This window comes from Ylistrum balloti, unplaced genomic scaffold, assembly GCF_031769215.1.
Source record: "Ylistrum balloti isolate Yb309-2 unplaced genomic scaffold, AGI_CSIRO_Ybal_v1 Utg371262, whole genome shotgun sequence".
Lineage (NCBI taxonomy): Eukaryota > Metazoa > Mollusca > Bivalvia > Pectinida > Pectinidae > Ylistrum > Ylistrum balloti.
The window spans coordinates 157,441-301,619 of NW_026782680.1; the positions used below are offsets into that span (position 1 = coordinate 157,441).

Here is a 144,179-nt window from a genome sequence, read left to right on the forward strand (position 1 = left end):
CAGTCTGTTGTGTAGATACATACAGATGTGTATGGCCCAGTCTCTAAGGTACAATACATACAGATGTGTATGGCTCAGTCTGTTAGGTACAACACATACAGATATGTATGGCCCAGTCTGTTAGGTACAACACATACAGATATGTATGGCCCAGTCTGTTAGGTACAATACATAGAGATGTATATGGCCCAGTCTGTTAGGTACAACACATACAGATGTGTATGGCCCAGTCTGTTAGGTACAATACATAGAGATGTATATGGCCCAGTCTGTTAGGTACAACACATACAGATGTGTATGGCCTAGTCTGTTAGGTACAACACATACAGATATGTATGGCCCAGTCTGTTAGGTACAACACATACAGATATGTATGGCCCAGTCTGTTAGGTACAACACATACAGATATGTATGGCCCAGTCTGTTAGGTACAATACATACAGATGTGTATGGCCCAGTCTGTTAGGTACAACACATACAGATATGTATGGCCCAGTCTGTTAGGTACAACACATACAGATATGTATGGCCCAGTCTGTTAGGTACAATACATACAGATGTGTATGGCCCAGTCTGTTAGGTACAATACATACAGATGTGTATGGCTCAGTCTGTTAGGTACAATACATACAGATGTGTATGGCCCAGTCTGTTAGGTACAATATATACAGATATGTATGGCTCAGTCTGTTAGGTACAATACATACAGAGGTGTATGGCCCAGTCTGTTGTGTAGATACATACAGATGTGTATGGCCCAGTCTGTTAGGTACAACACATACAGATATGTATGGCCCAGTCTGTTAGGTACAATACATACAGATGTGTGTAGCCCAATCTTTTAGGTACAATACATACAGATGTGTATGGCTCAGTCTGTTAGGTACAATACATACAGATGTGTATAACTGATCATGTCTGTTAGGTACAATACATACAGATGTGTATGGCCCAGTCTGTTGTGTAGATACATACAGATGTGTATGGCCCAGGCTGTTAGGTACAATACATACAGATATGTATAGCCCAGTCTGTTGTGTAGATACATACAGATGTGTATGGCCCAGTCTCTAAGGTACAATACATACAGATGTGTATGGTTCGGTCTGTTAGGTACAATACATACAGATGTGTATAACTGAGCCTGTTAGGTACAATACATACAGATGTGTATGACCCTGTCTCTCAGGTACAATACATAGAGATGTATATGGCCCAGTCTGTTAGGTACAATACATACAGATGTGTTTGGCCTAGTCTTTTAGGTACATTACATACAGATGTGTATGACCCTGTCTGTTAGGTACAGTACATATAGATGTGTATGACTCGGCTCTATGATAACAATATGATAAGCGTTTATGGCCGAGTCTGTGGGTAAAATACATTCAGATATGTATTACCAGGTCGTTGTATACAATAGATATAGATGTGTATAACCTGATATATTGGTATAATATATATAGATGTGTATGACCCGGTATCTGGGTACAATACATACAGGTGTGTATGACCCGGTATTTGGGTAAAATATATATAGATGCGTATGACAAACATTGGTCACGCTACCTTGACAACCGTTGGTCACGCTACCTTGACAACCGTTGGTAACGCTACCTTGACAACCATTGGTCACGCTACCTTGACAACCGTTGGTCACGCTACCTTGACAACCATTGTTCATGCTACCTTCACAACCATTGGTCACGCTACCTTGATAACCATTGGTCACGCTACCTTCACAACCATTGGGCACGCTACCTTGACAACCATTGGCCACGCTGCCTTGACAACCATTGTTCATGCTACCTTGACAACCATTGGTCACGCTACCTTGACAACCATTGTTCATGCTACCTTTACAACCATTGGTCACGTTACCTTGACAACCATTGTTCATGCTACCTTCACAACCATTGTTCATGCTACCTTTACAACCATTGGTCACGCTACCTTGACAACCATTGTAATTGAAGCAGTCGACACTGAAAGTGTGTGCCAATAACTAAAACACTCATTAGTTTTGGAATTCCTTGTGAGTGGTCAACTTGTATTGGATAAAACCTGGGTAATCTTTTAAATATTGTTATGATATTGTGACAAGGGTAGATTTTTAATTCTATTTTATTTTCATTTTGTTTTATTTGAATCAATGCTCATTTTTAATGGAACCGGATTTTTTTTCTTAATTTGGATAACGTTAAATTTATTGGTTATCCCCATGGAGTATCACGCAGTCCCGGCCAAGTTTTATAGTGCCATTCACGAGAGTTGTAATACAACATGTTATGTTTTTCTCCGTAACATAGGGCTCCAAAGAGAACACGTGACCCTTCCGTAGCTAGGCGCGCCATCGATCCACGGGGCTGCCTCGAACTGACTGCTGGCTGAATTAAACATGAGCTATAACTGGGTCGTAAATAGGACACCTAAATCACAGTTTTCAATAAAACAGAAACTACATTTCACAAACATTTTATTATGTTGAGATTTAATAAGACAGCACACTAGTTAATACAAATTGAAAATCAGGCTCGTAATGACATTTTCTCATATTGAAGCCTCCGTCAATGTGGGGCATCGTCAACATCCCGACAGTCCTTCACCTACACGTCCCGACAGTCCTTCATTAATACGTCGCGACAGTCCTTCACTTACACGTCCCGACAGTGCTTCACTAACACGTCGCGACAGTGCTTCGCTTACACGTCCCCACAGTCCTTCACTTACACGGCCCGACAATCCTTCACCTACACGTCCCGACAGTCCTTCACTTACAAGTCCCGACAGTCCTCCCGACAGTCCTCCACTTACACGTCCCGACAGTCCTTCACTTACACAATCCGAAAGTCCTTCACTTACACATCCAGACAATCCTTCACTTACACATCCCGACAGTCCTTCACTTACACACCCAGACAGTCCTTCACTTACACGTCCCGACAATCCTTCACTTACACATCCCGACAGTCCTTCACTTACACGTCCCCACAGTCCTTCACTTACACATCCCGACAGTCCTTCACCTACATGTCCCGACAGTCCTTCACTTGCACGTCCCATAGTCCTTCACTTACACGTCCCGACAATCCTTCACTTACACATCCCGACAGTCCTTCACTTACACGTCCCCACAGTCCTTCACTTACACATCCCGACAGTCCTTCACCTACATGTCCCGACAGTCCTTCACTTGCACGTCCCATAGTCCTTCACTTACACGGCCCGTAAGTCCTTCACTTACACATCCCGACAGTACTTCACTTACACGTCCCATAGTCCTTCACTTTCATGTCCCGACAGTCCTTCACTTATACATCATGACAGTCCTTTACTTACACGTCTCGACAGTCCTTCACTTACACATTCCGACAGTCCTACACTTACACGTCCCGACAGTGCTTAACTTACACGTCCCAACAATCCTTCACTTACACATTCCGACAGTCCTTCACCTACACGTCCCGACAGTCCTTCACTTACACGTCCCCGCAGTACTTCACTTACACGTCCCATAGTCCTTCACTTACACATTCCGACAGTCCTTCACTTACACGTCCCGACAGTGCTTCACTTGTACATCCCGACTGTCCTTCACTTACACGTCTCAACAATCCTTCACTTACACATTCCGACAGTCCTTCACCTACACGTCCCGACAATCCTTCACTTACACGTCCCCACAGTACTTCATTTACACGTCCCCTAGTCCTTCACTTACATATCACGACAGTCCTACACTTACACGTCCCGACAGTGCTTAACTTACACGTCCCAACAATCCTTCACTTACACATTCCGACAGTCCTTCACCTACACGTCCTGACAATCCTTCACTTACACGTCCCCACAGTACTTCACTTACACGTCCCATAGTCCTTCACTTACAAATTCCGACAGTCCTTCACCTACACGTCCCGACAATCCTTCACTTACACGTCCCCACAGTACTTCACTTACACGTCCCATAGTCCTTCACTTACACATTCCGACAGTCCTTCACTTACACGTCCCGACAGTGCTTCACTTGCACATCCCGACTGTCCTTCACTTACACGTCCCCACAGTCCTTCACTTACACATCCCGACAGTCCTTCACATACACGTCCCGACAGTCCTTCACTTACACGTCCCATAGTCCTTCGCTTACACATCCCGACAGTCCTTCACTTACACGTCCCATAGTACTTCACTTTCATGTCCCGACAGTCCTTCACTTACACGTCTCGACAGTCCTTCACTAACACGTCCCGACAGTCCTTCACTTGCACGTCCCGACAGTGCTTCACTCACACGTCTCGACAGTCCTTCACTAACACGTCCCGACAGTCCTTCACTTAAACATTCCGACAGTCCTTCACTTACACATCACGACAGTCCTACACTTACACGTCCCGACAGTGCTTCACTTACACGTCTCAACAGTCCTTCGCTAACACGTCCAGACAGTCCTTCACTAACACGTCCCGACAGTCCTTCACTTAAACATCCCTACAGTCCTTCACTTACACATCACGACAGTCCTACACTTACACGTCCCGACAGTCCTTCACTTACACGTCCCGACAGTCCTTTACTTACACGTCCCGACAGTCCTTTACTTACACGTCCCAACAGGCCTTCACTGACACATTCCGACAGTCCTTCACTTACACGTCCCGACAGTCCTTTACTTACACGTCCCGACAGTCCTTCACTTCCACGTCCCGACAGCCCTTCACTTACAAATCACGAAAGTCCTTCAGTTACACGTCCCGACAGTCCTTCACTTACACGTCCCATAGTCCTTCACTTAAACATCACGACAGTCCTTCACTTACACGTCCCGACAGTCCTTCACTTACACGTCCCGACAGTCCTTTACTTACACGTCCCGACAGTCCTTCGCTTACACGTCCCGACAGCCCTTCACTTACACGTCCCGACAGTCTTTCACTTACACGTCCCGACAGTCCTTTACTTAATCGTCCCGACAGTCCTTCACTTACACGTCCCGACAGTCCTTTACTTAAACGTCCCGACAGTCTTTCACTTACACGTCCCGACAGTCCTTTACTTAAACGTCCCGACAGTCCTTCACTTACACGTCCCGACAGTCCTTTACTTGAACGTCCCGACAGTCCTTCACTTACACGTCCCGACAGTCCTTCACTTACACGTCCCGACAGTCCTTTACTTACACGTTCAGACAGTACTTCACTTACACATTCCGACAGTCCTTCACTTACACGTCCCGACAGTCCTTTACTTACACGTCCCGACAGTCCTTTACTTACACGTCCCAACAGTCCTTCACTTACACGTCCCGACAGTCCTTCACTTACACGTCCCGACAGTCCTTCACTTACACATCCCGACAGCCCTTCACTTACACGTCCCGACAGTCCTTTACTTACACGTCCAGACAGTCCTTCACTTACACGTCCCGACATTCCTTCACTTACACGTCCCGACAGTCCTTTACTTACATGTCCAGACAGCACTTCACTAACACGTCCCGACAGTCCTTTACTTACCCATCCCGACAGTCCTTCACTTACACGTCCTGGCAGACCTTCACTTACACGTCCCGACACAGACATTAATGTATCACCGTCTACCGACATAGACATTGATGTATCACCGCGTACCGACATAGACATTGATGTATCACCGTGTACCGACATAGACATTGATGTATCACCGTGTACCGACATAGACATTGATGTATCACCGTGTACCGACACAGACATTGATGTATCACCGTGTACCGACATAGACATTGATGTATCACCGTGTACCGACACAGACATTGATGTGTCACCGTGTACCGACATAGACATTGATGTATCACCGTGTACCGACATAGACATTGATGTATCACCGTGTACCGACACAGACATTGATGTATCACCGTGTACCGACATAGACATTGATGTATCACCGTGTACCGACACAGACATTGATGTATCACCGTGTACCGACATAGACATTGATGTATCACCGTGTACCGACATAGACATTGATGTATCACCGTGTACCGACATAGACATTGATGTATCACCGTGTACCGACACAGACATTGATGTATCACCGTGTACCGACATAGACATTGATGTATCACCGTGTACCGACATAGACATTGATGTATCACCGTGTACCGACATAGACATTGATGTATCACCGTGTACCGACATAGACATTGATGTATCACCGTGTACCGACATAGACATTGATGTATCACCGTGTACCGACACAGACATTGATGTATCACCGTGTACCGACATAGACATTGATGTATCACCGTGTACCGACACAGACATTGATGTATCACCGTGTACCGACATAGACATTGATGTATCACCGTGTACCGACATAGACATTGATGTATCACCGTGTACCGACATAGACATTGATGTAACACCTTGTACCGACATAGACATTGATGTATCACCGTGTACCGACACAGACATTGATGTATCACCGTGTACCGACATAGACATTGATGTATCACCGTGTACCGACATAGACATTGATGTATCACCGTGTACCGACATAGACATTGATGTGTCACCGTGTACCGACATAGACATTGATGTATCACCGTGTACCGACATAGACATTGATGTATCACCGTGTACCGACATAGACATTGATGTATCACCGTGTACCGACATAGACATTGATGTATCACCGTGTACCGACATAGACATTGATGTATCACCGTGTACCGACATAGACATTGATGTATCACCGTGTACCGACATAGACATTGATGTATCACCGTGTACCGACATAGACATTGATGTATCACCGTGTACCGACATAGATCATAGACATTGATGTATCACCGTGTACCGACATAGACATTGATGTATCACCGTGTACCGACATAGACATTGATGTATCACCGTGTACCGACATAGACATTGATGTATCACCGTGTACCGACATAGACATTGATGTATCACCGTGTACCGACATAGACATTGATGTATCACCGTGTACCGACATAGACATTGATGTATCACCGTGTACCGACATAGACATTGATGTATCACCGTGTACCGACATAGACATTGATGTATCACCGTGTACCGACATAGACATTGATGTATCACCGTGTACCGACATAGACATTGATGTTTCACCGTGTACCGACATAGACATTGATGTATCACCGTGTACCGACCGACACTGACATTGATGTATCACCGTGTACCGACATAGACATTGATGTATCACCGTGTACCGACATAGACATTGATGTATCACCGTGTACCGACACAGACATTGATGTATCACCGTGTACCGACATAGACATTGATGTATGACCGTGTACCGACATAGACATTGATGTATCACCGTGTACCGAATAGACATTGATGTATCACCGTGTACCGAATAGACATTGATGTATCACCGTGTACCGAATAGACATTGATGTGTCACCGTGTACCGACATAGACATTGATGTATCACCGTGTACCGAATAGACATTGATGTATCACCGTGTACCGACACACAAATATTTTACTCTGCCACACCTTGATGGTCCTGAGACTGAAGCCATTTGGCGGATGTCCAGACCTCGCCGTATCTGTGTAATATGACGGACCAATATTTCCCAAGGTTTGATGTGACGCAGTAATGGAGAGTATCCGAGGAAATCTTGAGATAGAGCGGATCGGAGCCATAGCTGAGACACTCCGTTTCCACTACTTTCAGTAACACTATCTATCGCAATATAATAAGATCCCCGTCTGAAAAAAATGTTGGTTGGTTTTAAGACCAGCATGCACTGTTATCTCAAAGTCAGCTGTAGGTAACTTATGGTTCCTTTATTGCCATATAAGGACAGTGTCGTATATAATTAGGTATAGATAGCAGGCTCAGTGATAAAATGTCAGGTCTGGGACTTCTTTATATCAGTGCTGCCAAACATTTCACATCGGAAAAAATACCATTCCACGAGTTTGACGTTATGGTCAGTCGCTTATCTCTGTCACCATTAATATTTACAAACGTAAAAATATACCTGTTTATTGTATTACCTGTAATAACTATTGTATATAACAATATATATAGATAGCTGGCTCAGTGATAAAATATCAGCTCTGAGACTTCTTTATATCTATATCAGTGCTTCCAAACATTTCAAATCAGAACAAATATTATTCGACGAGCTTGACGTCATCGTGAGTTGCTTTCCTTTGTTACCAGTACATATATATGTCCTAAAATATATCTGGTTATCTTACCTATAACTACTATTGTATGTAACAATATACCTGGTGATATTACATTTAATTGCTATTGTATAACAATATATCTGGTGATATTACCTTCAACTACTATTGTATAACAATATACCTGGTGATATTACCTGTAACTACTATTGTATAACAATATATCTGGTGATATTACCTGTAACTACTATTGTATGTAACAATATACCTGGTGATATTACCTGTAACTACTATTGTATGTAACAATATACCTAATGTATGTAACAATATACCTAGTGGTATTGCCTGTAACTACTATTGTATAACAATATATCTGGTGATATACCTGTACTACTATTGTATGTAACAATATACCTGGTGATATTACCTGTAACTACTATTGTATGTAACAATATATCTGGTGATATTACCTGTAACTACTATTGTATAACAATATATCTGGTGATATTACCTGTAACTACTATTGTATGTAACAATATACCTGGTGATATTACATTTAATTGCTATTGTATAACAATATATCTGGTGATATTACCTGTAACTACTATTGTATGTAACAATATACCTGGTGATATAACTTGTAATTACTATTGTATAACAATATACCTGGTGATATTACCTTTAACTACTATTGTATAACAATATATCTGGTGATATTACCTGTAACTACTATTGTATAACAATATATCTGGTGATATTACCTTCAACTACTATTGTATAACAATATATCTGGTGATATTACCTGTAACTACTATTGTATAACAATATACCTGGTGATATTACCTGTAACTATTATTGTATAACAATATACCTGGTGATATTACCTGTAACTACTATTGTATGTAACAATATACCTGGTGATATTACCTGTAACGACTAATGTATGTAACAATATACCTAGTGGTATTGCCTGTAACTACTATTGTATGTAACAATATACCTAGTGGTATTGCCTGTAACTACTATTGTATGTAACAATATATCTGGTGATATTACCTGTAACTATTATTGTATAACAATATATCTGGTGATATTACCTGTAACTACTATTGTATGTAACAATATACCTGGTGATATTACCTGTAACGACTAATGTATGTAACAATATACCTAGTGGTATTGCCTGTAACTACTATTGTATGTAACAATATACCTAGTGATATTACCTGTAACTATTGTATGTAACAATATATCTGGTGATATTACCTGTAACTAGTATTGTATGTAACAATATATCTGGTGATATTACCTGTAACTATTATTGTATAACAATATATCTGGTGATATTACCTGTATCTACTATTGTAAGAAACAATACATCTGGTGATATTACATGTAACTAATATTGTATGTAACAATATTGCTGTTGGTATATTTCTATCCTTTACAATCATGATAAACGCTAATTGATTGTCGCTATTTTTTATTTGTTAATTTATTATGCGTCGCATTTTGATTGTGCGAGTGAGAGTCAAGCAATCCAAGAGAGATAACTCTTGCTAACTCTCAGTTTGTCGCACAACTCAAGGGAGAGCACTCCGCATTATCTAACGAACTGTCAAGAAACACAAATGAAATTATGCGTTTTAGTTTACATGAGTTAATGAAAGCAGTATATAATCAATACACATTCAAACACCATGTACAGTACATCTGAATTCTGCAGGAAGTCTGTTTATCTACTGAAGTCTTCAAACTGTACATAAACATACCATGTCAATGTACAGGCGACTCCTGGAGGAAGCTCCCGATATGTTTTCACATGTCACACTCAGCTATAGGAATTCAATATCACATAAACTGTTGGCGAGATCAAATTGCATATCATAACAGTTTGATCGTAAGATCAGTGAAACAAGCGAACAGATGATAATGGCTGGTGTCCTGGGCCTGGCTTCTAAAAAAGGCAAGCTGGCGAGGACTGGCTGGAGGAGGAAATCTTCAATATAAGCAAGCTGATTTCATTTAATGGGCGCAAGTTCCTATCCTTGCTGATGATTAGAAGTCGATGAAGATGTTCAGAAATGTCGAGAGGAGTCCAAGGTTCTTTTATTATAAAAGAGCACTGATGTTTAAGTTTTGTCGAAGAATCGAGTCCATCACTACTTGGAACACAACCTGTATATTACTTGTGTCGGTCGCTGTAGTAAAATGGGGATACACCACCTTGGACGGATTCTGATTCTGGTTCTGAAAATCTCTCTGGATAAAGCGAGCTGCCTGGTCCACATCCTTATCTGGTCCTAACAAATAAGATAGCAGGTATATATAAACATAGAAATACTGACATTTAATTGGTATTACTAAGTAGTACTGTCAGAAAACATCTATACTAACACAATAAACATCAGTTAACATATCTAACGTAAGACTAGTATGTAAGAACCAAACATAATATAAAATCTCACCTTTATACTCTATGAAGAAATGGCGTAGATGTCTACCGGAATGTCGAATCTTGTCCTTAAACAAGTCTATCTTGTTCAGAAACAAAATCTGTAAAACACAAGGTTTATGTGAGTCTGACAACTCTATACCTTCCTCCACTATAACACAGATAGCATCACTCCTCTCACAATGTCACTATGTTAATCAAATTAGGAATTGTAATATTCTGAACTGCTTCAAGGATTTTAACAGTATGGTGTACATATTATGTTGACAGTTTGTGTTAAATTAAATAATACTAGGTTTTTATAAAGTGTCCTTCATGGAAAACATTTGATGTCTACATATCATACCTATACAGAGGTATTTCTACTGGTCATATATAGGTATATATCAATCAGTCGTAAGTTACAACATACTATACAAAGAAACAAAATACACCCCTATAGTAAAACGTGGTTCTTACCATACACGTCTCCTTGAAGAAAATATTATTGCACATAGATTTGAAAAGTTTTAAACTTTCTTGAAGTCGATTCTGTAAAATAAGAAAAATGAAATAAGCGATTGTTATTAATCATGTTGTAGGGAACTTTACCACACAAACCATAACATATCGCTCAAGTGTCTTGTTACAGAATTACAATACTCATCTCTACATCTCTATGCCGACACTTTGAACCTTCTTAACTTCAACAATTGTAATAAATTTATTTTTATAGTTTTATATCCAGTTATTATCAATATCATGTCAGATATATAAATAAGATAGAAAATACATATTTCCCTCCACAGTACTACACTCTGTAGTAAAGCTGTGTGTACTCACCACATGTGGATCTTCGTACAAGCACATGTCATAAGCACTAAGGGCTGCCACAAATAGAAGCGCATTGACGTCATCAAAACATTGGATCCATTTCTTACGTTCTGACCTCTGACCTCCCACATCAAACATTCTGGTCAAATTATCAAAGAGAAATATTTTATTTTAAAAATTCTTGTCATGTTTTGAAATAGAATATAAAGCGTCATATCATTTGATCAAAGGGGAAAATTATATAATTATATTGGTCCGGACACACTGTATTGGGTGTATTTTGGTCCGGACACACTGTATTGGGTGTATAATTATATTGGTCCGGACACACTGTATTGGGCGTATATTGGTCCGGACACACTGTATTGGGTGTATATTGGTCCGGACACACTGTATTGGGTGTATAATTATATTGGTCCGGACACACTGTATTGGGTGTATATTGGTCCGAACATACTGTATTGGGTGTATATTGGTCCGGACACACTGTATTGGGTGTATTTTGGTCCGGACACACTGTATTGGGTGTATAATTATATTGGTCCGGACACACTGTATTGGGCGTATATTGGTCCGGACACACTGTATTGGGTGTATAATTATATTGGTCCGGACACACTGTATTGGGTGTATTTTGGTCCGGACACACTGTATTGGGTGTATAATTATATTGGTCCGGACACACTGTATTGGGTGTATATTTGTCCGGACACACTGTATTGGGTGTATAATTATATTGGTCCGGACACACTGTATTGGGTGTATATTGGTCCGGACATACTGTATTGGGTGTATATTGGTCCGGACACACTGTATTGGGTGTATTTTGGTCCGGACACACTGTATTGGGTGTATAATTATATTGGTCCGGACACACTGTATTGGGCGTATATTGGTCCGGACACACTGTATTGGGTGTATATTGGTCCGGACACACTGTATTGGGTGTATAATTATATTGGTCCGGACACACTGTATTGGGTGTATAATTATATTGGTCCGGACATACTGTATTGGGTGTATATTGGTCCGGACACACTGTATTGGGTGTATAATTATATTGGTCAGGACACACTGTATTGGGTGTATAGTTATATTGGTCCGGACACACTGTATTGGGTGTATAATTATATTGGTCCGGACACACTGTATTGGGTGTATATTGGTCCGGACACACTGTATTGGGTGTATATTGGTCCGGACACACTGTATTGGGTGTATAATTATATTGGTCCGGACACACTGTATTGGGTGTATATTGGTCCGGACACACTGTATTGGGTGTATATTGGTCCGGACACACTGTATTGGGTGTATATTGGTCCGGACACACTGTATTGGGTGTATAATTATATTGGTCCGGACACACTGTATTGGGTGTATATTGGTCCGGACACACTGTATTGGGTGTATTTTGGTCCGGACACACTGTATTGGGTGTATAATTATATTGGTCCGGACACACTGTATTGGGTGTATATTGGTCCGGACACACTGTATTGGGTGTATATTGGTCCGGACACACTGTATTGGGTGTATAATTATATTGGTCCGGACACACTGTATTGGGTGTATAATTATATTGGTCCGGACATACTGTATTGGGTGTATATTGGTCCGGACACACTGTATTGGGTGTATAATTATATTGGTCAGGACACACTGTATTGGGTGTATAGTTATATTGGTCCGGACACACTGTATTGGGTGTATAATTATATTGGTCCGGACACACTGTATTGGGCGTATATTGGTCCGGACACACTGTATTGGGTGTATATTGGTCCGGACACACTGTATTGGGTGTATAATTATATTGGTCCGGACACACTGTATTGGGTGTATAATTATATTGGTCCGGACACACTGTATTGGGCGTATATTGGTCCGGACACACTGTATTGGGTGTATATTGGTCCGGACACACTGTATTGGGCGTATATTGGTCCGGACACACTGTATTGGGTGTATAATTATATTGGTCCGGACATACTGTATTGGGTGTATATTGGTCCGGACACACTGTATTGGGTGTATAATTATATTGGTCAGGACACACTGTATTGGGTGTATAGTTATATTGGTCCGGACACACTGTATTGGGTGTATAATTATATTGGTCCGGACACACTGTATTGGGCGTATATTGGTCCGGACACACTGTATTGGGTGTATATTGGTCCGGACACACTGTATTGGGTGTATAATTATATTGGTCCGGACACACTGTATTGGGTGTATATTGGTCCGGACACACTGTATTGGGTGTATTTTGGTCCGGACACACTGTATTGGGTGTATAATTATATTGGTCCGGACACACTGTATTGGGCGTATATTGGTCCGGACACACTGTATTGGGTGTATAATTATATTGGTCCGGACACACTGTATTGGGTGTATTTTGGTCCGGACACACTGTATTGGGTGTATAATTATATTGGTCCGGACACACTGTATTGGGTGTATATTTGTCCGGACACACTGTATTGGGTGTATAATTATATTGGTCCGGACACACTGTATTGGGTGTATATTGGTCCGGACATACTGTATTGGGTGTATATTGGTCCGGACACACTGTATTGGGTGTATTTTGGTCCGGACACACTGTATTGGGTGTATAATTATATTGGTCCGGACACACTGTATTGGGCGTATATTGGTCCGGACACACTGTATTGGGTGTATATTGGTCCGGACACACTGTATTGGGTGTATAATTATATTGGTCCGGACACACTGTATTGGGTGTATAATTATATTGGTCCGGACATACTGTATTGGGTGTATATTGGTCCGGACACACTGTATTGGGTGTATAATTATATTGGTCAGGACACACTGTATTGGGTGTATAGTTATATTGGTCCGGACACACTGTATTGGGTGTATAATTATATTGGTCCGGACACACTGTATTGGGCGTATATTGGTCCGGACACACTGTATTGGGTGTATATTGGTCCGGACACACTGTATTGGGTGTATAATTATATTGGTCCGGACACACTGTATTGGGTGTATAATTATATTGGTCCGGACACACTGTATTGGGCGTATATTGGTCCGGACACACTGTATTGGGTGTATATTGGTCCGGACACACTGTATTGGGCGTATATTGGTCCGGACACACTGTATTGGGTGTATAATTATATTGGTCCGGACACACTGTATTGGGTGTATAATTATATTGGTCCGGACATACTGTATTGGGTGTATATTGGTCCGGACACACTGTATTGGGTGTATAATTATATTGGTCAGGACACACTGTATTGGGTGTATAGTTATATTGGTCCGGACACACTGTATTGGGTGTATAATTATATTGGTCCGGACACACTGTATTGGGCGTATATTGGTCCGGACACACTGTATTGGGTGTATATTGGTGCGGACACACTGTATTGGGTGTATAATTATATTGGTCCGGACACACTGTATTGGGTGTATAATTATATTGGTCCGGACACACTGTATTGGGCGTATATTGGTCCGGACACACTGTATTGGGTGTATATTGGTCCGGACACACTGTATTGGGCGTATATTGGTCCGGACACACTGTATTGGGTGTATAATTATATTGGTCCGGACACACTGTATTGGGTGTATATTGGTCCGGACACACTGTATTGGGTGTATAATTATATTGGTCCGGACACACTGTATTGGGTGTATAGTTATATTGGTCCGGACACACTGTATTGGGTGTATAGTTATATTGGTCCGGACACACTGTATTGGGTGTATAGTTATATTGGTCCGGACACACTGTATTGGGTGTATAATTATATTGGTCCGGACACACTGTATTGGGTGTATAATTATATTGGTCCGGACACACTGTATTGGGTGTATAATTATATTGGTCCGGACACACTGTATTGGGTGTATAATTATATTGGTCCGGACACACTGTATTGGGTGTATAATTATACTGGTCCGGACACACTGTATTGGGTGTATAATTATATTGGTCCGGACACACTGTATTGGGTGTATAATTATACTGGTCCGGACACACTGTATTGGGTGTATAATTATACTGGTCCGGACACACTGTATTGGGTGTATAATTATACTGGTCCGGACACACTGTATTGGGTGTATAATTATACTGGTCCGGACACACTGTATTGGGTGTATAATTATACTGGTCCGGACACACTGTATTGGGTGTATAATTATACTGGTCCGGACACACTGTATTGGGTGTATAATTATACTGGTCCGGACACACTGTATTGGGTGTATAATTATATTGGTCCGGACACACTGTATTGGGTGTATATTGGTCCGGACACACTGTATTGGGTGTATATTGGTCCGGACACACTGTATTGGGTGTATATTGGTCCGGACACACTGTATTGGGTGTATATTGGTCCGGACACACTGTATTGGGTGTATTTTGGTCCGGACACACTGTATTGGGTGTATAATTATATTGGTCCGGACACACTGTATTGGGTGTATTTTGGTCCGGACACACTGTATTGGGTGTATAATTATATTGGTCCGGACACACTGTATTGGGTGTATTTTGGTCCGGACACACTGTATTGGGTGTATAATTATACTGGTCCGGACACACTGTATTGGGTGTAATTGTGACTTTATACCTGATGAGGATGTTGTCAATTTTAAAACACGTCTCAATGATGCCAGTCGTTCGTACTCGGGCCCGCAGCACGTCCACAGACGACGGCACGAAGTCTCGGTGGCAGATCCGCTCAATGTTTTCAAAATAACTGTGGATATAAAGGAAAGGTATTAAGTCGGGAGGTTCAAAGTACATGTACAGATGTAAGGGTAAAAGGGGGGACAACTCTTTCGTGACGTTCGAGAAAACGGTTATTAACACAGAGTAACTGGGACAGCCAAGTACCGAGTAGACAGAAGTTTCTAAAACGGTCCGGCACATTTGAGTATCCGGGATAAACAACAAAGTGCGTAATACTTACTAGATGGCCGAGTCGTTGAGTTCGTACTCGTACCCTCGGGACACGGCCACCCTGACTCCACGGTCCTGCCACAGGGCTCTTAGAGCATTTGTCATGTGTGGAAGCATCACGTGGCTCTTGTCGAAGCAGCACGTGCACGTGAGGATTGCCTGGGCGTTCCCCTGAAATAGTTCCATAAATACAAACACTATGTATAGTTGTTATACTACTAAATTAATTGTACTTCAAGTTACAATTAAAGTTTTCGTACACCTTATAATGTAAAGTTGAAAGCAATATGGAAACGAAAAAGAAAAAACTTAAGTAAAGTTTACCCTAGATTTAAATATATACATATTTATTTTCCTGAGTAAACTACTGCTGTGAGTTGATTGTGTGATGAACTAAGTCGACATACTTTATTTATTCATTCATGTTTTGTTTTATTCAGTAAGACAAAGAATTTCGTATTGTTTGTCGGGTTTCATTTCCTTTCACTTGCTTTTTCTGTATAAATACATAGATACGCTACTTATATCTATAAATATTGATACATAATATTTGGTCAAATCTAACATCTTTCTTTTATTTTTGAAAAAGAAATATTAAGATAAAGAAAAAAAGCCAAAAAACAAAAACGTTGACTGCAATAAATTAAAAACCAATTTCAGGAAATACATTGCATGTGAAATAAAGAAAGACACTACATAAGGTCTATACTAACCCGATTCTTAGGGTTGTCCAGGTTGATTCGTAACAGTCCCATACCAGTAAGTACATACTTCATGGAACCCAACAGGTTGTCAAGTACAGCAGGCTGGAAAATATACAGAAACGACTGGTAAGTAACAGTGTCCAGGTATAGAATAAGGACAAGTTAGTACCAGGACAAGTCAGTATAAGGTCAAGTTAGTATAGGACAAGTTAGTATAGGACAGGTTTTATAAGGACAAGAGTCAGTATAAGGTCAAGTTAGTATCAGGACAAGTTAGTATCAGGACAAGTTAGTATAAGGACAAGTCAGTATAAGGTCAAGTTAGTATAGGACAAGTTAGTATAGGACAGGTTTTATAAGGACAAGAGTTAGTATAAGGACAAGTTAGTATAGGACAAGTTAGTATAGGACAAGTTAGAATAAGGACAAGTTAGTATAGGACAAGTTAGTATCAGGACAAGTTAGTATAGGACAAGTTAGAATAAGGAGAAGTTAGTATAGGACAAGTTAGAATAAGGACAAGTTAGTATAAGGACAAGTTAGGAAAAGTTAGCATAAGACAGGTTAGTATAGGACAAGTTAGTATAAGGACAAGCTAGTATAAGGACAAGTTAGTATCAGGACAAGTTAGTATAGGACAAGTTATAAAAAGGACAAGCTAGTATAGGACAAGTTATAATAAGGACAAGCTAGTATAGGACAAGTTAGTATAAGGACAAGTTAGTATAGGACAAGTCAGTATGAGGACAAGTTAGTATAAGGACAAGTTGATATAGGACAAGTTGGTATAGGACAAGTAAAGATAAATAATAGTTCCATGTGCCCAATGCCACCATCCTCTAGTAATCTAATGTCTGACTCTCACCCTTCAAAATCAAGAGTGTTTTAAACGTCTACAAGACTTTATAAATAATTTTATAGTAATCACATCATATGTATCCAGGTGATGTTCTATATTATGTTTAAACATTATATTGAATAAATTCGTAAGCATCTGATAACGATCGTGGTTTGAGAAATGCATCACAAACAAAACATGCATTCAGTATAAATGTATAAAACAGATCAACAACAACAGATATATACAAACAACTAAGATAAACAACAGGTTTGTCAAGTCCCAGATATAAGTACTTTATGTATTATGCTAATGCTCCTGAAATCATTCCGAGGAGAAAACTTGTTACCATCACAAAGGAAGACATTTGATATTAGTCACAAAAGGGGATTGAATCTCCATAGAAATAATAATAAAAATGCGATAAACATCTTCGCCGAGTTTCCCCAGGGCGTCAGGGGACACAGAGATGGAAATAGCCTTGTCAACAGTGCCTTTATTCAATCTTCATGCTCGAGAAAATCCAATGTTTGATGATAAATACATCATCATAATACGCTGGATATACACAGGTCTTAGGTCAGACGTCAGAAAGTATCAAACAACCATATGATGAACGGGTGTACAAGTTATTATACAACCGTAAAATAGTACAACATCGACAGTGTGAATAGTACCTAAACTATCTACAGTAGATACATCAATATCTATATTATCTACAGTAGATATACATCAATATCTATACTATCTACAGCAGATATACATCAATATCTATACTATCTACAGTAGATATACATCAATATCTATACTATCTACAGTAGATATACATCAATATCTATAATATCTACAGCAGATACATCAATATCTATACTATCTACAGTAGATATACATCATTATCTATACTATCTACAGTATATACATCAATATCTATACTATCTACAGTAGATATACATCAATATCTATACTATCTACAGTAGATACATCAATATCTATACTATCTACAGTAGATATACATCAATATCTATACTATCTACAGTAGATACATCAATATCTATATCATGTACAGTAGATATACATCAATATCTATACTATCTACAGTAGATACATCAACATCTATACTATCTACAGTAGATACATCAATATCTATACTATCTACAGTAGATACATCAATATCTATACTATCTACAGTAGATACATCAATATCTATACTATCTACAGTAGATACATCAACATACTATCTACAGTAGATATACATCAATATCTATACTATCTACAGTAGATATACATCAATATCTATACATCAATATCTATACTATCTACAGTAGATATACATCAACATCTATACTATCTACAGTAGATATACATCAATATCTATACTATGTACAGTAGATATACATCAATATCTATACTATCTACAGTAGATATACATCAATATCTATACTATCTACAGTAGATATACATCAACATCTATACTATCTACAGTAGATATACATCAATATCTATACTATCTACAGTAGATATACATCAATATCTATACTATCTACAGTAGATACATCAATATCTATACTATCTACAGTAGATACACATCATTATCTATACCATCTACAGTGGATATACATCAACATCTATACTATCTACAGTATATACATCAATATCTATACTATCTACAGTAGATATACATCAATATCTATACTATCTACAGTAGATACATCAATATCTATACTATCTACAGTAGATATACATCAATATCTATACTATCTACAGTAGATATACATCAATATCTATACTATCTACAGTAGATATACATCATTATCTATACTATCTACAGTAGATATACATCAATATCTATACTATCTACAGTAGATATACATCAATATCTATACTATCTACAGTAGATACATCAATATCTACTATCTACAGTAGATATACATCAATATCTATACTATCTACAGTAGATACATCAATATCTATATCATCTACAGTAGATATACATTAATATCTATACTATCTACAGTAGATACATCAACATCTATACTATCTACAGTAGATACATCAATATCTATACTATCTACAGTAGATACATCAACAACTATACTATCTACAGTAGATATACATCAACATCTATACTATCTACAGTAGATATACATCAACATCTATACTATCTACAGTAGATATACATCAATATCTATACTATCTACAGTAGATATACATCAATATCTATACTATCTACAGTAGATATACATCAACATCTATACTATCTACAGTAGATATACATCAATATCTATACTATCTACAGTAGATATACATCAATATCTATACTATCTACAGTAGATATACATCAATATCTATACTATCTACAGTAGATATACATCAATATCTATACTATCTACAGTAGATACATCAATATCTATACTATCTACAGTAGATACACATCATTATCTATACCATCTACAGTGGATATACATCAACATCTATACTATCTACAGTATATACATCAATATCTATACTATCTACAGTAGATATACATCAATATCTATACTATCTACAGTAGATACATCAATATCTATACTATCTACAGTAGATACATCAATATCTATACTATCTACTGTAGATATACATCAATATCTATACTATCTACAGTAGATACATCAACATCTATACTATCTACAGAAGATATACATCAATATCTATACTATCTACAGTAGATATACATCAACATCTATACTATCTACAGTAGATATACATCAATATCTATACTATCTACAGTAGATATACATCAATATCTATACTATCTACAGTAGATATACATCAATATCTATACTATCTACAGTAGATATACATCAACATCTATACTATGTACAGTAGATATACATCAATATCTATACTATCTACAGTAGATATACATCAATATCTATACTATCTACAGTAGATATACATCAATATCTATACTATCTACAGTAGATATACATCAATATCTATACTATCTACAGTAGATATACATCAATATCTATACTATCTACAGTAGATATACATCAATATCTATACTATCTACAGTAGATATACATCAACATCTATACTATCTACAGTATATACATCAATATCTATACTATCTACAGTAGATACACATCATTATCTATACCATCTACAGTGGATATACATCAACATCTATACTATGTACAGTATATACATCAATATCTATACTATCTACAGTAGATATACATCAATATCTATACTATCTACAGTAGATACATCAATATCTATACTATCTACAGTAGATACATCAATATCTATACTATCTACAGTAGATATACATCAATATCTATACTATCTACAGTAGATACATCAATATCTATACTATCTACAGTAGATATACATCAATATCTATACTATCTACAGTAGATATACATCAATATCTATACTATCTACAGTAGATATACATCAATATCTATACTATCTACAGTAGATATACATCAATATCTATACTATCTACAGTAGATATACATCAATATCTATACTATCTACAGTAGATATACATCAATATCTATATTATCTACAGTAGATACATCAATATCTATACTATCTACAGTAGATACATCAATATCTATACTATACAGTAGATACATCAACATCTATACTATCTACAGTAGATATACATCAACATCTATACTATCTACAGTAGATACATCAATATCTATACTATCTACAGTAGATACATCAATATCTATACTATCTACAGTAGATATACATCAATATCTATACTATCTACAGTAGATATACATCAATATCTATACTATCTACAGTAGATATACATCAATATCTATACCATCTACAGTAGATATACATCAATATCTATACTATCTACAGTAGATACACATCATTATCTATACCATCTACAGTAGATATACATCAACATCTATACTATCTACAGTAGATACATCAATATCTATACTATCTACAGTAGATATACATCAATATCTATACTATCTACAGTAGATACATCAATATCTATACTATCTACAGTAGATATACATCAATATCTATACTATCTACAGTAGATATACATCAATATCTATACTATCTACAGTAGATATACATCAATATCTATACTATCTACAGTAGATATACATCAATATCTATACTATCTACAGTAGATATACATCAATATCTATACTATCTACAGTAGATATACATCAATATCTATACTATCTACAGTAGATATACATCAATATCTATACTATCTACAGTAGATACATCAATATCTATACTATCTACAGTAGATATACATCAATATCTATACTATCTACAGTAGATACATCAATATCTATACTATCTACAGTAGATACATCAACATCTATACTATCTACAGTAGATATACATCAACATCTATACTATCTACAGTAGATACATCAATATCTATACTATCTACAGTAGATACATCAATATCTATACTATCTACAGTAGATATACATCAATATCTATACTATCTACAGTAGATATACATCAATATCTATACTATCTACAGTAGATATACATCAATATCTATACCATCTACAGTAGATATACATCAATATCTATACTATCTACAGTAGATACACATCATTATCTATACCATCTACAGTAGATATACATCAACATCTATACTATCTACAGTAGATACATCAATATCTATACTATCTACAGTAGATATACATCAATATCTATACTATCTACAGTAGATACATCAATATCTATACTATCTACAGTAGATATACATCAATATCTATACTATCTACAGTAGATATACATCAATATCTATACTATCTACACTAGATATACATCAATATCTATACTATCTACAGTAGATATACATCAATATCTATATTATCTACAGTAGATACATCAACATCTATACTATCTACAGTAGATATACATCAATATCTATATTATCTACAGTAGATACATCAACATCTATACTATCTACAGTAGATATACATCAACATCTATACTATCTACAGTATATACATCAATATCTATACTATCTACAGTAGATATACATCAATATCTATACTATCTACAGTAGATACATCAATATCTATACTATCTACAGTAGATACACATCATTATCTATACCATCTACAGTAGATATACATCAACATCTATACTATGTACAGTAGATATACATCAACATCTATACCATCTACAGTAGATACATCAACATCTATACTATCTACAGTAGATATACATCAACATCTATACTATCTACAGTAGATACATCAATATCTATACTATCTACAGTAGATACATCAATATCTATACTATCTACAGAAGATACATCAATATCTATATTATCTACAGTAGATATACATCAATATCTATACTATCTACAGTAGATACATCAATATCTATATTATCTACAGTAGATATACATCAACATCTATACTATCTACATTAGATACATCAATATCTATACTATCTACAGTAGATATACATCAATATCTATACTATCTACAGTAGATATACATCAATATCTATACTATCTACAGTAGATACATCAATATCTATAATATCTACAGTAGATATACATCAATATCTATAATATCTACAGTAGACAGTATCTACCAATAACGATATACATTATTTACATAATACTTAATATTCCCTTCTTAATTCTGGTATTTTCTTTATGTACCTATGAAAACCACCCGACTGTAGTTGGTCTCTCCTGTTTGTTGGGTGAATGTATAACTGCTGTGTAACAGTATCTCTGACAGACGACAGTTAACCTATTTTAACGGATTGCATTTTACATCTAAGAAAACCGTTGATTAATAACAATAAAACCTTCAGACATGAAATGCATTCTGTCCAATAAAACAGGGTTGTGAAGTAAGATTTTCGACCATTACTGACACCTGTGGGAACCAAAACAGAAACACGCTGATAAGGTGGGCATTCGACATCCGAGATGACACCAAATCTTGCCTTTCTACAGTTACCTAAATACAACACATTGACCTTCGACCTTCCTTGTGTATCGTCTTACAGACTACTGAATAATCGCGATCAAATGGAGTCCTGGCGAGGCAGTTACCGTGTAATAAGTGACGAGTCTGGGACGAGACAGATGTGTTATATAGGGTGACTGGAGCCTGGGACGAGACAGGTGCTGTGTTAGATAAGGTGACTAGTGTCTGGGGCGAGATAGATGCTGTGCTATACAGGGTGACTAGAGTCTGGGACGAGACAGATGCTGTGTTAGATAGGGTGACTAGTGTCTGGGGCGAGACAGATGCTGTCTTAGATAGGGTGACTAGAGTCTGGGACGAGACAGATGCTGTGTTAGATATGGTGACTAGTGTCTGGGGCGAGACAGATGCTGTGCTATATAGGGTGACTACAGTCTGTGACGAGACAGGTGCTGTGTTATATAGGGTGACTAGAGTTTGGGACGAGATAGGTGCTGTGTTATGTAGGGTGACTAGAGTCTGGGACGAGACAGAAGCTGTGTTAGATAGGGTGACTAGAGTCTGGGACGAGACAGGTGCTGTGTTATATAGGGTGACTAGAGTCTGGGACGAGACAGATGCTGTTATATAGGGTGACTAGAGTCTGGGACGAGACAGGTGCTGTGTTAGATAGGTGACTAGAGTCTGTGACGAGAAATGTTCCGAGTTTGACACTGTGACTAGAGTCTGTGATGAGAAATGTTCCGAGTTTGACACTGTGACTAGTGTCCGTGACAAGAAATGTTCCGAGTATGACAGTGTGACTAGAGTATGTGACGAGAAATGTTCCGAGTTTGACAGTGTGACTAGAGTATGTGACGAGAAATGTTCCGAGTTTGACAGTGTGACTAGAGTCTGTGACGAGAAATATTCCGAATTTGAATCTGTGACTAGAGTCTGTGACGAGAAATGTTCCGAGTATGACACTGTGACTAGTGTCTGTGACGATACCGTTTCAGGTAGACTTCCATGTGTCCATAGTTATTACACTCTAAATGGCAGTACAACCTTATCTGGACAGGTCCCCAGGATAATTACTTGTTATACAAAGTAACATCGAGAGCCATGCCCCCGGGTTATTAGCACGTGGCGCCAATAAAAACCACAACGTGAGGGGGTGACGTAACACAAGAGTTGGGCGGGGCTGAAGTTCAACTTTACATCTTAGAAAATGTTCGTCGTCACCTTTCGTTTGGTAAAACGTGCTGAAACAGGCCCGATCGATACAAATTTTGAGATTGTTGTTTAAGGACACTGAAGTCCAATAACATCCTGCACACCTATGTGATAGAGGCAATCATATTATAGGCGGCACTCAACATCTACAGTCCATTATAGACTTGAGTACACCGTCATAAACATTTGTTTGACAAGCTCTATCACCACTTGGTCTTGTTACAAATACACTAAACATGAATACAGCGGTCATTGGACACACAGGTCAATAAATTAAAGTAGAGATGTGGATCATCTTACAACATATCTCATTATCACAGACTCAATTAATCACCGTAACGACAAGCTACACACAGTCTGTACCATTCCTTGATACAAAAAATATACAATATTTTTCACGGTCCCTTGAATTTCAAGATAACAAGTTTCGACTGTATATATATATATACTCTTGTCCAAAGTATACTTCGAAGCTAATTTGATATAAGCTAGTACAATGGAATGTGGTCAAGGGATTTAACTGTATCAGGACATCTCGAGACTCAGGGACAGATTGTTTTAATGGTGAGATCATGGTTGACAAGGTTAGATCTGATACCATGTCCTATATTCCTACAGTGGCGGTGTGTTTTTTTAACATTTTCCGTGTATGACCAGGAGACATTGGTCTATATATATCATAATGATCAGCAATTTATCAACATGGTTTTAGGATTTAGGACGGGAGAAGAGGAGGAGGGGGATCTTTCTCAAGGGTTGGCACAAGGACATACTAGAAATACGGGTACAGTCCGGTCTGGTCACACGCCCACCAACAACAGGCACACAGACTAGACGGGGGTGACGGGGGTGACGTGGGGGCTTTGGTGCATTAATAATTTACATAACGTTGAAGTACTCTTTCCTAATAATGTACCGGGGAAAACATGATTAACACGTTCAACTTTTTATAACTTTGTTGTGTTATAAAATAATGACGACGTAGGATAGGCTTGTATCGCACACCATACATTACAGAAATGATGTTGTGGGTAACTAACACGCACCCCAGTCCCACCATAATATATCAATCTGGTGAGGATTCGATCAGGAATAATAAGATGTGGACAAGGTTCACAGCAATCTGCCGTGTAACAGACGGAAGTAACATCTGGTCGTGTCTGCGTGCTTCGTCACAGATCTGCACGTGTATCATACTGAGCCAATAGGAAAGGAAACCCGTGAAACGCCTTCAATACTGTTTAATTACCTTAAAGGACAGCAGCTCGTCGTGAGAGAAACCATCATTGTGGATTATTTTCATCTGCTTCACCAGTGTACTCTTCCCGCTCTCGGCAGCACCTGCAACAACAAAATCACTCAATAGCCCATAATCTCTATACACGAATACCCATTCAATAACCTTCTATTTATCATCCCCGCACCAGCATTTACAACAACATAATCACTCAATAACCCATAATCACCACACACGAATACCCATTCAATAACCCTCTATTTATTATTCCCACAGTAGCACCTACAACAATAAAATCACTCAATAACCTATTAACAAACACAATTTTCTTATCATTTAGTATCAATGATTTTGTTGTGATCTATTGGTTATATGATCCTATAACGTAATACCTTTAACACCAATATTGAGCCTCGTGTAAATTACCATACATATGAGATTTAGGTAATTCAAATTCATGTTAATGAGCTTCTCGAAAAATGAAAAAAAATGTGACGAGTGCCATATATTTAATATGAAATGAAAACGAAGATAAGAGTATGTTCATCACATGACTTTAAAATGCTATTTAAACATTCACAAAACAGCAATTTATTGACTAGTCTCTTTGAAGGAGAGGTAGAGATAATGTGGAAACGGTGTTGGTTTTTAAATATACACGTTTTTGCGTTGACAGGCATCAGTACCTCATTTTATAATAGTAATAAGGTATTCTTTTTTACAGTCAAGGGTCTGTGGTGTTTTACGGTCCCTTTCCGGAGTTGCACCAAAGGATTTTTTCGTATTGGCTTGTCTTGGACAAATGACTTGTATCTAGAAAATTTTGATTTTAAGCGTTGAAGCATTTGAGATTTAGAACCAGAGTTCCTATAGTGTGTAACACTAGTCTGACAAGGATTTGGGACATCAGTACATCACCCTATAACGGTTTATAGTACCGGGTGTAACACTTCCTTAACATAGTCTGACAAGGATTTGGGACATCAGTACATCACCCTATAACGGTTTATAGTACCGGGTGTAACACTTACTTAACATAGTCTGACAAGGATTTGGGACATCAGTACATCACCCTATAACGGTTTATAGTACCGGGTGTAACACTTCCTTGACATAGTCTGACTTTAATTTGAAATTGATGTTTAATGTTGTTACTAGATTGCTGATATTGTAACAGTGTTTTGCTGAGTTTTTCAATCCTTGTTGCCACTTTCAGGTTTTACAAATTGTCATCTGGTTTTATTTTCAAATTGACGTGATTGGTGTTTTTCCTATATCATTGTGACTTTTCACAGACATTTCTATTTTGGTTTTAAAATTTAATGAATGCTTGAGTTGTGAAACGAGCCATGCTGCTCTGCAACAGCTCTTGTTAGACTGATTCAAAATCTATATCGGCAATATTTTCATTCTCTGTCTCTTGGTTACGTCTCCAGGAATCGAACACACGACCTCTGGTTCTACCGATCGAGCTTAAGAGAAATTATCTCAAGTCAACATCTAGCCACCTATTAGGGTACATAACTTGTACAAACCAATAACAAGTCATTGCTCTATTAGACACCAATTTAACGCTGTGTAATATTCGTCCTTCTACAAATACAACTAATCCTGATCATTTGTAACATTACCTGTTGATTGCCCACTCTGCCGTGTAACTACCAACACCACCAGATTGAGGTATTGATACGACGGGTACACACGGGGCCACCGCCAAGTTACAAGGAGTAAGGTTCAGGGTGACCCTCTCGATATTTCGGCCGAATGGTCAGTGTCTCGAGCAGAAAAAGTGACCCTTGAAAGCCACAAAATGACCATGTAATTTAGCCATCAGGCGCGAGGGATGTGAATGGAGATAAACAAACTACAGGATCCCCCTCCCTGTAGGTAAATAAGTGTTCCAATATATCCTCATGTAAATGGCATTTAAAACTACAGGTGAGTTCCCGACAGGTAGATATTAATACCTGTCAATACTGGCACCGTGTAGCCAGTCTTATGTGGATAAACATTACACCTTATTATCTGTATTTTACAAATATACCCACAAAACTATACGTCAGACATCACAGGTAAACCCTCGGGCCTGCCCAGGACATATACATTGTAGGGCCTTCCCAGGTCACATAAGGTCTACCCAGGACATAGGGCCGACCAGGACACATAGCGTCTACACAGGATACATAAACCCTACAAAGGACATATGGCCTACCCGGGACACATAAGGCCTACCCAGGACATAGGGCCTACCCGGGATACATAAGGCCTACCCAGGACATAGGGCCTACCCGGGACATATAAGGCCTACCCAGGGCATAGGGCCTACCCGGGACACATAAGGCCTACTCGGGGTGTACCAAGTACGCACAGGGCCTATCCAATACATGCAGTAATTACCCAGGATGCACACCACCTAACCAGGTCACGTAGAAATACAGGCGGGGACTAACCAAAACACACAGAGCTTACACACGGGGCCTACCCCATACATGGAGAAACAGACGTGTTGTCTGCCCATAACACACAGAACATACACACTGGGCCTACCCCATACATGGAGAAATAGACGTGTTGTCTACCCATAACACACAGGGTTTACACACGGGGCCTTCCCTATACATGGAGAAATAGACGTGCTGTCTGCCCAAAACACACAGAACCTACACACGGGGCCTACCCCATACATGGAGAAATAGACGTGTTGTCTACCCATAACACACAGAACCTACACACTGGGCCTACCCCATACATGGAGAAATAGACGTGCTGTCTGCCCATAACACACAGAACCTACACACGGGGCCTACCCCATACATGGAGAAATAGACGTGTTGTCTACCCATAACACACAGACCTTAGACACTCGACCTACCCCATACATGGAGAAATAGACGTGTTGTCTACCCATAACACAGAGAACCTACACACGGGGCCTACCCCATACATGGAGAAATAGACGTGCTGTCTGCCCATAACACACAGAACCTACACACACATACATGGAGAAATAGACGTGTTGTCTACCCATAACACACAGACCTTAGACACTCGACCTACCCCATACATGGAGAAATAGACGTGTTGTCTACCCATAACACAGAGAACCTACACACGGGGCCTACCCCATACATGGAGAAATAGACGTGTTGTCTACCCATAACACACAGAACCTACACACTGGGCCTACCCCATACATGGAGAAATAGACGTGCTGTCTGCCCATAACACACAGAACCTACACACGGGGCCTACCCCATACATGAAGAAATAGACGTGCTGTCTGCCAATAACACACAGAACCTACACACGGGGCCTACCCCATACATGGAGAAATAGACGTGCTGTTTGCCCATAACACACAGAACCTACACACTGGGCCTACCCCATACATGGAGAAATAGACGTGTTGTCTACACATAACACACAGAACCTACACACGGGGCCTACCCCATACATGGAGAAATAGACGTGTTGTCTACACATAACACACAGAACCTACACACGGGGCCTACCCCATACATGGAGAAATAGACGTGCTGTCTGCCCAAAACACACAGAACCTACACACGGGGCCTACCCCATACATGGAGAAATAGACGTGCTGTCTGCCCAAAACACACAGAACCTACACACGGGGCCTACCCCATACATGGAGAAATAGACGTGTTGTCTACACATAACACACAGAGCTTAGACACTCGACCTACCCCATACATGGAGAAATAGACGTGTTGTCTACCCATAACACACAGAGCTTACACACTCGGCCTACCCAATACATGGAGAAACAGACGTGTTGTCTACCCATAACACACAGACCTTAGACACTCGACCTACCCCATACATGGAGAAATAGACGTGTTGTCTACCCATAACACACAGAGCTTACACACTCGACCTACCCAATACATGGAGAAACAGACGTATTGTCTACCGATAACACACGGGGCTTATCCAAAACACAGAGAAATGCATGCGGGGGCTACCCATAACACAAAGGGCTTAAATACGACCTACCCAATACATAGAGAAACAGACGTGTTGTCTACCCATAACACACAGAGCTTACACACGGGGCTTACACAAGACACGTAGAAAGACAGGCGGGGGCTACCCATAGGACCAAGGACATATTGACGTACACACGGGGCCCACCAAGGACATATAGACATACACACGGGGCCCACCAAGGACATATAGACGTACACACGGGGCCTACCAAAACATATGGACGTACACACGAGGCCTACCAAGACATATAGACGTACACACGAGGCCTACCAAGACATATAGACGTACACACGGGGTCTACCAAGACATATAGACGTACACACGGGGCCTACCAAAGACACATAGACGTACACACGGGGCCTTCCAAGGACATATAGACATACACACGGGGCCAACCAAAACATATAGACGTACACACGGGGCCAACCAAAACATATAGACGTACACACGGGGCCTACCAAGGACACATAGACGTACACACGGGGCCTACCAAGGACACATAGACGTACACACGGGGTCTATCAAATACATATACATCCAGGACCTTCCGGTGACACACGGGGCTAACAAAGGACACACTGGACCTTCAACAGCACACGGTACCAACCCAGACATGTATAAATACACGTGCAGTCCTACCCGGAAAACATGGTACCTACAAAGACCACATGGGCCTGCAGAGGACAAACAGGGCAAACGAGCTTACCAAGAACACAGAAATACACGCGAGGCCTACTTTGGACACGATCGGGGTCTCAACGACACCTACCACGGCCGCAGAAAAATACACGTGATATAAATTTTACATGAGACAGGTGGTGACTTCCAAGAACACTGAGAAATACACAGAACATTTCAATCTTCATAAAGCATTTAATATGCAGTCAACTATGAGCTAAACAACAGCCAGCTCGGACACCAAGAGCATATATATCGGAAGCAAGCGTTCATGTCCTTGTAGATACATTAGTTATAGGTATGTTGTACGATCTGTTCGGCCCCAAGCCACTGATCATGATCATAATCAACTGGTAGTTTTAAGGACACGTTGTCTTGTACCGAAAACACAAACTGGTTCTTTCCACCTACGCACCGTCAGACCCATCTATACAAAACGGTCGTAATCGGCTTTAAACCGTTTACGTCCTTATGAACACTTAATGGTGGGTGGTACAAATAGGATTTCTTTGTTTTGATTGTAGATTTACTGAGGTGATAGTACGCTTCCAGACATATTGTATGTACACGCATCACACCGACATTCCTCAGATCATCTGCCGTGACCTGCACATACACGGAATTCCTCCGATATGATCTCATTCATAAACTAAAGTCCTGACACCTGTAGTGTGGCTAGCGTCACCGCCTGAGGACGTCCTTACATCAGTTATATAAATAAGTCCACTCTTTTCCAATACGGAAACATTTGGTATCCGGAGTGTGACGGAGGTATTTCATAATCAATCGAAAAATGAACTATCTTGGAGTTTAACATTGTTCATACACACGTAGTTAATATTGATCAAGAAAACAGTTTACAATTTATAATACAAAGAAAACATAAGTCATATTACATAGATTGGTACCAAAGACAACATCAGTCATGACTTAAAACCGACACGGAATTTACCGTGTGATAAAGTTAACACGAGTTATACCGTGTAATGAAGTTAACACGTGTTGTGTTGAGTCTTAATATTGACACGAGTTACCCTGTTTCTAAAATGCCATTTTATTAGTTTTATGGATCTAGATTATTTATATAACAACTAAAACGCAACTGTTGTCGTTAGAAAAATTGATGGATTAAAATCCAACATTTATCTCCAAACCAGGGAGCTCTCTCGGCCCCTACGGGTACCAATAATGTGTTGTGTGTAAATGCGTAATGAACCGAGACCGTTATAATTCCCTATAGCCCCGGGCCGCTATAAACTGAACGCAACATGGAAAGTGTTTTATGTCTGCAATGTAAAACGTGTAGGCTATAATAAAACATATCCCCCTCCAGTCTCAAATATCACGGAGTTCGGATTATATTTCGAGGACTTTGGAGCACACAGGTAGTCCATTGTGTTTGGTAAATATTGGCACAAATTGATACTTGTTTTAACACTGTCCAGACTGTAACTCGGACATCTTATATCAAGTCCTAATTAATTAGAACGGTTAATCCAACGACGCTTAAAAAATTGTTTTTGTTCAGTTACTTTTGTTTGATACCAAACATGCCCATAACAAAAATGATATGTCTTAGAGCGAAGTAATTTATTTTATTTTATATTGTAAAATGATTCACTCTAACCATTGTTTATAATACTTCAACCGAGTAAAACATTCTTATACAATTATGTTATGAAATAACTTTATGTGCGACGACTAGATCTTGGCAGAGGTTTGGAATTTCCATTATGAAGATTATAACATGAGACATCTCTTATCTAATTTGATTCCCTGGTGAAAGTAAATTTCTTTTGTTACATAGGGGTAAAGACACTGGTACAAAGGGCAACATTACCACAGACTGGTACAGAGGGTAACATTAACACATACTGGTACAGAGGGTAACACATACTGGTACAGAGGGTAACGGTACAGAGGGTAACACAGACTGGTACACAGGGTAACATTAACACATACTGGTACAGAGGGTAACATTAACCCATACTGGTACAGAGGGTAACATTAACACACACTGGTACAGAGGGTAACATTAACACAAACCGGTACAGAGGGTAACATTAACACAAACTGGTACAGAGGGTAACATTAACACAAACTGGTACAGAGGGTAACATTAACACAAACTGGTACAGAGGGTAACATTAACACAAACTGGTACAGAGGGTAACACATACTGGTTCAGAGGGTAACGGTACAGAGGGTAACACAGACTGGTACAGAGGGTAACATTAACACATACTGTTACAGAGGGTAACATTAACACAGACTGGTACAGAGGGTAACATTAACATATACTGGTACAGAGGGTAACATTAGCACAGACACAAACTGGTACAGAGGGTACCATTAACACTGACTGGTACAGAGGGAAACATTAACATATACTGGTACAGAGGGAAACATTGCCACAGACTGGTACAGAGGGTAACATTGACACAGACTGGTACAGAGGGTAACATTGACACAGACTGGTACCGAGGGTAACATTGCCACAGACTTGTACAGACGGTAACATTAACACAGACTGGTACAGATGGTAACATTGCCACAGACTGGTACAGAGGGTAACATTAACACAAACTGGTACAGAGGGTAACACATACTAGTACAGAGGGTAACACATACTGGTTCAGAGGGTAACAGTACAGAGGGTAACACAGACTGGTACAGAGGGTAACATTAACACATACTGTTACAGAGGGTAACATTAACACAGACTGGTACAGAGGGTAACATTAACATATACTGGTACAGAGGGTACAATTAACACTGACTGGTTCAGAGGGTAACATTAACACTGACTGGTACAGAGGGAAACATTGCCACAGACTGGTACAGAGGGTAACATTGACACAGACTGGTACAGAGGGTAACATTAACACAAACTGGTACAGAGGGTAACATTGCCACAGACTTGTACAGAGGGTAACATTAACATATACTGGTACAGAGGGCAACATTAACACAGACTGGTACAGAGGGTAACATTAACACACACTGGTACAGACGGTAACATTAACACAAACTGGTACAGAGAGTAACATTACCACAGATTGGTACAGAGGGTAATATTAGCACATACTGGTACAGAGGGTAACATTGCCACAGACTGGTACAGAGGGTAACATTACACATACTGGTACAGAGGGTAACATTAACACAGACTGGTACAGAGGGTAACATTGCCACAGACTTGTACAGAGGGTAACATTAACACAAACTGGTACAGAGGGTAACATTAACACAGACTGGTACAGAGGGTAACATTAACACAAACTGGTACAGATGGTAACATTGCCACAGACTTGTACAGAGGGTAACATTAACATATACTGGTACAGAGGGTAACATTAACACAGACTGGTACAGAGGGTAACATTGCCACAGACTTGTACAGAGGGTAACATTAACATATACTGGTACAGAGGGTAACATTAACACAGACTTGTACAGAGGGTAACATTAACATATACTGGTACAGAGGGTAACATTACCACAGATTGGTACAGAGGGTAACATTACCACAGACTGGTAGAGAGGGTAACATTAACACATACTGGTACAAAGGGTAACAGAGTTCAAAGAAGGGGTAACTAATTGGTGAAAGTTTAGTTCATTCCAAACATTCATTAACACTTAAGTCAATGCCAGTCCTCTCCCAGCACAAATGGACAATTAATACGTAAAACATCTGAAGGCTGGTTACTATAATATACCTCATTATTTGTTGGTTTTTATGAGAACCAGAAAACCAAACACTTTCTTTGTCAGGGATACAGTAAGTCTAGCAGACAGAGGCCGCCATGTCGCTTATCGGCATATGTCACAAAATCAATGGAAAGATTTCCACAGACAAAAAGCCTTCTACTGAAAAATAAATCCCAGAATTGATTTTCGAGTGTATGTATGATACCTTATGTATACAAACAGCCGTGGGACTCGGGTAACACTTCGTCACTTGTTTCTTATTTTCGTGTCTTCAATAAGAAACTTTTACTCTAAGTGTGACAGAATGTAATCCTATTGTCTTTCTAAACTTTAAAGCGCGTGTGATGGATAAATATAATCCTGTTTACCTGTCATAACTTTAATGTTTAGCTCATTAACTTTTAAAACCTCTTGTGAATTAGCAGGTCATATCAATGTTATTGACATCGCGGGGTTGTATTAGCTTCGGTAAGTATTGCACTCGTACTCACATCCCGGGTTTAGGTCAATTGTGGTGGGTATCCCACTTAAACTTAAAGTTGTGACAGGTACCCAACCAAAATCACTCTTAGGGGCTAGGTTAATTGTGGTGAATATCCAAAAATAGCTCACTCTTCGGGGCCAGGTTCCTTACGGCGAGTATCCTACCCAAACTCACACCCGGGGTTATGGGGCGCATTGCTGACGCACAATAGTAGAGACAGAAAAACTAAAGCTCTATACCCCTCTTAACCCCCGGGACTGTAACCTCGTTCGATTGAGGGACTTGATAAAATTTGCGTTTGATACCCCGTCCCACAATTACCCCTTGGGTAGGGATTACAGATATGGGTATGTGCTTCTTGCACACTAACACAAGTACACATCCTTACATCTGTACTTTGTAAACAAGTATATCAATCAGCTTCACATCCGTATCATAGTGTAAGTAATAAAGGACCGTCCTTAAGGACACACCAGGTGACCTACTTAGTAACTTACCCAACAGCAATATCTTGATGACATTTTGATCCTGCTTGGACCAATTCTGTAGCTGTCGGTCAAGATCGTCACTACGGGCACGTGCCTTCAATTCTTCCTGATCCAAACTTAAGCACTGGCCCATAGTAACACGCGACTACATGTTTCACACCCTGGTCGTAAAGTTGTACTATTATCACTGGTAAACACACACCACTGTCCTCACGTGGAGAACTATCAACATCATCAACCCATAACTCCAAATATGGTAATATCGAAATTAGTATAACAAAACATCAAGAACTTGCTTGAGAAATGTTTGTTAAAGTAAGTATGTGATCTAATGACCGACACATTCAGCTGTCATGATCGTCTTCCGTGTGTATCCTGTGTTTACAGTGTAATCACCTGTCTGGCTATGATCGCTTATACATACATAGCGTGTATTAGCCCATATTTACTATGTAATGAGGTTAGTGGGCGTTCACAAAGGCTAAAACGAGGCGCTGTGCGGTGTTTAGGGTAATAATTACATATTTATGTACCAGAATTTTGTTTCTCTGAATAATGATGTTTTGAAATACAGTGTAATAAACTCGAAAATAGAAAACGCAGATTTTATTAATTAATATATGCTTTTTTATTATTTTCCTTTAGGGCCGGTTTTCGGTTCGATATCATTCAATGCTTTATTCAGAGATAAAATTCTAGAACCTGCTTGAAACAGAAGGGACCATATTCGTCACTGATGTCGCCAGTTTCAGTGGTTCCATTCCACTGTATTATAAAGGTTTTCATGTGGATAGGTTACCTGCACGGCTTACTTGTACTCTTCGATTGTCTAATGTAAATGAAATTTCTCTATTTTCTCCCACATGGGAAACACTTAACGGTGTTGTTGGCCGTACTACAGGGGAATCACCTATCGTTGGTGTTGGTGGTACCACAGGAGGATCGCCTATCGGTGGTGTTGGTGGTACCACAGGAGGATCGCCTATCGTTGGTGTTGGTGGTACCACAGAAGAATCGCCTATCGTTGGTGTTGGTGGTACTACAGGGGAATCACCTATCGTTGGTGTTGGTGGTACCACAGGAGAATCACCTATCGGTGGTGTTGGTGGTACCACAGGAGAATCGCCTATCGTTGGTGTTGGTGGTACCACAGGAGAATCGCCAATCGGTGGTGTTGGTGGTACTACAGGAGAATCGCCTATCGTTGGTGTTGGTGGTACCACAGGAGAATCACCTATCGTTGGTGTTGGTGGTATACCACAGGAGAATCACCTATCGTTGGTGTTGGTGGTACCACAGGAGAATCGCCTATCGGTGGTGTTGGCCGTACCACAGGAGAATCGCCTATCGGTGGTGTTGGTGGTATACCACAGGAGAATCGCCTATCGGTGGTGTTGGCCGTACCACAGGAGAATCGCCTATCGGTGGTGTTGGTGGTACCACAGGAAAATCGCCTATCGTTGGTGTTGGCCGTACCACAAGGGAATGTGCTGGAAAGTTTTGAATTTTTTGTTGATATTGCCTGATTGTATAACGAAAATAAATGATATAAATATATATATTTCCGCAAATATTCCACACCCGAAATCCTGAAATTTTTCACTCAAGTTCGGAAACGTTAATGCTCTACTCGTAAATCGAAGTATTGATGTATAATATCAATAACACGACGTATTGGTAAAACAAGGCGAATTGAAATGACTTGTAGTTCCATTTTCACGTTTACTTCTTGTGACCCTGATCGACAAAATTCTTGTTTGATCGACTGATAGAAAGGGGGAAAATAAAGAAAATGATCGTAACTTGCTTCCATCTTAATGTTAGGTGGGGGAAATCCGCTATTGAAGTGTAAATAATATGCGACAGACTTGGATTTGTCACGCCTGTTTATAGAATCTTATTGTTTTAGTGCCAATAACCATTTATGATATCATAACAATTGTAAATAGTAGTATTTTTATCACTATTTGTTTCTTCTTCGTTAACACATTTGCTCTGATTTGATGAAGTTTTTAAAATATGACGAATTTATGGTTTCTGTTTTCTACCGTTTAGTTGAGTCGTATTGTTGCCCTCTACACAACGATACCTTATCTTCATTCCGACGTAACGAAACGAAGTCGTAACTCAACGCGAAATAAACGATAACGGGGAGATGCTAATTTGCGGAGCGAATTAACAAAACAATGAAATGACAGAACACAGCCACCAAAGGTTTCTTGTTGAATTATGGATGTTTACATAATGATACTAATATTTTCTTCTCATTACGATATCATCTTTCGATCTGATTAAAACATAGATTATCATTATACCATGATCTGTACTTTAATTAGACTGAAAAGCCTTCTTTTTCTTTTTATACAAAGACCAACAGATCATGATCATGTCATCTCTAACACGTAAAGTATCAAACTACTCAGAATCGATCAATTTTTAATCCGATCAAAGTAACCGACAGCTCTCTACAAACAAACACAGGATAAGTTGTTCAAACAGAATTCCATCTACAGACACGGTAGAACGAGTGCAACAAAGAAAGACAAGTGAACCGTTTCAAATTTAGGTGAAAATGTTTATACCAGGTCAGCTGTCCGGACAAGATTCGGTCCACAATCATAGTTAAAGGGACATAACTGCAGTTAAAATATGTATAGTCGCTCTGGACAGGATTCGGTCCACATTCATAGCAAGCGGACATTCATCATATGGATATCAAAACAAGTCAAATTAAACTGAAGGAACATGTTGTTTTTGCTCGAACCACTTTCTTCTGGTTGCTAATGTCAATATCTCTTCACTGCCAGTTATTTTGAAAATATTTGAAAAACTGTTACTTATTAGACTTGAAGCTCAGGATTTATTTGTACCTAATCCGTTACAAAACGGGTTTCAAAGAAATGTTAGTAGCACAATGACGTCATTTTAGTTCATGAATCAGTCTCTTATGCTTGCGACCGTAACAAGAAACTTTTTACCTGTTTTCTAGACGCTGCCAAGGCATTTGACTGTGTTTGGCATAACGGCCTATTTTACAAACTTCACAATTTAGGTCTCAAGTCAAAGTACCTTCACGTGATTGTGTCGATATATTCCAATATGTATAGTGCAGTTTTATACCAAGGTTTCATCTCTAACTGGTTCAAGATATGCCAAGGTACGCGTCAAGGGAGCGTTATTTCACCCTGGCTCTATACAGTATTCATTAATGATTTACTTGATGAATTATGTGCTTCAAAATATGTTCTAGCTTTGTATGGTGTAAATGTTACATGTCCAACTCAAGCAGACGATATAACGCTGCGGTCTCTATGTAAACGTGGCTTAGACAATCTTATGGACATCTGATATAACTATAGTTGTTAGTGGAGATTTTTCTATAATGCATCGAAATCAACAGTTATTGTATTTAATGAATGTAAAAGTGTGTTTTCAAAGGCTAATCGTAATTGGAATCTCGGTTGCGAAGCCGTGGTTGAATCTTTATTAACAAGGTCAAACCAGGCAGTCCAGATGTCGATGAGATTGTGCATAAGCTACGTGGACAGTGCTTTGCCCTCCTTCATTGTAATTTGTTTGGCACCGGCATTAATCCCTTGACAGTTGCCAAGTTGTATAAATCTGTTGTGATGCCAAGCAGTCTTTTTGGCTGTGAACTATGGCATTTTCTATCTGAAACTGAATGGAATCGCATTGAATCAGTTCATCACTTATGTGCAAAGCTGATTCAAGGTTTTCCTCGCCGGACTAGATGCGATATTGCCCTTAGTATGCTAGGGTTTTCATCTATTCGCCTTTGAATTGAGCTATCAAAGCTCCGTTTTTTCTCTGCTTTATGCAATACAGATAGTCGTTTAGCAGTTAAAAGGTTGTTCTTACAGAGACTTTTTCGTGTATATTTCGGCTTCCGTGGCAAGAAAGTTGACATTATTCTAGATATGTGGAATCTATTTCACCGGTATGATTTACAAGATTTTTTGTACCAAATTTTGCAAACTGATGTCTTTCCGCCTAAAAGCCACTGGAAACACCTAACAAAGGACATTCTGATCAGCAAGTACTCCTCTAGTTGGAGTGAACATCTAAATAACAGTGATGATTTTTGCAGATTTAAACATTTGCAGCGGGATGTTAGTCCCTCTCCTCTATGGTACCTTGCGAAATGTTCTCCATATCTCTACCAGACTTATAAAAATGTAGCAAAGCTTTGGTGCGTTCCTCCAAATTGGGAGCTATCTTGTTCTCAGTGCAAGCTACTAATCGACGATGCGGTTGCCCACTGCAGTAGTTCCACAGTATTAAATCTACCTGACATTTTTTTCACCAAAATAGTCAACGACTACCCGGTGAATGTCTATGTTACACTAGTTAACTCGTGTAGAGAGGTTCAAATTGCCACTATTCTAGTAAGTACACCAGCTGTCATAGCAGACTTATTTAAGGACACTGATAGTCTTCTTGCATCATTTGCAAAAGACTTGTATTTTTGCCGAAAAAGGCCTCTTTACTTACATTTAACTAGTCGTTAGTCAGCATTAATTTTATGTCCTTGTAATTATCACTTCATTATCGTTTCTCTGTATCTTTCTCTTTCTTCATTATATTTCTAAATACTTTGTGTCATCATATGTAGGTAGCAGTACACAGTTTCTCGGTGTGGCCATGGGTGATTTTTTTGCTCATTAGATTACCCCATTATAAAGGTTTTAATTAAAAATGAAAAAAAAATCCTTGCTAAAATTGGTCCTGTCATGTTAAAGTGGACAATGTGGGGTTTCAATTTTTTCAGGATAATATTTTAGCTTTGTGTTAGAGATTACTATTTGAGCAGTCTCGAATCTGTGTCTACGCACCAAAAACTAGCTTTACAAGAAGTGAAATTTTCATAGTGTTCACATGTGGTCATGTTATGAAGAATTTCCGAGTTGGAATTTGCTGAAATGTAAGTACTTTGTTACCATGACAGTGTTGTTGATTGTAAGATAGGTGTTTAGAATTAAATTTCTCCTAGAAAGTTGTAGTGTTGGGTTGGAATTAGCAGTATTTTTGCATTTTTAGCATTTTTTCAGTAGGTAACCATGACAATCAAATGTCAGAAATCAGAGGAAATTTTTTTTTTACATAAATTTCATCTCTCTACTGTTAATGTAATTGTTATATAGTTTATAAATATATATACATGTAATGATGTATTTTCCATAACCAATCTGCTATACCTGTATATCTCAAACATGACAAATAATTTCAGGAAAAATGCAAATTAACTGTTTACTGCTACCGTAATTACATGCATCTTCATTTGTAACTCTTCAATTTTGGAGGAATAAAGAAATGAATGAACACGTGAACATTTCTAGTTCCGGTCACAGTAGCTTGGCGCTTATTGGGCTGTCCAGTTGATTTTGGAATGCGCATGAATATAAGCGTACGGTGATAAAAAATTCTAACATTAAAATATTCCTATAATTGTATATACATTAGCCTTTGGTCGGCGTATCAATGGTGACTGGTAAATGTAACATTAATCAACATTATGATGATTGTAAGTGTACGAAGAACAGTGGGCCAATCCCACTAAATCCCAGATAGTGTATTTCCTATAATTTTCGTGTAATCTTTATGTATGATTATTCCGTATTCTCCACTTTGTAGAGGTGAGACAAATCCTTCATTTTCCTAGGATGTCTATTCTGATTATTTAGTGAATAGGTTGGATTAAAGTGTAGATCCCTTCTGTGTTAATTTAATCAACTTCTGAACATGTTTGTATTCTGGGTTTCCCCTAAATCATTTGGTAAATTGTTCTTCCTAATCATAACAATTCTGTTTGAAAGCACGGAGAAGTTCTACAATTTAGTCTACATCTCCTTTTTATAGCGACCGCTTTATGGTATTGTGTGTGATAATTCCACTCCAACAAGCTGCCCATACGATCAACTTTAAACGGAAGTGTGGCTGGAACTTCACTACCCACAATACACTAACCGCAGCACGCAATGAGAACAGTCGACCCGTTGAATGGATTAAAAATAATTTTGATACACAAAACATCTTTTAAATATTTCATGTGGAAATGAAACTATATTTAAAGTCTTAAATAATTCAAATGAATATAATAAACATATACTATAATAAACGCACATAACAAATAACTATTGAAAAATTACAATTCTAACCTTTCGAGATTAGAGCACATTTGTTCTCCGATGTACCTGATTTCCGGTTTAACCTTCGAGAAGTTTCGTAACGTTCCGTGGACGAGAAATACATCGCCTCTTACACGGAAGCAGACAAAAAGTCCCGATTTGGCGTAAAACCTATTCCGTCGCCTAACAGCATTAAAACTACAAGATGTGGATGTTCTTTCCATAACTGTTTGAAATTAATGATGATCAAGTATGTTTAGAAATTTCCCATCGAACACTTGTAAGACACAATGATAAGATAACTATTAGTGGTGTTTTCCCAAGAAAAAGGCAGTTTATGTAATATTGGTGACTTAAATAAGAATTCTTCACGACAAATTCATTAAAATACATAAATTAATATTGATTTTCCGAATTACAATGTGTAACAGAATAGTCTCAGCAGTGTTTACAACTTTACCCTTTTTTTTCTACCAAGACAAGTCAGCATAGCTTAAAACACTGAAGGTTCTATAGATTTTTATGATTTGTTAATAAACAGACCGAAAGCTTTCAATAGCAAAGAAAACAGAAAACGGTGGTTGAAAACATTTTTATTTTAATAATGAAAACTAGTTAAACATATAAACACCCCTTTACAAATCCGACTAAAACTATATTGTCTTTCTTCATAATTTGACTACAAACTCATTTCTTTTTTAAAGCAGAAATGGTAGATAGTTCTCTCTGCAATCTCTGTTACGCTGAAAGGGAAACTCTTGTACATTTATTTTGAAGATTTTTTTGTCGATTTTTATAGTCTAGATATGCTGTCAAAGACTGTTAATAAATTTTCTGTTTCCATAGAAATAGATAATCCTCATCACATGGTTCAATGCTCTGAAACCATTTAAGATAATTGCTCAAAACGTTTCACACTTATTAAGCCAGTAGAATCGTTTGCTATGGGGAACTTCACCATTTATATACTTTTCTGTCACCATGGAAATAGATAAGCAAAATCAAACATTTATAGCTGTTTATTCTAAGCATTCGAGGGGTCTAACTGTGGGAGGAAACCCGTATCCCTTCAGACAAGTGTGTAACAACTTAACTACCAAACCACAGCCTGATCATGATGATGTATTGTTTTGAAGAAGAAAAAGAAGAAGAAGAAGAAGACGACGACGAAGACGATGATGATGATGATGATGATGATGATGATGATGATGATGATGATGATGATGATGATGCATCGTTATATGTGTATGTGTCAATGTTCTGTTAAAATCTTCCGAAGTATGAAATAAAATTTAAGAACCCGTTTCAGTAGACATGGATCAGGCAGTTAAAATGTGCATCTTGTTGACCAACTTGCGCTCGCTTTTCAGCAGTGCTTAATTCATATTATTATTTTGAATTATTGTCCCCTGGCTATCTAATCATTTGTTGACTTAATTTCAATTTTATTACATTATTCTCGCATGTCACATATTCATTTGTCACTCTGTAGTACCCCAAGAAAGATAGCTCTTATAACTTAAGTCGGATATTATAATCGAGGGTAAGTTACATAGGTGTCACCGCTTGTTGTGTCACCCTTTTATTACAAAACATACGGATGGTACAGTAATCACATGGAAGAAATCAAATGCGCTGACTTCAGCACAGTTTCGTTGACGGAGTTAATGCCGTATTTTGAAGAGAATGGAAATCAGAAGAAATGATCATGAGTACTGAGGCAGACTTGTGGCGTCAGTATTTATGTGTATGGATGATATGTTTAACATCGTGTTTTATTAACGGCAGATGATTAAACCCTTCCACGCGGGTTTCATCAGCAGCAATATTTTGATAACATAACTGATCAGAGTTTTTCATCGCTAGACTGCTGTTCGTGAATGATTTAGTTCGGTGGTGAAGGTCAATAACGTGTTGGAATTGTGAAAACTGCACACTGGTTCCATTTGCAACATTTTGTTTACGTTTTTCTCGCTATCAATATGACGAAAATTGTTAGATGGCGCTGAACACCATTACTGGAATACTGGCCAATCAAATTCGAAGACCGATGTTGGCGGCACATTTGATGCTACCTTTTGGTGGGAAGTCACTTTGCGCCAAGAGGAATCAAGCAAGCAGACCAACTTTTTTTCTGGACGACACACTTTTCGAGAAAATGTTGGGATCTAGTCAACTGAAAACCATTAAAGGGAAAGGTCTGTATAACATAACCACAAAAATATGCTGTATGGAAGCAAGATTAATTAGAAAGCAATTATTTAATTATTTGTGTTTTCCGCAGCCATAGGCTAGACTCCACGTTTCCAGTGACAAGTTTGGCTTTTTCGATTTCACTTCAGCGAAATAACTGCTTATTAAAGGGTTGGTTTGGAATCCTCAATTTTCCTTATTGTTTGAAGAGTACAGATAAATTTAAATTGTATCTTTGCTTGGCAATGAGATAGTTTATTGATAGTACTCTACAATGTGAAACAATGGACGGGCGGGAGAACAGCCGGGATGTCACTGATTAAATATTTTTATTATTTGTCTTTTATTGTTAATGTTGATGGTGCCTAAATGGATGTGAAAAATGTGCACCTAAAAAATGGGAGCTGTTTTTGTTTCTTTGCTTATTTCTTGTTTTGGAGGGAAAAGCTTTTTCATTGTAAAGAGACCGGGAACTCATCAGGGGAAAGTTTTGTCGAAATTGGAATATTTTATCAAATGTACAACAAATTAATATTAGCTCTGTTATTCAAGCTTATTTGGATAAAATTGCTGATAACAATGAAAAACGTGATAAAAATACTAAATACAATTTATAAATAATTTATTGATAAGTTTCATTACAATTTATTGTTTTTAAAAGTGATGGGGCTTCGTCACTTGTTAAAGCTAGCATTAGTTCAGTATATCACATGCATTTTAAAACTACCTTTGTTTTTATTGTGGGCCATAGACAAATGTCTGAATGTGATTTGTTTGCAGTGTTTGAGGAAGAAGACATAACTACCCTGCTCCCTAAAGGAAAGAAGGCGTGCACTGTGAGTTTGTTGACAGCCATATATGAGCAAGTCTTTGGTGTTATGAAATATTTGTTGCATCAACTCCTTTTTAATATATCTCCATTTCTTATTTTAATTTATATTTGCAACATTTTGAAAAAGTTAGCATGTGGACATTTTGTGTTATAAACTTTACGTCCAAAGATATACTTACAATGATGTTAATTAACTTGTGTATTATTTCTGCCTTATGGTGGTGTATATCATTGCGGAAGTGGTTGATGTCCTGATAGTTTTCTGTATTTTTCAAAATTTTGCATAGTACATAAGAAAACAAGAAAAAACACATACAAACATTCACACACACTCATTATCATCAGTCATTCACATACACACTTCACAGCCATTAACACATACACATTTTGAAATTGAGAAGGGGTTGTGGGAGATATGGGAAATGGAATGTGGTATAGAAGAACAAAGTGAATGAGTTCTACCCCGTAATCTTTTAAGTAAGAGAATTATTAGATATGGGGGGGTGGGGGCTTTCCCAGGAGTTTATTATTGTATACAAAAATGTATTTATTATATTGGCGTCATCTTCTCCATCTGTAGGTCCATTTCTTGTGAACGCAACTCCTCTTAAACTAATCATCAGATTTTCATAAAACTTGCTCAATATCACTTTTACAATGTGTAGATGTGCACGAAGGGACAATTTTACGGTTTATTGATTTTTGTAAGATTTATATATTTTGTGGCGGCGTATACCGGTATTGTGTCCACAGTCACTCTTGTTTAATCTAGATATATTTGTTTGTTTTTTTTTTTTGTTTTTTTGCTTTCATTATTGAATATCACTGATGTTTTAAGAGTTGAAAATGAAAAAGAAATATGAAGTAATTGTTCTTATTTTAAAATACTGGTTTACAGTATTCATTATTTTGTTTTAGATCTCTGTAGAAGGCAATATTGGGTGTGGGAAAACAACTCTACTAGAGTACTTCAAGGAATCTCCAAATGTGCAGGTTTGTTATGATGGAACAATGACATAAATTTGAATATGAAATAAATATTATTTGATCTAGTGAATGGGAAGAATAAGACTTAATTATAGATTAAATTGACCTATAAATGGTTAATTATAACAGTTATTACTGAATACAGATGATCCTTGTTTGAATTTTGAAGAACAATTACCAGTACAAATTTCTTAGACCATAAGTTTGGCATTCACTAATTATTTACATTCTTTTCTGTAATTTCAGGCAATACGTGAACCTGTTGAACAGTGGACCAATGTGCAGGGCCATAATGCATTGGTAAGTCTGTTACAGAAAAAGGTCTCGCCAAATTAGCTAATACAAAAGTTTCTCAAAAGGAAAACTGTTTTAAATTTCCTGCCTTAAGTAAATAATCAGTCAACCATTCTTCATATTGGAGCAAAACTTTATGATCAACCATCTGACTCATTCATTGATGGTATAGTAGTTTTCCATCAATCGGTTATCAATCGATCTTTCATGAGAAGCTTATTCAATGTTATATGAATTTGTATTTCCCAGAATGGCAGTTTGATTGGATTATTTTTGGAAGAGTTACTGCCCCTCATCATTACCATGCTAATGTTGTCTCCAGATCCCAGTTTTCAGCTTATTTCTTTCAAACTTGGGAGACTAGATATGAAATTGTGTGTTCCGGCACAGTAGATCAATTCAGCTCATTAAGTTTTGAGGGAGATATTGCCCTTGTGTTGGTGGTCTCCTTTCTGTTTTTCACCCACATGTATATCTGAAATTATAGGCAAAATAACAATAACAGGAAACTGTGTTTCCTTCATTAATGGCGTTGTGATTTTTAAAATTTGTGGAAAATTATTGCCCTCTCTCTTTCTGTTTTTTTTTTTTTTTTGTTTTTGTTTTTTGTTTTTTTTTATCTTTTTCCAAATATCTCTACTCAAATGTTTTTGACCAACCAATTTCTTTGAATCAACAAGACTTCCAAACATATTAACCTGTGTTCTTTTCATCACTTTCATATTTTGACTTATCATTACCTTTTCCTATTTTTTTCATATAATAAATCATGAATATTTGGCATGGAATAGGTACATGACAGAACTGTTGTTAAATTCTGATGCTTTAATCATAATTCAACCAAAACTGTGTATATTTAGGATTTCTATTTTTCATTAATAAAAATTCATTCAGATTCCTGTATGTCTCTTAGCTAATGCCTACACACTAATTCTGTACATTACGATAACACAAAGAAAAATGAAAAGAAATTTTAGCGTGGAACTAAAGTGTTGGTTGTGAGAAAGATCCGCTGTATAAGTATAGGTTTATTTCGACTGTTATGAAGGCTAAACCACATGCTGGTACAGATCAGTTATTTTATCTTTTTTTAATGTAAGTTGTCCACACTGCCTGATTAATGTTTTCAGGAACTCCTGTACCAAGATCCAAAGAGATGGAGTTTCTCTTTCAACCTGTATGCCCAGCTGACCAGGATACAGATGCATACATGTGCCCATGTGAGTATCAGAATTCAATCGGGTCTTAAATTACTCGCTCAACAAAATGATTTGATTCACCAAAAAATTGTTGTGAAAAAGTAATTATAAGGGGTCACCTGCCAGACCACATGAGCTTTTTCAAGAGTTTCCTGCCAAAGTAAGACCACTCACATGCTTCAATCTGAGCCAGTTAGATGTTTGGTGTTAATTACAAGTTTGATAACCTGTTTCACATTTGTTGTAAAATATTTGATTACTATGGTACTTTGGAGGTCTAAAGCTATTGCAACATATCAAACTTCATTGTGTGGTCTTAGATTTTGTAATCTAATTTCTTATGCTCCTTTACAAATTACAATTGTAGAATATTAAAATTTAAATTGCATTTAAAAGAGGATTTAAAAAACAAAAGAGTTACTAAATACATATATAGTCAAATAGTTGACTTTTTAGCTCCTTAATTAATACAAATGAATGTTTTCAAACATATCTTTGATATTTCAGAATAAACCAGTGAAGATGCTTGAGAGATCACTATTTAGTACAAGATACTGCTTTGTAGAAAATGACTACATCAAGTAAGTGATATTTACACCAGTATATTGGGTTAAGGTCAGTGAGTTATAGAGGAAACTTTTTTTGTGAACATATATTTAGATTCAGGATGTGCCATTGCGGAATGAATTCAGCTGTATCAAACAGCTATTTTGGTTAACAATGACTGTTCAGTGATATTAAGAGTAGAAAAAATCAACAGATATTGTAAATAAATAATAGGTAAAGAATAGTTTAATTGAAGAGATTATTTTTAACCATTGTCATACACATTTTCTGTTGTCATTTTCGTTGAGTGTTCTATACTGTGAGTATTAAATATTTTGCCATTTTTCTCTTCAAGCAAAACCATCAATGGACTAGAGTATGCTATCTTGAACCAGTGGTTTGAGTTCTTGACTCACAAAAAGAACACACAACTTGATCTGATTGGTAAGTTGGATACATTGTAAAACATGTACTTTTTAAACCTCTGCTCTAGTCTCTAGTTCTGGAAATATAAGAAAGTGCATTTGTTACTGGATCTCCTACACAACCCTGATATCTCTTTGTACTTCCACCCCGATATCTCTTTGTACTTCCTGTACAATTGATGGTGATTACTGTGGAACATGCTTTCATACCTTGAATAGTCTTAATGAAAGCAATTTTTATGTGACTGAAAATTCTCTCTGGACCGTGAACAGAAGTTAGGTGAACTTAAAAATAAAACTTGAAATAATCTGATCGTGATAGGAAAGATGTGATATTGAAGTAATCTGATGGTGATGATAGGAATGATGGGATACTGAAGTAATCTGATGGTGATAGGAATGATGGGATACTGAAGTAATCTGATGGTGATGATAGGAATGATGGGATACTGAAGTAATCTGATGGTGATGATAGGAATGATGGGATACTGAAGTAATCTGATGGTGATGATAGGAATGATGGGATACTGAAGTAATCTGATGGTGATGATAGGAATGATGGGATACTGAAGTAATCTGATGGTGATAGGAATGATGGGATACTGAAGTGATATGAATTCAAGGTGGAATTTCTTTGAATAGACTTTCAAAAGTGTTCTATTAATATATTAAATCTTGCAGACATAGGATAAATATGCTATACAGATATGTACCGGAACATGTTATGAACAAATTACTTGTGTTTCAGTGTATTTGAGAGCGGACCCCAGAACATGTTATGAACGAATCAAAAAGCGATCCAGGAAGGAAGAATCTGGAGTACCATATGTAGGTTTTAATGTCAGCATTTTGGTTGTGTATTTTCTATTGGTGCTACTAATGATCTTTTATCATGAAAAACACTACACATGTAAAGAAATGTGATGAAGTAGTCCTATTTAAGCAACTGCAAAAGACAGTTATTTGTCTTTTAGGCTGGATGCAGGAAATTGATTAGCTCATATATTCTCTCTTCTGACAAGATATAAATTGTTGATTTTGAAAAATTAACTTGATCTTGCTTAAATAAAAAGACTTTATAATGACTCCAGTAGAAACACTTGTTTAAGCTGTCTACAAGATGAGAATTTTGTGACTATTGTGAAATTTATCAAGAAACAGTTCTAAATTAAGAAAATCATCAAACACTGAAAGTTTGGAATGATTTTCATCCCTTAAAAAAATCTGTGCTATTAAACATTAATTACAAGATGGCCTTAATTCAATCTAGGAAGGTGTTACAACTCCTTTTAATTTCCATCATGTTTGTAAACAAGCCATCTTCCAAAAATTAAATATGTATCAAACTTTGATATATTCAAATTATTTGTTAATCTGTCTCTGGCCAGCCAGTCAGATTCAACAGCAAGTTTGGAGAACTGTAGATTATGTACATGTATATAGTTTCACATTCATACCTGTCTTGTAGCCTTTTTTTATGTGAATATGTAAATATGTATTCATAAGACATTGAAATACTTAAAATTCATAACCACAGTAATTGATGTTACTACATACATCAAGCACTGCCCTGCAGGAAGGGTTAATTTGTAATGATTAAGATTACATACAATATTTGTGTTTGAGTTTCTTGCAAATTAGTGTGAAAATTAAGTTTATGCTAAAAATATCAGTAATCTACACAAAATCTTTGACTCAGAACAGAAAGTTTTCTTCAAATTGTCAGATTATAAAAGTTTAATCTATGAATATGACCCTGTGATAATGTAAAATTTTCATTGCCAGTTTCAAACCCTTCTGAAATGTAAAATATGATCAGGAGGATTTTTTTCTTAATTTGTTTAAATTTATTTCCCCAGGAGTTGATTCAGAACTTGCATGATCTACATGAAGAATGGCTGGTGCATGAAAGAGTCTACAAGTCTCCTTGTCCAGTACTGGTAGGTATCAAGTTGCACAACCTAATAAATTTTATGGTCCCCGCTTTTACATGGTGTTTTTTTTACCCTTGTCTATCCGTTGTACAATGGTTTGCCTTCTGTTTTGATGTTTTATCTTAGGAATCTTTGAATATTTTTGTATCAAATTTTCCCAGTATCATCAAACATTAAATCCTATACTTCACAGCACTGTAATTTCATTAAACAATGGTACTGATAAGACAGAGTAGACTTACAATCATTTTTTATTTGATGATTAACACCTTTTTCTTTTCTTTTTTTTTTTAGACTTGGTTTTTTTTTGTTTTGAATTCTTAGCAAAATAATTGGCGTTGATTTTGGATATTACAGGATTACCAAAACAGTCAGAGCAAGTCACCTAATTTTGAATAATTCTGGTCATCCAAAAGTCAAGCAGATACAGATTTATCACTCGTGTTCATCCTTTTATAGGTTTTGAACAATATGTAGATGCAGAGTGAGATCTGTTGGTTTTAATCAGGGCAAAGCATCTAGGAAAATATAGAAACAGACCTTTGTAAAATGGTGTGAGTGGAGATGAAATATAGTGAAACTGAGACTGGGTAGTTTATTATTGATTTTCTATGTATGCATGGCCTGTGACTAGTGATGTGTTGTAGGCCACTGCACTAAAACCATGTGGATCAATAAATTATTTACTTGATATTTTACAATAAGGTGGTTTTTTTCCCTCTGACCGACAATAACTATTCATATGATAACAAGTACCATCTAAACCTTTATTATTTTGTATCAATGATTTTATTTGGAATCTTTTTTCTTTGTTAGATTCTTGATGCCAATAAGGAATACACACATATGACAAAGTTATATGAAGACAATCGACAGGAAATCTTGTGTGGGTATATATGAAGATAGTAATGATGAGAGGATACCTAGTGTGACAAATACAGACCGGAAATGTGTCTTAATGTTGTAAACATCAGGAATGAATCGTCAAGAGCTTGGACCTAGATTACACATGGCCAGTACTCCTAATACTGACGCAGCACCAGTGTGTTGTAAGACTTGTGTGTCATCAATCATCAGTCATTATACTACTGATCTCATTGTTTTTGTATATTTATATATTGAAGGATATTACACAAACCAGAATGTTATCGCCCTATTCAGGGGTTTTCTTAAGGATTTGACTTGTCCAGAGGGCAAGTACCCAGGAATTTTTACTTGCCCCCACAGAAATGGGCTTGCCCTATATAAGTGTACACTTTTTTTATACGGACATGCGTTCAAATATTTGGTATTATACAGAATTTTGATAGATTATAAAGGTAAAAACAAATTTACATCTGATTTTTTATCTATCCACAAGGGAGTTTAATTTTAACTCGACAAACATCTCATAAACTTAAATTGATATGAATTTCAAACAATTTAACAGTGCCCTTGCAACTAGCTAAATCAAAATAAAAACAGACATTTGCAGTTAAAAACACATTTTGCATATAAATCTTAATTTATTCACATAGGAGTTTAACTTTAACTCAACAATCAACTTAATAACTTAAAATGATATAAATTTCAAACATTTAACAGTACACTTGTGACGAGCTAAATCAAAAACCCTGTAAAAACACTAATTAACAGCCTATACTTTTCATTTTAACTTTAATGCATCTGAATTACATGATTTTCTCAGACATTTGCAGTTTTATTTTCAGATTTGAATACAAAATAATTTGAAATCATCCTAAATTCCTTAGAAGCAATCAGCATTTCTTAGATAGGTAATGTACATTCCTGAATTTAGTCTTCAGTCGCGAGATGGTTTTTTCATTAAACTTCGATAGAGCTTTCATTGCTTCCAATTTTTCAACATTGAATGGTTTATTCTTATGCTTAATGACATTTCCAGAGCTGTTTCTGAGCTTTCCGTTTGTTCTTTCGATGATTCAGTTGATTGTTTTTGAAATATGGGGGGGGGGGATTTTTTTTTCTGCCATTTTCGATTGCAACAGCTGTTACTTCTGGATTTAATCAAAACGAGCAATCCCAGACAAGGGGCAACCGTGATCGAAAAAAGACTTGCCCGCGACAATTTTAACCCGACACGGGCAATCGGGCGTCCGCTTAAGAAAACCCTTGCTATTTTGTAATGTGCAACAATGCGTAATAGTATCTTTTCTGTTACTGTCAAATTAAATGTGTTCATTACTTACATTACTCATCTTATTTCATTGGTAGATATATCTATAAAAAGATTCATGAAACTTGCTCATATGGAAATTATTGCAATTTTATATTTATTTTTCCAACCTTTCAAAAATTTACTTTGAAGTTATTCACTTATGTTCTGTGAATACCCAAGAAAGAGAATATAGTTGGTGTTAGAAAAGGTCCAATACTACATATATACCTCAAAACAAAATGTGTTCTAGTTGAGTTGTTGCTATAAAAGAAGTTCCTGCGGTGTGAATTAGTTTATATCTTTGTATGTTACAAACTGTATCTGATTTTAGCAGAGATTTATAGAGTATCAGACTTTTTTAAGTGTACAGTACTAGTCTACTTATAGTAGTTACTACTAGGAAGATGCTGAATGTATAACAAAAATGTAGACAGGTTATGAACATGAAAGATGCAGAAATGTTTGAATAACAGACAGTATGAAAGTTATGTGGAATGCTTGTGGACTTAAGTCTTTTGATATTAACCTTATATTGTTTTACATTTGATATTATATCCAGTTCAGTTTTTAACTTTCAGATAAAGTAAGTTTTAACATGTTGTTACCAGTAAAATCTTTTAACACATGTTGACTTGAAGAACAACTGTTTTAATTTTGGGTTACTGACAGTAGGGTATTCTGATATGAGAATACTCTGCTTCTTTTTTACTTTCTCTCTTTCTTTTTCTCTATGAACTTTCATTCTAGCTTACAACTGTGTAAGAATGTGGTATGGATGTTATTGTTGAAGTTACATGAACGAGTCGCTGTAAGTTTGTTTAGTGTGCTAGGTTGTAACTGCAAGAAATAACCTAAAGATGGTGTGTATGCATGCTTTGATGAAAAACTGAATTGTATAAATAGTGCTGCCATTTTTCACCTTGATAAATTAAATAGTGCTACAGCTTTACTCATTTTAAAAAGTGGAAATCCATCTAACTGATTGTACTTTCTGGTTAAGGAATACCTGGTTTAATTCACTGGTATTTGATGTTCAGGAACCGTATTTGTTAATTTTGTTGAACATTTATAAACCAAATGTGTATGTTAAGGATGTGAGGATGTGAATGTATTGTGATGCCAGGGTGACTTTTGGAGCAGATTATTGGACCAGACTAATCTGTAGTATTAGGATGTTACAATAAGACTGGGACAATTGATATACCTGGTAATCTATTGATTATTTATAGCTGAATAAAATATATTTCAGTAATTTTGAAAGCCTTGATAACTCTGTCATTTGATACCAAAAAAACTTGCTTCCCATTATTGGGTAGTGGAGTCAACGCCATGTAGTTATCAGTGGTGGTGAAAATGTTGATCACTTCTCACCTGGATACCTGAAGGTATACAAGGGACTGATGAGTAAGGTTAAGCTTAAACCAAAGAGAATCAATCAAATCAGGCTGAAGGCAGCTTTTTGATATTTTATTTGTCTTGACAATCCGCTTCAAGTCGGCTGTTGTGATAGATTCTCCTGATTTAAGCTGGTCTCCAGTTACACATTTGACAAAACATGGTAAGTATCACATATCAGATTAAGGTCGTTGTTGCTGTGACTGTAACAAGGTCACTTTAACAAAACATTTTATTGGTGTTAGTGATGAAAAAGTCTAATGCTTTATTGTATTGTAATCCTTGAGAAAAATCAATTCCTGCCCCACTATCCAGGGCAATAAAGAAACACATTGTAGCAGTATTATCATTTGAATTGAGATTTTCCAGACTTTACCTCCTCTTGGTTTGTGTATGACAAGTAGTAATATATTTCCACCCTTCAAACAGAATTCTGTTCAAATTCATGATATCATGGCCCGTTTTGAGGGATGGGAACCATATATATCCTAATTTTGTTTAGGTTTTGGCAACGAAATCTTGCTATATTTTATAGGACTGGTCATCATTTGTTTGAGAACTCAAAAATTCATAAAGCAGTTGTAATTCACAAGTCGTGCTAAAGAAAAGTAAAATAACATGTCAGATTTTACCATTTATTTAAGATATCACAGATAAATTGAGAATTGTTTTGAAGTACAAGTATACATAAACCTGATCACTATCAAAGGCAATGATAATGCTGAATATGTGTAAACGATGACATGAAATTAACATACAATCACCAACAACATTCTCACTCTCTCCGTTATATACTCATAGTGAAATGTAGAATATCCACGCCATACAACAACCAACATAATTCTTACTCTCTCAGTTACATACTCATACTGAAATGTAGAATATCCACGCCATACAACCACCAACAACATTCTCACTCTCTCAGTTACATACTCCTATGGAAATGTAGAATATCCACAAATTATAAAGTATATATTACCATTTGGCACATGTTGTCTGCCAGAGAGAATGATTTAACTGTTCTAATCAAATTTTTCTTTAATGTCTTATCACAAATGATGCTACAGATCATGGACGGAGTACTGATTTGCAGAGCAACTTTCGAAGACATAGCAAATCAATCCTGACAGGCCAGTAAGGCGGATTCTAGCGCAGCATCAGCACCAGCTGATACAGAGTCCTGGTCTTTCTGTAAATAGACATAAGAAATTCAGTAGGGGAGAACTCTTTAGACGATCTAATCATGTGGTCAACATTCCAGCTTAACAATTGACACATTGGAAAGGAAGAACATGAATAAACAAATCTGTCTGATAAAACATCTGATGTTGTGTCTGATGATAAAGAGTCAGTACTGTTACTTCTTCATCACAAGGACACATAAATAGGTATTGAAACAGCTTGTGCAAACACCTTTCTATACCGAAATCATGATTTTTATATCTAAGTACTGCATATTGTTTCATTGTAATCTTGATAGAAATTGATGTATTGGTAACGGTATAATAGCAATATAGAATTGGCCATTTCTATGTATAGCAACAGCTTTGATCTTCAGTAAGGAGCCACAGAATATCAAAGAAACAAGCACTCCTATCTTTATTTATGACTTTTGTCCAGTAAATAAATCTACCTCCTAAACGAGCTACAAGACCTAAATTTCCTTACATTCTGCTCAAGGATGAGAAGTTCACAAAGACGTTTGACCTCCTTGGGTCTAGCCAACAGAGAGGACTGTAGTTTCTGGTACTCATGATTCATCTCCCGATGTTTCTTTGTGGATGCCAGGCTTTCCCTCATGTTCTTATCATAGAATCTGTCAACAGACAAGTAAAACTAGATAACACACACATGTTGGTATGTATTTTGTAAATTCACAAACTTCCACTAATTAAAGGTTTGACACTTAACTTCAATGACCACAGATGTAATGGCTTTAACTACACTAACTGTAAGCTTGATAAATCAGGAATGACTCCAGGGTAAATGTAGGATCTATTACTTACCTGTCATATTCTTTTTCAATCTCTCTAACTCTTTGAAATGAGTCCTTGATGAGTTCTTTATACGTAGGTGCATCAAGAGTAATTACTGTTAAGGAGATTCATATTTCAATTCATGTTGACAGGCCTACTCGAAAATGGCAAATACTGAATGATAAGATACATCATTTAACGCAAAAAATTATATAGTACTTGTAAGGATAGTAATAAATATGTATACACGGAAAGGATAATATACCAAATGACCCAATATATAAATATTTAAGAAATGTTTAAACTCGCTTGTTTATGCGTTGAATATGAAATTTAAATCATATACACAGAAAAAGGATATGCAGGTAGATTCTGGAGTTCTGTGCGACAAACACGCACCACCATACCCCCTTCCTGTGATATTTTCTTCATACGCAGAAAGTGGGCCATCAGCGGGCTCTGACCATGAATGTTAAACGCAGACTTACGGAAGTCAGGCCCTCGACAGGCTGGGTGAGACTGAAAATCAAAATTTATCTAAAAGTTGCCAACTATTCACCATTACAAAGGGAAATACACCAAAAACATAGTTGTTCAACAAAAATAGAAAAATTATTCTAGAAACAAAATGTAGAAATTGTTTAAAAAATTATTCTCATAATATATAAGACTATCACAAAATTGCATTGACTTGTCACACAATTAAAAGAGGAGATGGTAAAGAGACATATGCACTAATCAATTAGGAAAAAAATGTTAAGAGAATAAATAAAGACCTATTCTGTTAGTAACAAAATCAGTCACTGCTGGTCATACTGAATTTCAAATCTGGCTCCAAATCAAACATGAGTTAGAAATCAAAATAAGTACTCTTTGATACTGAAGGAAGGTCTGTAAGAAATCTGACCAACATGAGAAGCCTCCCTGTAGCCTTGATGTCTGTCCTTCAGACATGAAAATACTAGCCTTGATGTCTGTCTTTCAGACATGAAAAGACTCACTGTAGCCTTGATGTCTGTCCTTCAGACATGAAAAGACTCACTGCAGCCTTGATGTCTGTCCTTCAGACATGAAAAGACTCACTAGCCTTGATGTCTGTCCTTCAGACATGAAAAGACTCACTGCAACCTTGATGTCTGTCCTTCAGACATGAAAAGACTCACTGTAGTCTTGATGTCTGTCCTTCAGACATGAAAAGACTCACTGTAGCCTTGATGTCTGTCCTTCAGACATGAAAATACTCCCTGCAGCCTTGACGTTTGTCCTTTAGACATGAAAAGCAATCCTGACACTTCAAGAATAAAGATCTATATAAATTTTGCGAATGACTGGCTGAAGCCAAAAAAGTTACTTTAACAGCCTTGACTGGAAAGGCACAGTGTCACATTTCATCATGTTTTTATGTACTATCAACTTGAGGCAAACTTTCAGTCCAAACTTAAAATCATATGAGATTTCCTAACTTGACATTAATGTGCTTCTCCTTTGTCTTAGTGTTGCCCTATGTTAGTGGATACTGAATACTGGATACCCTGGCTATTGTTCATGGATTCCATTTTAACTGGTGATGTTTTTTATAGAGCATCAATGAAATAATATTGTAACACATAAACTCTACTTTACTAAACATTATGAGAGTGGGTTTTTTTTTAATTAAAATTTTGGTATCAAAGTGTGTAAACCTTACTATAGATTTGCTGGTTACTTAATAATGTCCTTGTCATACGAGTGATCTGTATCAGAGACAAGATGGTGCCCATCACATTTCAGCTGTGTTGGGCCCTATCAGCAAAGGCCTCTAGTGTCAGTTAAATAAGGGCTGAGGTTACTTGTCAACCTGTACTCAGTTAAATAAGGGTTGAGGTTACTCGTCAACCTGTACTCAGTTAAATAAGGGCTGAGGTTACTTGCCAACCTGTACTCAGTTAAATAAGGGCTGAGGTTACTTGCCAACCTGTACTCAGTTAAATAAGGGCCGAGGTTACTTGTCAACCTGTACTCAGTTAAATAAGGGCCGAGGTTACTTGTCAACCTGTACTCAGTTAAATAAGGGCCAAGGTTACTTGTCAACCTGTACTCACAGGTCTAAGGTAACAACTCCTACAGTTTTAATAATTATGTAATCCTTCAGAAAGTACATTATGTTAAGAATAATTTTACCTTTTAAGTGAACTAATTTAGAGTTTTGGAAGGAAGTGCTGGTTTTATAAGTACCTCTTTGTAGAATTTGTCTTCTGATGATTTTATCGCAGCAGCCTTTGCCATCACTACAGAGGCATTAGAGGTCTTGGTATCCATTTTATCATGCTCTTCTTCTAGAGTTGTCTCCCTTATTGGTGTCAGCGCATCCATGATCTTGCGTGGGTCTGGTTGCTTCTTACCACCTGTTCTTTTGTTATCCACACCCTGGTGCTCAGCCACAGTATCAATAATGGCCCCATCCTGTGATGACCCAGGTGACTGACTCCTAAATCTTGGAGTCAATCCTGTCACAGAATTCCTTTTCCGCACTGATCCATGTTTTCTGTTGCGCCCACCATAACTCTGCATTGATGATTTTGACACGGATTGGTTGAGGGAAGTCATGGAGGTATACTGACTACCATTGCTGGAGAACATGGAGTCAATGAAGTCGAAGTTCAATGTGGCTGATGCCGCTGAGATAAATGAGAGAAATATAGATAATAAGAATGAAGTGTTGTTTTATCTAGAAACACCATTGTATAACAAATTGGGTTGCAATTCAACATATAATTCATCTTTGTCATAAAAAGGCAGGTCTATGGATTAAATTACTAAAGCTTCAACATACAGTAGTGTCACACTCACACACATACATTTGTTTAAACAAGTGCAATCAATGATTGCCAAGTTCACCAGCAGCAGCCATCGCAAAATGCTGTTTTAATCACTCATTTTTAAAAGTTTATAACAAAAGTGTTGTGATACTGTAGGTCAACCATTGGACATTTAAATGAAAATGTATACCAGGTGGGAGGGGTGTAAGACATATATTTACATTGTAAAGTTTGGGGAAAAAATCAGTCATGGATCATTGACCTCTAATGATTGTAAAGTGTTGGTTGTATTCTTTTTGAATTCAAAAACTTTTAAAACCTACTGCAAAAACATTGAATTGAGCTTTGAAAAGTCCAAAACATTTCAATTTCGAAAAAAAGCCACAAAACTGAAAAATCTGCATTTACAAAACTTCAGATCTCTAATCATTTATACCAAACAGGAGGGTGTAGGAAGTATACTAATGGACTATGAATTCTTTAAAAAAAAACTGACCCCAAAACCTCCCAAAAAAGTGAGCTGACATGAAAATATGAAATAATAAGTCAAAAACATTGATAATTTTAACTCTGCCCCTCTCCTCCCAGTTAAAAAACAAAAACAAAAACAAAACCAAAATAAATCCACCTGAAGACATCCAATGATTAATGATTACTTCTGCCAAATAAAAAGGGTGTAACTAAGTGAACTGTCTATACTCATAATTAACTTACTTTTCTTCTTTTTCTGAGAATTTGCCAGTTCTTCTCTCATCTTTATATTTGGTGGCTCAAGTTTATCAAAATTCCATGACATCCAAATTCGAGGAGCTGGTTTGATTCCTGTAGCATGTGAAAAGAACAATTTTCTTGAGCACTGAACAGCTAAGAATTAAGTATAAGATTTATAATAACATAAATGAAGTAAGAGTTTAGTGATAACACCTAGATATTTCTGAAGTAAGAGAAAAACGATAACACCAAGATTTTTCTGAGGTAAGAGAAAAATGACTTACCCGCAATCCACTGATACACTAACGCCACCAAGTCCTCTTTAAACTGCTCCCCAAACTGTTTGTAGGAGTCTGGGAAGGAGTGGCAATATGCAGCATATATAGCTTGTGACAACAGACTTGGGTAGTCCTGAAACATCATAAGCAAGACCACTCAGACAAACCAGTGTATTCATAGACAAACTAATCCTTTCCATTCAGAAATCTTACCAATATTCTCCTGAAAATTCCTGTCATAATTAGTAAATAAACATGGACAGCTGTAACTTAGTATAGCTACAGTTACAACCTAACAAAACACTAGGAAATCTTTCACTGATTACTTATTGATGTACATAACAACTAACACTCTGGGATATACAATAATACAATATGTACATCTTTCATTAAATAGTATACACATACAACTGTCATTATGTACATGTAATATATACAACTGTCATGCAACTGTCATTATGTACATGTAACATATACAACTGTCATTATGTACATGTAACATATACAACTGTCATTATGTACATGTAATACATACAACTGTCATTATGTACATGTAATATATACAACTGTCATTATGTACATGTAACATATACAACTGTCATTATGTACATGTAATACATACAACTGTCATTATGTACATGTAATACATACAACTGTCATTATGTACATGTAATACATACAACTGTCATTATGTACATATAATACATACAACTGTCATTATGTACATGTAATACATACAACTGTCATTATGTACATGTAATACATACAACTGTCATTATGTACATGTAATATATATAACTGTATATACAACTGTCATTATGTACATGTAATACATACAACTGTCATTATGTACATGTAATACATACAACTGTCATTATGTACATGTAATACATACAACTGTCATAATGAACATGTAATACATACAACTGTCATTATGTACATCTAATATATATAACTGTCATACAACTGTCATTATGTACAAGTAATATATACAACTGTCATTATGTACATGTAACATATACAACTGTCATTATGTACATGTAATATATATAACTGTCATACAACTGTCATTATGTACATGTAATACATACAACTGTCATTATGTACATGTAATACATACAACTGTCATTATGTACATGTAATACATACAACTGTCATTATGTTCATGTAATACATACAACTGTCATACAACTGTCATTATGTACATGTAATACATACAACTGTCATTATGTACATGTAACATATACAACTGTCATTATGTACATGTAATACATACAACTGTCATTATGTACATGTAATACATACAACTGTCATCATGTACATGTAATACATACAACTGTCATACAACTGTCATTATGTACATGTAATACATACAACTGTCATTATGTACATGTAATACATACAACTGTCATACAACTGTCATTATGTACATGTAATATATACAACTGTCATTATGTACATGTAATACATACAACTGTCATTATGTACATGTAATATATATAACTGTCATACAACTGTCATTATGTACATGTAATACATACAACTGTCATTATGTACATGTAATACATACAACTGTCATTATGTACATGTAATACATACAACTGTCATTATGTTCATGTAATACATACAACTGTCATACAACTGTCATTATGTACATGTAATACATACAACTGTCATTATGAACATGTAATACATACAACTGTCATTATGAACATGTAATACATACAACTGTCATTATGTACATGTAATACATACAACTGTCATTATGAACATGTAATACATACAACTGTCATTATGAACATGTAATACATACAACTGTCATTATGAACATGTAATACATACAACTGTCATTATGAACATGTAATACATACAACTGTCATTATGTACATGTAATACATACAACTGTCATTATGAACATGTAATACATACAACTGTCATTATGAACATGTAATATATACAACTTTCACAATCCAATCTACTAAAATATACCTTGAAAAACACATCCTTGTGGAGTGGATTCCTGACAAACAGTAAAAGCTTGACAAAGTTGTGAGCCGTCCTATTAAACAGCTTCACTTGAGAATTCTTACTGGATTGATACTTCTCCAGGAACAAGTACCAAAACATGTCCTGTTCAATTAAAAAATAGAGTATATCAATAAAAAATATCAGCTTAAAAGTTCTTTATAACCATAACACATTTCTACTTAAACTTTGGGGTAACTTACCAGAAAGACTGCCTGTGACAATTCAGAATAGTACCATAACTGAAAGTCTGGCGCGTACGAGGGCTGAAACAAATAACATTATAATGATGTTAATATCGACACAACATTTACAAGTCTTCAGAGAAACACTCATTTAGCCTGTTCAGTTAAAAAAACATGTATGTCACTTGTAAACTAGGACCTCAAATCTACATATTGCAAAATGATATCACCTGATCGATATATAGTACATATAGTCTATGATAAACCTACCTGTACAAAAATACATACCTTCCCTTTCACAATTAGTATATACCAAAAGTGCTAACTTAACTACAAATTAAGTAAATACTTTTACATAACTGATTATAAATACATCCATTACAACATATTCCCTTTTTTCCACCTAAAACACAATTCCAAATATAAAAAAAAAAGAAAAAAATTCACCTTTGCCTTTCAAGCTAGTAGGAAATAACCAATATTATGCTCAAAAATGCAATTTTTCTATGAAAATTACAATAGAGTTTTAAAAAACTTCTTCCCCAGGAAGAAATGTGAAACCCATTTTGGTAATTACAGCACCTTCCATGCTTCCATTCATACAGAACATTTGATTCTACCATCCCTGGGTGTTGAGAAGAAGATATTTGAAATTTCAGTCAATTTGGCCCTTTTTGACCCTGCCAATCAACCCTTCGGGGTCAGCCAGGATCAAAATGGGCATACCATCAAGCTATCATCTTTCACTCATAATTCTAACCAAGTTTAAAATATTTCCAATGGAAACTAAACAAATTATGCTCAAAAATCTAGTTTTCCTATATAAACTAAAGCAAACTTTATCCCCTCCCCATGGGGAAAGGCAAGACCCTGGGGTCATGAAATGCATAATTTTGGTTAAACACCTTAAGATGCTTCCATACACAAAAAGCTTTTGATTCTTCCATATCTGGGTGTTGAGAAGATTTTTTAAATTAAGTCCATTTGACCATTTTTGGCCCTGCCAATCAGCCTCTGGAGGTCAGTCAGGATCAATATGGGCATACCATCAAGCCATCATCCTTCACTCAAACTTCTAATTAAGTTTTAAATATTTCCAATGGAAATTAAACAAATCATCCTGAAAAATCTATTTATCGTATATAAACTATAGTATAATTTATCCCCTCTTTATCCCAGCACAAGTACTTCATCACCAATACTCAAGTACACATCAGTTTATGTTTTAACAAGAGTACATGCCTACCTTACCACAAGGTCATGCCTACCTTTACATTGAGTTGTACATGTGCATCAGCAGCTTTTTTCAGCATGTCCTCCACAAGTATTTCATCAGGAAGAACACTGAGTTCTGTGTGGTCAAACCCAGGGTACTGATGTAACTGTAGCCATAACAACCAAACACAGGAGTTAGACATCCATAATTAACATACCTAGAGAACTGGTGTAACTGTAGCCATAACAACCAAACACAGAAGTTAGACATCCGTAATTAACATACCTAGAGAACTAGTGTAACTGTAGCCATGACAACCAAACACAGGAGTTAGACATCCATAATTAACATACCTAGAGAACTAGTGTAACTGTAGCCATGACAACCAAACACAGGAGTTAGACATCCATAATTAACATACCTAGAGAACTGGTGTAACTGTAGCCATAACAACCAAACACAGGAGTTAGACATCCATAATTAACATACCTAGAGAACTAGTGTAACTGTAGCCATGACAACCAAACACAGGAGTTAGACATCCATAATGAACACACCTAGAGAACTGTGTAACAGTAGCCATGACAACCAAACACAGGAGTTAGACATCCATAATGAACACACCTAGAGAACTGTGTAACAGTAGCCATAATAAGTATTCTAAATTCTTTCTTTATCTGTTCATAAATTTTCAATCAAAATGTTATCCTTCTGTTGCTTTTAAAGTATTTCAACTTCTTGATACACAAAAACATATGACTTCACTCTTCTAAAAAGGAAGCAAAGCAGAAGTATAACTAGGCTGTATGAAGTAGTAAATCAAAGGTCACAAAGATTAAGATGTCTTTTCATGGTTTAGAACTTTGGAAGATCTCAATTTTCTGCAAATGGATTTACAGAGCATCAATTAAAAAGTAAAATACCAAATTACTGACAGAAATATTAAGTGAAATTTCAGAAACCCTTTTGTTGTTTCCACAATGTAGCTCAATCTATGATCATGATAAAGGGAGCCATGTTTTCAATATTTGTGAAGAATCCCTTCACCACTTCTCTGAAGAGGTAAAAATCAATAATAACAATATTAAACTGTAACAGAAAGTAATTTGTTTTACTGATCAGTCTCAAAATAACAAATAGATAAATACACACCATAGGACAAAGGGAACTAACTACAAAGTTCATATTTTCTTCATGTTTGTAATATATATATTGAACATATGTTCTTGTACCACCAGTACTGATGGTGATAAAAGAACATTTACCGGTATGTTGAATTTAATGATTCAGGCTTTAGTATAGAAATAACAAGCTATTTCAATGATGGACAAGTGATTGTAGATAACAGGTGATAGTCCACTATCTGATAATGATGGGCTAGAAATGAAAGACTTAAATTTACCTCTACAAATTTTGGTTTTCCAGAGTCCTTTTTTGCCTGCAAATAGAATATGAACCCAAAATAGACAGAGAATTCCATCAACAAACTGTAAATGATACACTTTTATTGAAGTCTGCAAAGAGCAAATAAAATATGCATAAGTTACTAAACATTTATCAATAAGGCAATAATTTATTAAATTGATTTGTCTTAGGACACATCATCTTATATAGATACCTCCTGCACACAATGCAAAGTAAATTTCACTATATTTTAAGAAATAAAAAAGTCAGTAGAGCATTTGAGTTTTTCGGCTTACAAATTACGTATTGATGATTCTGTATATATACTTTAAGACTGAAACACTGACCACTGTAGTTTTACTGGGTTGCATGCTGACTTTGGATATGTGCTTTACTCGTTCACTTCTTCCAGGTAAAAAAGCTTGATGAAAAAAGAAAAATCAGCCAATATAGATTACTGACCCAAATAATAAATAACATTCTAGAACTTGATTTTTTACAGGCATACAAAGAACATGTTTTATCAGTGTTTGTTTATGGTAATTTTTTTTATATATATCAATATGAAAAATTTAACAATTTTAACTGAATTTATTCATGTCATTGATATCTTGATGTAAAATATAATTCATTAAACTTTTAGGAGGATTATGGAAGCCAGTGAGTAGATATACAATTGTCAAACACTTAGAAAATATATCTAATACATACTTTGTTTCATGGTAAAATACCCAGCAAATTTATTCACTTCTCTTGTTTCCTTTTCTGCAAAGAGAATATACAGAGGCACTAAAAGTATATGACTATTAACAAGTTTTCATAGGTGACAATCTTGTGTTAAAATTGAATGACCACTTTCAGGGTTTTCTTCAAATACCCCCCACCCCCTTCCTCCTCTTGTGTAAAAGTTCAATAATTAGTTGTGAGAGAACTACTTTTAGCTTACTATGATGATTCTGTGAAAAAGAGGAAGGAGGCTTCTTCGTGGGTAAGGCCTTATTTGCGGATAAAAATGGTAAATATTTAAGATCCATGTATTGTTAAACTTTTCCAAGAAACACATTGGAAAATTTTGAAATCTCCTTAAGATTTTATTTTTGTTTTTCTTGTTTTTGTTTACCAATTGCTGCAAAATAGTGTTTGTATATGAATTTTTTTCTCTTTCCTCCTGACTCATGACATAAAGACTTATATTTCGCACAGTTTTACAACAATACAGGTACTGTCCCAAGGTTATGCTGACATTTCAAAGGATTTTTGAGTTTCTCTTTTTTTTTGTTTTTTGTTATCAGAATAGATGAAAAGTAATTCTTTTGATACTAAATTTACCTCTCTTCTGGTATGTGTCACGCCCCCTATCACTGGAAATGTGTTCAATGTCCACATCATCAACATCTGAGGCCCGACTCTCAACAACAAGTTGTGTGTACTTCTGTAACTTTCTATCAAGTTTACTTATCTTTTTATTTACTTTTTCTATAGAACCAATAAAAAATGCTTTGTCATTGTTAAGGAAATAATTACCATGCATCAATTTCGAAATTATCCAAAGCCTACTTATAGACCAGCAATAAAAAATGTTGTTGTCATCCATAAAGATTAAATCGTATGAACTAGGATAAGTAAAATGTATAAATGATATGGGAACATGAAATTGACAACTGACACACCAGTGCTAAAAGAATACATGGTCAGTGTCTTAAAAAAATATGCTGTATTTTGTCTTTCTTCCCTAGCCAACATGCAGCTTATATTTTAAGACACTGGCCATGTCATCTATTTATCCTGCAACATTCTGTATTTTTGGCGAGGGTGACTCAATAGATAATAAATTCTCTATATTTGTAGCATACGAGAAATATTCGGTAGCATACGAGAAATATTTGACGAATCCTAGCAACAGGTAATCGTTCGAAATATGCAAATATTCAAAAACCATTGCATTCTTTTCTAAGGATACGTGAACGTGCACGCTGTCTAGCTTCTAAGAATTTCTTCTGTTTTTCTATGTCATCCCGTTTCAAGTCAGAATTTTCGTCGAATATCTCCATGGGAGAATCGACTCGACTTCTTCTCGCCATTTTGTTTGCGCATTTTTCAATATCAATATCCTGCTTGAAAATGTATTAACGTGTTCCGCGAATGGAAAACATTGTAATGACGTAGATGGCTATGGTAACCACATGTGACTAATAAAGGAAGTGGATGACGGACCCGATAATAGTGAAATATATTGTAAATATGAGGCTGATAACATTAAAAGGATTATATAGTCGTGAATCAAAGCGTTTGTATAAAATTTTCAGATATTGTGTATCGTAAGCAGAATGCAACTAAACAAATATTGTGTTTGGTTGATCTATTTTTCAGTACAGGATGTGTCTTGAGCTGTTAATCAAGCGAAAGTAAATTTAAGTTAACGTTCACTGTTAGACTCGTGTTACTTCAGAAGTTAGGTGCATAAGTTTTCATTAATAAAGTGGAAATGTCTACGTTAATATTTTTGAACGATGTATGGTAAAAATAACGGAGAGCCATTTGTTTAGATCGTCCGCTTATCATCTCGTCGCTGTCACTTCGACGCTTCACTGTACAAATAAGTTCACATAGGCCTAGAGGATTGTATAACTACCGTCATGTCGTTTTGTGGCTGGTTCAGCGGGGAACATTATAGAGATCACTTCGAGAAAGGTTTGTAGATAGTACTGAACGTGACACTTTTGTACCAGGATAGTTAGTTTTGAAATTGTTTACTATACTGACTCATGTTTAGTGTTTGACAGGAGTGGAAAACTCTCAAACATTACTGGGTCAATATAGAGAACGATATCACTTAAAGAAACGTTTGTGTATTGGAAAGAGTAAAAAGGTTTGACACAAACATTGAATAAAATGTTAAAATCAGTAAACAAATAGTATGAAATCAGTATGAATGGAATTCACGCCCTTCATCATTCTAGGTCGTGATGAGGTCAGTTACATAACTTGTATTAATATGGCTGAAGCGCTAACTCAGAATACATTGGTCATCATCATCATCATCATCATCATCATCATCATCATCATCATCATCATCAACTACCAGTGTCCACAAAATGACATAGAATAACGAGTGAATAAGATAGAATTAAGTTTGTACTTGTCACAGATTGTGATTTAAGTGTATGGTCCCAGCTCCAATCCAAGTCAGGATTCCACAGCATGTTCCAGAAGCTTAATTAGCCTGATCAATATTTGTTCAGTGATGTGAAAAACAAAGTAAATAAGATGAATTATCTCAATGATGCTATACAGAATTATATATCATATTCATCTGTTTGAACATTGTATTTCTTTACAGGAGTGTATGCGTGTAAGAAGTGTGGAAATGAATTGTTTCATAGTTCACAGAAGTATGAACACTCATCTCCTTGGCCAGCCTTTACCAGGCTTATCAATCATGACTCTGTAAGAAGGAGAGCCGAATCAAAGAATGCTATTAAGGTAAATAATAATAAAGAAAGGCATTGGGTGCACAGAATCATGAAATATTTGTGTATTAGATAACCTTTGTGATTTCCATGTGTTAGATAACTGTTTTGACCTTCATGTATTACATAATCCTCATGATTTTAATGTATTTGATAATCCTTGTGATCTCAGTGTATTTGATAACCTTTCTGATCTCAATGTTTTTGATAACTCATGTGATAACAAAGACCATGTGTCTCCATGCAAATGTGTATGAGAAATCTACATGTGCTTGTGTAACAAGTACTCATTAGATAGATGTGAAATTGCAGTGTGCAACGATTGTATAACAAATTTTAATATATTTGTTTCAATGCCTCTACATGACTTTGTTGTCAAATTCTAAATTCTGATGTTGCTAATATTGCTTTTATATTGATATTCAGGTCCTGCTGTCAAGTGCCTATTACTTTTATAAAAAATGATAATTTTGAATAAATGTTTTATTATCTTCTTGTAGATTCATTGTGGGCAGTGTGGTAATGGTTTAGGTCATGAGTTCCTTGGTGATGGACCAAAGAAGGGCATGAATCGTTACTGAATATTCAGTGACTCATTGGCGTTTGTAGCCAATGAGGGTAAGTTTACAGAATTATGTGCTAACATTACTCTGGTAGCTCTCTGGCATTTGTGAATAATTCTTACAAATACAACTCCTGATTTATCATTATCAGAAGAATGAAATCTGATTTTGCAAATAAGAAGTTTTTATTGTCTCGTTTCTTGTACACATAGAAAAAATTGTTAGATTTTATACAGGTCCATTTATGCTACAAAGGACAGGATGAGAATTAGTTGCACAAGAATCAACAACAAAGATTTTTCCATAAGGTGTGCAGTGATGAATGTAAATCTCTTTGGTTGTGTCTGTTTGATTTGTAATGAATGTATGTCCTTATGTTGGGCCATTAGATAAGCAATGAATTTAAGTCCCAATGAGAAGTTTCTACTGACTGTTGCATGTATATTTCCTGTTACATGTCACTTGAAAACTAATATTTTGTTCTTGTTTTCACTTGCAGATCGTAAGAAGCAGAGTGTGGAGAGCTGATCCCAACCCAAATCCAGGTACTAAATGCTCAAGACAGCCAGTAACATGTTCAGTACAGATATTGTACCTAACCATAGGAAAAGCATTAAGAGATGGCATCAGAAAATGATTTCTCTTTGTTTAGACAGAAATCATCTTAATCCTATAATAATAACTTTAACAATGAAGTTTGTGAAATTCATGAATTTTTGTACTGATGCTGAAATCAAAGGAAACCCTTATTGTTAAATATTTCTGCAACAAACTTAAGATATGCTAAACGATATGGTAAAAATCCACAATTATATTTGGTTTCCTTTGATGTTGATAAAAGCTGACTGGACAAGTCCTACAAGTTACTATATTTGTTGATATTCAATAGAGTTCAGGTTTATAAACTGTTGTTTCTGGCTGTGCTGACATGGAGACCTGAGTAGGTCTGTGGTAATGACGAGGACACCTGTGGCACTGAAGCTGACAGGATGAAGCCATCAGGAACAAGCCTAAACAGGAAAACCTGACAGTGGAAAAGCGTCTAATCAGTGTCCACTTGTGGTCAGCGATGATACAACAGATCTTACACATCATTCTTGTAACAATCAACCTTAACTAGAGTCAGTAATATGTTATGATGTTTCAAAGAAAGTTGGTCCATATAATCATCTTATTTTGGCTACGATCCACTCAGACACTGTACAAAATACATATCATTACATTATGGTGTCCACTTATACATTGAAATGTTCTGACATAGTTTTATCATCACATACAGTACTGAAAATGAAATGATAGCTTGTGTAAACTGACCTTGCAGTCATGATTTCTCAGTTTTGAGATTTCTTGATTCTGCTAAGTAGAAATTTGATGACAGTTGGTGCTAGTAATTATAGATTAAGTCAAAAGGATGGTAATTAGGTTTTAATGGCTACAGGGAGCTCCATCTACCTTTGTGTGGATATAAACAGCATGTTAGTAATCAGCATTATTACATCTGTGATATTTCACTGTTAATAATGACCATTTATCTTATGTCTCCATACTTATACATACTTAAATCAACAGTGGGATTTGTCTTCCTAAACTAATGTCGATGTTTTATTTATATCGTTTGATATTGTCAGATTAAAACCAAATCAAAATGCAATGTTTTCCATGTATATTGTTTTGATAGTTTCACTATCTACAATTTTGTTGAGAACAATTCTGTAGTGTTGTGTATTAAGTACATAATCATGTATTCCAATGTCAGTCTGCTACACTGAGTGTAATTTTGTGAGGATAGTATTAATGTGTAGCATTTTAGTTTTTGTATTTTATTTACCTGTGGTACAAATTATTCTGTCTTTTGTGTTTTATTTACATGTGGTACAAATTATCCTGTCTGGTCCTCCACCTGTACTCTTACATTCACAATGCCGTCATATTTTTCCTACTGAGAAACTTTCAGTCTCAGGTTTGAACTTTTTTACATGCAGACAACTTATTCAGTCTGTTCTTATTGTTTTGTTTTGTGTGATTTTATCCATTTTTGAAATTACACCTTATTTGTAAATAAACAAACTCCTTCAGGGTACTACAGTCATTGGTACAAGGAAAAGGGTCTAAAATCCCCCAGGATACCTCAGTCATTGTGCAGGGAGAGAGGTTTTTAAAATCCCCCCAGCATACCTCAGTCATTGATACAAAGAGAAAGGTTTAAAATCCCCCCAGGGTACCTCAGACATTGTGCAGGGAGAGAGGTTTAAAATCCCCCAGGGTACCTCAGTCATTGTGCAGGGAGAGAGGTTTAAAATCCCCCAGGATACCTCAGTCACTGGTACAGGGAGAGAAGTTTAAAATCCCCCAGGATACCTCAGTCATTGTGCAGGGAGAAAGTTTTTTTAAATCCCCCCCAGCATACCTCAGTCATTGATACAAGGAGAAAGGTTTAAAATCCCCCCAGGGTACCTCAGTCATTGTGCAGGCAGAGAGGTTTAAAATCTCCCCAGGGTACCTCGGTCATTGGTAGAAGGAGAGAGGTTTAAAGTCCCCCCAGGATACCTCAGTTATTGTGCAGGGAAGGAGGTTTTTAAATTCCCCCAGGGTACCTCAGTCATTGTGCAGGGAAAGGGTTACACTAACTTAACGTATCACATAGCAAGTTCATTGATATAAGTCAACACAAAGAACTAGAGTACATTGGTCTCCAGGGTAGTAAGTAACAAAGCCAATAGAGAAAGAATTCCTTCAGAAATGTTCAGTAAAAGACCAGTTTTTTGACCTAGTAATGAACGGTCACAAATTATTATACAATGAGGCTTTCTTTTGTGAATTCAATAATTTAACAAACATAACAAGTACAGCATTGTAGATGTTTATTAATCTTATGCCAGTTCTCACTTTTTTTCCAAATCAGTGATTATATGGTTATTTCTGGAAACATTCATTATAAATCTTGTCTATTTTTGAGTCTGGCTGCCAAATGAAACTTGAGGACAAATAAGATAAAAATCAAATGGAGTTCTAAATGTTTTATTCCAGATACTCATTTACAGTGTGATACTGTCATCATCTTGGTGTTTCCATGGATATCAATATGACCTAATGTCTAATCATATGTCAAAGGTAGCAACAGGTGATATTACAATTAATGACTTAATCAGGTTCATCTTCTGCATTACATGATATTGTTGTAAAAAAATATTGTATATATATCATAAGTATTTATTGTCTAGTACATATCACTAGGCATTTCTAGGGATGTTTATGTCTTGCTGTCCATGATTTATTAATGAAATAAGAACAGGTGTACTGATCTTGTGTTTGCTTTATAACAAGACTCAACAGAGACTTGTCATGGCTTTATAACAAGACTCAACAGAGACTTTTCATTGCTTTATAACAAGACTCAACAGAGACTTTTCATTGCTTTATAACAAGCCTCAACAGAGACTTGTCATGGCTTTATAACAAGCCTCAACAGAGACTTGTCATGGCTTTATAACAAGACTCAACAGAGACTTTTCATTGCTTTATAACAAGACTCAACAGAGACTTTTCATTGCTTTATAACAAGCCTCAACAGAGACTTGTCATGGCTTTATAACAAGACTCAACAGAGACTTGTCATGGCTTTATAACAAGACTCAACAGAGACTTGTCATGGCTTTATAACAAGACTCAACAGAGACTTTTCATTGCTTTATAACAAGCCTCAACAGAGACTTGTCATGGCTTTATAACAAGCCTCAACAGAGACTTGTCATGGCTTTATAACAAGACTCAACAGAGACTTGTCATGGCTTTATAACAAGACTCAACAGAGACTTGTCATGGCTTTATAACAAGACTCAACAGAGACTTGTCATGGCTTTATAACAAGCCTCAACAGAGACTTGCATGACATGTAAGAATATCTCCAGGCCCAAGTTTTACAAATCTTCCTTAACTTAAGGAAATCTTAACTTTCGTAGAAAAGATTACAATTTATGCCTGAGAGCTGCATTTGGAATATAAATGAATGGTCAGCAGCTTACTCAGTCAAGGGGAGACAAACCTCTGGAGGCATACGCAGTAAACATTCTTGGTGGAACCTTTTAACACAGATCTGAAAAGGTCATCCTTATTACATGTAATTTCATGTGGAAAAATCAAAAAAATGTAAGGATGATTTAACACTAGCCCAGTCTTGCCATGGAATACAATCTAGGTTTATGTAAAATTCATAATCTTTGATGGACTAAAGAAAATGTTTCCCTTCAGAGAATATTTGAAATATGAAATTCATAAGTTTTGATAGACTGAATGAAAATATTTCTCATTGGAGAATATTTGAAATGTGAAATATGAAATTCTTTCTACAAATATGCAGTCATATCCGTCCTGGGGATAGAAAGTATGTAGGTAACATCTAGTGCTGTGACAAGGTTCCACTACAGTTAGTTATCATAATCATGCTTGACATTGTAAACAGTACATAGGTCGTGTAGTTCTAATTGGTGATTTATGTTACTTTTTCATTTATAGTGCCATGTGTTCATTCATTATGTTTAAATGGTTTCATTTGTAGCTATTACTATTGATCACATGGAATGTGAAATCAAATTAAAAGTAACATATTACAATGTGTTTGTATTAAAGTATTTTTCATCTATTGCCAGATAGCATAACTGTATCATTTCATTAATTAAAAATTGTTGAATTTGATCTGGACATGCAGTCTGTTGATATCATCAAAACATATATGTCTGTCCAACGATCATAGAAGTGATGACCAATTTCAACAGACCCACCATTCCAATCATGAGTATATGAATTTCCTCGTGATAACCAAGTTGACTCCTTAAAGCTTAGCTCTCAAGAAAACCAACAGTATTGTCTGTTGTCACATAAATCTGAAGTGTGTGTGACGTAAACAAACTTTGCCAGTTGAGAGAACACAGACAAATTAAATTTCTTCATTTGTATTATGGTACTCAACAGTTACACAGCAACATCATACTCACACACTCGGTAAACTTTTCACCCAGTGTCCGGACCACCAGACCACTTCACTCATGTTCTCCCTTTTTGTACCCTGTGATATCGAGGGTCCTTTTGACCTATAACCGTCCTCCAAAGGTGGGTAGGAAAACCTATCAGAAATCTGAGTACACTGAGTATGGTAGCCACTGAGTAAATGTGTCATATGTATATTATTTCAGATTTCTAAAAAAAAAAAATTCTCAAATTACCATCTCTCATACAACAGCTTCAGACATTTTTTTGCTACTTATAGAGGGATTATTTTTTTTCAAATTTCCCAGGCGATGTAATATGTATGAACTGATCATGAACAAGTTTACAGTTTGATTGTACACATTACACCTCCTCACCATAGAGAGTACAGTTGTAGACACTACCACAAGTTATTAACTTATCCACTGTCTTTCCCAGTATTTAGCACCACTCTTGTCCATATTACCTTCACGGTCAATGAATTATGATATCTGCATGTACTTTCTTCCATGTACCAGAGTCCTACCATATGGCATATTGAGTGCCTTCTAGGTCCAAGAGGCTCACCAAGTCTAGCATGGTGTATATCCTAAGCCATTTTTAGCCTTAAAAGTCCCAGAAACTATGGTGTGTTTCCTTCAATCTTTAGATTTTCTGAGGTTCCAGTACCTACTGCCTTCTAGGTTCCAGAGAGCATGGCGTACTTATATCCTTCAACATTTCGAGTATGAAGTCCCATGTCCACTACCTTCAATGTCAGTGTCCTTCAATACCCTGATTCACAGGTCCCAGTGTGCCATGTCTACTGTCCTCAGACAATATTCAGCTGTCTGCTTTCATGTACATTCGTCTCTCTTTAGCCATAACTCTGGATGGTCTACCCATAACTTATGATTCTCACACCAAAGATACCTTTTGATAGTTTTACATTCTAGGCAGGTTACAACTGTGTGTTTTTCACGCTTTCCTGTAGTAAGAAAAACAAAACCATTTTAATACAAGTACAAACTTTAACCAAACAAGCATTCTGTCTATACTGGATTTATATAAGTAGCCAAATTTTGTGAAAATAATTTTGGCTATACTCGTTACATATTATACTCTAACACTGAAAGTCTCTGACTAACTTGCCAAGCTCAGAACCAGAGCACATGCATTTGATGTGATAAATAACACTCTTACTCAATAGTACGAGGTTTACCTTTGGTCCTGACTGTAGCTGAGAGAACCGGGACCAGTAGTTGTGGTCCAGTGTCCAGTCGCTTACTCAATAGTGGGAGGTTTACCTTTGATCCTGACTGTAACAGACACCTGGGACCAGTAGTTGTGGTCCAGTGTCCAGTCGCTTACTCAATAGTGGGAGGTTTACCTTTGATCCTGACTGTAACAGACACCTGGGACCAGTAGTTGTGGTCCAGTGCCCAGTGTCTTACTCAATAGTGGGAGGTTTACCTTTGATCCTGACTGTAACAGACACCTGGGACCAGTAGTTGTGGTCCAGTGTCCAGTCTCTTACTCAATAGTGGGAGGTTTACCTTTGATCCTGACTGTAACAGACACCTGGGACCAGTAGTTGTGGTCCAGTGTCCAGTCACTTACTCAATAGTGGGAGGTTTACCTTTGATCCTGACTGTAACAGACACCTGGGACCAGTAGTTGTGGTCCAGTGTCCAGTCGCTTACTCAATAGTAGGAGGTTTACCTTTGATCCTGACTGTAACAGACACCTGGGACCAGTAGTTATGGTCCAGTCGCTTACTCAATAGTGGGAGGTTTACCTTTGATCCTGACTGTAACAGACACCTGGGACCAGTAGTTGTGGTCCAGTGTCCAGTCGCTTACTCAATAGTGGGAGGTTTACCTTTGATCCTGACTGTAACAGACACCTGGGACCAGTAGTTGTGGTCCAGTGTCCAGTCGCTTACTCAATAGTGGGAGGTTTACCTTTGATCCTGACTGTAACAGACACCTGGGACCAGTAGTTGTGGTCCAGTGTCCTCGCTTACTCAATAGTGGGAGGTTTACCTTTGATCCTGACTGTAACAGACACCTGGGACCAGTAGTTGTGGTCCAGTGTCCAGTCTCTTACTCAATAGTGGGAGGTTTACCTTTAGTCCTGACTGTAGCAGAGACACCTGGGACCAGTAGTTGTGGTCCAGTCTCTTACTCAATAGTGGGAGGTTTACCTTTGATCCTGACTGTAACAGACACCTGGGACCAGTAGTTGTGGTCCAGTGTCCAGTCTCTTACTCAATAGTGGGAGGTTTACCTTTAGTCCTGACTGTAGCAGAGAGACCTGGGACCAGTAGTTGTGGTCCAGTGTCCAGTCTCTTACTCAATAGTGGGAGGTTTACCTTTGATCCTGACTGTAACAGACACCTGGGACCAGTAGTTGTGGTCCAGTGTCCAGTCTCTTACTCAATAGTGGGAGGTTTACCTTTGATCCTGACTGTAACAGACACCTGGGACCAGTAGTTGTGGTCCAGTGTCCAGTCGCTTACTCAATAGTGGGAGGTTTACCTTTGATCCTGACTGTAACAGACACCTGGGACCAGTAGTTGTGGTCCAGTCGCTTACTCAATAGTGGGAGGTTTACCTTTGATCCTGACTGTAACAGACACCTGGGACCAGTAGTTGTGGTCCAGTCTCTTACTCAATAGTGGGAGGTTTACCTTTGATCCTGACTGTAACAGACACCTGGGACCAGTAGTTGTGGTCCAGTGTCCAGTCTCTTACTCAATAGTGGGAGGTTTACCTTTGATCCTGACTGTAACAGACACCTGGGACCAGTAGTTGTGGTCCAGTGTCCAGTCGCTTACTCAATAGTGGGAGGTTTACCTTTGATCCTGACTGTAACAGACACCTGGGACCAGTAGTTGTGGTCCAGTGTCCAGTCTCTTACTCAATAGTGGGAGGTTTACCTTTGATCCTGACTGTAACAGACACCTGGGACCAGTAGTTGTGGTCCAGTGTCCAGTCGCTTACTCAATAGTGGGAGGTTTACCTTTGATCCTGACTGTAACAGACACCTGGGACCAGTAGTTGTGGTCCAGTCGCTTACTCAATAGTGGGAGGTTTACCTTTGATCCTGACTGTAACAGACACCTGGGACCAGTAGTTGTGGTCCAGTGTCCAGTCGCTTACTCAATATTGGGAGGTTTACCTTTGATCCTGACTGTAACAGACACCTGGGACCAGTAGTTGTGGTCCAGTGTCCAGTCGCTTACTCAATAGTGGGAGGTTTACCTTTGATCCTGACTGTAACAGACACCTGGGACCAGTAGTTGTGGTCCAGTCTCTTACTCAATAGTGGGAGGTTTACCTTTGATCCTGACTGTAACAGACACCTGGGACCAGTAGTTGTGGTCCAGTGTCCAGTCTCTTACTCAATAGTGGGAGGTTTACCTTTAGTCCTGACTGTAGCAGAGAGACCCGGGACCAGTAGTTGTGGTCCAGTCTCTTACTCAATAGTGGGAGGTTTACCTTTAGTCCTGACTGTAGCAGAGAGACCTGGGACCAGTAGTTGTGGTCCAGTGTCCAGTCTCTTACTCAATAGTGGGAGGTTTACCTTTAGTCCTGACTGTAGCAGAGAGACCCGGGACCAGTAGTTGTGGTCCAGTGTCCAGTCTCTTACTCAATAGTGGGAGGTTTACCTTTAGTCCTGACTGTAGCAGAGAGACCTGGGACCAGTAGTTGTGGTCCAGTGTCCAGTCTCTTACTCAATAGTGGGAGGTTTACCTTTAGTCCTGACTGTAGCAGAGAGACCTGGGACCAGTAGTTGTGGTCCAGTCTCTTACTCAATAGTGGGAGGTTTACCTTTAGTCCTGACTGTAGCAGAGAGACCCGGGACCAGTAGAACACAACATTTCCTGCAGAAGTTTCTCTTCATATCTGGATGCCTGATTAATAAATTAATAAATAATTACTAGATTAGCCTCACTAAACTAGAAAAAATATTTGTATTCATCTTAAGTGGTATATTTAAGATATCTAAGGCGTAAGATAATGTCTATTGTCCCAGGTTATTGATAATAAACAACGAATAAGGACTTTTAACAAAATGACTGAAGTTTGTTGATGACATCAATGCTAGCATCTATAGGCCCAAACACTCTGATGTGTTACATTGAATACAGTTTTAATCCACGGTCTGGATATAATAGTCTTGTTGAATCTTGCTAATAAAAAACGACTTTAGTTGTAGTAACTGCTGTATTCCACTCCAGTCAACTCCCCGAACAACAGGTGAGTATAGTAATAATCTGGCATGTGATAACTAGATTTAAATTCACTTTTAAACATGAACCAACTTCATTATGATATTCTGTTATTTTGTTATAGAAACATGTCTGTAAGATTTAAAGATGCTCAGTGTATTCTCTTAAGTCTTTGTTCTGACTACAAAATGTTGTCCATAAACCAATCACTGGTTATGTTATATTGATTGTGTAAATCACTCTTGTTGTTGGTTACAATAGGTCTTAATGTGAGCGGAAGCTAGAGTATCAAAAAAAAAAAAACACACACATCATCGTCATGGCACATGATCACATTCTTTATAAGACTGGACATCCAAGGCAGATAGGTACATCTCTATACACTACAATCCAGGTAGACATCAAATTAATATAACTATAGATTTACAAATTCACTACTCCTCCTTCAAACCTGCCCCACAATGATATTCAACTAAAGTAGAGAACAGTAGATATTTAGTAGAGTCTCTTACTTACAGTCTCAGTACCAGTCGTTTAGTGATGGTCTTCATGATGTTTACATAGAATTTACAGAGATTCAGGTCTGCTGGACTCCTGTTCAGGGACTGATAAGCTGCCTGTAAAACAAACAAATAAGGCCATTCAAACTCTGAATAAATAAAAAAAAAAAAAACAGTGGCATTTGAGGTAAAACAAAAATTCATTATGGATATCAAACAACTAAGGTGAGAAAGAATAAGAGGATGGACCTGTAAACAGTACATATCTATCAGATGTTAGAAGGCCAACACATTGAAACATAGTTAGGGACAATCAGCTATGAACACTGGTCTGCTTGCACACATTCCTGCTCAAAAGTACTATAAACGAGTTAACAATTTTGATACACACAAAAGTTTGAGAAAAATTCCTGAAGAACAAAATGTCTGAAGGAAAAAAAGGGGTGTGTACTTTTAAACACTTTGGGTACTGGAATGCCACACCTCCTATAGCTAGGGTTCAATACACACAATCCTGGTATGTAAATACTTTGTCAGCATTGGGACCTTTAAACTCTAATGGTTGTGTTTTGAGGGGTTCAAATTTTTGCTTTTTGGAGAATAAAATGGTGTAAAAAAAATTTTTAATAATGCCTTTGAAAAATGGATCAAACAGATTTGGGAAAGAAATGGTCAATGACCATCAATATTATATGCAGTCTGTAAGTCATAAATAAGAAAGCCTGTTAGTGCAGCGAGTGAATATTTTCAGGTAGTGACAGCCACGTAATTATCTAGTGGCCACTGCATGATTAAGTAATCCCATGATCCGTGATCAAGGAAAAGGCCTAAAAAACCCAGTTCACAACGCCATCCTCACCCTTTAGTAAAGACAAAGATTAAATTGAGACATAGGTCTGCCAGATTTGTAACTAATTGATACAGAAAAACATCCAGTATGGACGATGTGTTGGACCAATTACTAGTGGTTTAGACGGACAGGTAGGCAATGGGATAAATTCCCACCTTTCCATGCTTCTTGTGTAAAACCTCTACACCAAGAGTCTTTCTTCCTTCAAACAATCCCCACCTGGAATTCTCTTCCTCCTGACTTAGTAACTAGTCCTAATAATAATAATAATAATAATAATGCTTATTATTATAAGATAATAAATATTATTAAGAGTGCTACACTCTCTCTTTCATGACTAGACTGATTACAATTATCATCAATATCTCTATGAATTTCATTAGTCAGGATTATCAAATATGCATAATCTTCACTCTGTTGAAAAATGCAAAAAAAAGGAGTAGAACCTGGCTCCACCACGATTCAAACTAGCAACCTTTCTGTCTCGAGTCCGACACCCTCCTGCCCGACTAAAGATGACCTGTAACACTTAACTTCTAGAGAACTTGTTCCGAACAGGAACTCAGAAAAAATGATAAAAAGGAAGTAACTCGTATAAAAAGTCGTTATCTTACTGAACAAATTATTTGACCATTTTTGTGTACTTGACCATGTATCATATTTCGTGTGTATTTCCGAATCAATACAATATGTAGCCATCTGAAGAATGAGAAGGTGTATGTAAATGTTTATGACATGAAGGGAATATCGGAGTTTCAACTGGAATGTTAACTACGGAAAGCTCTGACTCATTTCCTCTTTTGTTAAGAACGGATTGTTGCAGATGCAGACTGACAAGACCATAAGGTTGTTAATATCTGGAACACCAATGAACAAGGGTATGCTTCTGATCTACTAGGCCAGTAAATGCTCCAAAGGATCCTAGCCATTCATTTGATCGTGTGCTAATAGACATTTTTTAGTCTGTTCTTTTTTCTACCTGGTACAGAAAATTAATCCGTTGATAGGCATCCTTGTTGACAACATGTCCGTCATCCTTGGACTTCCCCATTTTCCAACGAGGCAAACCACACGTGCTAGTCTGGATCACCAAAACGTTGTTAATTCTTTTATCAATGCTGAAAGCGTTTATTTGACACTGACTTTTCTAAACATGTCCTTCGTGTGTACTTGCATAATCGACGCTGCCGTTGAAACATCTTACGGGTACCATGTTCACATAATCAGCTTCAAAAGCTCATAAAATTAATTTGGCTACAAGCAACTATACACGTATTTCATGGAAACGTTCAGTAATGTGTTAGATCAGTGATGGAGAATGCCTCCTGCGGGAGTTGATAGGTGGGAGTATGGCCCACTCTTGGTTACCGGTGACGGCAAAAAGTCTTCGATGCTGTCGGATCTATTTCAATCGTCGAATTAATGTACTGTCTTCAAACATAACTCACAGAGTAAGTTCCGTTCTGATCAGCTTAAACCCCAATTCATCTAAAACTGACCATATTCGCAGTTTTCAGTGTTCCGATCTGTTGTTCAGAACTTCGGAACCTGTATGTGTGGAGAGACCTATACGTAACGTTCGTACTTATGATGCGTGTTTTAGCAGCATGCTAGTGAATATTGACAGTAGTCTTTTGGATTTAGCAAATATAGTATTCTACAAACATATGATGAACCTTTGTTAAAGATTTACTGTTTTTATCTCTACATATTATTGATAAACATTGTTAAGATCCCAGTCTCAAATGTGAATTACAATGTATAGCCAAAATGTTTAGTAGTTCCACCACAAACTGCTTCGCATATATAGTCAGCAAATCGATGGCATAAGCTTAAATAGAAAAATAAGTCTGTGGTTTGCCAAGTCACACAACAGGCTAAATAATCCTTACTGTAAGTCACACAGCAGTCTAATCAGTCATTACAGATTGGGGAATTTACAAAAATGGACCAAAATGAAGTTGAATTTACTGACAAACCAGTCCTTACTGGCTGTCACATAGAAACGGAAAACCAGACGGGATGTTTGACATACTTTATTTATCCCATTGAATGTCTGGTTTAGACATTGAACCTTATTCTGTACATCTATACAATTATCAACATGGTGACATTGCATGCAGTTAGGTTATTTTGCTTGAAAGCATATATGGATGGTCTTGTGGTTTAACAAAGGACTTCCACACAGATGTTTGATGTTTGTAAACTATACATTCTAATTCTTCTCTTACTCATAGCAATACTCTACCAAGACAGCAACTGCAGATGTTGACACTGATGACAGTGACTCTGATTTTACAAATGGGAAACCAATCAAGTGGCCTCCACCAGAGAACTCAAAACAAACACCATTGAATAATAAGGAACATGAATTTCTCCTTAGACAAGGCAAACAAGGCTTCATCATCTTTGACAAACTTGCATCTTCCCTGATCCATGTTCACAAAGACAATGCAGAAAAACATGAGGATTTTTTTTTCCCTAAGTCTAGTACTGGTGTTAAGTACACATCCCGAGCTATTGCTGCAGAGTTGATCAGACAGGAACGTGTGTCAGTTGACACACTACAAAATGAGCGCCAGCTTAGTAGTCCAGGACTGCTGCGTTTGTCAGTGGACGATTTCAACTGGAGGGAACAGAAGCTGGACGTATCTAAACTCCCGGACTACTACAAACGACTGTCCAAGATCAGATTAACTGGTAAAGATTTTACACTCTGTCAACATTCATGTATTTTCTAAATTACAAGAGGGCAAAGTTTCATTAATATTCTTGTATTTGTGTAATTTACAAGAGGTCAGAATTTTATCAATAATCATGTATTTTGTAAATTACAAGAGGGCAAAGTTTTATCATTATACATGTATTTTGTAAATTACAAGAGGGCAAAGTTTTATCATTATCCATGTAATTTGTAAATTACAAGAGGCCAAAGTTTTATCAGTATCCGTGTATTTTGTAAATTACAAGAGGGCAAAGTTTTATCAGTATCCGTGTATTTTGTAAATTACAAGAGGGCAAAGTTTTATCAGTATCTGTGTATTTTGTAAATTACAAGAGGGCAAAGTTTTATCAGTATCTGTGTATTTTGTAAATTACAAGAGGGCAAAGTTTTATCAGTATCCGTGTATTTTGTAAATTACAAGAGGGCAAAGTTTTATCAGTATCCGTGTATTTTGTAAATTACAAGAGGGCAAAGTTTTATCAGTATCCGTGTATTTTGTAAATTACAAGAGGGCAAAGTTTTATCAATATCCGTGTATTTTGTAAATTACAAGAGGGCAAAGTTTTATCATTATACATGTATTTTGTAAATTACAAGAGGGCAAAGTTTTATCAATATCCGTGTATTTTGTAAATTACAAGAGGGCAGTTTTATCAATATCCGTGTATTTTGTAAATTACAAGAGGGCAAAGTTTTATCAATATCCGTGTATTTTGTAAATTACAAGAGGGCAAAGTTTTATCAGTATCCATGTATTTTGTAAATTACAAGAGGGCAAAGTTTTATCAGTAGCCATGTATTTTGTAAATTACAAGAGGGCAAAGTTTTATCAGTATAATCAAAACACAAGCTACAGTCAGGGAATAAATGTTATATACCTTTGAGATGTAACTCAACTGAAGTCATTTTATTCTCATCTTATTGTTGCTTGTATGTAGAGTTTTATTATCCTGTGTGTAAATGTAACTTGTTTCATTTTCTCAATATCATTACACACCAGTATAATTGTTTCATTTTGATTTTTCTCTAGGTTGAAATGGTTTAAAACTAGTGTTGGAAATTATCAAATTTCATGATAAACCACCAGTCTTTCAAATACATTCCCAACATAAATAAAATGAGTGTCTTTATTTGAAGATATATGATAAAAATTATATGTGAAATTGTGTATTGAATTGCCTTTCTTGTGACTTATAATTTGAAGTTCACTAATCACTTGAAAGTTTTCATGTTATTGTCAGACCTTGATGGAAGATCATGATTCATGATCAGATTTGTCATAGTCGGGGTAAAACGACCAGAATCAGAAAATGATAATTCTTACACACATATATATAATTGATTGAAGGTGGATATCTTCATACACCAGTAAACATAATAAAAACCTTAAACGTATGAGTTATGTCTGGTGACAAATTTTCAGACTGAATACAGGTATGAAAATCAAGATATCACTCTTTTTCATCAAACATTTCAAACATATAGTTTAACATAAGAGTATTTTATCAGTTAAGAATACTTATATCTGATAATTTTGTACATATTCTGTTATATCTTATTGTTTTATTTTGATAGGTCTGGTTGTGCTTACTACTATGGCAGGTTATGGGATGGGACCTGCAGCTTTTGATCCTGTAACATTTGCTCTGGTCTCACTTGGAACAGCTTTGACTTCATGTTCAGCAAATGCAATCAACCAAGTAGGTCATCGATTCAGAATTCAAGTGATCATTATTGACTAAGAGTAGCAGATCATCAAGACATTTTCAAATTTCTCACCTTTTGGGAATTAAGTTGTATTTGATGAGATGAAGAAACAGGGTACTTACTGCTGTATAATATCTGCTCTTAGTCTTTATGCTGAAAACTCTGGGGGAGAAGGAGGGGGTTGTTCACTTCTTTCAAAACTTGAGTGTACCATTTTTTATTCAGATAATTCTTTCTTGATTTGTTATAGTTTGGTGAAACTCAACAAATATCACATATATGTATATACAATTTGTATGTGTGTATAAATGTATATGTATATACAATTTGTATGTGTGTATAAATGTATATGTATATACAATTTGTATAATTTGTATGTGTGTATCATAAAACAGTTTTGAAAGATGTTAAAGGAACTTTGTATAACACATCCAGTTAAAAAATTAAAGTTTTAAGCTGTATAGTTCTTTGTTTCACTTTTTCTGACTGTAGTCCCTAGGAGTTATGTCCCTTTTACAAATCCTGACTGTCTAACTGAATTTATCATTATTTAACATGATGAATTCTAACTTGTCAAAAGTTAATTACTTACTACTTTTAGAGAAGGAAGGTATGATACAGTCTCAGATTGAGATTCCCTAGGATTGTTTACAGTGATCAGGATGGTCATTGTGTACTCATGTTTATTCAATTCCTGAAGTGACAATGTTTGATGAGGACAATATCTTTAAGTGACAATGTTTAGTGAAGGGAGTTTCTTTCTTACATTTTCAAGTACAGATATGATGTTTATTCAGTTATAAGTATCCTGTTTACTGATTGGTTCTGCAATGTCAGTACAGGTAAATTTAAAACAAAAGTAACTGCCATTATTTCTAGGTTAGACGGATACAGTACTGAGTGATATCACTGTACAATATTACAGACATTTTCCTTGAAATACTTTTATATTTATGAATGTTTTTGTAATTTTTCAGTTTTTAGAAGTTCCTTTTGATTCTCAAATGAACAGGACAAAGAATCGAGTTCTTGTACAGGGTTACTTAAGGTATGTTGAAAATACAGTGAATTGACCAACTTCAATCTAGGCAAAAACACAGTTCAATTGAAAAAAAACAAGATGTGGGACATTAAAACTTTACAGGTCTTAGGCAAGCTTGAATAAAAGTGTGTGAAGTAAATCTTCAATAATTTGTGATTATCATCATTGACAAAATGACAGCCTCTTATTCAAATGTTCAGGATTAGAATTTAGGAGGGGCGTTAGCCTCTGTATGACAATTCTATTGGGCCAGCAAGATCTGCAATTTTTGCATTAGACTGTCTGTTTATCTTTATATAGCTCTTTGAAAGGAGATATGTTTCACACTGTTTTCATATCAGGCAGACATTCTGACTTAAGGCTTCATATCGCTACGTAGATGAGTCCAGTCGTGGACCTGATAAGATATCATGTAATAAATACTAAATTATGCTCTCCTGAATAAGCAGCCCATGTAGGATTACTCGTTTATAAAGACTCATTAGATTTGATTTATAAATATGATAACATATACTATGGATTCTTTTTAAACAGCCCTCTGCATGCAGTAACATTTGCTGGTGTGTCTGGCAGCTTAGGATTGGTGATTCTCACTCTGGGAACAAATCCCATAACTACTGCCCTTGGTGCCTTCAACCTTGGTCTGTACACCATGGTCTACACACCCATGAAAAGGACTAGCACTGCCAATACCTGGGTAGGATCTGTGGTGGGGGCTATCCCCCCTATGATGGGCTGGGCAGCTTGTACTGGAGGGCTAGAACCAGGTGCGTAACACTGTAAATAGGGGAAACTAGAACTAGGCATGGACACTGTCTAGGGGAGGCTAGAACTAGGCATGGAAACTGTCTAGGGCGACTAGAACTAGGCATGGACACTGTCTAGGGGAGGCTAGAACTAGGCATGGACACTGTCTAGGGGAGACTAGAACTAGGCATGGACACTGTCTAGGGGAGACTAGAACTAGGCATGGACACTGTCTAGGGGAGACTAGAACTAGGCATGGACACTGTCTATGGGAGACTAGAACTAGGAATGGACACTGTCTAGAGGCGACTAGAACTAGGCATGGACACTGTCTAGGGGAGGCTAGAACTAGGCATGGACACTGTCTAGGGGAGACTAGAACTAGGCATGGACACTGTCTAGGGGAAACTAGAACTAGGCATGGACACTGTCTAGGGGAGACTAGAACTAGGAATGGACACTGTCTAGGGGAGACTAGAACTAGGAATGGACACTGTCTAGAGGCGACTAGAACTAGGCATGGACACTGTCTAGGGGAGACTAGAACTAGGCATGGTCACTGACTAGGGAAGACTAGAACTAGGCATGGACACTGTCTAGGGGAAACTAGAACTAGGCATGGTCACTGACTAAGGAAGACTAGAACTAGGCATGGACACTGTTTAGGGGAGACTCAAACCAGGTATATATGTAGCAGAGGACTGGAAGATGTGCTGTATGTGACACTTTATGTAGGGAGGATTAAAATAGAGCATGATAGAGGTATAAAGCATGAGACAGGAATATAAAGTATCCATTGAGAGGGGTTTCCATGCTGCAATACATAGAGAATCCTACACTGAAAGACCAAACCGAGCATTGTGTTGTCATTTTTTTATAATGAAGCAGAACCTGTTGTATGCATTTGTCATAATGTTTCTAACCTTTTCCAAACTTTTCTGAGGTTATTTAAAAAATCACCATGTCTACATCTGCTAAGATTTTGAATAAATTACAGGTGCATGGCTACTGGGAGCTATCCTGTTTGCATGGCAGTTCCCCCATTTTAATGCTCTGAGTTGGAACCTGAGGCCAGACTATTCTCGTGGTGGTTACAGAATGATGTCCGTGATAAATCCTGGTTTGTGTAAACGTGTTGCTCTACGTTATTCTGTGGCTATGATAGGGCTGTGTATCCTGGCACCTATCATGGGCATTACCTCCTGGACATTTGCTGTTGATTCACTGCCATTTAACCTGTACATGACATACCTCGCCCTCCGTTTCTACCAGAAAGGAGACAGCAAGTCGTCACGTTCTCTCTTCAGGTTCACACTGCTCCACATCCCTGCAGTTCTGGTTCTGATGCTGCTCAGCAAGATCACGATGGATAAGATAAGTGAGGAAGGAGAATTAGTAGGAGCTGCTGTCACAGACACTGGTGCAGTTACCACTAATAACCTAACGCCTCCTGAAATGGCAGCCTCTGTTATTACAGACACTGATAACACAAATAAAACTGGATCCATTGAGACACCAGAAAGTATTTCTGTTTCAGAACCCACAGCTAAAGTAGTAGATCGAACAGCATGTGTTTAATTTAGATGTTAAATTATTGTGGTCATCATAATACCCAGGTTGTAGTACCAGTATTGGTCTGAAGTGAAATGAGAACAGTGTAAAAACATTTTCTGGTCACTAGTGCAATACACAATGTGACAGAGGTTATAGTACCTGGTGTCAATGTAACACAAATGGTATCCTGTTTGAGACAGATTACAATAACAGATGCCATGTTGTGATGTTCACTGTTCTAATTGCTCGAAGGAAAATTGCTTGTAGTGTAAAGAGTTGTAGTTAACATGAACAGATTTGTTCTCAGGTTAAAACTGTGACTTACAGCAGTTGTCAAGTTAGTATTCTGTGATAGTCAGCAGATTGCTTATAAGTATCAGATTTTTAAGAAGGCTGTTTTGTCTCTGCTGAAAATTCGGCCTTATATCTCCTAACATGATAAAAATGATGTAAGGAAAAGATCACATTCCTTATAGTAAGTGGAATGATTGTGATATAATTTTATACTAAATTGTGTGACAAGAATGCAAGAGCTGTTATATATCAATTTCTTTGCATAAAGTTTGTGTTTGATAACAATGCTTTTGAATATCTGTATGTTGGTTGAATGAGATCCAAATGACTGTTTAAAATGAAGTCAATATTATTTGAATGAGAGGTTTACATGGTAATGACATATTAGATATGAATACATGAAAGAGTTTACATAGATTCTGCTTCTAAATCAAGGAATAAGATACCTCAAATTTACATTAGTTTTAATCAAATATACTTAGTCAAGATTGATTAAAGTGTCATGATTATAGTTGATGAGGAGAAGACCATGATGATTTAAGTTCTTTGTACCATAAAAATATTATTTGTTTTTCTTTTTTCCTCACTAGTACCAATATTACAATACCATAAGGAAAGTGCATTACTGACAGTGCTGTACAGAAACCTGACTCCAGCTGTCTTGATGAAAGTGCACTACTGACAGTGCTGTACAGAAACCTGACTCCAGCTGTCTTGATGAAAGTGCACTACCTACAGTGCTGTACAGAAACCTGACTCCAGCTGTCTTGATGAAAGTGCACTACTGACAGTGCTGTACAGAAACCTGACTCCAGCTGTCTTGATGAAAGTGCACTACCTACAGTGCTGTACAGAGACCTGACTCCAGCTGTCTTGATGAAAGTGCACTACCTACAGTGCTGTACAGAAACCCGACTCCAGCTGTCTTGATGAAAGTGCACTACCTACAGTGCTGTACAGAAACCTGACTCCAGCTGTCTTGATGAAAGTGCACTACCTACAGTGCTGTACAGAAATCTTACTCAATCTGTCTTGATGAAAGTGCACTACTGACAGTGCTGTACAGAAATCTGACTCCAGCTGTCTTGATGAAAGTGCACTACCTACAGTGCTGTACAGAAATCTTACTCAATCTGTCTCCAGCTGTCTTGATGAAAGTGCACTACTGACAGTGCTGTACAGAAATCTGACTCCATCTGTCTTGATGAAAGTGCACTACCTACAGTGCTGTACAGAAATCTTACTCAATCTGTCTTGATGAAAGTGCACTACCTACAGTGCTGTACAGAAATCTTACTCAATCTGTCTTGATGAAAGTGCACTACCTACAGTGCTGTACAGAAATCTTACTAAATCTGTCTTGATGAAAGTGCACTACCTACAGTGCTGTACAGAAATCTTACTCAATCTGTCTTGATGAAAGTGCACTACCTACAGTGCTGTACAGAAATCTGACTCCATCTGTCTTGATGAAAGTGCACTACCTACAGTGCTGTACAGAAATCTTACTCAATCTGTCTTGATGAAAGTGCACTACCTACAGTGTCTCACAACTGCTTGATAGTCAGTTTAACATATATGACATGTATACCTTCTTTTTCAGGCCACAACTGCACTTATCTGTCATTGATGTGAGATAAAATCGTGTTAATCTTAAAAAATGATTCAGAATTCAGTAGATGGTGTTTTATGATTGTGTAATACATATCGCTATTTCTGACAAATTTAACAAAACTTAATAAAACTTGATATTTTAAGAAAATGATTTTGCTGTATTTAGTATTTCACTCTTTATTTACATATTTTACTCGCCAAAAGTCCGATTAGGATTCTGATGATCTTTCAATAACATATCTATTATCATCATCCTTTACTTATATTTAGTGTTCGATGTTACAAGGAATGGTCTCTTGTCCAGTAAGTGTTATAGGAATCTATTTATCCAGCTGTCACCCCATGCCTGGTAATAAGCCCACCCATATGTACTGCTGTTCAGTAAAATGATATACCAAATGTTACTTAGGATAAATATGGTACGTTGTATAACAAAAAGTTAAAGAACAATGAAGTATTCAAGCATTTTATCCGGAATAAATCCCAGCAGGACTTTACATAAAAAGATTGTTAGATACAGGGCCATGTCATTTAAAGGATTTACACTGGTGGGTGGAGGCACAACGTCCCAAAATCCATGATATTCAGTCAATTTTTCCGGGAACTACTGATACAAAAATTATACTGGGTCCTCACTAAAAAAGGGTAGAATGTAGGTCGAGAGTGAAGACGACACGAATCATGAATTGGGAATGAGCTGTTCATGTTGTCCATTAATGATGTGTTTAAATTCATTTCTTACAAATTTTTTTAATCATTCTATTTCGTACACAATTTAATTCACTACTGATCAATGTAAATGTGTTTTGAAGAAGGAAAATGGAAATGTTTACTTAACTTGTGTTGGTGTTTTAATTTTCTGAAGGTATAAAGAAAGCTGACAGAGGCATCTGTCTTTTAAAATACTAAGATTTAGAGAAAATGTTAGAAAGCATCACAAATTTATGTGGTTTTACATCCAACAGCTTATATTGTTCTACAAAGAAGTTGGAGTTCATAATCACATTTGCCCTCTACATTTCCTATATTTACAAACGACAGTTTGTCGTTGAACTTTTCAGAAGAAATTCAATGATAATCTGGCTAATTTGTGCTAACATCAGAATGTTCTGTTAGTTGAGATGATCATGGAATTAAAATGTCAGAATAATTAACACCAGCATCACTGTGGTAGCTTCCTTCAATAGATTTATCATTATATGTCCCTGATTTAATCATCTGAGAATGACACAGCCATTTTAGGTATTAAGCCTTAATTTGATGCAGTGGTACACACATGCAATATGTATGTGTAGTTTTGGAAAATTCTATTTTGACTCTGGACTTAATAATGCAAACTTAGATTTGGAATGAAGTTTCTAGTGTTAGAGTGAATCTGGTGCAGACAATAACGTTTTCTCTTTCAATGAGAATGTCAGGAGTTATGTCCCCTCTGATGAAATTGCTCCACATTCCTGGATGAACTCTAATTCAATAGTGAAATGACAGGCAAATTAAAATAAACCCAGGGTTATATTTTTTTTTATCAATTTTAATCAACAATACTATATCAAAAAAGAAACAAAGCATATGATTTGCAAAAGCAGCATGCTTAAAATACTTAAATATATATATCCTATTTATTATAAATATTGGACATTTAGTTTATCAGTTGCATTGTATGTACATAAGCAGAAGCCAAGTGTCATAATGCTTCATATATGTAAATGGTTAATTTATTTGGCAGTGATTTCAAACAAGTGAAGAAAAAGTAATTATTCGATTGAGATTAAATATAACAATATAAATTACCCTGGTCTAATGAGAAATATCAATTACTCCTGGCCTGTCATGGTCTGTCAAATCCTGTAACATCCTTTAACATTACCCTAACCATTCATATTACATAATATCAACAAAAATTATGCTTATCTTTCATCAATGTCCAATAAATCCTCTTATACTCATTAAATTGCTGACCTGTCAAGTCTGTAATATTTAATAAATAACCCTGGCTTGTACAGTCCTGTAATATTTAATAAATAACCCTGGCTTGTACAGTCCTGTAATATTTAATAAATAACCCTGGCTTGTACAGTCCTGTAATATTTAATAAATAACCCTGGCTTGTACAGTCCTGTAATATTTAATAAATAACCCTGGCTTGTACAGTCCTGTAATTTTCAATAAATACCCCTGGCTTGAATAAATAACCCTGTCTTGTACAGTTCTGTAATTTTCAATAAATAACCCTGGCTTCTCGGGTCCTGTAATATCCATTAAAATATATATTAATTGAATATAGCCTGTCAACTTCTGTAATATCTAATGAATATCCTTAAATGTCAAGCCCTGATTTGGAATTCAAACATAATTATCACAGCTTTTTGAACCCCTGTAATATCAACAGTATTACCTTGGCCTGCTATGGTCTTCCAAGTCCTGTTATATCCATTTATATTTACCTTTGATGTCCTATAATAACTATGAAACTACTGAGGCCTGTCAAACCCTGGGATATCTATCAATTTACCTTAGCCTGTCAAGCTCAATAACATTTATTTGTTTAGCCCTGATATTATGTTCTACACTATCCATTTATCACTATCTGTCCGTGATGCCCATTTAGTAAATACATCATTATACAAATATCTAGTATTATCATAATATTCAACTTGTACAATTATAAAATAAATATATTTTCAAATAAAACAATATAATATCAACGATTCAAAAATAAAGATAAATCTACACAAGTACAACATACAGTACAAGACACTGACTAGAAACACCATACAGTATCATCTGGGGCTGGTCACGCTTGACTTAGAACACCAGACAATATCGTCTGGGGCTGGTCACGCTTGACTTAGAACACCAGACAATATCATCTGGGGCTGGTCACGCTTGACTTAGAACACCAGGTAGGTTCATCTGGGGCTGGTCATGCTTGACTAGGAATACCAGGTAGGTTCATCATGGGCTGGTCATGTCTGACTAGGAACTCCATACAGTATCATCTGGGGCTGGTCATGCTGGACTCAGAACACCAGACAATATCATCTGGGGCTGGTCATGCTGGACTCAGAACACCAGACAATATCATCTGGGGCTGGTCATGCTTGACTTAGAACACCAGACAATGTCATCTGGGACTGGTCATGTCTGACTAGGAACTCCATACAGTATCATCTGGGGCTGGTCATGCTTGACTTAGAACACCAGACAATATCATCTGGGGCTGGTCATGCTTGACTTAGAACACCAGACAATGTCATCTGGAACTGGTCATGTCTGACTAGGAACTCCATACAGTACCATCTGTGGCCTGGTCATGCTTGACTTAGAACACCAGACAATGTCATCTGGGGCTGGTCATGTCTGACTAGGAACTCCATACAGTACCATCTGTAGCCTGGTCAAGCTCGACTAGGAACACCAGGTGGTATTTTCTGGGGTCTGGTCATGCTTGACTAGGAACACTAGGCAGTATCATCTGGGGCCAGTCACGCCTGACTTAGAACACAAGACAGTATCAGCTGGAGCTGAAGACCAGGTAGGATCATCTGGGGCCTGGTCATGCTTGACTAGGAACACCAGATAGTGTCGTCTGGGGCCTGGTCACACCTGGCTAGAAACACCTGACAGTAGTATCTGGGGCTGGTCACACCTGACTAGGGACACCAGACTAGCATCTGGAGTCTGATCATGTCTGACTAGGAACACCAGACTCTATTATCTGGGGCCTTTTCTGATATGCCCAGGACTAATGTCCCTGCCTTGTCCTCATTAGCCAGATACTGGTATCCACCTTGCTGACAAGGAGCTTTCCTCAGTGTAATTTACTTCTAGGTCACTGGTGAACTCTGGTTCTTCTTTGTCCCTGGCACAATTTTTAATTCAAATGTCACACCCAGTCTCAGCATCAGGTAAGGGGTAAGGGGGTGGGGGTTTACACACAGGGGTCAGCCAAGGACATTGGAAGATAACAGTGTCAGGATCCTGCACAGATTTATCATCCTTCAACAGCAACCACACTGTTTAGTCTACTATCATACAGTCATCACAGGTCCACAGCTTCCATTGGCAGGGCACAGGTACAATTCTGCTGTAGCTGTCAGGAGTACATCACACAAAACAGGCCTGGAGATTATTAGATGGTTACCTACACACAAAGAGCAGTATATTGTATTGTTTGTTTCACATTTTCATCTAATTATATATCTTGAATATACTATTGTCTAGATAAAGAAGACTGTCAAAGCATTTTGGATACTTATGCCTTCTTAAGTCACCTGTAAACTGTGAATACCTTCTAAGTCACCTGTAAACTGTGAATACCTTCTTAGTCACCCGTAAACTGTGAATACCTTCTTAGTCACCTGTAAACTGTGAATACCTTCTTAGTCCCCCGTAAACTGTGAATACCTTCTTAGTCCCCCGTAAACTGTGAATACCTTCTTAGTCCCCCGTAAACTGTGAATACCTTCTTAGTCACCTGTAAACTGTGAATACCTTCTTAGTCCCCCGTAAACTGTGAATACCTTCTTAGTTATCTGTAAACTGTGAATACCTTCTTAGTCATCTGTAAACTGTGAATACCTTCTTAGTCATCTGTAAACTGTGAATACCTTCTTAGTCATCTGTAAACTGTGAATACCTTCTTAGTCATCTGTAAACTGTGAATACCTTCTTAGTCATCTGTAAACTGTGAATACCTTCTTAGTCATCTGTAAACTGTGAATACCTTCTTAGTCATCTGTAAACTGTGAATACCTTCTTAGTCACCTGTAAACTGTGAATACCTTCTTAGTCACCCGTAAACTGTGAATACCTTCTTAGTCACCTGTAAACTGTGAATACCTTCTTAGTCCCCCGTAAACTGTGAATACCTTCTTAGTCACCTGTAAACTGTGAATACCTTCTTAGTCCCCCATAAACTGTGAATACCTTCTTAGTCCCCCGTAAACTGTGAATAACTTCTTAGTCACCTGTAAACTGTGAATACCTTCTTAGTCATCTGTAAACTGTGAATACCTTCTTAGTCCCCCGTAAACTGTGAATACCTTCTTAGTCATCTGTAAACTGTGAATACCTTCTTAGTCCCCCGTAAACTGTGAATACCTTCTTAGTCCCCCGTAAACTGTGAATACCTTCTTAGTCATCTGTAAACTGTGAATACCTTCTTAGTCATCTGTAAACTGTGAATACCTTCTTAGTCCCCTGTAAACTGTGAATACCTTCTTAGTCATCTGTAAACTGTGAATACCTTCTTAGTCCCCCGTAAACTTTGAATTCCTTCTTAGTCTCCTGTAAACTGTGAATACCTTCTTAGTCTCCTGTAAACTTTGAATACCTTCTTAGTCCCCCGTAAACTGTGAATACCTTCTTAGTCTCCTGTAAACTTTGAATTCCTTCTTAGTCTCCTGTAAACTGTGAATACCTTCTTAGTCTCCTGTAAACTTTGAATACCTTCTTAGTCCCCCGTAAACTTTGAATTCCTTCTTAGTCCCCCGTAAACTGTGAATACCTTCTTAGTCACCTGTAAATTGTGAATACCTTCTTAGTCATCTGTAAACTGTGAATACCTTCTTAGTCACCTGTAAACTGTGAATACCTTCTTAGTCATCTGTAAACTGTGAATACCTTCTTAGTCACCTGTAAACTGTGAATACCTTCTTAGTCCCCTGTAAACTGTGAATACCTTCTTAGTCATCTGTAAACTGTGAATACCTTCTTAGTCCCCCGTAAACTGTGAATACCTTCTTAGTCCCCCGTAAACTGTGAATACCTTCTTAGTCATCTGTAAACTGTGAATACCTTCTTAGTCATCTGTAAACTGTGAATACCTTCTTAGTCCCCTGTAAACTGTGAATACCTTCTTAGTCATCTGTAAACTGTGAATACCTTCTTAGTCCCCCGTAAACTTTGAATTCCTTCTTAGTCTCCTGTAAACTGTGAATACCTTCTTAGTCTCCTGTAAACTTTGAATACCTTCTTAGTCCCCCGTAAACTGTGAATACCTTCTTAGTCTCCTGTAAACTTTGAATTCCTTCTTAGTCTCCTGTAAACTGTGAATACCTTCTTAGTCTCCTGTAAACTTTGAATACCTTCTTAGTCCCCCGTAAACTTTGAATTCCTTCTTAGTCCCCCGTAAACTGTGAATACCTTCTTAGTCACCTGTAAATTGTGAATACCTTCTTAGTCATCTGTAAACTGTGAATACCTTCTTAGTCACCTGTAAACTGTGAATACCTTCTTAGTCCCCCGTAAACTGTGAATACCTTCTTAGTCATCTGTAAACTGTGAATACCTTCTTAGTCACCTGTAAACTGTGAATACCTTCTTAGTCCCCCGTAAACTGTTAATAAAGATTTCCATTTCCTTACATGTCACACAGGACCACCATCTTAGTTACCTGAAAACTGGGACTGCCTTCATGTTTGGATCTGGTGGTTGAGCTACCTGTTTGGCATGGATTTCACAGTAAAGCTTGTCCTCAATCACAAAGTAGCCTAACAAAAGAGACATTCATAGTGACAGGCAATGCTTCACATAGACAGCCTATATATCAATTAAACAGAAAATTACTTATCTAAACAGACAATACACAACATAACATAGACAGACAATACACAACATAACATAGACAGACAATACACTACCTTACCTATACAGACAATACACTACCTTACCTATACAGACAATACTTTACCTATACAGACAACACACCACCTTACCTAGACAGACAATACATTATCTTACCTAGAAATACACTACCTATACAGACAATACATTACCTTACCTATACAGACAATACACTACCTTACCTATACAGCCAATACTTTACCTATACAGACAACACACCACCTTGCCTAGACAGACAATACATTATCTTACCTAGACAGACAATACACTACCTATACAGACAATACATTACCTTACCTATACAGACAATACATTACCTTACCTATACAGACAATACACTACCTTACCTATACGGACAATACATTACCTTACCTATACAGACAATACATTACCTTACCTATACAGACAATACATTACCTTACCTATAGAGATAATACACTACCTATACAGACAATACACTACCTTACCTATACAGACAATACATTACCTTACCTATACAGACAATACACTACCTATACAGACAACACACTACCTTACCTATACAGAGAATACATTACCTTATCTATAGAGATAATACACTACCTATACAGACAATACACAACCTTACCTATACAGACAATACACTACCTTATCTGTACAGACAATACACTACCTTACCTAGACAGACAATACACTACCTTCCCTATACAGACAATACATTACGTTATCTGTACAGACAATACACTACCTTACCTATACCGACAATACATTACCTTACCTATACAGACATTACATTACCTTACCTATACAGACAATACACTACCTATACAGACCATACACTACCTTACCTATACAGACAATACATTACCTTACCCATACAGACAATACACTACCTTACCCATACAGACAATACATTACCTTACCTATACAGACATTACATTACCTTACCTATACAGACAATACACTACCTTACCCATACAGGCAATACATTACCTTACCCATACCGACAATACATTACCTTACCTATACAAACATTACATTACCTTACCTATACAGACAATACACTACCTATACAGACAATACATTACCTTACCTATACAGACAATACATTACCTTACCTATACAGACATTACATTACCTTACCTATACAGACAATACATTACCTTACCTATACAGACAATACATTACCTTACCTATACAGACAATACACTACCTTACCTATGCAGAGAATACATTACCTTACCTATAGAGATAATACACTACCTATACAGACAATACACTACCTTACCTATACAGACAATACATTACCTTACCTATACAGACAATACACTACCTATACAGACAATACACTACCTTACCTATACAGACAATACATTACCTTACCTATACAGACAATACATTACCTTACCTATACAGACAATACACTACCTATACAAACAATACACTACCTATACAGACAATACACTACCTTACCTATACAGACAATACATTACCTTACCTATACAGACATTACATTACCTTACCTATACAGACAATACACTACCTTACATATACAGAGAATACACTACCTTACCTATACAGACAATACACTACCTATACAGACAATACACTACCTTACCTATACAGACAATACATTACCTTACCTATACAGACAATACACTACCTATACAGACAATACACTACCTTACCTATACAGACAATACATTACCTTACCTATACAGACAATACACTACCTTACCTATACAGACAATACACTACCTATACAGACAATACACTACCTTACCTATACAGAGAATACACTACCTTACCTATAACATCAATACACTACCTTACCTATACAGACAATACACTACCTTACCTATACAGACAATACATTACCTTACCTATACAGACAATACACTACCTTACCTATACAGACAATACACTACCTTACCTAGACAGACAATACATTACCTTACCTATACAGACAATACATTACCTTACCTATACGGACAATACACTACCTTACCTATACAAACAATACACTACCTATACAGACAATACACTACCTTACCTATACAGACAATACACTACCTATACAGACAATACACTACCTATACAGACAATACATTACCTTACCTATACAGACAATACATTACCTTACATATACAGACAATACACTACCTATACAGACAATACACTACCTTACATATACAGAGAATACACTACCTTACCTAGACAGACAAAAAATTACCTTACCTATACAGACAATACATTACCTTACCTATACAGACAATACATTACCTATACAAACAATACACTACCTATACAGACAATACACTACCTTACCTATACAGACAATACACTACCTATACAGACAATACACTACCTATACAGACAATACATTACCTTAACTATACAGACAATACATTACCTTACCTATACAGACAATACACTACCTTACCTATACAGACAATACACTACCTATACAGACAATACACTACCTTACATATACAGAGAATACACTACCTTACCTATAGAGACAATACACTACCTATACAGACAATACACTACCTTACCTATACAGACAATACATTACCTTACCTATACAGACAATACACTACCTATACAGACAATACACTACCTTACCTATACAGACAATACATTACCTTACCTATACAGACAATACACTACCTTACCTATACAGACAATACACTACCTTACCTGTACCATCAATACACTACCTTACTTATATCATCAATACATTACCTTACCTATACAGACAATACATTACCTTACCTATACAGACAATACACTACCTTACCTATACGGACAATACACTACCTTACCTATACAGACAATACACTACCTTACCTGTACCATCAATACACTACCTTACTTATATCATCAATACATTATCTTACCTATACAGACAATACATTACCTTACCTATACAGACAATACACTACCTTACCTATACGGACAATACACTACCTTACCTATACAGACAATACACTACCTTACCTGTACCATCAATACACTACCTTACTTATATCATCAATACATTACCTTACCTATACAGACAATACATTACCTTACCTATATAGACAATACACTACCTTACCTATACGGACAATACACTACCTTACCTATACAGACAATACACTACCTTACCTGTACCATCAATACACTACCTTACTTATATCATCAATACATTACCTTACCTATACAGACAATACATTACCTTACCTATACCATCAATACACTACCTTACCTATACAGACAATACATTATCTTACCTATACCGACAATACATTACCTTACCTATACAGACAATACTTTACCTTACCTAGACAGAGAAAACACGACCTAGACAGATGACATTAATAGTCAAAAGAAACACAGACTGTAGACTGACAAAACTAACTTTATCACCAAGAGACATTTCTTTAATGCCAAACTTTGTTGCTTACCTTTCTGTTTGAGGTTTATGCCACATTTCGCACACTTAAAACACTGGGCATGATATGGGACTCCTCGCACCTTCACGAATACACCCCTACATGTGAAAAAGAAGGTTGTACTGGGGAATATTTCATTCATAAATTGGATTTACTAGGAATGGTAAACAATGTGGAAAATTCCTCATATAATGTTCATGTTTTTACCTTAATTTGGAAAAGTCACCAAACCAACTAAAGATGTACAATTAATTTCATATTCAATGTATGTGTAGGTCTGAGAGGGCCCTGTTGACATGTGTAGGTCTGAGAGGGCCCTGTTGACATGTGTAGGTCTGAGAGGGCCCTGTTGACATGTGTAGGTCTGAGAGGGCCCTGTTGTGTGTAGGTCATGTGTAGGTCTGAGAGGGCCCTGTTGACATGTGTAGGTCTGAGAAGGCCCTGTTGACATGTGTAGGTCTGAGAGGGCCCTGTTGACATGTTTAGGTCTGAGAGGGCCCTGTTGACATGTGTAGGTCTGAGAGGGCCCTGTTGACATGTGTAGGTCTGAGAGGGCCCTGTTGACATGTGTAGGTCTGAGAAGGCCCTGTTGACATGTGTAGGTCTGAGAGGGCCCTGTTGACATGTGTAGGTCTGAGAAGGCCCTGTTGACATGTGTAGGTCTGAGAGGGCCCTGTTGACATGTGTAGGTCTGAGAGGGCCCTGTTAACATGTAGGTCTGAGAGGGCCCTGTGACATGTGTAGGTCTGAGAGGGCCCTGTTGACATGTGTAGGTCTGAGAGGGCCCTGTTGACATGTGTAGGTCTGAGAGGGCCCTGTTGACATGTTTAGGTCTGAGAGGGCCCTGTTGACATGTGTAGGTCTGAGAAGGCCCTGTTGACATGTGTAGGTCTGAGAGGGCCCTGTTGACATGTGTAGGTCTGAGAGGGCCCTGTTGACATGTGTAGGTCTGAGAGGGCCCTGTTGACATGTGTAGGTCTGAGAGGGCCCTGTTGACATGTGTAGGTCTGAGAGGGCCCTGTTGACATGTGTAGGTCTGAGAGGGCCCTGTTGACATGTGTAGGTCTGAGAGGGCCCTGTTGACATGTGTAGGTCTGAGAAGGCCCTGTTGACATGTGTAGGTCTGAGAGGGCCCTGTTGACATGTGTAGGTCTGAGAGGGCCCTGTTGACATGTGTAGGTCTGAGAGGGCCCTGTTGACATGTGTAGGTCTGAGAGGGCCCTGTTGACATGTGTAGGTCTGAGAGGGCCCTGTTGACATGTGTAGGTCTGAGAAGGCCCTGTTGACATGTGTAGGTCTGAGAAGGCCCTGTTGACATGTTTAGGTCTGAGAAGGCCCTGTTGACATGTTTAGGTCTGAGAAGGCCCTGTTGACATGTGTAGGTCTGAGAAGGCCCTGTTGACATGTGTAGGTCTGAGAAGGCCCTGTTGACATGTGTAGGTCTGAGAAGGCCCTGTTGACATGTTTAGGTCTGAGAGGGCCCTGTTGACATGTGTAGGTCTGAGAAGGCCCTGTTGACATGTGTAGGTCTGAGAAGGCCCTGTTGACATGTTTAGGTCTGAGAGGGCCCTGTTGACATGTTTAGGTCTGAGAGGGCCCTGTCTGAGAGGGCCCTGTTGACATGTGTAGGTCTGAGAGGGCCCTGTTGACATGTTTAGGTCTGAGAGGGCCCTGTTGACATGTGTAGGTCTGAGAGGGCCCTGTTGACATGTTTAGGTCTGAGAGGGCCCTGTTGACATGTGTAGGTCTGAGAGGGCCCTGTTAACATGTGTAGGTCTGAGAGGGCCCTGTTGACATGTGTAGGTCTGAGAGGGCCCTGTTGACATGTGTAGGTCTGAGAAGGCCCTGTTGACATGTTTAGGTCTGAGAAGGCCCTGTTGACATGTTTAGGTCTGAGAGGGCCCTGTTGACATGTTTAGGTCTGAGAGGGCCCTGTTGACATGTTTAGGTCTGAGAGGGCCCTGTTGACATGTTTAGGTCTGAGAGGGCCCTGTTGACATGTGTAGGTCTGAGAAGGCCCTGTTGACATGTGTAGGTCTGAGAAGGCCCTGTTGACATGTTTAGGTCTGAGAGGGCCCTGTTGACATGTTTAGGTCTGAGAGGGCCCTGTTGACATGTTTAGGTCTGAGAGGGCCCTGTTGACATGTTTAGGTCTGAGAGGGCCCTGTTGACATGTTTAGGTCTGAGAGGGCCCTGTTGACATGTTTAGGTCTGAGAGGGCCCTGTTGACATGTTTAGGTCTGAGAGGGCCCTGTTGACATGTTTAGGTGTTGACATGAGAGGGCCCTGTTGACATGTTTAGGTCTGAGAGGGCCCTGTTGACATGTTTAGGTCTGAGAGGGCCCTGAGAGGGCCCTGTTGACATGTTTAGGTCTGAGAGGGCCCTGTTGACATGTTTAGGTCTGAGAGGGCCCTGTTGACATGTTTAGGTCTGAGAGGGCCCTGTTGACATGTTTAGGTCTGAGAGGGCCCTGTTGACATGTTTAGGAGTGAGAGGGCCCTGTTGACATGTTTAGGTCTGAGAGGGCCCTGTTGACATGTTTAGGTCTGAGAGGGCCCTGTTGACATGTTTAGGTCTGAGAGGGCCCTGTTGACATGTTTAGGTCTGAGAGGGCCCTGTTGACATGTTTAGGTCTGAGAGGGCCCTGTTGACATGTTTAGGTCTGAGAGGGCCCTGTTGACATGTTTAGGTCTGAGAGGGCCCTGTTGACATGTTTAGGTGTGAGAGGGCCCTGTTGACATGTTTAGGTCTGAGAGGGCCCTGTTGACATGTTTAGGTCTGAGAGGGCCCTGTTGACATGTTTAGGTAACATGAGAGGGCCCTGTTGACATGTTTAGGTCTGAGAGGGCCCTGTTGACATGTTTAGGTCTGAGAGGGCCCTGTTGACATGTTTAGGTCTGAGAGGGCCCTGTTGACATGTTTAGGTCTGAGAGGGCCCTGTTGACATGTTTAGGTCTGAGAGGGCCCTGTTGACATGTTTAGGTCTGAGAGGGCCCTGTTGACATGTTTAGGTCTGAGAGGGCCCTGTTGACATGTTTAGGTCTGAGAGGGCCCTGTTGACATGTTTAGGTCTGAGAGGGCCCTGTTGACATGTTTGAGAGGTGACATGTTGAGAGGGCCCTGTTGACATGTTTAGGTCTGAGAGGGCCCTGTTGACATGTTTGAGAGGTCTGAGAGGGCCCTGTTGACATGTTTAGGTGTGAGAGGGCCCTGTTAACATGTTTAGGTGTGAGAGGGCCCTGTTAGTGCCCTGTTGACATGTTTAGGTCTGAGAGGGCCCTGTTGACATGTTTAGGTGTGAGAGGGCCCTGTTGACATGTTTAGGTCTGAGAGGGCCCTGTTAACATGTTTAGGTCTGAGAGGGCCCTGTTGACATGTTTAGGTCTGAGAGGGCCCTGTTGACATGTTTAGGTCTGAGAGGTGAGAGGGCCCTGTTGACATGTTTAGGTGTGAGAGGGCCCTGTTGACATGTTTAGGTCTGAGAGGGCCCTGTTGACATGTTTAGGTCTGAGAGGGCCCTTGACATGTTTAGGTCTGAGAGGGCCCTGTTGACATGTTTAGGTCTGAGAGGGCCCTGTTGACATGTTTAGGTCTGAGAGGTGAGAGGGCCCTGTTGACATGTTTAGGTGTGAGAGGGCCCTGTTGACATGTTTAGGTCTGAGAGGTGAGAGGGCCCTGTTGACATGTTTAGGTGTGAGAGGGCCCTGTTGACATGTTTAGGTGTGAGAGGGCCCTGTGAACATGTTTAGGTCTGAGAGGGCCCTGCTAACATGTTTAGGTCTGAGAGTGCCCTGTTAACATGTTTAGATCTGAGAGGGCCCTGTTAACATGTTTAGGTCTGAGAGGGCCCTGTTAACATGATTAGGTCTGAGAGGGCCCTGTTAACATGTTTAGATCTGAGAGGGCCCTGTTAACATGTTTAGGTCAGAGAGTGCTCTGTTAACATGTTTAGATCTGAGAGGGCCCTGTTAACATGTTTAGGTCTGAGAGTGTCCTGTTAACATGATTAGATCTGAGAGGGCCCTGTTAACATGTGTAGGTCTGAGAGTGCCTTGTTAACATGTTTTGGTCTGAGAGTGCCCTGTTAACATGTTTAGATCTGAGAGGGCCATGTTAACATGTTTAGATCTGATAATGTCGTCAGTATTACAAATACTCACATAACCATGTTACCACACTCTCCACAATGCATGCTCTGCTGCTGAGGGCGCTGTTGACTGACCTGCTGTGGATCAGGAGGTCGGACAGACTTGAATCCACTCGGCTGACTATCGTCTAGAAAATGAATAAAGTATATATATAAAAAGGACTTTTTTTATCTCTAATAGTTCATAAAGAAACTTTCAGGCATCTTTTTAAAGAAACTTTTTTTATGTGACTAATCAATTATATAAATTAGACTGATAATTAGACTAGATCAGATGGAAATATTTCATTGGTTACATAAGATGTAAGGAAGTCACGTATCACAAAGCAGGAATACCATACATGTAACATATTTACATGTCTTCCAAGATATCAAACTACCCCTTAATAAAGGTGTTCTACCTTTCCTTTTTTATCTGTAAAAAGTCCTATAATATCACATCTGTTATTGTAATAACAGGTTAGTGAAACAACATGGCCATTTTCTTCAATCACAAACCCAAATCTATTAGTGAAACAACATAACCATTTTTTTAAGTCACAAACCCAAATGTATTAGTGAAACAACATGGCCATTTTCTTAAGTCACAAACCCAAATCTATTAGTGAAACAACATGGCCACTTTTTTAAGTCACAAACCCAAATCTATTAGTGAAACAACATGGCAATTTTCTTCAATCACAAACCCAAATCTATTGGTGAAACAACATGGCAATTTTCTTCAATCACAAACCCAATGCTGTTAGTAGAACAACATGCAAACAATACAATATATACATTGAGTGGTAACACACATCCCACTTGAAATTTATTCCTGTAAAAATGTTTGTTATATATTATTACTCCAACAATAATCTCACGCCAAGTAATAACCCTTCCTAAACTATTACTATCAGAAGATTTACCAAGAAAAATGCTTTTTCATAGTGCTGTAATAAGTTCGCCCCAATGTTGAGAAAGAGTTTGTCTTACAACCCCTTGGCATATTGATATATATACAGTAACAATGAGTTACTGTGTCAGCTATTTATGTCATTACTATGTAATGTCTTATCTAAATAATGGCTTTCATGTTATTGATACAGGGAGAAGAAAGCACAACTGTTTTCGAAGAATTCAACTTTGTGTTTTATATGAAACATATTATAGATTGAAAAACTACTCTATGCCAAAGAGTTTGTTTATCGAAATCCTTGTAAAATGATTAAAAATTTGATGTCTTGTTGCCATGAGCGCCAGAAGGGGCTGGATGGGGGAGGCTGTGGGGTAATCTCTGTAAGCTTGCCTTACGCATATACCTTCTTATTAATAGATCAAGATTTCAAAATAATTTTTAAAAAATCAATTATTTCATAACATCCACCTTTACATAAAAGATGTTGAGGTAAGTATGTAAAACTCGTTATGGTGTTAAATCACAACATACTCTTAACAGTATTAGTAAGGTGATCAAAAGGTGGGTCAGGCGAGGTGACAGGCGGGAGGTCAGGCGAGGTGACAGGCGGGAGGTCAGGCGAGGTCACAGGTGGGAGGTCAGGCGAGGTCACAGGTGGGAGTTCAGATGAGTTTACGTCCTCCAAATCATGCCCTTCCTTTAAGCTACCCTCATCACCTTGTGAGTCCAATTTTTGGTAGGTTCCAGTCATTCGAGTGCCCACAGGTGCATCATCTACATCAAGGCTGAAATAGTAATTTGTCAGATATCATTTTCCTGTCAGCCAAAATAATGTTCCCTAAAGCAATCAGTTGGATTAGACAGAGAACAATTCACTAGAGTATTTAATCAGCATTAAGCATATGTCTGGTGATATGCCCACCCATATATATTACAAGAAGAAATACCCAGGCTAGCTGTATTGTAGACCATCTCCCTACTTTCATTTACAGAATGTGTGTTATGGACCCAGGACAAGTCATATAAAAGTCCTACTTCTCCATTTCCTTCTGTATACCAGCTGTCTGCATCTTGTAGGTGTTGGCCAAGTTATCGGCAGAGTACAGACCAATAGGGGTATTGAACTGACAGTGAACCACATTGGGGACAGGTTTCTTTGGTGACTGAGGAGCTTGGCTAAAGGACTTTGGTGTCCTGTTATATCCACTTCCTATGTGAAGGGGGTCCTAGAACACAGAAGCATCTCATCAAAACCAGCTAAATAAAATGTCATACATCACTTCAATACAGACTAACTAACTCAACACCCATCTTCATCCTAAAAATAAACATCACCCTTATCTACATACAGATAGGTCACACACACACTCATCCCACACATTACCCTTATCTACATACAGATAGGTCACACACACACTCATCCCACACATCACCCTTATCTACATAGAGATAGGTCATACACACACTCATCCCACACATCACCCTTATCTACATACAGATAGGTCACACACACTCATCCCACACATCACCCTTATCTACATAGAGATATGTCATACACACACTCATCCCACACAATACCCTTGCCTACATACAGACAGGTTATACACACACTCATCCCACACACTACCCTTGCCTACATACAGATAGGTTATACACACACTCATCCCACACACTACCCTTGTCTACATACAGACAGGTTATACACACACTCATCCCACACATCACCCTTATCTACATACAGATAGGTCACACACACTCATCCCACACATTACCCTTATCTACATACAGATAGGTCATACACACACTCATCCCACACACTACCCTTGCCTACATACAGATAGGTTATACACACACTCATCCCACACATCACCCTTATCTATATACAGATAGGTCACACACACACTCATCCCACACATTACCCTTATCTACATACAGATAGGTTATACACACACTCATCCCACACATCACCCTTATCTACATAGAGATAGGTCATACACACACTCATCCCACACATCATCCTTATCTACATACAGATAGGTTATACACACACTCATCCCACACATCACCCTTATCTACATACAGACAGGTTATACACACACTCATCCTACACACTACCCTTGTCTACATACAGACAGGTTATACACACACTCATCCCACACATCACCCTTATCTATATACAGATAGGTTATACACACACTCATCCCACACATTACCCTTATCTACATACAGACAGGTTATACACACACTCATCCCACACATTACCCTTATCTACATACAGACAGGTTATACACACACTCATCCTACACACTACCCTTGCCTACATACAGATAGGTTATACACACACTCATCCCACACACTACCCTTGTCTACATACAGACAGGTTATACACACACTCATCCCACACATCACCCTTGTCTACATACAGATAGGTTATACACACACTCATCCCACACATCACCCTTATCTATATACAGATAGGTCACACACACACTCATCCCACACATCACCCTTGCCTACATACAGATAGGTTATACACACACTCTTCCCACACATCACCCTTATCTACATACAGATAGGTTATACACACACTCATCTCACACATTACCCTTGTCTACATACAGACAGGTTATACACACACTCATCCCACACATTACCCTTATCTATATACAGATAGGTCATACACACACTCATCCCACACATCACCCTTATCTACATACAGATAGGTCACACACACTCATCCAACACATCACCCTTGTCTACATACAGATAGGTCACACACACACTCATCCCACACACTACCTTTGTCTACATACAGATAGGTTATACACACTCATCCCTCACATCACCCTTACCTACATACAGATAGGTCATACACACACTCATTCCACACATTAAACTTGTCTACATACAGATAGGTTATACACACACTCATCCCACACATCAACCTTATCTACATACAGATAGGTCATACACACTCATCCCACATATCACCCTTATCTATATACAGATAGGTCATACACACACTCATTCCACACATTAAACTTGTCTACATACAGATAGGTCATACACACACTCATCTCACACATCACCCTTATCTACATACAGATAGGTTATACACACTCATCCTACACATCACCCTTGTCTACATACAGACAGGTTATACACACACTCATCCCACACATCACCCTTATCTACATACAGATAGGTTATACACACACTCATCCCACACATCACCCTTATCTATATACAGATAGGTTATACACACACTCATCCCACACATTACCCTTATCTACATACAGACAGGTTATACATACACTCATCCCACACATTACCCTTAACTACATACAGATAGGTCACACGCACACTCATCCCACACATTAAACTTTTCTACATACAGATAGGTCATACACACACTCATCCCACACATTACCCTTAACTACATACAGATAGGTGATACACACACTCATCCCACACATTAAACTTGTCTACATACAGATAGGTCATACAGACACTCATTCCACACATTAAACTTGTCTACATACAGATAGGTCATACAGACACTCATTCCACACATTAAACTTGTCTACATACAGATAGGTCACACACACACTCATCCCACACACTACCTTTGTCTACATACAGATAGGTTATACACACTCATTCTACACATCAACCTTATCTACATACAGATAGGTCATACAGACACTCATCCCACACATTACCCTTATCTACATACAGATAGGTCATACAGACACTCATCCCACACATTACCCTTAACTACATACAGAGAGGTTCTACACACACTCATCCCACACATCACCCTTGTCTATATACAGATAGGTCATACACACACTCATCCCACACATAACCCTTATCTACATACAGATAGGTCACACACACACTCATCCCACACATTACCCTTATCTATATAGAGACTGACCTGACCCCCCCCCCTCTCTCTCTCTCTCTCTCTCTCTCTCTCTCTCTCTCTCTCTCTCTCTCTCTCTCTCTCTCTCTCTCTCTCTCACTCGCTCTCACACACACACACACACACATACACACACATATCTCCCACTTCCTACACATTAACTTCATTTAAACAGGTCATGTACACTTGCCCTTAATTCCCACCCTCCCAGTGTTAAGAACTACACACACTACCCCTGTGTACATACAGGTTGATGTGACCGTGCCAGGGATGTCTTTTGGACAGTCTGCACCTCATCTCCTGTTGCTGTTTTAATGGTCCTTAATTCCTGGGGCCGTAGTTGGGACATTGGCGTCACCTTGGGAGCCCATACAGATACAGCCCCTCTGTAAAAGTGTATTAAAAATTAAAATAACAAACAATACATTAATGTTAAATACCAGTTCTTTCTGAGCTACTAATTCTAATATCACTGTAATAGGTACATTATAACAATTATCCACAAAAGTAAGCTTCCTCACATATGACAAAGTCCATTAGATTTCAATCTTAAACAAGTTCCATTAGATTTTTATCTTGGACAAAAGTCCATTAGATTTCGATCTTGAACAAAATTCCATTAGATTTTTATCTTGGACAAAAGTCCATTAGATTCCGATCTTGGAAAAAATTCCATTAGATTTTTATCTTGGACAAAAGTCCATTAGATTCCGATCTTGGACAAAAGTCCATTAGATTCCGATCTTGGACAAAAGTCCATTAGATTCCGATCTTGGACAAAAGTCCATTAGATTCCGATCTTGGACAAAAGTCCATTAGATTTCGATCTTGGACAAAAGTCCATTAGATTCTGATCTTGGACAAAAGTCCATTAGATTTCGATCTTGGACAAAAGTCCATTAGATTCTGATCTTGGACAAAAGTCCTTTAGATTCTGATCTTGGACAAAAGTCCATTAGATTCTGATCTTGGACAAACGTCCTTTAGATTCTGATCTTGGACAAAAGTCCATTAGATTCTGATCTTGGACAAAAGTCCATTAGATTTTTATCTTGGACAAAAGTCCACTAGTTTTTTATCTTGGACAAAAGTCCATTAGATTCTGATCTTGGACAAAAGTCCATTAGATTCTGATCTTGGACAAAAGTCCATTAGATTCTGATCTTGGACAAACAACAGAATCAGATACGGGATTACTGTTCATTGGAGTTGGATTGATATTCTGAGTCAATACTCTGACAATGAAGACAATTGAAAGAATATAAAACTAAAAGGCTGAGTTGTAAAAGTTTCATAACTTTACTAACCTTTGAACTGTCATATAAATGTCGTTTCCTGACTGGATGATCTGAGATTTTGCGTCATCATGAGTAAGAGTATCTGTGTTGACGTCATTGATGTAGATGACGCCATCTCCCGCTCTTAAACCACTTCTTTCTGCTACACCGCCAGCTGTTACCTGTCACGAGACAATAAGGTTGTCAGATGATAACACATATGATTCTACTAAGGGATGTACGTTGTGGGACAATGGTAACTGATTTGTCAACCAGTTAAACGGACCAACTACCTCACCTGATCCATGTCTTCCCGAGGTCAAAACAGACAGACACTCAGATATATTCAACTTCAATCACCTAATCCATGTCTTCCCGAGGTCAAAACAGACAGACACTCAGATATATTCAACTTCAATCACCTAATCCATGTCTTCCCGAGGTCAAAACAGACAGACACTCAGATATATTCAACTTCAATCACCTAATCCATGTCTTCCCGAGGTCAAAACAGACAGACACTCAGATATATTCAACTTCAATCACCTAATCCATGTCTTCCCGAGGTCAAAACAGACAGACACTCAGATATATTCAACTTCAATCACCTAATCCATGTCTTCCCGAGGTCAAAACAGACAGACACTCAGATATATTCAACTTCAATCACCTAATCCATGTCTTCCCGAGGTCAAAACAGACAGACACTCAGATATATTCAACTTCAATCACCTAATCCATGTCTTCCCGAGGTCAAAACAGACAGACACTCAGATATATTCAACTTCAATCACCTAATCCATGTCTTCCCGAGGTCAAAACAGACAGACACTCAGATATATTCAACTTCAATCACCTAATCCATGTCTTCCCGAGGTCAAAACAGACAGACACTCAGATATATTCAACTTCAATCACCTAATCCATGTCTTCCCGAGGTCAAAACAGACAGACACTCAGATATATTCAACTTCAATCACCTAATCCATGTCTTCCCGAGGTCAAAACAGACAGACACTCAGATATATTCAACTTCAATCACCTAATCCATGTCTTCCCGAGGTCAAAACAGACAGACACTCAGATATATTCAACTTCAATCACCTAATCCATGTCTTCCCGAGGTCAAAACAGACAGACACTCAGATATATTCAACTTCAATCACCTAATCCATGTCTTCCCGAGGTCAAAACAGACAGACACTCAGATATATTCAACTACCTCACCTAATCCATGTCTTCCCGAGGTCAAAACAGACAGACACTCAGATATATTCAACTTCAATCACCTGATCCATGTCTTTCCGAGGTCAAAACAGACAGACACTCAGATATATTCAACTTCAATCACCTAATCCATGTCTTCCCGAGGTCAAAACAGACAGACACTCAGATATATTCAACTTCAATCACCTAATCCATGTCTTCCCGAGGTCAAAACAGACAGACACTCAGATATATTCAACTTCAATCACCTAATCCATGTCTTCCCGAGGTCAAAACAGACAGACACTCAGATATATTCAACTTCAATCACCTAATCCATGTCTTCCCGAGGTCAAAACAGACAGACACTCAGATATATTCAACTTCAATCACCTAATCCATGTCTTCCCGAGGTCAAAACAGACAGACACTCAGATATATTCAACTTCAATCACCTAATCCATGTCTTCCCGAGGTCAAAACAGACAGACACTCAGATATATTCAACTTCAATCACCTAATCCATGTCTTCCCGAGGTCAAAACAGACAGACACTCAGATATATTCAACTACCTCACCTAATCCATGTCTTCCCGAGGTCAAAACAGACAGACACTCCGATATATTCAACTTCAATCACCTAATCCATGTCTTCCCGAGGTCAAAACAGACAGACACTCAGATATATTCAACTTCAATCACCTAATCCATGTCTTCCCGAGGTCAAAACAGACAGACACTCAGATATATTCAACTTCAATCACCTAATCCATGTCTTCCCGAGGTCAAAACAGACAGACACTCAGATATATTCAACTTCAATCACCTAATCCATGTCTTCCCGAGGTCAAAACAGACAGACACTCAGATATATTCAACTTCAATCACCTAATCCATGTCTTCCCGAGGTCAAAACAGACAGACACTCAGATATATTCAACATCAATCACCTAATCCATGTCTTCCCGAGGTCAAAACAGACAGACACTCAGATATATTCAACTTCAATCACCTAATCCATGTCTTCCCGAGGTCAAAACAGACAGACACTCAGATATATTCAACTTCAATCACCTAATCCATGTCTTCCCGAGGTCAAAACAGACAGACACTCAGATATATTCAACTTCAATCAGCTCAGACACACAGGTTAAGTCTACAGAATTTATTTTTCCGGTTTTTGTTTCCTTCTTGGAATACTTGTTCATGAATACAACTGAAGTTATAACTGAAAAAAGTCTATCAATACCATCAAACTTAAGGAAAATATCTTCGGCCCATTTGGATTAAGGTAATGTGCCTATAAAACCCCATTTGAAGTAGGATATCTTCTTTTTGTGTAACACTTGATATGTCAATCATAAATGAAGACCAACTTACACAAAATGCAAAGTTGCAAAAACCACAAAAAACAAAGAAATAAATTGAAAATAATGACAAAACAAAACCTGACATGAAAGGCCACCGTAAATTTGCCCTGGCTAACGTAATTTGATTGGACAACTTTTCTAATTGTAACTTTTTCACTCCCGTAAACAGTAGAATGGACATCCTGAGTCTACTTCAACTGCCTCCCTAACCTTCGGGGATATACTGATTCTAACAAGAAAAAAGGAAGAAATTCTCTAAAATGACACCTGATATGTCCGACTTTAAAATCCGTAACACAATGGCGATCTATCACTATTTCTGTATTGTCATGGCTCCAGTTTATAAGTCCATAGCGATATGATAAAATAAGTAAACACAACAATGTTATACAATGTACAGATATGTACATTGTATAGAGAGAAGATACTACATTGTATAGAGAGAAGATACTACATTGTATAGAGAGAAGATATGTACATTGTACAGAGAGAAGATATGTACATTGTATAGAGAGAAGATACGTACATTGTATAGAGAAAAGATACTACATTGTATAGCGAGGAGATAGGTACATTGTATAGAGAGAAGATATGTACATTGTATAGAGAGAAGATACGTACATTGTATAGAGAGAATATACTACATTGTATAGAGAGAAGATACGCACATTGTATACAGAGAAGATATGTTCATTTTATAGAGAAAAGATACTACATTGTATAGAGAGAAGATATGTACATTGTATAGAGAGGTAATACATTGTGAAATAAGATACGTACTCAATGTAGAGAATAAACCCCCTTTGTATATGCTTTGTACAACGTGCGATGCTCGCGCCATGCTAGCGCCGTGTTTACACCGTCCACTGCCTTAATACTTCTGTACGTATATTTACTACAACGTTCACAACACCTTATCTCAGGACCGAGAAAAGGCACTAGAATAACAAGTATTTACATCAACAGTGAGAGAAACTATCATCCCTTTCGACATTAATAAATCCATCTAGCTTCTGAAATCTTAAAAACAGAGCTTGGCAACCTACAGAACACTCACTTGTGCCAACAGGCTAGTGCAGAGGGTAATTATACTACAGTATGAACTGGTGATAGACAAGTATAAGATACCACGTTACATAGCGAACTGCACAAGTAACCGCGGATATTGCGTTCTATTTTGAGGGCTATGCATGTTTTGATATTACAGGTTTCTTTAGTTTGCTTTCCAACATCTGATTTTAGTATTCCAGTGTGTACTGGATCCTGAGAACTGCCACAGAATTTATGTATTCGAACTTGTTCTCATGAGTATATAATATTTTACTGACCAATTGCGCACATGCTATTCAAATAAAGTTAATTATAGTAAGGTTTACGGTCGTCCTAATGATTGCGTTGGGAAATATTCTATTCCCTCGTGGGGTATGACGTTGAACCTCACATGCTGTTTAGTTTGTCTGGGGGTTCCATTTTGTTAGTATTGTCCTCATTCGGATAAACCACGATTTATATGGCGACTGACATCGATACAACTGACGACACGTAATATTCAGTGATACCTGGTCTTACTCTACGGTTTCGCCAGTCTGCATGTAAATATTTATCTTATTCATATTTTACGCAAGTTTCATCGAATTTCAGTTTGGATTAAGATTCTGTTGATATGTAGGTGTTTGTTTACCGTAAATCAGTTAAGTAGACAATTTGTGACTATTGAATGACAAATGACGTTTTAAAAGGCGATGACGTTGTCTGAAATGACGCCACCACTTAGTTACTTATTCCCTTTTCCAACTCTTATCCACTACTGCGCATGTCTTCCGTGGGCTAAGATCATTGCCTGTGCCCCCACCCCCCATTCTAGTCATCACATACGTTATGACTAACTAATCCAGATGGTTCTACACACGTTACTAGAGAACAAATGTGGCTAAACAAAAGATATGGGAAATAGTTGTGGTTCATAACTAAGGCAGTTTTATCAACTTAAGAAAAAATTCTTGAAACCAGCACCGACCGTCTTAAAAATCAGCCATATTCAAACACGTATGTTATAGCATACCGTTCACCGTGACGTGGCTAGATATACGGACGTTCGTATGAGCCATCATATTTGCATTGGGCATGTGCATAGCACCAGTACTGACGACTACAAGTGGTTAAGTTGGTGTGTTTAAATCGCGTGGCTATTTTCTGACTATTATAGTAAATGATTAACAATGTCAGTTCCTGTTTCCGCCTGAAAACGGTTCTGGAGGAAACATAGACAAACGTTTGAATTTCACTGGAACATCGACACTTTTACCGATATTTTCTGTTTTCGCCATGCGACAATATTAACCATTGAGACAACAACAACTAGGATAAGAAAGATGTGTTTACATCAGACTCAATAAATCAATATAAACAATAATAAACACAGGTAATTCAAGTAAAGAAACATTTTAATCCTTTTCATAAGCTTCCACCTACATGCTGTAAAGTGGGCGGAGCTTCACGTCATCAGTGGTTGAAAAGAACGTTTTGATTGGCTAAACACATATGAGGGCCGTTTTTAACAAAACTGTGAAGCTCTTATGTTTTGTTGAATTTCGATGATATTCTGATATTTACATTAACGTTAAACTCAGATTGTTTTAAAATAAGGACAGTATGTTTGATTTTATGCCTATACTGGTTATAAGATCAGGAATTTTGGTTTTAACGAGACAAAAATTAAATCGTGATTTTTGTTGATTTCAGCCAAAATTTATGATAAAAAACCAGCATATGCACTAAGAACAAACATCATATATACTTAGTATATATATACATATATCTTACACGGTATGATAGTTTCTGTAAAGTGTATCTGATATTGTGCTGTATGTAATTCACACTATCTTATAATTTACTGACGTAAATGTTCTGTGATGTGTTTACTATACTGGGCGATAAGTATATAGATATTTAGTAGGTAGGGAAATGTTTACACTTTCCGATCCGGGTAACACCGCGTGGACTATTCGGGTACTGATGTGGAAGTTTAATTACTACCACAGAACACTGACGCCAAACAGGAATGTCAGCACGTGGGGCGTACCTCAGTCTACACACCTCTGACGCATTCCGCCTACTGTTTGCTATAAAGGTTTTTTTCTAATTATAATTTGGAAACGATGCGTAACAAATATGATATTAATAGCTAACTGGTGTATTAATACGCTTTCTGACTGGTAACGAGTGATATGTATACCAGTCACGTGGCATCATTGAAAATCAGATACAAGAAAACACAAACCTGGCAACATAATCATAATTCAAACCCAAATTCCATAAAACTAAAGCAAAATATGAACAAAAGAAAGATTCCACGCAGACTCTTGAAAAAGTACAAGGAGAATAAGACCAGGTATTCCGGAAGAGTTAGCGCCTTCTGCTTCACCACCAACACCCGCCATGTAAACCTTGGTCAGTCAAAGTAAATAGTGTCACGTTCTCAAATGGGAACAAGGTATACAACATCGAATATTTCTCAATGACATCACTATGGCGACCATAACATTTCCCCATAATTTTCATCAACCTGCATCTTTTGAACCCGTGTGTTACGAGTTTCTCAGTCAGTTGACGCCTTCTTGCACGAAAATCGTGATAATGGGAACAGGCTCCAGAATATCGAATCAACTTGTAAGTACATGTTGGAGATGCAGGGTTATTGCTATCAAGAAATGGAAAAAAAATCACAATAAGGAAATGGAAATCATCACGTTTATCATACATCTTGATGGAAAGCTGTCCATCTTGGTTTCGTTATAGGAAGAGATCGATATAAGCAGCTGATGCAGCAGAGTCTGTCGTATCTTTCATTTCCAGGAATGTTGGATATATACGATGGATGTACTCGATAAATCTCTTGTTATTTAAAGACAAGACATCATCAATATATCTGAAAGTGAAATCAAACGATTTGGCAAGGTCTTCGTAACCTGTTTTGATAAGCTCTACAATAAATTAAAAAATAAGTCACCTAACAGAGGTACGCAGTTGGTTCCCGTAGGTATGCCAATAGTCTGTTGGAAGGTCTTACATAGCATTAAACTCGACGAAGATGTTGTCAACCAGAAACTCGATCATTTTTATGATTTCGTCCTCCGTATACTTCCTCTTAGCTTTCGACGTATTTTTTAGTTACGAAATACAGTATGGTTCACAACCATATATTTATACCATCGTTCACCTCTCCTGAGCAAGAAAGCTCTCATAACAAGAGAACGAAGGCGTTCCTTCAAACTAATTTATCAAACACATATATCCAAACTACTGTGTTAAACACATATATCCAAACTACTGTGTTAAACCCTGATATCCAAACTACTGTGTTAAACACTGATATCCTAATGTGTTAAACACAGATATCCAAACAGCTGTGCTAAACTCAGATATTCAAATATGTTAAACACAGATATCAAAATGTGTTAAACACGGATATCCAAATGTGTTAAACACAAGTATCCAAACTATTGTGTTAAACACAGACATCCAAACTATTGTGCTAAAAACAGATATCCACACAATTGTGTTAAACAGATATCCAAACTATTGTGCTAAACTTAGATATCCACACTCCCACGCAGCGTCAGAAATAGTATCCAAACCACTGGGTTCCATACCCGAACATGTTAATCAAAGCTACCCCAAGACCGAGAAATTTCTGTGCATGTTATCTTGTATTTCAATTTTCGTTTCTTTTTTTTTTGTGTTAACCATATATTTTCAGACTAGCAATAACTTGTAAGCCGTTTCATTTTAAGTCCAGCATTACAGCTACCACTGCGTAGCTTTGTTAACATCATGGGGAATAAATCGGCTGGAGTTTCGAGGAAACAGAAATGTTTATGCTCGCTGCGGAAGAGAACGGGGCATTTTCGACCTTTCCTTGTCCGTTTGTAAGGTCAGATATGAAGGGAATGTTACTGATAACAGCACGCTTTAGCGTACCTCTTCTCCGTGTTGACCCCTCGATCCCCCTGTTATCAATGAAAAGTGAATACAACTTCACCTTCAACCAGTCTCGTCTTACACCGCACCAAATATAGCAGCTACCTGCCCAGCACTGCCTAAAACTTTTTAAAAACAAAATATATAGGACGGTGAGTAGAAAGCTAGGTGTAGACACACATAAATAACGGACGGAGTTTGTCGCTTGTTCAATAGCGAGAGGCCCGCATGAATAAAATTAAGTGAAAACTCACTTAAGCGTGAAAAATCTGAAAAGAAAAAGCGTGTTATGTATACGTTGGAATGTGTGTGTTTGGGATAAAGCAGACGACGGATTGAGTACGTACCGATTGTAGGGACAACGGCGTGCTGAAGTCGCTCCCACCCTGAAGTCGAAATCCCCAGGACACAGTGGTGTCGGGTCGCACAAGGCGAATGGTCATCATCTCAGGTTGAGCCATCCTGGACACTGTCCTTGCTTAACTTCTGGTAAGACTATGTGGACCATGCACCCTACTGATCACGGATTGTAAATAAAAACGGCATATGTTGTGTGGATCGAGGGGCCCCCGGGTTTGCACACGATACCTGGTAGTGAAATGACGTCAGCCAGTAGGAATTAGCGCTTCACTGATCTGATGGGCTTCCCCAACCTCTATAGTACGGAAACCCATACACTTCAGATACATCAAATTCATTGTCTTCGACAACACACCAAACAACGCTTGTGGAATATCAATATATGTATTACGCTTGTTCTAAAGTTACTGAACAATGGTTCTTAGTAACATGAATAACGCTTGACATGTAGACACGGGACGCTCGATCCTAGTAACGTGAATAACGCTTGGCATGTAGACACGGGACGCTCGATCCTAGTAACGTGAATAACGCTTGACATGTAGACACGGGACGGTGGATCCTAGTAACGTAAATACCGCTTGACTTGTAGACACGGGACGCTGGATCCTAGTAACCTGAATAATACTTGACCTGTAGAAACAGGTCGCTGGATTCTAGTAACGTGAATACCGCTTGACACGTAGACACGGGACGCTGGATCCTAGTAACGTGAATAACGCGTGACATGTAGACACGGGACGCTGGTTCCTAGTAACCTGAATGACGCTGGCCTTATAGACACGGGACGCTGGATCCTAGTAACGTAAATGACGCTGGACTTGTAGACACGAGACGCTGGATCCTAGTAACGTGAATAACGCTTGACACGTAGACTCGGAACGCTGGATCCTAGTAACCTGAATGACGCTGGACTTGTAGACACGGGACGCTGTCTCCTAGTAACCTGAATAATACTTGACATGTAGACACAGGACGCTGGATTCTAGTAACGTGAATACGCTTGACATGTAGACACGGGACGCAGGATCCTTGTAACGTGAATAACGCTTGTCTTGTAGACACGGGACGCTGGATCCTAGTAACCTGAATAATACTTGACATGTAGACACGGGACGCTAGATCCTAGTAACGTGAATAACGCTTGACTTGTAGACACGGGACGCTGGATCCTAGTAACGAGAATAACGCTTGACATGTAGACACGGGACGCTGGATCCTAGTAACGTGAATAACGCTTGACTTGTAGAAACGGGACGCTGGATCCTAAGAACGTGAATGACGCTTTACTTGTAGACAATGGACGCTGGGTCCTATTATTAATGTTTGTCCTGAAGTCACGTGACACTGGTTACTGGTCATACATTATTAACGCTTGTCCTCAAGTCACATGACATTATTTGTGGTTATACATTATTAACGCTTGTCCTGAAGTCACGCGACGCTGGATCCTGGTCATACATTATTTATGCTTGTCCTGAAGTCACGTGACACTGAATCCTGGTCATACATTATTAACGCTTGTCCTCAAGTCACGTGACGCTGGTTCCTGGTCATACATTATGAACACTTGTCCTGAAGTCACGCGACGCTGGATCCTGGTCATACATTATTAACGTTTGTCCTGAAGTCACATGACGCTGGTTCCTGGTCATACATTATTAACGCTTGTCCTGAAGTCACATGACGCTGGTTCCTGGTCATACATTATTAACGCTTGTCCTCAAGTCACGCGACGCTGGATCCTGGTCATACATTATTAACGCTTGTCCTGAAGTCACATGACGCTGGTTCCTGGTCATACATTATTAACGCTTGTCCTCAAGTCACGCGACGCTGGATCCTGGTCATACATTATTAACGCTTGTCCTGAAGTCACATGACACTAATTCGTTGTTATACATTATTAACGCTTGTCCTGAAGTCACGCAACGCTGGATCCTGGTCATACATTATGAATGCTTGTCCTGAAGTCACGTGACGCTGGATCCTGGTCATACATTATTAACGCTTGTCCTCAAGTCACGTGACGCTGGTTCCTGGTCATACATTATGAACACTTGTCCTGAAGTCACGCGACGCTGGATCCTGGTCATACATTATTAACGTTTGTCCTGAAGTCACATGACGCTGGTTCCTGGTCATACAGGATCCTGGTCATACATTATGAATGCTTGTCCTGAAGTCACGTGACGCTGGATCCTGGTCATACATTATTAACGCTTGTCCTGAAGTCACGTGACGCTGGATCCTAGTCATACATTATTAACGCTTGTCCTGAAGTCACGTGACGCTGGATCCTAGTCATACATTATTAACGCTTGTCCTGAAGTCACATGACGCTGGTTCCTGGTCATACATTATTAACACTTGTCCTGAAGTCACGCGACGCTGGATCCTGGTCATACATTATGAATGCTTGTCCTGAAGTCACATGACGCTGGTTCCTGGTCATACATTATTAACGCTTGTCCTGAAGTCACGGGATGCTGGTTCCTGGTCAAACATTATGAATGCTTGTCCTGAAGTCACGTGACACTGAATCCTGGCCATACATTATTAACGCTTGTCCTCAAGTCACGTGACGCTGGATCCTAGTCATACATTATTAACGCTTGTCCTGAAGTCACGTGACGCTGGATCCTGGTCATACATTATTAAAGCTTGTCCTCAAGTCACGTGACACTGAATCCTGGTCATACATTATTAACGCTTGTCCTCAAGTCTATGTTGGATGATGAGGTGTAGTAAGCAGTGGATCATGCATGTGTTACAGATCGTATTGTATAGCCTGTCGATACGTACCAGCTATCGTAGTCCCTACAACATTCCGTGATTGTATGGTATCCGGAAATGCTTCACATATCATGTGTATTGTTGAGCGGAAGTGTAGTCGACACTCTAGCACTGTCGAGTGTTTTACTAATTAGTTACGACGAGAGGCACGTGCGAGACACGAAAGTTTACTTACCACAAACGCCATAAACTCTTTAACACCACGATATGACTTTGTAATCCTTCCCTGGCCGAAATTACTGACCATCTAACCTCTCCATAACTCTGTAACCTTTCCTGAACTAACATTACCGCCAACTGACCTTGTAACCCTTCCTTAACTAACATAACCGCAACTGACTCTTTAACCTCTCCTTAACTAACATTACCGCCCACTGACTTTCTAACCCCTCCTTAACTAACATTATCGCCCACTGACCCTTTAACCCTCCTTAACTAACATTACCGCCACTGACCCTTTGACCCCTCTTTAACTAACATAACCTCTCACTGACCCTGTAACCTTTGCTTAACTAACATTACCTCTCACTGACCCTGTAACTCCACCTTAACTAACATTACCGCCACTGACTCTTTAATCCCTCCTTAACTATCATAACCGCTCACTGACCATGTAACCTTTCCTTAACTAACATTACCGCCACTGACCCTTGACCCCTCTTTAACTAAAATAACCTCTCACTAACCCTGTAACCTTTGCTTAACTTACATTACCACTCACTGACCCTGTAACTCCACCTTAACTAACATTACCGCTTATTTACCCTCTAACCTCTTTTCAACTAACGTTACCGCCAACTGACCCTCTAACCCCTCCTTAACTAACATTATCGCCCATTGACCCTGTAACTCCATCTTAACTAACATTACCGCTCATTTACCCTCTAACCTCTTCTTAACTAACATTGCCGCCAACTGACCCTTTAACCCCTCCTTAACTAACATATCCTCTCATTTACCCTCTTACCTGTTTTTAGTTAACATTACCGCCAACTGAGCCAGTAACCTATCCTTTACTAACATTATCGCCCACTGACCCTGTAACTCCATCTTAACTAACATTACCGCTCACTTATCCTCTAACCTCTTCTTAACTAACATTGCCGCCAACTGACCCTTTAACCCCTCCTTAACTAACATATCCTCTCATTTACCCTCTTACCTGTTTTTAGTTAACATTACCGCCAACTGACCCTGTAACCCTTCCTTAACTAACATAACCGCTCAATGACCCTGTAACTCCACCTTAACTAAGATCATCGCCCGATGACCATGTAACCCCTCCACCGTTTATGTCATCCCTCTACCGACTCTACATGTCTCTGTCACCCCTCCCAAGTTATTTCTCATATCTGTCATTTCCTCACTGACTTTACGCTCCTGTGTCTCCTGTTGAAGTAAATAGCACCCTTTTCTGTGGCCTCCTCTGAATACTCTCTTCTGTAGAAGCCCTTGTAAAGTAAACAAACCCACATCTCCCTCCTCCCTTCTTCTTCCCTCTCCCTTCTTTTCTGTGCTATTGGGTTCTTTCATTTTCTCTTGTGATTAATTTTCCTATAGTCACTTACTTTCCTGCTTTCCTGCATCAGTAACTTTAACAAAAATAACAAAAAAAACGTCCCTAACCTGGAATTTCCTTCCATTCAGACGTCTCTTTCAAGCCATTTGGGGTGAAATTTTGTCTAACTTTCTCAACAAAATCAACATTCATCTGTTACCATTCGGAGTGGTTCATACCCAGCGATATTACGTGCACAGTTTACAAAATCTCACATCCCTGACGTGCCCCAAACATTCTAGCATTTGACCTCTGTCTGTTGAGTGGGCGGGTACTCGTACACACGTGTACACGTGCATCGTTACGTTGGATCAGTTTCGATTACATACTTAGATGTTTGTGTGACTTAACATGAAGGTTAAGTCTTACATACACAACACAAGGATGTAGACGTTACACGAATTATGTAAGTAAAAGACTTGTTGATGTTTATCTTCGATACCAGAAACATCAGCCAGCACTAGATCGCTGAGATATCCGATAGTACAGTGGTCCTGATGATTCTTTGATAATACCAGCTATATAGATAATACACACAAACTCTTCGTGTCAAGGTCACACGATCCTTGACTAGGGATCGATCAAAGGTCGTGTCAAATAAAGCTTTAAGGAAATTCTTTCATATGTTTATATTTATTTCTATAAATCTAGAAAAAAATGAGAAGAGCAAAACAAAAGTTGCGAGTCCCGTCAAAGGGGGCGTGATCATGGCGGAGTTACCTCTCTTCGTTCGTTACTCCACAATGCAGTGAAGGTTTATCAGCGATGCTCTGAAAACTTTACATACGATCGATGTGATCACTGATTTTACACGGCATTTTAATTTCTGTTACTCGTGTCGCCTTTAAAACAAATTGTACATTTCCAAGAAGTTACACAAGAGTTACACAAATATTTGACAAGTTTAGAACATGTTGGTAAATTCTGGGATCTTTTTATAGTTATCACATAGCGTGACGGAAGTGATTCCTGTTACTAAAATATTTATTTGATAAATACCATCCCAACTATACACATCTTGTAGCCTTGTTTAATAATACGAAAACCTTGATACAATATCGTGGCTCTTGGTATAGGGTTTCCAAATATCCATTAACACCACGCCTGATACACAGGGATTTACCCTTACAAGCCCTACCATGTATATCAATGTATAATATCAAACTAAATACCAGGGATGGAGGTGTGAAGTCTGGGTAAGTGGTGTTAGTAACACGTGGGAGTGGTTTTAGTAACACGTGGGAGTGGTGTTAGTAACACGTGGGAGTGGTGTTAGTAACAAGTGGGAGTGGTGTTAGTAACAAGTGGGAGTGGTGTTAGTAACATGTGGGAATGATGCTGGTAACATGTGGTAGTGGTGTTAGTAACACGTGGGAGTGGTGTTAGTAACAAGTGGGAGTGGTGTTAGTAACAAGTGGGAGTGGTGTTAGTAACACATGGGAGTGATGCTGGTAACATGTGGTAGTGGTGTTAGTAACACGTGGGAGTGGTGTTAGTAACATGTGGTAGTGGTGTTAGTAACACGTGGGAGTGGTGTTAGTAACACGTGGGAGTGGTGTTGGTAACACGTGGAGGTGGTATTAGTAACATGTGGGAGTGGTGTTGGTAACACGTGGGAGTACGTGGGAGTGGTGTTGGTAACACGTGGAAGTGGTGTTGGTTACCTTTTGGAGTGGTGTTGGTAACATGCAGGAGTGGTGTTAGTAACACATGGGAGTGATGTTGGTTACCTTTTGGAGTGGTGTTGGTAACACGTGAGAGTGGTGTTGGTAAGGTGGTTGAAGTTAAGTTTCATACCCTATTGTTGATGGACAACCACTGTTTAATTAGGGTTATATATTGTCTATAACCATGAACGGATTGACATGACAAATCTTGCCACCATTCTGTCCCGCCAGAAGAATTCAGGTAAGCATTATATATAATAACAGATTTGTTGTTCTGTTCGTGGTGACATTAGAACGGAGATTTGGCTGGAACCATGGTGATAGGCGTAAGCTTATCATTGCGTAATCAAAAACACTTTTCATTATACTGCGGAAATATAAGACAGTCTTTGTTCTGTCTGAACGACGTGAAATAGGCCTAAAAGCGTGCACAACATGGGCAATATTACATGTATAAAATATTTCGGAGTTATGTCGCAGAGGCATACAATCTTCGGAGGTTTTTTGTGTTTTTTTGTCAAACTCACATCGTCCATACACGTGTACGTTACTCTTTGTTATTTGGATGCCACGAATCAGTTTTGGTAGTACACATATTGGCCAGAGATATCGACCTCGTTTTATCTTATAAGGTTATGTCACACTTTAAACTGGAAATGATACCAGGAAATCCAAACCTCCTCTCTTATATATTTTGATATTACTAGATTCTAATTGTTGAATGTTTGTCAACTTTATTTTGATTTCGTTTACCTTTAATCATATCGTTTATTCACAAATGCTTAAATCAAGGAATATTTTGTAGGCCAGGATACTTTTCTACAAATCGATAGGTCGATAGCTCACAGTCCGTTCTACGAAAACAACATATGCCGAGATCCAGAGGTCTAGAACTCATCACTTACACAGTTTGTTGGTGTTTGTTGGGTTCTCTTTCGTATTTTTAAAATTCATATGGCTTGCTTCTGACGAGGTATAAAAGACTTGTGACGAACGTATGGATATGGAATGGAGGGTTTCATCTTGTCAAATGTTTACACAAAGAATATAGGACTAACTTGCATGTTTAATCCACATGTGGCATCCAAGATTTTATCTATGACGTCATCAACTAGGACAAGGTTCAATGTATATATATAGAACAATGATTAACTGATTACTGTATCAATATGTTTATCATTGATTACGTTTCTAAAAACATCGTCATTGCGCGCGCGTGTGTGTTCAACAGCTAAATATAATGGATATTTATAAAAACGAATGACGTGTACACAGGCAATCAATAGTAAGACTTGAAACAGATAGCCTTGATCGGGTCTGTTATTTCATGTGTGCCTGGTCACAACACCCTCTACAGATCAAAACATTATTGTTGTGTCAACGTACAGGTCAGAACCTAGAAAATACAAAGTCTATATATTTATAATTCATACAAAACGTATTGAATATTCATAACACATACAAAACATTACATATTCATAACACATACAAAACATTACATATTCATAACACATACAAAACATTACATATTCATAACACATACAAAAACCTGATACATTTTCATAACACATACAAAACCTATTACATTTTCATAACACTTAATTACTATAATTATCCTAATGTTATAATATCTTGGTAATAATTTTGATTTGCATGCCAATTCAACGTTCTCTTTCACTAAATTAATGTTGCTCTTTTTGTGTAATCTTCTTAAAGGAGGAAATAAAGAGAATAATAATACAAAACATATAACATACCTAACCATAACACATAATAGATATAGAACAAAAAATATGTAACAATCCTATAACACTACCTCTTACTCAAACATAGTAACAAGGGGCATCACCATATTTCGTGACAGGGACCTTTAGTGTAGTAAGATCTAGAGGATACACGGACGGGACCTTTAGTGTAGTAAGATCTAGAGGATACACGGACGGGACCTTTAGTGTAGTAACATCTAGAGGATACACGGACGGGACCTTTAGTGCAGTAACATCTAGAGGATACACGGACGGGACCTTTAGTGTAGTAACATCTAGAGGATACACGGACAGGCCCCTTAGTGTAGTAACATCTAGAGGAAACACGGACGGGACCCTTAGTGTAGAAACATCTAGAGGATACACGGACGGGACCTTTAGTGTAGAAACATCTAGAGGATACATGGACGAGACCTTTAGTGTAGTAAGATCTAGAGGATACACGGACGAGACCTTCATTGTAGTAACATCTACAGGATACACGGACGGGACCTTAAGTGTAGTAACATCTAGAGGATACACGGACGGGACCTTTAGTGTAGTAACATCTAGAGGATACACGGACGGGACCTTTAGTGTAGTATCATCTAGAGGATACACGGACGGGACATTTAGTGTAGTAACATCTAGAGGATACACGGACGGGACCTTTAGTGAAGTAACATCTAGAGGATACACGGACGGGACCTTTAGTGTAGTAACATCTAGAGGATACACGGACGGGAAACTTAGTGTAGAAACATCTAGCGGATTTACGGACAGGGGCCTTTAGTGTAGAAACATCTAGAGGATACACGGACGGGACCCTTAGTGTAGTAACATCTAGAGGATACACGGACGAGACCTATAGTGTAGAAACATCTAGAGGATACACGGACGGGACCCTTAGTGTAGTAACATCTACAGGATACACGGACGGGACCTTTAGTGTAGTAACATCTGGAGGATACACGGACGGGACCTTTAGTGTAGTACCATCTAGAGGATACACGGACGGGACCTTTAGTGTAGTAACATCTAGAGGATACACGGACAGGCCCCTTAGTGTAGTAACATCTAGAGGAAACACGGACGGGACCCTTAGTGTAGAAACATCTAGAGGATACACGGACCGTGTAGTAACACTTAGTGTAGTAAACATCTAGCGGATTAGTAACACGGACAGGGGCCTTTAGTGTAGAAACATCTAGAGGATACACGGACAGGCCCCTTAGTGTAGTAACATCTAGAGGATACATGGACAGGACCTTTAGTGTAGTAACATCTAGAGGATACACGGACGGGACCCTTAGTGTAGAAACATCTAGAGGATACACGGACGGGACCTTTAGTGTAGAAACATCTAGAGGATACACGGACTTAGTGTAGAAACATCTAGAGGATACACGGACGGGACCTTTAGTGTAGAAACATCTAGAGGATACACGGACGGGACCTTTAGTGTAGTAACATCTAGAGGATACACGGACAGGGACCTTTAGTGTAGTAAGATCTAGAGAATACACGGACGGGACCTTTAGTGTAGTAACATCTAGAGGATACACGGACAGGGACCTTTAGTGTAGTAACATCTAGAGGATACACGGACGGAACCCTTAGTGTAGTAATATGTAGAAGATACACGGACTGGGGCACCTTCACAACAACCAACATTTTATCATATCATGAATCAAATCTCGTATTCCAAAGCTGTCACAAGAACGGGTAAAATCGAAAAAGACATGTTTGAAGAACCTGGAGCACTAATGTGTCACCACACTACTGGTGTCGGAGAGTTTAATCACATGTCATTGTGTATTGTTGTTCTACATTAACCATCAGTGATAATCCTCTCAACACCGCTACCGTCACATCCAGATTAATAGTTAATGGTATAAAAAGGATGATAGGCTAGTGTGCGGTTGTCATAGCGCTGGGGTAGAACATTGTGTTAACGACAGTAAGTGATTAATAAGCCATCAATCTCTAGCATTATCTCTTTATGTTCGCCATTATGTGGCTATGTTTGATGTCAATGGGTTTTTTCCAATATTTATTTTATATTTTATTCTGACAAGGCTTTTACTTTATGCTCCGTTATCGATCTGTACCCGTTACGTGACTGGCTCAACGGGACAAGAACAAACACTCCCTCATCAGTCAGACCATTGATCATAAGACGGATTTCAATTTTAATTGGGAAAGTAGCGCAAAACGGCGCTATTACTGTGATGTTGCTGGCACGGCGGTCGATAGTAGGCAGTGGTGGCCGCACACCCGACGGTCGTAATTTCCTGAAAACACGTATGTGTAACTCAGAGTTTGGACGAAATGTGATTTTGTATTTAATCCTTATGTAATAGTTTATAAAAACGTGGATATGACTTACTGAATAACACCAAGACGGGGAAACGGAACGGTGGATAAATTTTATTTTCGGTAGATATCACATCTAATGCGACAAATAAATGTCCCAACGTGTTTCTGTACCAGACGTCCCAACATAGGACGAACACAGGTACCCGGCGTCCCCATAAAGGACGGACGCAGATTCCCAGCGTCCCAACATAGGACGGACAATAGATAATGAGGCTCCAGACGTGCAGACACTGGATTCTCGTTGTGGCGCTGTGTTTGACAGGTAGGTCTCGTTGCTATAGGCCTTTTGTACGTTCGGTTAAATGTCAGTGATAAATAATAAATCTCTATTTCAATGATATTGACCTACAAATTGTGTTACACTAGATTGGATTATGAATAAACAAAGCCGAATTTGATGCACACTGACAGCCGATATAATTAAACAGTGGTACCTATTTACAACCTCCTTTGTTTTACTCAATGTCATTACCGCTGTGAACAAATTATTCAGATTGTGAAGCGAAGTGTCACAGGGATAGGACAATTGATAATGACTTGTTTCCTGTGTGTTCAGATTATTTCCGTGTGTAGTTTGTTCTCCGTGTGTTAAGATGATTTCATCGTGTAGTTTGCTCTCCGTGTGCTAAGATTATTTCCGTGAGTAGTTTGTTTCTACGTGTGTTAAGATTATTTTTGCATGTAGTTTGTTCTCCGTGTGCTAAGATTATTTCCGTGTGTAGTTTGCTCTCCGTGTGCTAGGATTGTTTCTTGGGTAGATTGTTCTCTGTTTGCTAAGATTATTTCCGTGTGTAGTTTGTTCTCCGTGTGTTAAGATGATTTCATCGTGTAGTTTGCTCTCCGTGTGCTAAGATTATTTTTGTGTGTAGTTTGTTCTCCGTGTGCTGAGATTATTTCCGTGTGTAGTTTGTTCTCCGTGTGCTGAGATTATTTCCGTGTGTAGTTTGTTCTCCGTGTGCTAAAATTATTTTTGTGTGTAGTTTGTTCTCCGTGTGCTAAGATTATTTTTGTGTGTAGTTTGCTCTCCGTGTGCTAAGATTATTTCCGTGTGTAGTTTGTTCTCCGTGTGTTAAGATGATTTCATCGTGTAGTTTGCTCTCCGTGTGCTAAGATTATTTTTGTGTGTAGTTTGTTCTCCGTGTGCTAAGATTATTTCCGTGTGTAGTTTGCTCTCCGTGTGCTAGGATTGTTTCTTGGGTAGATTGTTCTCTGTTTGCTAAGATTATTTCCGTGTGTAGTTTGTTCTCCGTGTGCTAAGATTATTTTTGTGTGTAGTTTGTTCTCCGTGTGCTAAGATTATTTCCGTGTGTAGTTTGTTCTCCGTGTGCTAAGATTATTTTTGTGTGTAGTTTGTTCTCCGTGTGTTAAGATTATTTTTGTGTGTAGTTTGTACTCCGTGTGGTAAGATTATTTCCGTGTGTAGTTTGTTCTCTGTGTGCTAGGATTATTTTTGTGTGTAGTTTGTACTCCGTGTGCTAAGATTATTTCTGTGTGTAGTTTGCTCTCCGCAATCAAAAATAATGTTGGGTTGCCCACCTTTAGTTTTATATCGTTTCTATGCAATGTTGGGTTGTTTCCCGTGTGTTATACTCCTTTTTGTGCGTTGTTGGGTAGTCCACTTTGTGTTTTAGGTTGTGTTTGTGCTCAAAGTTGATTTGTCCAGAGTGCGTTTTAGGTTATTTTTGTGCGATGTTGTTTGTTCCCCGTGATTTCAGGTTATTTTTGTGCGATGTTGTTTGTTCCCCGTGATTTTAGGCTATTTCTGTTCGATGTTTGGTTTGTTCCCCGTGATTTTAGGCTATTTTTGTGCGATGTTGGTTTGTTCCCCGTGATTTTAGGTTATTTTTGTGCGATGTTGGGTTGTTCCCCGTGATTTTAGGCTATTTTTGTGCGATGTTGTTTTGTTCCCCGTGATTTTAGGCTATTTCTGTTCGATGTTTGGTTTGTTCCCCGTGATTTTAGGCTATTTTTGTGCGATGTTGTTTGTTCCCCGTGATTTTAGGCTATTTTTGTTCGATGTTTGGTTTGTTCCCCGTGATTTTAGGTTATTTTTGTGCGATGTTGTTTGTTCCCCGTGATTTTAGGCTATTTTTGTGCGATGTGGTTTGTTCCCCGTGATTTTAGGCTATTTTTGTGCGATGTTGGTTTGTTCCCCGTGATTTTAGGCTATTTTTTTTCGATGTTTGGTTTGTTCCCCGTGATTTTAGGCTATTTTTGTGCGATGTTGGTTTGTTCCCCGTGATTTTAGGTTATTTTTGTGCGATGTTGGTTTGTTCCCCGTGATTTTAGGCTATTTTTGTTCGATGTTTGGTTTGTTCCCCGTGATTTTAGGCTATTTTTGTGCGATGTTGTTTGTTCCCCGTGATTTTAGGCTATTTTTGTGCGATGTTTGGTTTGTTTCCCGTGATTTTAGGTTATTTTTGTGCGATATTGGGTTGTTCCCCGTGATTTTAGGCTATTTTTGTGCGATGTGGTTTGTTCCCCGTGATTTTAGGCTATTTTTGTTCGATGTTGGTTTGTTCCCCGTGATTTTAGGCTATTTTTGTTCGATGTTGGTTTGTTCCCCGTGATTTTAGGCTATTTTTGTGCGATGTTGGTTTGTTCCCCGTGCTATTTTTTAGGATTTTTATTTTTGTGCGATGTTGGTTTGTTCCCCGTGATTTTAGGTTATTTTTGTGCGATGTGGTTTGTTCCCCGTGATTTTAGGCTATTTTTGTGCGATGTTGGTTTGTTCCCCGTGATTTTAGGCTATTTTTGTGCGATGTTGGTTTGTTCCCCGTGATTTTAGGCTATTTTTGTGCGATGTTGGTTTGTTCCCCGTGATTTTAGGCTATTTTTGTGCGATGTTGGTTTGTTCCCCGTGATTTTAGGTTATTTTTGTGCGATGTGGTTTGTTCCCCGTGATTTTAGGTTATTTTTGTGCGATGTTGTTTGTTCCCCGTGATTTTAGGCTATTTTTGTGCGTTGTTGTTTGTTCCCCGTGATTTTAGGCTATTTTTGTGCGATGTTGGTTTGTTCCCCGTGATTTTAGGCTATTTTTGTGCGATGTTGGTTTGTTCCCCGTGATTTTAGGCTATTTTTGTGCGATGTGGTTTGTTTCCCGTGATTTTAGGCTATTTTTGTTCGATGTTGGTTTGTTCCCCGCGATTTTAGGCTATTTTTGTTCGATGTTGGTTTGTTCCCCGTGATTTTTTATGTTGGTTTGTTCCCCGTGATTTTAGGCTATTTTTGTGCGATGTTGGTTTGTTCCCCGTGATTTTAGGCTATTTTTGTGCGATGTTGGTTTGTTCCCCGTGATTTTAGGCTATTTTTGTGCGATGTTGGTTTGTTCCCCGTGTGTTTTATGTAGTTTTTGTATACCTTAGATTATTCTCGTGTGTGATTGGGTTTTTCGATTCCTTAAATAATTCTCGTGTGGTTTTTTTATATCATTATTCAGTTGTTGATGCCTTAGAACCATATAATATTAATATTATCATAAGCACAGATCTGCGGCTGTCGTGTTTCCAATCACACTGGACACAAATATCGACCGCATTCGTTAATATCCGGGTGTCCGTGTAACCCCGGGGTACTTGTATCGATTTTCCCCGAAGCCGATTTCCGCTGTGGCTTAGCGATACGGTGGCAAACCTTTCTAAATGACATGTACAAACTCTCCACGTGACAAGCTGACCAGTGGGAATAAATTCATTTTGTATCTAGTCCAGTCCACCAGCACTTGACGGGTCTATGATAAAAATCCCTTCGTTATATATAGGAATGATGACTGAGCACACTCGTGTTATGTAGAGTCGGTACAAACGGCACTCTAACCCCGAAAACAAGGACGCTAACAACCTATAGGAATGCATTGTTATAATAATGAAGTCCCACAAGTTCTACATATGTAAATATGGCTTGGAATTAGATTTCCTTATTAAGGAAATATTTATTACACACCGGGAGAGTAGTCAGAAAGACATGTATGGACAAATCTGCTCACTGGCTTATCACTAAAACATATTATGTTAATAGTACCCCAGTAAAAGCAGTGGAGACATGTTAAGTAGACAAGTCAGGGTTACACATGTCGGTGAATAAACGTATCAATGTTTACAGGAAGTGGAATACGTCAACAGTTTCAAAGTCCAGAGATAATATCACACATCATGCTACATGTGTGACATAAACATTTCCTCGCGATAAAGTATCAAAAAGTGACTTTGGTTGAAAATACAGTTAGTTGGTTTAAGTTTGCAGACTCTGTATGATATAGTTTAAGGTTCTAGATCCCGTCCTCCGGTTAATGGCAGTTATCATTCCTTGTTTTATTACAGTAAAATGTTTGTTACTTATTGTTGGTCACATTGAAGTTCACAAATATTAAAACGTGTATGCACCAGCAGACCATGTACATGTGTTGTTTCCCAGGCATTTTCTCTAATGGGTAGCCGGATGCGATAATGAAAACATCACTCTGCTGTGGGTTCCTTTTTTATGTTTCATTAAGATCTACAATTAACAATACTTTTACATTAACATACGATAGTGTGGGACACAAACGCAGTGTCTATTAAAACATATACAATTGTTGACATTACAAAAAACTACGTTTAAAATTCTTGGATGGTGAATTTTACAGTAGACTACAAATGGTTAATCACGAAAGAAACTCCAGCTTTAATCCATCATCTGGATGACCTATCTTGTATTTTCAAACATGGCGCCTCTGGCATGTTAGACGTTACAAACTCCAGTTTCTCGTCATATAAACCTGTAACACTGTTAGAAGAGATAACGTCTATGTAACCAGGTCTATAGAGTGTTGTATAACGGAGACTCAGTATTGGTTACAAGATCACGTCTATGTAACCAGGTCTATAGAGTGTTGTATAACGGAGACTCAGTATTGGTTACAAGATCACGTCTATGTAACCAGGTCTATAGAGTGTTGTATAACGGAGACTCAGTATTGGTTACAAGATCACGTCTATGTAACCAGGTCTATAGAGTGTTGTATAACGGAGACTCAGTATTGGTTACAAGATCACGTCTATGTAACCAGGTCTATAGAGTGTTGTATAACGGAGACTCAGTATTGGATACAAGATCACGTCTATGTAACCAGGTCTATAGAGTGTTGTATAACGGAGACTCAGTATTGGTTACAAGATCACGTCTATGTAACCAGGTCTATAGAGTGTTGTATAACGGAGACTTAGTATTGGTGATATTGTTCTATATTCTCCTCTTCCCCCTTACCTATTATCTCATTCACCTCGTCTTACCCTTCCCTTCCCGTCGCCTTACCTTTCCCCATCCCTCCTCCTATCCTCCTTGCCCCCATCGCCCTACCATTCTTTTCTCCATCGCCGTATCTTCCCCTTCCCATCGCCCTACCCTTCCTATCGCCCTATCTTCCCCTTCCCCTCGTCCTACCCTTTCCTTCCCCATCGTCCTACCCTTCCCCTCGTCCTACCCTTCCCCTCTCACTATCCTTCCCTTCCCCATCGATCTACCCTACCCTTCCCCATCGTCCTATCAATCCCTTTCCCTCGCCCTACCATTCCGTTCCCCATCGTCCTATCAATCCCTTTCCCTCGCCCTACCATTCCCTTCACCATTGCCCTATCCTTCCCTTTCCCTCGCCCTATCATCTCCTTCCTCCTCGCCATACCCTCCCTTTCCCCTTCCCCTTCCCTCCCCACTACAAGTTGTTTACCAGCTTGTATGACGCCTCCCCATGATTTAATTGATATAATCAGTGAAAAATCAATGATGGGTAGAGGTTACTGCACATTATCAATACTTGGAAATCCAGCAAGGAAGGTAAATTGCTGACTTACGACTGGAGATATTTAATTGAATTGATTGAACGAGTCCAATTATTTGATTTGACACGAGCCTAAAAGCTAATCCATTAAAAAATGTTTATCATATAACTCATGATCATAAGAAAAATGAAAAGTTTTTAAGGTGAATTTAGAGTCCAGCGGGACAGCGAAACCAGAGATCGTAAGGAGATATAAGTCAAAACCGCATGCACGAGATCTCAGAGAAAATCCACATGGTCGGAAAGGAGGTTTCAAAGATAAAAAAAAACCCACGTGGTCGGACAGCAGATTTCAGAGAAAATCACCATGGTCGGCCAGGAGATTTCAGAGAAAATCCACATGGTCGGTCAATAGATCTCAGAGAAAATCCACATGGTCGGTCAATATATCTCAGAGAAAATCCACGTGGTCGGTTAGGAGATCTCAGAGAAAATCTACGTGGTCAGGAGATCTCAGAGAAAATCCACGTGGTCAGGAGATCTCAGAGAAAATCCACGTGGTCAGGTGATTTCAGAAAATCCACGTAGTCAGGAGATCTCAGAGAAAATCTACGTGGTCAGGAGATATCAGAGAAAATCTACGTGGTCAGGAGATATCAGAGAAAATCCACGCGGTCAATATATCTCAGAGAAAATGCACGTGGTCGGTTAGGAGATCTCAGAGAAAATCTACGTGGTCAGGAGATCTCAGAGAAAATCCACGTGGTCAGGAGATCTCAGAGAAAATCCACGTGGTCAGGTGATTTCAGAAAATCCACGTAGTCAGGAGATCTCAGAGAAAATCTACGTGGTCAGGAGATATCAGAGAAAATCCACGTGGTCGGCCAGGAGATCTCAGAGAAAATCCACGCGGTCAGGAGATCTCAGAGAAAATCCACGTGGTCAGGAGTTCTCAGAGAAAATCCACGTAGTCAGGAGATCTCAGAGAAAATCCACGCGGTCAGGAGATCTCAGAGAAAATCCACGTGGTCAGGAGATCTCAGAGAAAATCCACGTAGTCAGGAGATCTCAGAGAAAATCTACGTGGTCAGGAGATCTCAGAGAAAATCTACGTAGTCGGCCAGGAGATCTCAGAGAAAATCCACGTAGTCAGGAGATCTCAGAGAAAATCCACGTGGTCGGCCAGGAGATCTCAGAGAAGATCCACGTGGTCAGGAGATCTCAGAGAAAATCCACGTGGTCAGGAGATCTCAGAGGAAATCAGGCATGCAGATTTCATTATTTTTCACGTCCGAACGTAAAATCGAACGCGAGACACTTGGCATTTCATCTGGTGTTCACTAAATCGGCAATAATCGTGTGTCATTTAGATTTAACAATCTTCAAATGTCACCTAGCACATCCACATCTATACTTTTATTAATAACCACAGAATATTGATGATAATTTAATGAATTATTATTTATTAGCATTAATAAATAAAAAGTTATTGTACATTATGGTATTTCGGTAACTGGTCCAATGCCAACCTATTCTATAAGACACGAGATCAATACCAGGTATGAAGTAGAGCATTATCAGCTGACATTACACAGTTATCGATATCTGTAACTTTTAATGCCCGTGTAACATGCTGTGCGTTGTTTAATAGTTTGTTCGATAAAATGTCTCGTGTATGATACAACAGCCCACTGCCTATTTTGTATCAAACAGTGATACATACTTCAGTAAAAAGAAAATCCAATAAATTTAGAAATTCCCCATTGTACATAGTTACAAACGTGTTTGGTTTCTACACAGCTACATGTCGCTGTTTAAACTACATCATTATTGATTGAATCAGTTCAAGGATATTATATTTATGAAGCATGCATTACATATTTTACATATTTAAAATTTAAAAAACATTTTTTAAAAATCAATTACTAATCTTAATGGTTTTGATGGTTCTCCCCAGAAATTAAACGACGTGACTCCATGCGTAAACCATTAAGTTATTTATCTGATATTAATTATGTACGTTTTTTAGGACAGGATGTGACGTCACAGAGTTTGGCATGTTATGATTGCGAGGATACGTTTACGAACGTGTGGGATCCATACACGGATTGTCAAGTTAGACTGGACCGCGTGGACAACAAGACCTGCCTGGACAGTGAGGAATATTGTCTGGTAAATTCTTCGTCTTCCCTTCCAATAACACCTGACTGGACAGCCTCCTCCATAACACCTGACTAGACAGTCTCCTCTATAACACCTGACTGGACAGCCTCCTCCATAACTACTGACTGGACAGTCTCCTCCATAACACCTGACTGGACAGTCACCTCCATAACACCTGACCAGAAAGTCTTCTCCATAACACCTGACTGGACAGTCTCCTCCATAACACCTGACTGGACAGTCTCCTCCCTAACACCTGACTGGAAAGTCTCCTCCATAACACCTCACTGGACAGTCTCCTCCATAACACCTGACTGGACAGCCTCCTCCATAACACCTGACTGGACAGCCTCCTCCATAACACCTGACTAGACAGCCTCCTCCATAACACCTGACTGGACAATATCCTCTATAACACCTGACTGGACAGCCTCCTCCATAACACCTGACTGGACAGTCTCCTCCATAACACCTGACTGGACAGTCACCTCCATAACACCTGACTGGACAGTCTCCTCCATAACACCTGACTGGAAAGTCTCGTCCATAAAAACCTGACTGGACAGTCTCCTCCATAACACCTGACTGGACAGTCTCCTCCATAACACCTGACTGGACAGCCTCCTCCATAACACCTGACTGGACAGCCTCCTCCATAACACCTGACTGGACAATATCCTCCATAACACCTGACTGGACAGCCTCCTCCATAAAACCTGACTGGACAGTCTCCTCCATAACACCTGACTGGACAGTCTCCTCCATAACACCGGACTGTACAGCCTCCTCCATAACACCTGACTGGACAGCCTCCTCCATAAAAACCTGACTGGACAGTCTCCTCCATAACACCTGACTGGACAGTCTCCTCCATAACACCTGACTGGACAGTCACCTCCATAACACCTGACTGGACAGTCTCCTCCATAACACCTGACTGGACAGTCACCTCCATAACACCTGACTGGAAGGTCTCCTCCATAACACCTGACTGGAAGGTCTCCTCCATAACACCTGACTGGACAGCCTCCTCCATAACACCTGACTGGACAGCCTCCTCCATAATACCTGACTAGACAGTCTCCTCCATAACACCTGACTGGACAGCCTCCTAAATAACACCTGACTGGACAGTCTCCTCCATAACACCTGACTGGACAGCCTCCTACATAACACCTGACTGGACAGATTCCTCCATAACACCTGACTGGACAGCCTCCTCCATAACACCTGACTGGACAGTCTCCTCCATAACACCCGTTTGGCCAGTCTCCCACCATACACTTGTTAAGTGTCGTCAACATCACCCAGATGGGTTGTCTCCCTATATACAGTAACTGAACAGCCAGTCTGACCTTACATCACCCGTCTAGTGAGTCCCCTCTATAACACCCGTCTAATGAGTCCCCTCTATAACACCCGTCTAGTGAGTCCCCTCTATAACACCCGTCTAGTGAGTCCCCTTTATAACACCCGTCTAGTGAGTCCCCTCTATAACACCCGTCTAGTGAGTCCCCTCTCTAACACCCGTCTAGTGAGTCCCCTCTTTATTACACCCGTCTAGTGAGTCGCCTCTATAACACCCGTCTAGTAAGTCCCCTCTATAACACCCGTCTAGTGAGTCCCATCTATAACACCCGTCTAGTGAGTCCCCTCTATAACACCGGTCTAGTGAGTCCCCTCTATAACACCCGTCTAGTGAGTCCCCTCTATAACACCCGTCTAGTGAGTCCCCTCTATAACACCCGTCTAGTGAGTCCCCTCTATAACACCCGTCTAGTGAGTACCCCGCTCACACCCGTCTAGTGAGTCGCCTCTATAACACCCGTCTAGTAAGTCCCCTCTATAACACCCGTCTAGTGAGTCCCCTCTATAACACCCGTCTAGTGAGTCCCCTCTATAACACCCGTCTAGTGAGTCCCCTCTATAACACCCGTCTAGTGAGTCCCCTCTCTAACACCCGTCTAGTGAGTCCCCTCTATAACACCCGTCTAGTGAGTCCCCTCTATAACACCCGTCTAGTGAGTCCCCTCTCTATTACACCCGTCTAGTGAGTCGCCTCTATAACACTCGTCTAGTGAGTCCCCTTTATAACACCCGTCTAGTGAGTCCCCTCTATAACACCCGTCTATAGAGTCGCCTCTATAACACCCGTCTAGTGAGTCCCCTTTATAACACCCGTCTAGTGAGTCCCCTCTATAACACCCGTCTAGTGAGTCGCCTCTCTAACACCCGTCTAGTGAGTCCCCTCTATAATTCGAATAACCCCAAACTGTTAGGTTAGTATCTTCTATACCGTCCGACTGGTTATTTTCCCCCATATAGTATCTGTCTGGTTGATATCCCCGTAACCCCGGTCTGTTAGGTCTTCTTTACCATCCGACTGGTTATTTTCCCCCATAGTATCTGTCTGGTTGATATCCCCGTAACCCCGGTCTGTTAGGTCTTCTTTACCGTCAGACTGGTTATTTCCCCCCATAGTATCTGTCTGGTTGATATCCCCGTAAACCCATCCTATTCCAATGCTATGAATTCCCGTTTCATAGCAACATTCATATTATTGAGATTTCGTGACTGGTTAATGACGGGAATTCCTAAACAAACACACAAAGTGTTCCTCCAGACTTTAGTCTAATTAAAGAGCGAATCAGCGTACCCAAATGTTCTATTAGCCACGTTAAAAGGTTTGATATTGATTTTCGGTTTAATACCTATTTCATCATCTCTAGCAAACATCCACCAACACGATCTAACTGGACTGGCAACTTTATTAAACATCAAATGTATAATGTCTGGTATTACTGACCCCTCCATTGTGTGTAATCTGTACTTGTGATATTACTGACCCCTCCATTGTGTGTAATCCGTACTTGTGATATTACTGACCCCTCCATTGTGTGTAATCCGTACTTGTGATATTACTGACCCCTCCATTGTGTGTAATCCGTACTTGTGATATTACTGACCCCTCCATTGTGTGTAATCCGTACTTGTGATATTACTGACCCCTCCCTTGTGTGTAATCTGTACTTGTGATATTACTGACCCCTCCATTGTGTGTAATCTGTACTTGTGATATTACTGACCCCTCCATTGTGTGTAATCCGTACTTGTGATATTACTGACCCCTCCATTGTGTGTAATCCGTACTACTTGTGATATTACTGACCCCGCCATTGTGTGTAATCTGTACTTGTGATATTACTGACCCCCCTCCCCCATTGTGTGTAATCTGTACTTGTGATATTACTGACCCCTCCATTGTGTGTAATCTGTACTTGTGATATTACTGACCCCTCCATTGTGTGTAATCTGTACTTGTGATATTACTGACCCCCTCCCCCATTGTGTGTAATCTGTACTTGTGATATTACTGACCCCTCCATTGTGTGTAATCTGTACTTGTGATATTACTGACCCCTCCATTGTGTGTAATCTGTACTTGTGATATTACTGACCCCTCCATTGTGTGTAATCTGTACTTGTGATATTACTGACCCCTACTACGTGTTATAAAAACTCCTCTTTTTTTAGTAATGTGTGTTATCACTAACATATTCCTTGTGTTTTAATACTGGTCCCTAATATGTGATATAATGATGTGACCCCTAATTTGTGTGTGACTTTTGAAACCACTTACCTTTCTTATGTGTAATGTTTCAGTTACCGTGTGTCTTGTTAAGTAACCTGATTATCTTTCGACGTCAGATATGATGAGGATGTTATGAGGAGAGGAGCATTATTGTCACTGGTCTGTTTGAAAAAGTGTTTAATTCTGTGTGGCTAATGAATGTGTCTACTGTTTGTCTAAATTGGTTACTTTCTTTGTCCGGCAGGTGGAGCGCATTACAGTGAAAAAGATGACCATAAGTATCAAGCGTTCCTGTGCCAAAGAGTGTTGGTATGGCTGTCGAGCTAAAGGCTTTGGTGTCACCCAGATTATGTGTACTTCCTGTTGTCAGGAGCCGAACTGTAATGTAGGAAGTGATTCTACACAGACGGCTGTTACGTCATCACAAATGACGTTACCATTTCTTGTCAGTATCTCATACTTATATAGGTATTTCTGGACTAACTTCAATATCACGTGACGGAGAGCAGCAAGGGTCCGTCGCTCTGTGGAAAAACTCAGTAAAATAGAAACTATGGACGTTCACAAAGACAGGCTTTTAAAGGCAAATACAAATTTGTGTCCGATACGATCGTAACGTTTGTCTACAAAAGCCTGTCATGCCGACTATATAAAGTTAAACATGTAGGCATAGATTGTGTGACACAACACAAGTAGAATCAGTTATCAACTGTGTGAAATGAAGTTCCGATCAGATGCCATAGCCCGCAGTATTGTGTCTGATAGATAACCCAACAACCAGACAACTCTCAATAATACAACAGAAAGGAACTTACCATTCAGACGTAGACAGGTAGATATTTGAGATTAGTGACATAAAAGAGGCGTTACCGTAGATAATCAATATTGATCAATTCAATGTTTCCAGATGACGTAATGACCTCGGGGAGACATTAAGACGTGACCCCTTGAAACATATCCGAGGGCAATAGTAAATGGATTTGTCAAAGCAAAGGTATATAAATGGATAAACCTGAATCAACGATAAAAAACAAGAATGGAAAGTTGTTTATAATGTTTACAGTACGGAGGATCTTGATGCCCGAAAAGATTTCACAAACAAACGGTGGTCATTCCGACACCGGACCGAATCGTAACCTTGGCTATAAACAGTTTGATGTATGTCACGAGAACATGCATCACACCTGTACATTACAAAATCGGAGCTGTCGGAATACATCGGCTGCAAATGTTTTGCTATGTTGGGTAGTGACAGAAAACTGCACTTTGGCACGTGTATATTTATGATTTATTTAAATATTATATTTACATATATGGACATTTTTAATAGAACTGTTTTACTTGTAGCGATTATTAGGAAAAAAGAGGAAGAAATGATAACAATCATAGAATATGTGGAACTTTCTGAGAAGGATTTACTAACAGTCACATTGACTAATAAAATGAAAAACTAGTGTGCGAACCAGTGATAACACATTGTAAACACAGAGATGTTTGACAGTGTGAATTGTACAATATGTCTACGTTTGGTCCGTCCATAGTCTACTAGGAATTACGTTATAAGTTTCATTGGGCTTTTGTCTAACTAAGTGCATTAATGTTGGCATATGTAACTGAACACTCATACCCAAAAAGTATAGAATTGTGTAATAAACACTATTTTGTTCTGTTTCAACGAACTATGACTTCACGAATGTTAGTAACGTAACACTGATTTAACACACACTTAGAATTACAACATTATGCTGTAGAATGTCGACATTCAGATTACGATGTTCGTCAACTAAAACATATTTACAGCCAAATCGTGTGTGTTTTTATTCATACTGGTGCTGAAATACATAACGAAACTTTATGGTGATGTTCCCTCCGCGGTAACAGAGACAACCGTGATGAAGTCTGTAATATGATACAAAAATTCGCACCATTTAACAAGATGCAGACTGTAACCAGACAATACAACGCCATAGAAGTATGTAGTGCAGCAAAACAAAAGGTCCAACAGGCCTGTAATCGCTCATCTGCTTAGTAGCTCAACCTTGTAACCTTTATGTACACGTCAAGGTTCACATCCATTTTAAAAGTTTATATGTCAACATAAAAAAGAGAATTTGAATTTAACATCTTTGATCTCTGTGAACTTGAAAGTGGGTCAAGGCTATTCATTGGAACAGTCTCTCTCGGCATGCTTCACGCGCAATATTATGACTATGGACCGCTTGGTTATTGACAAAAAGTCTTAACACGTTTCACCCGCGTGACGTCAAAAGTTGGTCAGTCACTTAGTAAACTGTGTCGTCCTTCCTCCATGCGTGCTACGTGCCAAACATCATGGCATTTAGCTTCTTGGTTATGGAGAAGTTGTTTAAAGATTTCAACACATATGACCCCTGTGACCTTTGGAGATGGGTCAAATTCATCCACTTTAACATATTCAATAGCCATTCATCCATACATACTACATGTTCCTGATTGTCTAGTTATTGAGAAACAGTTTAACACACTTGATTCTAGCGACATGAAAATGGACAAAAGTCATTTATACCAAAATGCTACATACTAAATGTCCCATTAGAGTCTTGATGAATGAAAAAAAAAGAGTTATTTGAATAAAACCTTGATGCTGGGTAGACAGATCTTCGAGCTAGTGAGCTAACGAAAGACTTTTCGACAATACCGTTGTTGTAAGTGTGACGCCCATACTTGTTACCTGTTACTTGGGGATAATTAGCAGCAATCAGGTCGCTCTGATGAAGAGAGGATATTTTTCTATTTGCTGAGCGGGACAGATGAGACTGAATATCAAGATAAGTGTTTTGATATATGACGTAAACACGGCTTTTTCTGTGAATCCATACTGAACAAAGTCTTTGCTACTGTCTGTCATCGATCACTGAGAACTCATTGGCAAATTACAACAACATTCAATATCTCGGCATTTGATTCACAAAACAAAACTAACCTCCACAAGCTCTCCACGTGTTGATGACTCGCTGTCACCTTCACTAGCACTAAGCTACAGTATACAATATACTTTTACCGTTTGTCTTCGCACGTAGATGAAGGTAGAAAAACGCGGCGAAAAAAGAACGAGTTCGTAGTATTCAATTCTCTCGTTGTAGATGGCATCCATGTATAGACCCACGAAAGTCGTCACGTAGGTTCGCTTTAAAATCTAGTGAAGAAGACGAATTAGATTTGATAATAGTTGAAACTTGTAAATTTAATCTAGATAATTTTGTGGCTAGAGGACGAGATATTGGGACCATCTAAAATATACCTGGTGTGTTCTGTACAGAGTCGACATAACCAAAATAACATGGCGACGAGATATTGGGACCATCTAAAATATACCTAGTGTGTTCTGTACAGAGTCGACATAACCAAAATAACATGGCGACGAGGTATTGGGACCATCTAAAATATACCTAGTGTGTTCTGTACAGAGTCGACATAACCAAAATAACATGGCGACGAGATATTGGGACCATCTAAAATATACCTGGTGTGTTCTGTACAGAGTCGACATAACCAAAATAACATGGCGACGAGATATTGGGACCATCTAAAATATACCTAGTGTGTTCTGTACAGAGTCGACATAACCAAAATAACATGGCGACGAGGTATTGGGACCATCTAAAATATACCTAGTGTGTTCTGTACAGAGTCGACATAACCAAAATAACATGGCGACGAGATATTGGGACCATCTAAAATATACCTGGTGTGTTCTGTACAGAGTCGACATAACCAAAATAACATGGCGACGAGATATTGGGACCATCTAAAATATACCTAGTGTGTTCTGTACAGAGTCGACATAACCAAAATAACATGCCGACGAGATATTGGGACCATCTAAAATATACCCGGTGTGTTCTGTACAGAGTCGACATAACCAAAATAACATGGCGACGAGATATTGGGGACCATCTAAAATATACCTGGTGTGTTCTGTACAGAGTCGACATAACCAAAATAACATGGTGACGAGATATTGGGACCATCTAAAATATACCTGGTGTGTTCTGTACAGAGTCGACATAACCAAAATAACATGGCGACGAGATATTGGGGACCATCTAAAATATACCTAGTGAGTTCTGTACAGAGTCGACATAACCAAAATAACATGGCGACGAGATATTGGGACCATCTAAAATATACCTAGTGTGTTCTGTACAGAGTCGACATAACCAAAATAACATGGCGACGAGATATTGGGACCATATAAAATATCCCTGGTGTGTTCTGTACAGAGTCGACATAACCAAAATAACATGGCGACGAGATATTGGGACCATCTAAAATATACCTGGTGTGTTCTGTACAGAGTCGACATAACCAAAATAACATGGCGACGAGATATTGGGACCATCTAAAATATACCTAGTGTGTTCTGTACAGAGTCGACATAACCAAAATAACATGGCGACGAGATATTGGGACCATCTAAAGTATACCTAGTGTGTTCTGTACAGAGTCGACATAACCAAAATAACATGGCGACGAGATATTAGGGACCATCTAAAATATACCTAGTGTGTTCTGTACAGAGTCGACATAACCAAAATAACATGGCGACGAGATATTGGGACCATCTAAAATATACCTAGTGTGTTCTGTACAGAGTCGACATAACCAAAATAACATGGCGACGAGATATTGGGACCATATAAAATATCCCTGGTGTGTTCTGTACAGAGTCGACATAACCAAAATAACATGCCGACGAGATATTGGGACCATCTAAAATATACCTAGTGTGTTCTGTACAGAGTCGACATAACCAAAATAACATGGCGACGAGATATTGGGACCATCTAAAGTATACCTAGTGTGTTCTGTACAGAGTCGACATAACCAAAATAACATGGTGACGAGATATTGGGACCATATAAAATATCCCTGGTGTGTTCTGTACAGAGTCGACATAACCAAAATAACATGCCGACGAGATATTGGGACCATCTAAAATATACCTGGTGTGTTCTGTACAGAGTCGACATAACCAAAATAACATGGCGACGAGATATTGGGACCATCTAAAATATACCTAGTGTGTTCTGTACAGAGTCGACATAACCAAAATAACATGGCGACGAGATATTGGGACCATCTAAAATATACCTAGTGTGTTCTGTACAGAGTCGACATAACCAAAATAACATGGCGACGAGATATTGGGACCATCTAAAGTATACCTAGTGTGTTCTGTACAGAGTCGACATAACCAAAATAACATGGCGACGAGATATTGGGACCATCTAAAATATACCCGGTGTGTTCTGTACAGAGTCGACATAACCAAACAAACATGGAGAGCGATGTTAAAATACACAATGGACGTTAATTAGCGGATACAATTGTGAAAGGTGTCGCTTTATAATACGTGTCAAATTGGTCTGTGGGCAGTTTTTACATGTCACTGACCAGGTAGACCAGTTGGGTAACCGGGATAGGTTTACGTAATAAAATGGACAATGATTTGAGCCTTCTTAGGTAATGGATAAAACAACACAGATGGGAAGAAAAGTCCAGAATAATAGGGTAATTAAGTCATATAAACATACCGAATAAAAACGACACAGGTGGGAAGTAAAGTCGAGAATA

General features: G+C 38.3%; 9 protein-coding genes across 12 annotated transcripts; 4 read left to right on the plus strand and 5 right to left on the minus strand.

Moving 5' to 3' along the window:
- Positions 1-4,799: 4,799 nt before the first annotated feature.
- Positions 4,800-5,606, minus strand: LOC132561672 (uncharacterized). Its single transcript, XM_060226374.1, has one exon. It carries the CDS (start codon positions 5,604-5,606, stop codon positions 4,800-4,802), a length of 807 nt encoding a protein of 268 aa, XP_060082357.1.
- A 4,372-nt stretch (positions 5,607-9,978) lies between these two features.
- Positions 9,979-36,001, minus strand: LOC132561677 (guanine nucleotide-binding protein G(o) subunit alpha-like). The gene is made up of 9 exons (XM_060226379.1): positions 35,723-36,001; positions 26,351-26,442; positions 17,113-17,205; positions 16,410-16,570; positions 16,068-16,196; positions 11,446-11,575; positions 11,083-11,154; positions 10,637-10,724; positions 9,979-10,471 (listed from the first exon to the last, which is right to left on the minus strand). Exons 1-9 carry the CDS (start codon positions 35,844-35,846, stop codon positions 10,281-10,283), a joined length of 1,080 nt encoding a protein of 359 aa, XP_060082362.1. The 5' UTR covers positions 35,847-36,001; the 3' UTR covers positions 9,979-10,280.
- A 167-nt stretch (positions 36,002-36,168) lies between these two features.
- LOC132561674 (uncharacterized PE-PGRS family protein PE_PGRS46-like) lies at positions 36,169-37,217 on the plus strand. Its single transcript, XM_060226375.1, has 3 exons — positions 36,169-36,173; positions 36,508-36,965; positions 37,087-37,217. Exons 1-3 carry the CDS (start codon positions 36,169-36,171, stop codon positions 37,215-37,217), a joined length of 594 nt encoding a protein of 197 aa, XP_060082358.1.
- A 6,254-nt stretch (positions 37,218-43,471) lies between these two features.
- LOC132561676 (deoxynucleoside kinase-like) lies at positions 43,472-52,231 on the plus strand. The gene is made up of 10 exons (XM_060226377.1): positions 43,472-44,057; positions 44,833-44,888; positions 45,803-45,877; positions 46,118-46,171; positions 47,296-47,385; positions 47,872-47,945; positions 48,266-48,354; positions 49,084-49,163; positions 50,195-50,275; positions 51,086-52,231. Exons 1-10 carry the CDS (start codon positions 43,859-43,861, stop codon positions 51,167-51,169), a joined length of 882 nt encoding a protein of 293 aa, XP_060082360.1. The 5' UTR covers positions 43,472-43,858; the 3' UTR covers positions 51,170-52,231.
- Positions 52,232-54,479: 2,248 nt separating this feature from the next.
- LOC132561678 (protein FAM227B-like) lies at positions 54,480-66,514 on the minus strand. Its single transcript, XM_060226380.1, has 15 exons — positions 66,394-66,514; positions 65,763-65,930; positions 65,145-65,198; positions 64,781-64,854; positions 64,432-64,467; positions 63,082-63,195; positions 61,832-61,894; positions 61,593-61,733; positions 59,610-59,736; positions 59,329-59,436; positions 58,031-58,473; positions 56,178-56,335; positions 55,847-55,924; positions 55,509-55,656; positions 54,480-55,029 (listed from the first exon to the last, which is right to left on the minus strand). The coding sequence occupies exons 1-15, from the start codon at positions 66,512-66,514 to the stop codon at positions 54,958-54,960; spliced, it is 1,905 nt and encodes a 634-aa protein (XP_060082363.1). The 3' UTR covers positions 54,480-54,957.
- Positions 66,515-67,015: 501 nt separating this feature from the next.
- On the plus strand, positions 67,016-73,078 carry LOC132561680 (methionine-R-sulfoxide reductase B1-A-like). The gene is made up of 4 exons (XM_060226382.1): positions 67,016-67,124; positions 67,774-67,916; positions 68,404-68,521; positions 68,966-73,078. Exons 1-4 carry the CDS (start codon positions 67,070-67,072, stop codon positions 68,992-68,994), a joined length of 345 nt encoding a protein of 114 aa, XP_060082365.1. The 5' UTR covers positions 67,016-67,069; the 3' UTR covers positions 68,995-73,078.
- On the minus strand, positions 71,488-80,067 carry LOC132561679 (ribonuclease P protein subunit p21-like). Its single transcript, XM_060226381.1, has 4 exons — positions 79,995-80,067; positions 78,182-78,282; positions 77,265-77,347; positions 71,488-74,416 (listed from the first exon to the last, which is right to left on the minus strand). The coding sequence occupies exons 1-4, from the start codon at positions 80,064-80,066 to the stop codon at positions 74,286-74,288; spliced, it is 387 nt and encodes a 128-aa protein (XP_060082364.1). The 5' UTR covers position 80,067; the 3' UTR covers positions 71,488-74,285.
- Positions 80,068-80,180: 113 nt separating this feature from the next.
- LOC132561669 (protoheme IX farnesyltransferase, mitochondrial-like) lies at positions 80,181-88,828 on the plus strand. Of its 2 annotated transcripts, XR_009554720.1 has the most exons (7): positions 80,181-80,466; positions 81,253-81,715; positions 83,316-83,440; positions 84,425-84,495; positions 85,024-85,256; positions 86,234-87,127; positions 87,675-88,828. XR_009554720.1 is itself a non-coding variant. In XM_060226372.1 (6 exons), the coding sequence occupies exons 1-6, from the start codon at positions 80,365-80,367 to the stop codon at positions 86,812-86,814; spliced, it is 1,575 nt and encodes a 524-aa protein (XP_060082355.1). In that variant the 5' UTR covers positions 80,181-80,364; the 3' UTR covers positions 86,815-88,828. The 2 variants fall into 2 exon arrangements, 1 of the variants encoding a protein (XP_060082355.1); XM_060226372.1 differs by having other exon boundaries at positions 86,234-88,828.
- Positions 88,829-90,214: 1,386 nt separating this feature from the next.
- LOC132561668 (PDZ and LIM domain protein Zasp-like) lies at positions 90,215-117,144 on the minus strand. 3 transcript variants are annotated; one of them, XM_060226370.1, is made up of 9 exons: positions 116,896-117,144; positions 109,023-109,174; positions 107,963-108,101; positions 104,823-105,013; positions 104,505-104,572; positions 102,906-103,020; positions 98,757-98,842; positions 95,096-95,192; positions 90,215-92,842 (listed from the first exon to the last, which is right to left on the minus strand). In XM_060226370.1, the coding sequence occupies exons 1-9, from the start codon at positions 117,007-117,009 to the stop codon at positions 92,839-92,841; spliced, it is 966 nt and encodes a 321-aa protein (XP_060082353.1). In that variant the 5' UTR covers positions 117,010-117,144; the 3' UTR covers positions 90,215-92,838. The 3 variants fall into 3 exon arrangements, with proteins under 3 accessions (XP_060082353.1, XP_060082352.1, XP_060082354.1); XM_060226369.1 differs by having other exon boundaries at positions 104,319-104,572; XM_060226371.1 differs by lacking the exon at positions 90,215-92,842 and having other exon boundaries at positions 95,092-95,192; positions 116,896-117,020.
- Positions 117,145-144,179: the final 27,035 nt, after the last annotated feature.

Excerpts from the sequence above, each read along its gene's own strand:
- LOC132561668 (XM_060226369.1), bottom strand. The coding sequence starts at position 117,009 with ATGGCTCAACCTGAGATGATGACCATTCGCCTTGTGCGACCCGACACC. Across the intron at positions 109,175-116,895 it reads CGCCGTTGTCCCTACAATCG|GTAACAGCTGGCGGTGTAGC; the intron begins GTACGTACTCAA and ends GTCTCGTGACAG. Across the intron at positions 103,021-104,318 it reads CCTTACTAATACTGTTAAGA|ACGATAGTCAGCCGAGTGGA; the intron begins GTATGTTGTGAT and ends TTCATTTTCTAG.
- LOC132561669 (XM_060226372.1), top strand. The coding sequence starts at position 80,365 with ATGGCCCACTCTTGGTTACCGGTGACGGCAAAAAGTCTTCGATGCTGT. Across the intron at positions 83,441-84,424 it reads CAGCAAATGCAATCAACCAA|TTTTTAGAAGTTCCTTTTGA; the intron begins GTAGGTCATCGA and ends GTAATTTTTCAG. Across the intron at positions 84,496-85,023 it reads CTTGTACAGGGTTACTTAAG|CCCTCTGCATGCAGTAACAT; the intron begins GTATGTTGAAAA and ends CTTTTTAAACAG.
- LOC132561672 (XM_060226374.1), bottom strand. The coding sequence starts at position 5,606 with ATGTCGGTAGACGGTGATACATTAATGTCTGTGTCGGGACGTGTAAGT.
- LOC132561677 (XM_060226379.1), bottom strand. The coding sequence starts at position 35,846 with ATGGGCCAGTGCTTAAGTTTGGATCAGGAAGAATTGAAGGCACGTGCC. Across the intron at positions 16,571-17,112 it reads TGGACAACCCTAAGAATCGG|GGGAACGCCCAGGCAATCCT; the intron begins GTTAGTATAGAC and ends GAACTATTTCAG. Across the intron at positions 10,725-11,082 it reads TCTTCAAGGAGACGTGTATG|ATTTTGTTTCTGAACAAGAT; the intron begins GTAAGAACCACG and ends TGTGTTTTACAG.
- LOC132561676 (XM_060226377.1), top strand. The coding sequence starts at position 43,859 with ATGGCGCTGAACACCATTACTGGAATACTGGCCAATCAAATTCGAAGA. Across the intron at positions 44,889-45,802 it reads AAGGAAAGAAGGCGTGCACT|ATCTCTGTAGAAGGCAATAT; the intron begins GTGAGTTTGTTG and ends ATTTTGTTTTAG. Across the intron at positions 47,946-48,265 it reads GTAGAAAATGACTACATCAA|CAAAACCATCAATGGACTAG; the intron begins GTAAGTGATATT and ends TTTCTCTTCAAG.
- LOC132561674 (XM_060226375.1), top strand. Across the intron at positions 36,966-37,086 it reads ACCTATCGTTGGTGTTGGTG|GAGAATCGCCTATCGGTGGT; the intron begins GTATACCACAGG and ends GGTATACCACAG.
- LOC132561678 (XM_060226380.1), bottom strand. The coding sequence starts at position 66,514 with ATGGCGAGAAGAAGTCGAGTCGATTCTCCCATGGAGATATTCGACGAA. Across the intron at positions 65,199-65,762 it reads TGACACATACCAGAAGAGAG|AAAAGGAAACAAGAGAAGTG; the intron begins GTAAATTTAGTA and ends TTCTCTTTGCAG. Across the intron at positions 63,196-64,431 it reads GAAAACCAAAATTTGTAGAG|TTACATCAGTACCCTGGGTT; the intron begins GTAAATTTAAGT and ends TTATGGCTACAG.
- LOC132561679 (XM_060226381.1), bottom strand. The coding sequence starts at position 80,066 with ATGGGGAAGTCCAAGGATGACGGACATGTTGTCAACAAGGATGCCTAT. Across the intron at positions 78,283-79,994 it reads GGATTAATTTTCTGTACCAG|GCAGCTTATCAGTCCCTGAA; the intron begins GTAGAAAAAAGA and ends TTTGTTTTACAG. Across the intron at positions 77,348-78,181 it reads AAACGACTGGTACTGAGACT|GCATCCAGATATGAAGAGAA; the intron begins GTAAGTAAGAGA and ends TTTATTAATCAG.